The 144,179-nt window shown below is 39.8% G+C and overlaps 6 protein-coding genes and 2 pseudogenes across 8 annotated transcripts; 1 reads left to right on the top strand and 7 right to left on the bottom strand.

Moving 5' to 3' along the window:
- Positions 1-16,701: 16,701 nt before the first annotated feature.
- On the bottom strand, positions 16,702-18,904 carry LOC122659135 (sorbitol dehydrogenase-like). The gene is made up of 6 exons (XM_043854286.1): positions 18,805-18,904; positions 18,504-18,571; positions 18,083-18,319; positions 17,553-17,843; positions 17,066-17,253; positions 16,702-16,897 (listed from the first exon to the last, which is right to left on the bottom strand). The coding sequence occupies exons 1-6, from the start codon at positions 18,899-18,901 to the stop codon at positions 16,705-16,707; spliced, it is 1,074 nt and encodes a 357-aa protein (XP_043710221.1). The 5' UTR covers positions 18,902-18,904; the 3' UTR covers positions 16,702-16,704.
- Positions 18,905-25,665: 6,761 nt separating this feature from the next.
- On the bottom strand, positions 25,666-125,910 carry LOC122655241 (annotated as a pseudogene).
- LOC122658601 (sorbitol dehydrogenase-like) lies at positions 85,032-87,367 on the bottom strand. The gene is made up of 6 exons (XM_043853628.1): positions 87,235-87,367; positions 86,937-87,004; positions 86,516-86,752; positions 85,986-86,276; positions 85,503-85,690; positions 85,032-85,334 (listed from the first exon to the last, which is right to left on the bottom strand). Exons 1-6 carry the CDS (start codon positions 87,344-87,346, stop codon positions 85,142-85,144), a joined length of 1,089 nt encoding a protein of 362 aa, XP_043709563.1. The 5' UTR covers positions 87,347-87,367; the 3' UTR covers positions 85,032-85,141.
- Positions 91,588-96,065, bottom strand: LOC122655232 (zinc finger CCCH domain-containing protein 17-like). The gene is made up of 5 exons (XM_043849446.1): positions 95,903-96,065; positions 95,714-95,772; positions 92,311-92,408; positions 91,986-92,173; positions 91,588-91,616 (listed from the first exon to the last, which is right to left on the bottom strand). The coding sequence occupies exons 1-5, from the start codon at positions 96,063-96,065 to the stop codon at positions 91,588-91,590; spliced, it is 537 nt and encodes a 178-aa protein (XP_043705381.1).
- Positions 108,601-112,634, bottom strand: LOC122658572 (sorbitol dehydrogenase-like). 2 transcript variants are annotated; one of them, XM_043853598.1, is made up of 8 exons: positions 112,604-112,634; positions 112,444-112,564; positions 112,153-112,220; positions 111,758-111,994; positions 111,011-111,301; positions 109,320-109,507; positions 108,859-109,153; positions 108,601-108,790 (listed from the first exon to the last, which is right to left on the bottom strand). In XM_043853598.1, the coding sequence occupies exons 2-7, from the start codon at positions 112,553-112,555 to the stop codon at positions 108,961-108,963; spliced, it is 1,089 nt and encodes a 362-aa protein (XP_043709533.1). In that variant the 5' UTR covers positions 112,556-112,564; positions 112,604-112,634; the 3' UTR covers positions 108,601-108,790; positions 108,859-108,960. The 2 variants fall into 2 exon arrangements, with proteins under 2 accessions (XP_043709533.1, XP_043709525.1); XM_043853590.1 differs by lacking the exon at positions 112,604-112,634 and having other exon boundaries at positions 108,601-108,793; positions 108,862-109,153; positions 112,444-112,597.
- On the bottom strand, positions 118,491-125,416 carry LOC122658563 (annotated as a pseudogene).
- Positions 125,911-133,394: 7,484 nt separating the features above from the next.
- On the bottom strand, positions 133,395-135,018 carry LOC122658585 (uncharacterized protein ycf20-like). 2 transcript variants are annotated; one of them, XM_043853609.1, is made up of 2 exons: positions 134,961-135,018; positions 133,395-134,540 (listed from the first exon to the last, which is right to left on the bottom strand). In XM_043853609.1, the coding sequence occupies exon 2, from the start codon at positions 134,508-134,510 to the stop codon at positions 134,043-134,045; it is 468 nt and encodes a 155-aa protein (XP_043709544.1). In that variant the 5' UTR covers positions 134,511-134,540; positions 134,961-135,018; the 3' UTR covers positions 133,395-134,042. The 2 variants fall into 2 exon arrangements, with proteins under 2 accessions (XP_043709544.1, XP_043709552.1); XM_043853617.1 differs by having other exon boundaries at positions 133,395-134,535; positions 134,961-135,012.
- A 5,285-nt stretch (positions 135,019-140,303) lies between these two features.
- Positions 140,304-140,621, top strand: LOC122655225 (glycine-rich protein 5-like). The gene has a single exon (XM_043849440.1). It carries the CDS (start codon positions 140,304-140,306, stop codon positions 140,619-140,621), a length of 318 nt encoding a protein of 105 aa, XP_043705375.1.
- The last annotated feature ends 3,558 nt before the right edge of the window (positions 140,622-144,179 follow it).

Here is a 144,179-nt window from a genome sequence, read left to right as displayed (position 1 = left end):
GATGGACGCACAAAACGACCATCTAGACACCGATGAGGATTTCCAACCTCAAACCGGTCAACGCGAAACCTTTGGTCACGACACTGTTTTTGCCACAGAAACAGAGGGTATCTATACCCGCAAAGATGACCTTCATAAGTATGGTTTAGCCTCAGGCGGAACCTACCTTGACTTAACCAATATAGCCATTAAAGATTATGATAAAGCAATCAATGAATGGGCACAAACTTTTTGCCATTCTCATTGCCAATTATAAGGCAACTTGGAATGCAGACAAATTCCTGGAATACCTTAGTGGTTCACTCCAAGGCGATGTCCTACAGTTTATTAAAAAGTTCGATCAAACTGAAGAAGGCAAACTGGCTAAAACCAACCTTCTAACTCTCCAGAAAAATTTCGACCTACTCTCACCCCCCACCCCCCACAAAAAAAAAAGAAAAAGAAAAAAAATCTCTATCGTGAGGATATTTACATCCCATAGAATCTCTATATACGCCTTGTGCAATTTCAGTAGGAAGATCTTCATAGGTTATAACTCTCCTAACAAAGTTGAGGAGCATTTTGATATAGTTTGGATTTGGTCAATTTGCCAAACATGTAGTGCTTCCCTATAAAATTTTCCCCTGTTGTCCATTTTTCAATCGTCTTTTGAAAATATTTTCAAAATTTTATTTTGTCACAGCAAATTCCATCTAGATTGAAACTTGACATATGAATAAGCATAATGAAGCCCTAATCCCCTCTCTCCCCAAATTTGATCACCACTTGAATTACCACGTGGTAAATATTACTATTTACTACCACCATGAAATCATAACCCTTATTTAGTCATCCAAGGCTGTTCTTTTTTTTAAGGCTTCATTTCAACAACCATATATACGATCGAGTTCCTGATGAGTCAAGACCATTGATTAATACTGCAAGTCAATAGAAGATATGATTTGGATTCAACTTGGAGGTATTCATCACAACCCAGCCCGGCCTGAAAAGCCCAACTTCAAGCTGGGCTGGGTTGGGCCAGCTTTTCTCATTATGCACATATTTACATTAAATAAAAAGCCATATATATGTCTTCGGCAAAGCTTAATTACCTGGTCGGGAACTCGGGATACCTAATTCTACTATGCGCAAGGATTTAATGGTAAATCTAACCATTGGATACTTAAGAGACGGTTTGGATAAACCACATATCAATTTTGAGTTTATGAAATAAAGGACCCTTCTAAGCCTTTGAAATGATTTTTTTATGACCCTCCACAGACCTCGTAGTGGCGGGAGCCTTGTGCACTGGCTACGCCTTTCAGGGTGGGCCTGGGTGCAATGGTAAATGTTCCTTCATTGTGACGGATTCGAGTCTAGAAAACAACCTCTTTGCGAAAGCAGGGATAAGGCTGCATACATATGACCCTCCCCAGACACCGCAGTGGCGGGAGCCTCGTGCACTGGGTATGCCCTTTTAGGCCTTAATATTTGGGCTATGTAATGTATTTGGAGTAACCAGGGAATCATGGAGAACTGTAACCTTCATATTTAGGCCTCCATTCCCAAGTCCAAAAAGAACTAAGAGAACTCCAACTAAAGTTGTGGAAACTGATTTCTTTTCAGATGTGGGATTTAATTGTCTTGGTGGGAATTTAATCAACTAATCCTTATAAATTCATAGTCCGAGCTGTTTGGCATCTCAAGATCCAAACAGAGCCAAGGATGGAATATTGTGGAACCCTCAATAGGACTACTAGGATGGGTGTATTGCTTTTTGATTGATGGTCAAAGTATTTTAACAGCTGCAGGATTCACTTGTTCGACTGACAAAACGCAGGCTGAGCTTTTTGGAATCTTGCAGGGGTCGAAGCACGCTTTGAGTGATAAAATACACCTCAAAGAAATTTGGATAAACAACTATGATCTTCAGGTTTTGTTGAATCACCGAGGAGATATGTGTATCCCCTGGAACCTCCTCCCCTCCTATCTTGAACTTGCCAAACTAACCTCAAACTTTTCAAATGTAATTATCAAGCATAAAAACAATCTCTGGTTTAGAACCCTACGCTCTTTGGCTCTCTTTACAATCACTAATAGAACCCCCATCCCCCCTTTTTTGTATGATGTACAAACTTTCTGTTCTCTTTAAGAAATATATTTTTCTTCTGTTCCATCAAAAAAAAAAAAAAAGAATGGAATATTGTATTGGAGATTCCACTGGCTGCTCAATCTAAGTCTATTCCCAGTTCATTGTATTGTATATATCAGTGCTCAATTACAAACCAAAACTAGTCCATGGCCTAGTAATTTGGCTGAACATTAGCCACAGGCAATCTTTTTAGTCCAATCTCAGTACCCTTACATCAGGGGCTTTTAAGTCCAATTAAGGCCCAACTTCACTGGCCTTAAGAAATAAGTACACCACTGTGCCACCTTCACTTCGATTCACAAATTGGGATTGGTTTCCGGCCATCGACCCAGTTAAGGGGAGTAGTATCCCATCAAAAAGGGCATGCGCTCTAGTCATTTTTGTCTTTTGGTTGTAAGGTTACAAAAGACCCACGAAGGAGTCAATAGAGGGCATGGGATCAATAGGGCTCATGGGAGCCACTCTTCTGGGATGGAAAGTGAATAAACAACGAAACTTAACCATTAAAGATGTAAATGAATAGTCAAAAATTTGAATTGGGTCACACTCAATCCATTTACGTCTCTAATACGAGTGTGGCCCAAGGCTGGTGACTATATTTAATTCGTCAAATCATATGATCACCCCTTGTAATACGTCCAAAGACCTTAGACCATTGGAAGAGGACTACTAAGATTTTCTGAACCAGTCGTTTGCTTCGTGTGCAAGGTGGTCATCGATGGTCCAGCAACGAAATGCAATTTTCCAAAGTCATGGATGGACTAGTTTTTCTTTTTATGGTAATCATGGGTGGACAAATGCATTCAATTGCTAATATATAAAGGTTGAGATTTCTTAGATGTATTAATACCAAAAAAAAAGAAAAAAAAAAAAGAGGTTAGTATCGATACCTTAAAGATATGACACATTAGTTAGTATCAACGGATACAGAACTATCCTTCAAACCTTGTTTTTTGCCTATATCTTAAATAATTTTAAAAAACATAAACAAGAGTCAATCAAAAGAAAATCACAATTTATCCTTCACTACTTTGATGATAATAAAAAGCCCTTAATTGAATCTTACCAAATTATAGAACCTATCATCCTTGAAAAACCCATCTCCATGAAACAGAATTATCGTGACCATTCATTTTCAATTCTTTTGATTCCTAAGAAAAAAAAGGATCGAGTTTCCCTCCACCCACGGTAAATGGGATCCCATTCACCGAGGGGCGGGAGAGAGCAGGAATGGGTATCGGGAGGGTATTTTAGAATATACAAAAACCTTAGGAGGGGTTTGTGAACCCTAGGACTGGGTGAACCGTCCCCTCTGGATGGAGGAAAACTTTGACAAAAAAATAAGATTTTTTTCTTAGAAACTGGAACTTGAAAACCCACTACACAGTTGATCGATTTGACTGGGCCAATAAAAACCAGCTTCCTAATTAATGAGTTAGGAAGAACCGTCCAGTTTTTTGACAGAGAAATCCAATGTGGGCTACTAAACTTGAAGTTTGGAGACGTCTTGCAGTTTTGAAATGTTTGCACATAAATTTTACCAATTTTTTTCACTTATGGTGAAGAAAGAATCTGTTCTCTTATCCCATGGGTTATAGTGGTTGGATCGGATTCCTAGAATATTATCAAGACATTTCGGATACCATACAATAAAAGATAGAGGGAATATTGACACCTCAGTGGCTAGATTTTCATCACCCACTATGAAAAGAAACTTTGGCCTTTACTTAACTTAACATGAACAACAGTCTGTGCCAAATTGCATTGGGTCTGTGGGTTTAGTTCCACATTGGGCGTGTGAATGTGATGTATGTTGTGTTTATCCTCCATTTCGCAGTCCTTAAAATCGGTTAATCTTTTGGATCTGATGTATTATTTGTGTGTTTATCAAATATTAAAAAAAAAGAGGTCTGTATCAAATCAGAACTCATCCAGTCCTCTTGAAGAGGTATAGAAGGGGGAAAGTATACACAATGTTTATCTATAATTACGCATGGTCAGATGCTTCTAGACTGACCATAGATCATGCCTTAATTAACATGCTAAATGAGTGATAATGATCTAAATAAATGCGATAAAATTATAAAAGGAAAATTTACACATACCATCCTTGAGGTTCGATGAAAGGATATTTTCACCCCTTAGTTTTGAAAAATTCTGCGTACCCCCTGAGGTTTGCAAACGGTAATAAATAAGTCCATTCCGTCAGTTCATGATTAACACTGTTAAAAATTAGACTTGAACTGACGGAATTGCCCTTCTAAGAAGAAATTACAAAAAAAAAAAAAAAAAACAAAACAAAAACAAAACAAAACCTGCAACTCATCTTCCCCAAAATCGATTGGGGGAAGATGAGTTGCAACCATCCAGCGCCCCATTGATGGATTACCTGATGGATTGCTTTCTTTCTAGTTTCAAATTTTGTTTCATTTCTCTTGTATTTGTAGTAGATGCAGGTCAAGAATCAATCAAACCGTTGAACATCCTTGATCCATCTCCCATGATTCTTCAAAGCTTGTCTCACACTGATGTCCCTGTTGCTATCTCCGTGAGTGAACGCCATCTTTATGAGGTTTCTTTAAGCATTTTAATGTCATTATTTAAAATGTTAAATAAACTATTGTGATCCAAATAAAAGATTAACAAATTAATTACTAAAATACAATGGTTGAACTCTATCCTTCCAATTGACATTTTTTCAAACACTTATGAAAGATATGATCTTAGATCAAATTGTATGATCATATTTAAATGCCTACGTTAAATCAAACGTTTAAATGGTTGAATAATATCATTCCATTTAAAATTTTTTAGAAGGTTTTAACGGTCTAATATTAAAATAGGTTATATACTTTCAAGTCCAAGTCCAAGTCCAAGTCAAAAGTTTTTTTTTTTTAATGTAAAATATGATGATTGAATTGTTTTTCACTGGTGGATAGTTTGAATTATTTCGTCAACAACAATGTTCAGTTTAGATTAATTACACCATTTATAGTCTTTTGCACTCAAACATCAAGTTCCACACTAGGAAATCATTGTTTTAGTTATCTCATTTGATATTTCAGGGTGATCAATGGGCGTCATCATTTTTGGTTAATGGGTGAGTCGGCTCTGGTTTCTAACGGGTCAGTTCCGGTCCGATTCCCAACTAAGAACCCTCTAAGAACCCTTAAAGGAACCGTTTCAAAGTTAGAAGGCACATCCAGCCCAACCCCTAATCAATAATTCAAGTTTTGTGTTTTTTGTTTTGTTGAATTCAAGTTTTGTTTTATAAAGAAAAAGTTGAAAGGAGGGGGGAGGGGATTGGGAACAGAAGGCATGCACTTGAGAGTTGAGACCAGGGTTTTATTAATTGGTATCCGTCTCTGCTAATACCGATTTAAATCGGTCATGTTTATCCCAATTTTTTAAAAAATATATTATGTTTTTTACATTGTCACCTTTGTCTGTCCCAATCCACTAATACGGAATCGATCAAGAATTGATATCGGTCTCCCTGCTTGAGAAAACATCTCTCTCTCTCTCTGTGGCTCAGATCCTTCATGGAACTTCAGCGACGTTTGTAAATAAGATTTTTTTAATTTTAGAATTAAAATTAAGGGTGTTTGAAACCGGTTCACCCATTCGTTGACAATCCCAAGTTTGGAACCAATTGGTTTATTGGTCTAATTCTACACCTGATCCTTTGGAATCAGAACCGTCAAGGAACCAGACCAATTTATTTATTTTGATAAATGGGGAATTGAATTTAGTGTACAACCAGTCGGTTCATTTACACAAAAATCATGAAACCACCAAATGGAATACGGCCAATTTGTCATACAGACATGGTTAAGGTGTCAAATAAATTTTTTTTTTTTTTTTTTTCATCTTTTAATATAACATTATAACACACTTCTTCACTTAAAATAAAAAAAAAAAATTTTATGCAGAACACACTTATTCTCTTTACAAGGACAAAATCACAGCATTTGTACATGTGTGGAGACAAAGTAGTAACTAGTATCAAATCATAAACATATCAAACCAAGGATCCGAAACTCTAACACGAACCCATCATGGTCATGAAGACATGAACTCATGATCATCTTCTCTGCTTCATGTAAACTGATAAAGCAAATCGAAACAAAGAAAGGGGAAAACCCCAAAAGAGAAATTAATGTAAAGAGTTTTGTAATCTTTCCATCACATATATATCCATTACTATTCTTCTATATGATACAAGAGTGCTGGTTTTCTCAAAAACCCAAAACACAAAAAACCACTTGTTGACACAGAAACAAAACCTCAGCTTTTCTTGGCTCTCATGAGCTACCTGCATAACTTGTTTATGGTGTTGGTGGTTGGATTAGAAGGAAGGAATGATCTTGATAACAAGTCCAGGGAAAACATCATCAGGGTCATGGATGTGTGGATTCCTCTCCACTATATAAGGATCGCTGCACTTGTCGCTGATGGTGTGTAGAGTCTCACCTTCTCCAACCACATATATTTCATCGCAAGGCTGGCTTAGGAATTGTTTCCCTCTCATGGGTTCCTCTCTCAAAGAGCTGATCTCCATTAGAGTACCCAACAAGATTAGAACTACAAGGAAAATCGAACAGTACCAATAAGAAGCTGAATCAGATTTGGTTATTGATTTCTTTGTAACTTTGGCATCCATGGTGAGTGAGAGCTAGAGACTTAGAAATTACAAGAGATTAATTAACCTTCCATCTCCTCTTCCATTCAATACTTATAGAAGTTTGAAAATTTTGGGATTTTGGTATCTAAAAAACCATCGAAAGCCCACCTCACCTCATACATCAGAGCAGGTAAATTAGGTAACCTTTTCTTGTTGCTAATAATTGACTCGTTCTTCGTTCTTTGTCCACTTTATTGGAATTATCAAACACTTCAAAGACTATTGCTTTCAAACATTGTTTTGAAGAAGACCTTGAGCTTTGAATCCTTCCTTTACTACGCGGCTGTAAGCCTACACCTGCCCTCGATCTCTTAAGGGGTAATGACTAATGGCTAACCACTGATATTAATGGATTGGTTCGATGACTAAAGATGTGGTTAGGGATTTTGGGCTATTCTTGATCTTTCTCAGGTTCAGACATAGGTCCAGTTTGTGTTCAATTGGATAGGTTGGCCAATCAAATCAAGTACCCAAAAATCTTGAGACTCGGTCCAAAATCAATTCACTCAAGTAATGAGTAATGGTAGTTTGAGATTTATTGTCAAATTATGTCACCCATTAGAGGGTTCATCAACTCAAAATTGGAGCCGAATCCAAGTACACTCTCCCCTCAGAGAATATTTCTTTTTTTTTTTTTGTAAGTATAAAGTTTTCCTCCACTCATAGAGGACAGACGGTTCACCAACCATCCTAGAGTTCACAAACCCCAATAAGGTTTTAGTATTTTCCCAAAAGACCTTCGTGATGCTTTCTCCCGCACCCTCTTCTGCCCCACTGGGTGGAGGGAAACTCGATCATTTTTTAAAATTCTTTTGTTTTACTAGAAAAAAATCCTATCATCTCTCTCTCCGCCCTGCCTTTCTTAATTGTGGTGTGTGCTGCACTTGAAGTTAAGTAATGGGCTGGATCCGCAGGTGATAGTTTTTAATTATTTCTTTTCCATCAGGTTCACCTGGTCTTATTTGGCTTTGGTATTTTATAGCAAAATCACTGTACTTTGACAGATTTTGTAGTTCTCCTACTAAAGTATAATAAGGCTCAATTGCTAAACTAATTGCCTTAATTCCGGAGTCCGGTGACCCATTATGCTTTTGACTCTCTGTTCTCGGTTCAATGCCTTGATTCTAGAAGTGAGTCTCCCTCTTTGCCCTTCTTCCATCAGTTTAATGGTGGAAGATTTAAAATACCAACCCAAATGTTTCACCTTCAAAATTAGTAGAATAGAGGGCAAAAAACCTAAAAACAATTAAACTTGACTGCCCTCTATACTTATGTATCCCTAACATGATTATTTCCATTATATTTCAGTTATCAACAAAGAGAGACATCCAATGTGAATTTTTAAGGTGTTTAGAGGAACAATAATGCTTTAAGCAGCATTTATCGTATTTGAAAGATGAATGCCACTAAAATGAGGACAAATGCCTAGCGCAGTTGAGAGAGAATGATACGGTAAAGTCCACCCTATCAGGAGGTCTCGAGTTCAAGTCTCTGGTCCTCATCTCCCAACACCCTCCCCTTTTCCCCAATAGAATAGGTACCAATAAAATAAATAAAAAAACCCGCTAAAAAGACGATTGAAAAGAATGCATGGCGAGCCCCCCCCCTCCGAATTGTTATAAAGGAAAGACAACTGAAATGGTTTTTCATGTGTTAAAAGATGGAGAACACACAGGGAAAAGGAGCAACTTGATAGATGCATCTGATCTTAAAAGTTTAAAAAAGTTGCAAATGAGAAATAGAAAATTAAGTTGAAAAATAGAGATGAGTGGTGAAACTTGATTTATGACTCCAAAGTATAGTTGTGTATAAGGATTTAGTTGAGTTTCACTGTTTCATTTGAATTAGGGCAAGTGATATGTAAGATATTATTAATAGGAATAGAAATAATATGGGGTGGTTTGAACTTTTACCTGTTTTGTAAACAACTAAACCACATGTACATTCTGCCATACCCAACCTGATAAATATAAGTAGATTAAGTTATCCAAACTCAAGTCTTAAGAGTCTAACGTCTCCCAAACCCAACCCACTTAACCTGCTTTTCTGTTTCTTCTCACTATCAGCACTTAGTTTGTTCCAAAGATCTATGATGTACTCCTGGAAAGGAGTGAATTACACTTTAAAGTAGAGCTGGGTGAGTTAATCATGGAAATTTGAATTACAGTACTTCACTGATCCATGTTGGGCTTACGCATTGCAGACCGACTACGGAGTCTCTGCTGTGCCGCCGGATGTGCACCGCCGCCCCACCAGTACTACAAAGGATTTTAATACGACCGACCACCAGCTTTATTTCAGCAAAATTGGGTCCTGCTGGGTCCAGATATCAGACCTGCAGCCAACCCATTCGACAGGGTGGGTTGGGTTGAGTTTCCTAACTGACCAAAATTTTGGGGTTGGGCTTACCTTACACATAAATGGATCCACCTCCAAAATGACCATTTTATGCAAAATACATCATGGATTTAGTCCACCATTATGATATCAATTCGTATTGGCTAATACCGATTCCAAATCAAAATGGCATTTTTCATCAAAGAATGCCACTTGTTGCTCTGTTTGATTCGGCGTAAAATTTTACCTGGAACATTTTACTTGAAAATTTTGACTTATAATATAGTACATGTATAAAAGTTTTCCAATGCTTGTTTTTTGATAAAACAAACATTGAAAAACTTTTCAACATGTAAAATTTTACATTTACAAAATAAATTACCGTGAAAATTTTTTCAGGTAAAATTTGTTTTCAAAGACAAGATTTTAATTGAAAATTATTCTTTTCGATCCACGTTTGTGCATATCAATGCTATAAAATAAAAAAGGGGGAAGGGAATCTATTCGTTGCCCACTTATATTGGCATCTTACACATCAAAGCAATAGTGGGGAGAAAAATGGTATATTTAATGAGGAGACTGAAGCGGAACAATGATAGGAAAAAGAAGAAAGACTGTCAGAGGTAAGTACACACTGAAACATATACTTCCTCCGTATTCCCCCTCTCTCTTCCCCCCCCAAAAAAAAGAAAAGAAAGACATTGTGCCTAAATATTTTTCACTATGCCTAGTGAAGTATAACACTTCACTATTTGTCACTTGGAAGTCCATGTGATTGAGAAACCCCTCGTCAACTCAATGCCTAAATTTTAGTCCAAAGTAAGCAAGGCAAATTGCTCAAACTTTGAATCAAAGTATTAGTAAAATTACCGACATGTCATCCAATGGAGTTGAATATAAAATACAAAATGACATCTTTTGTAATTTTAGTAACTTTCTCTACTCATTTTAAACTGAAATTGTATCAATGAGATGTCTGACTGGTCTTTTACCACATGAACTAATTCATGTACTATCATGCGGCAAATAGTGAAGCGTTATACTTCACCAGGCATAGCAACAAGGAAGAAAACCCTTTTCATATGTGGTTTTCATTGGAAACAAACGAAGCCAAGCTAGAGCATGACATGAAACCATTTAACTAGCGCGCCGGCTGGTTCATTTCCTAAGCTGAGTGTGAGCCTATCTGTTAGAGTCAGTCTCAGCAAATTTAAAAGCGAAAATGCTAACAGAAAAAATCAACACTTGAATCAGAAAAGGGAAAAAAAGTATAGGCATGATGCAAACCATTGTATTACCGTATTTTGTTGGCATTCGAAATTTGCTGAGATCAACCAATTGGAACATCCACAGCACAAACAATGTCGTGCGGGGGGATGCGATTCACCAAGCTGGGCTTTAACTTCAAAAAATCCTTGTTGAGGAGAGACACATTACCCTTTTGACGACCTTCTTGATCCTTGCTCCGGGGCCCAATCTTGTATTTGATGGTTGGCGTGGCCATAGATTTGCTTCTACAACTGACTTAAGACATTAGGGTTGTGGTCAACATCTTACAACATTTATTTAACCAGTTCAATATGTCCTTCTCAATAAACTTATAGCTTATTTGACATGTTTCAGTGCAGAGTCTTATGTTCAGAATTCTCAGCCAGCTTCACTGGAAATGTGAATGAAAGTGATGCTCAAAGAACTGAAATGAAAACAGGAAAGCACTAGGCCGGGGTGAAGGGGACTTGTAATGTTTCCTGTTATGGAGGATAGAGAATGTAACGCAACCATTTGGAGTGACTATTTGGTGGAGATCTTAGATGAGAAACATCATTTAAGTGGAAAACTCACACTGACAAGGTAGTACACTAGTTTCATTTAATAGACACTTTATTCTATAAAAATGATAGAGAAATGGGAATAACTCCATATTCTCCAAGACTCCTCAAGTACCTAGAAAGAGACTTTATCCAATTTCTGAACAAGTGGGTCTACCATCCTCCCACATGTGCATATAGTGCTTCTGCAGTAGGCTGGACATATGAGTTGATGATCCAACAGTTGGTGTATGCAAAAACTCAATACAAAAACAAACTTTTCTGTGTTCTCCTAGCACAGTTGTTGATTATTATAAAAGTTCTCTTACCCACTGCAAACATTATGGCCAATTACACAAACTGTGGTATGATGAATCAATGGTAGTAGTTCTCCAAAAAAAAAATAAAAAAAATCACATCAAAAAACTTGTAGCTACTTGTACAACCTTTTGATCAATCTTCCTCAATGGGCTAAGAATATGAACTATATCCTGAAAATTTAACCAAACAGGAAAAATTGTCAATGGGTAGAACAGCAACTCCAATGGAATAATGTTCTACTATAATCAAATATTGTTTACTGTAATAAGTTCAAAGATCCAGGGATAAAGTGAATTTTTTGCATTACTTGTTTTCACTCTAGCCAGAGCCTCTACAGAGGCAAGAAATGCTGTGATACTAATAATGAGAAGTTGTCCATCCAAATACGATAAAATGGATCATAAACTGTGTGCAGAAGCCAAAGAAGTATAATAAAACTATATTAATTACAAACTGTTTTATTTCTCTATATTTAAAAAAGTAGCTCCACCTGAAAGTGGTTACAAACTAATGGAATAAGATTTCATTATTTTATGTGAATGTACATTATATTTGAAAGGCAATAATAGGTGTATATATAGGTGAAGGAATCCACATGTTGGAAACTCAATCACCTATAATACACATTCCAAGAAAAAAGGATTACAAAGGATTACATTATGATATTATCCTATCCATGGAAGATTGAGGGAGATATAATTGAAGATTGCATGGGATTGCATGAGATTATGAAGTTGATTCTCAAGCAATGACAGGTAAGAAAAGAAAATCGGTGGTTATGGTTTGTTACACCCCCTCAAGATGAAGATATGAGCGGGCGAATCTTAAGCTTGTCTCTAAGGAAAGTGAATCTTGCCATACCAAGACCCTTGGTTAAGATATCCGCAATCTTTAGTGGAAAGAAATCGGACCTGAAGATCACGTTTGGCAACCTTGTCTCGGACGAAGTGAAAATCGATTTCCACGTGCTTGGTCCGGGCGTGGAAAATCGAATTTGTCGAGAGATACATGGCGCTGATATTATCACACCACAAGACAGGGGCTGAAGAGGTAGTCAGCCCAAGTTCGCCAAAGAGGAACTGGAGCCAGGTGAGCTCAGCATAGGCGCCAGCAAGGGCCTTGTACTCTGACTCAGTCGAGGACGGGGCCATGGTTTTCTGCTTTTTGGAGCCCCAAGAGATCAAATTTGTCCCCATGTAAATGGCATAACCATCAGTAGACTTCCGATCATCACCATCACCGGCCTAGTCAGCATCAGAGAAGGCCTGTAGATCTAGTGAAAATGACCTGGATATATGCAACCCGTAATCTTTAGTATGTTTGAGGTAGCGTAGGATACGCTTGACCATGGTCCAATGTTCCTCAGTTGGACTGTGCATGTATTGGTAAGCACGATTCACAGAGAAGGCCACGTACGGGCGTGTAAGTGTGATGTACTATAGTGCCCTCACGATTGACCTGTACTTTGTAGGATCAGAGAATGGAACACCCCCTATAGTAGATGCTTTGAAAGTTATGGCCATCAGGGTACAGACCGGCTTGCAATCGGTCATGCCAGCCCGTTGCATAAGGTCACTAATGTAGTGAGACTGACATAATGTGAGCCCATCAGGCTGATAAGAGGCCTCAATCCCTAAAAAGAAACTCAACCGGCCAAGATCTTTGATGGAGAACTCCGAAGCAAGCTGCTGTAGTAAAGTGTCAATATGGACGGGCTGATTTCCATTGACCAAAATATCATCGACGTACACCAATACATAGGAGGTCGTGGGACCTTGTGTATATATGAATAATGATGGGTCCGTATGAGAGGACCTGAAACCAGATTGGATCAAGAACTGGGACAACCGACTGAACTAGGCCCGAGGGGCCTATTTGAGGCCATACAATGACTTGTGTAGTCAGCATACATGGGCTGGCCGATTGGCATCCTCAAATCCCTGAGGCTGAGTCATGTAAACTTCCTCATTTAGAACACCGTGCAGGAAGGCGTTTTGAACATCAAGTTGTCGAACATCCCATCCATTACAGATAGCCAAGGTGAGCACTGTTCTTTTGGTTGTAGGTTTGACAATAGGGCTGAATGTCTCATCATAGTCCAAGCCTGGCTGTTGGTGAAACCCCTTTGCCACTAGTCTCACCTTATACCGTTCAATTGACCCATCGGCCTTTCTTTTGATCCTGCACACCCACTTACAACCAACCAAATTTGCATTAGTAGGGAGGGGCACTAATGACCATGTTCCATTTTTAAGCAATGTTGCAGACTCATCAACCATGGCCTGGTGCCAATTGGGATCTTTCACAGCCTGAGTGTAACGTGTTGGTTCAACGAGTGGGGAAGGGTCTGACGAAAGTGGTGTAAAGTGGGCATGAGGGGCTGTGGTTGGGTCGGCATATAGGTCACTTAGAAGGCATGTACGACGTGGGGGAGATGATGGTGGGGTAGGGGATAGGGAGGGTAGCGGGCTAGGGTAGGCTATTGGGCTAGGGGACATAGGATCGGTTTCAGGTATGGGGTGGTGGAGTATAGGTGTGGGCTGGTTTAATGGAGTGGGCGGATGAGTTGTTGGAGTAGGTGGGTCGGGTAGGATAGTGAGGAGTAGAGAGGCCCACGTGGGTGTGGGTGATATAGGAGGAGGGTTGAGATGGGATTCCTGAAATGGGAATCTCTGCTCATCAAACCGTACATGTCGTGCTATATAAATGCGATGTGAGGTAAGATGCATGCAACAGTAGCTGTGGTGATGAAAACTATACCCAAGAAAGACACAAGGAGAGGACCGTGGATCCATTTTATGATTATTATAAGGACAAAGAAAAGGGAAACAGAGACACTCGAATACTTTGAGAAAACTGTAATCGGGTGGATGAGATGAGACGAGCTGATAGGGAGAAAGGTTCCCAAGAGTGGGAGTGGGCATTCGATTGATTAAGTAGACTATCGTTTCAAAGGCATAATCCCAAAAAAGTTGAGGAACTGAGGTGTGATGCAAAAGAGCTAGCCCAATCTCAACAATATGGCGATGACGCCTTTCAACGGTGCCTTGTTGTTCATGGGTATGAGGGCAAGAGACCCTGTGGTGAATACCAAGGTTCGCAAAATAAAAGCGAAGAGAACGGAAATCTCCCCCCCCCAAATCAGTTTGCACATTTTTAATTTTACTGGAAAATTGACGTTCAACCAACGCCTGAAATTCTTTAAACACATGAAAAACATCAGATTTTGCCTTAAGGGGATAAAACCAAATATAACGGGAAAAATCGTCCACAAAAATTATGAAATACTTATGTCCAGTAGAGGAAATAGTGAGAGAAGGTCCCCAAATTTTACTAAAAATTAAATTCAAAACAGAACTACTACGACGACTTGATTCACGAAGCGTCAAATGACTTGATTTGCCTATTTGACATGCAGGACACAAATGCGTAGAGGAAGGGATCTTGACATCAGGAATCATAAGATGAAGTGAACAATCATGAGGATGACCCAAACGTTGGTGCCAACGATCATTGGGGGAGAGCTGAGCAACATTAGTGGATGGTGGATGCGAAGAGGGCAGGTGGTAGAGACCGTCTTTGCTAGGCCCCGTAAGCAGTATGCGACTGGAAGTCGGATCCTTCACATGAAAATGAGTGGCATGAAATTCAATGAAAACATTATTGTCAATGGCAAATTTATTAACAGAAAGTAAAGAATTAGAAAGCGACGGTACATGTAGAACATCAGAAAGAGATAATGAACCAGAAGGAGAGGGGATAGAATAGTGGCCAATATGAGAGATGGGAATAGATTTACCATCACCAACCAACAAACCATGCTTACCATTGTAAGGAGCATATGATGAGAGAGACTACAGGTCAGGTGTCGCATGATGTGTGGCCCCGGTGTCAGGAATCCAAGAGGCTATATTGGAATTGGTGGAGGGTGGAGGGTGGAGGGTAATGGCCATGGTGGGGTGGATGGGACGGTTGGGCTGGTGGCTGATATGGGTAAGGCCGTGGGGTGGGGAGCAGTGGGGCATTATTGGTGGTAGCAACGTATGCAGATGGTGTGGGATTTTGCTCAGGCTGTTGTCCAATAGGCTTATTCTTGTAATAACATGTGGCGGCCTGATGGTTTGTATGGCCACAAATGGTATAGGGGCTGTGTGCAAATGCATTTGAATGCCCAAAACCACTTGGGCCATGACCCCTGCCACGTCCACGACCACCAGGAGTGCCACAACCTTGGGGCTGATTAGGTGTATTTGTCTTGTGTTGAGTGACATTTACAGTGGCATTAGCAGCAAGATCTACAATTGCTTGGCGCGATTGGAGTAAGTACTCATGGCTAACAAGAAGGCCATGCAAATCTGTATAATTGATGGGGTCCTTATGATCCATTATGGTGGGAACAAGGGGCTGAAATTCTGCACGTAGAGCACGAAAGATGTGCAAATTGAGGTCCTCCGTGGGGAGGGGCTTGCCTACAGCCCCGAGTTCATCAGACAGGGCCTTGGCCCTACTTAGAAATTGCGTGAATGATTCTTCAGGCTTTTGAACCAGCTGTTGAAGCGCAACATTAATGGCCGAGATTCGTGGGGTGGAGGCATTGCTATAGGCTGCATGAAGAACGTCCCAAAGCTCCTTGCTTGTCTCATGTCCAACTGCCAATGACATGGCTTCCTCAAAGAGAGAGGAAATGAGTATGCTCATAATCAGTGAATCCTTTTCTTCCCATTGTTCAACCTGCGATGCATCCTTGGGGTAGGGATTGGAACCAGTGACATAGCCATAGAATCGTTGGCCCTTTAGATAGGGAACAATTTGGGTCTTCCAATAAACAAAATTTTTGGATGAAAGTTTAATAGAGAGTATTTGAGAGAGGCTAGGGGTAGGTGGAATAGGGGAAGAGAGAAGAAGACGTGGGGTGGTGGGAGGGGAACCCATTTCGGCCAAGGTAGAGAGGACGTTGGAGAGAAGAAAATGGAGAAAAAAAATAGAGAATGGATGCCTTGCTCGGTGGAGCTAGAGGCTCATGATACCATAATGGAATAAGATTTCATTATTTTATGTGAATATACATTATATTTGAAAGGCAATAATAGGTGTATATATAGGTGAAGGAATCCACATGTTGGAAACTCAATCACCTCTAATACACATTCCAAGAATAAATGATTATAAAGGATTACATTATGATATTATACTATCCATGGAAGATTGAGGGAGATATAATTGAAGATTGCATGAGATTATGAACTTGATTCTCAAGCAATGACAGGTAAGGAAAGAAAATCGGTGGTTATATGGTCTATTACAAACAGATCCAACCAACCACTATGTTTTTATTTCTTATTATTGACGAAAGTAACTCCAACAAAAGTGGTTACAAACAGATCCAACCCAATACAGGAGTCATGAAGGTGGTGCTTTTACATCTACAGATTAAACATCACCTTGATGGCATTACCTCCACGAGCACTGGTTTCAAAGGCTTCTTCTACCTCCTTCTGTGAAAACCCAAACCTGTGGGTTATAAGGGGCTTCACATCAATCTTTCCACTCCTCAGAAATTCAAGGCAAAGAGGCCAAGTGTTCTTATAGCGGAAGATGCCAATGATGTCGATCTCTCTAACACCAAAAATACCAAAATTAACTGTGAGCCATTGAAAAGCTGAATAGCAAACAAGTAGACAAATGTGAAAGTAAAATATTCAAGGACTTTGGACCTGCAGAAATTATATTTTTCCTTCTGAGATTCAAGAATGAAAGTTAGCGACAAAGTAAAGAGTTAAATACCTTGCAGTTACTGGTGTAATAGGAATAGTCATCTCATTATGGCCCATTCCCACAAGGCACACCTTACCACCTGCACTGGTAGCACTCAGAGCTGTAGACATAGTTTTGTTAAAACCTACACAGTCAAAAGTCACATCTACTCTAGCTCCCATAGCCTTGTTTATTTGAACCACTTCTTCAGCAGTATCCTGCAGAGAAATTCAGTTAAAAACTGTTGATTGAAGGTACAAGAGCGACTGAAATAAGAATCAGGTTCTATTTATGTGAACTTAGTACACAAAAAAAAAAAGAAGTAATTTTCAAGATATCAGAATCATTGAAGAAGAAAGAAAAATACCCATACCCAGGTCACTAGTAATATTTTCAGAGCAAGATTCCTTGTGAAAAACCATCACTTACTTATACAGTTACCAACACCTTGGATGTTTCAGTGAATCAGATAATTGTTACAACTTACAATGAGGAAAGGTAGGTCAGCAGTAAATACCTGAATGTTAGTTGAAACTTTAACAATTTCATCTGCACAAAGTTTTTTTGCAACAGATAAACGATTATCGTCAACATCCACAATGACGATTTTGGGGGCTCCAAAAGCTCGAGCAACTAACATTGTAACAAGCCCAATGGGACCTGATCCCATGATCAACACATTCGTCTCAGGGCCAATGTTAGCACGGCGACAAGCATGGACAGCAACACTAAGGGGCTCACACATTGCCCCTTCTTCTAAGCTTACATTGTCAGGCAGCTTAAAACATAGATCTGCAGGATGCACAATCTGTTCAAGAGAAGGAAAAAAAAAAAAAATAAAATCTGTAAAATGACCTATATATTAACAGTAAAGAAACAATGAAAACAATGTCATGGAGATTAGATTGTATGGCACGGATTTAACAGAATAATAATTTGGGGACTGAAAATCTGAATGGTAAAGCTAAACAACACTGGCTTATATAAGATAGGATCTGATGATTCAGTTGAAAATTTCATAAATATTTTGAGTGAAATTTCTGAAACCTGATTGGCTAGGGAACCATGAAATGGAGCACTAGCGAAAAACTTCATGTCAGGGCATAGATTGTAGCGGCCCTCTTTGCAGAAATTGCAGTGCCAGCAGCTGACCCCTGGCTCCAGAGCAACCTTGTCACCGACAACAAGATGATTCACTTCTGACCCAACTTCTTCTATGATCCCAGCAGACTCATGCCCAATTACCAATGGCTCTTTAGCAACGTAACCCGCACATCCCATGGTCTGCATCAATCAATCAAACCAACCGTTCAAAAACAACAGGTCATCATCAACCAAGGAATATTAGAAGAGATCGATCATTGTCAAAATAGTAATTTTTGGAATTTAGTAGCTAGAAATCTATTTAGTATGATTTCAATAAAGAACTCCGTAAGGTTTAGTAAGAAGAGAGGCCGGAGGATATGACCCTGAGGTAGTGAACATCACTCCCGCAGATACCCACAGCTTTCACCCGAACTCTAACGTCATGAGGACCTGCAAAAATCAGAGAAAACAAAAATTGATGTTGAGCAACAGAATCAACTAAAACAAGGAAGTCCAAAAGATTTCATTACTATAAGTAATTTAAAATAGATCATGGAGTGCAAGTTCTCTGATTAAAGTAGCAAATTCGATAAAAAAAAAAAAAAAAAACATTTTTCCTTCCTTTTTTTATTTTTTTATTTTTTTAATTTTTAAGAAGGGGAAAAAAGTGTTGAGGAACTAACCTATAGGAGGAAGCTTGAATGGTTGAATTTTGAGATTATTGATACCGAGAAGCCAAGCAGCCATGTTAACTTCCCCATCCTCAACACCGTGAGACATGCCTCCTTTATGTTGCAACTTAGAGCTTAATAAAAGAGACACAAGAACTAACTCAGTTTTTACTTGATTAAAAAACTCAACTACACGACAAAATATATAGAGAAGAAATAGTAGAGGATTCCTAAAAACTCTCAACAACCCATAACAGATTGAATTTGATTTGCTGAAACAGATTCCATAACAGATTGCTAAAGAACAGCTCCTGTTGACCGAGTCTTCATGCTGAACGTTGGGGGTGACAGAGAATGGGTCAAGCAATGTTTTGACCCCTAGTCATCATCACTCCCACAACCACCAATATTGTTTCTCATTCCTTCTTACCCTTGGGTGTTGGGCCCATTCCCTGGAATATCTTTCCAAACTCAATTATATTAGTAAGTTCCAATAAAAAAAAATCCCCTAAGTAGCAAATTAAAATTTGGGGATTCACGAAGATATTGGATTAGCCTGAGATCTTAACCATGGATGAAGACATGTCCACCATATTTTGATCCCCTAGATTAATTGCCACATGGCAGTTAATAAAGGCATGATGAAATCAATGGTTCTGGGTACAGGGGTGTTGAACTCCCCCAAAGAAATTGGTAAAATCAGATTATTTTTGTGAGTCTAATTTTAGTACAATTGAAACCATATGAGAATATTTTATAATAATCGTCATTCATGCAGAAATTTTGAACCATCTGTTCATGAAGATAAGAATTGATAAAATCAGATCTTCTAGGGCGTGTTTGGTTGAAGGTGTCAGACGAGTTAGATTCTTAAACTGGACCAGCTTCTTAAGAATCTAGTTCATGTGGATTTGGATTCGGATAAAAAAACTGTTTGGTTACCCTAGGTTTGTCAAGTGGAATCCAGCTGAAAAACTGTTTGGTTGCCCTGGGTCTGTCAGGTAGAATTCTTCTGAATCCATATGTAAGACTATTTGGTTACCCTGAGTCTGTCAGTTGGATTCTACTTAAATTTTGTCTGAAAATTTTTTTTAACCTTATTTTGTTATACAACATATGAATACATTTAATATGACATTAAAAAAATAAGATAATCAAAAAATTGGGTTAAAATTCTCACAAGAAAGTCTTTCCCAATTTTTCATGTTTCCATAAAAATTACAAAATTAACACTAAGTGGTGTTATGTTACTCCAACAAAGCAAAACTCATAGTACAGGCATTTTCAAACAACAGAGATCTCTACATATGGTAAAAAAAAATCCATATCCATTTAATTTAAGTGCATAAATATAAAATTTTTGTCAAATTTCAAAGATGCCATTAATTTTGGGTTCTTGTGTGGATTACTGTCATAAATGACTATGCTATGAACAGTTGAACAAAAGGGCCTTGGTGGATTTGAACCACCATCCCTGGAACATGCTCATGTTCCAAGTGCTCTACCAATTTGAGCTAAAGACCCATCAAGTGGAGCTTGAAATTTACAAATAACTAAAATAAAGAAAAGACTAACAGAAAACAAATCCTATGCTACCACCATACTCATTCAAAGCCTTTCCAAGTTAATTCTCCAATTTTGAATTGAAGCCCACAGATCACAAAAACCTTTGGTCCAGTAAGTCCAGAAATAATGAGAGAGCAGCCACTTGCATTGCACTTTTTTATTGCTTTTATCGAATTTTGGGTTCTTAGTTAAGCAGCTACCAGGTGAATAAGATTAAATGTTCATAGCTACTAGTGAAATGGCATATTGCACACTAAAAAGAATATCACCCCTTCAGAATTACATTAAAAGAGAAAAAAGAAAAGACGGAAAACTGCTATTATTAGGTACCTAGAATAAACCATGGATCTGTTTAAGTATTGAAAAGGAAATGTAAACATAGAGAGTAAAATCAGCATTCTACCATTGGCCTCAAATCAACCAGAACAAGATGGTTATCACTCCCACTAGAACCGCAGGTGTTGGATGAGACCACCTTCAATTAGTAACATATAACAGAAACTCAGTAGGTTATCTTCAGTTGGAATATAGAACTCCAGCAGTGGTTTAGAGTGTCGGTTGCTCTCAGATTTGCAGAGAAATAAAAACCAGAATAGGGGAGAATGGGGAAGGGTATCTCAGCCAAGGGTATCTCACCCAGAGGTCTCTCACCTGACTGCTTCTCACAGATTCTCATTGCGCAAATAATTTCTTTCTTCATAAAATCGTGGGGAAGACTCGAAGGTCCCCTTGTACATATACCAAGAAATTTTCCTAAAACTGAAAATGGAAAGTACAGAAAGGAAAAGAAACAAGAAGCCTCTTACAAAGAAGATTGAGACTTATTCACTAAGCAATTACATGGTCTTGACTAAGTAATAAATGACTAACAAAAAAAGGAATAACAAGTTGAACTAGAAGAACAAGTTTCAGGTATGTTAATTACTTGGAATCATGTCCCCTGTCTATGCATGATTAATCTCTACTCCCACACATAAGGCAAAAAGGGCAGGTCAAGGGCAGTGTTAATTACTTGCTCATTCAACAGAATTGATTGTTGACACCCACCAATTTTGGATATTATTTGGAGAGAAGACATCCCATGGGTGAAATTTTTTTTTGGGATTGTTGTGCAACTTGACTCTCCCACTAGAAACAACTAAAATCATTTTCAGAACTATTGCTGGTAGCAAAAAACAAAAAAAAAAACTGATTCTTGAATCCATTGGTCATCACCCACATCATTTTCCAATTAAACTTAAAATAATCAGGCCAGCCTTGCAAAACTAATCAAAATTTCATCACAAAGCTATGAAAGAACTTTCTAGAACACTTGAATGCTCCATTATCAGATGATACTTGATAGCTAGTGAGGCCCTTCATGACTTGTGTAAATCTCAAACCTACATCTGTGGATATATCTAAGCTGTTGAGGTGATCATTCAACATTTTTGACTGGTGACACACTATAAGTCGAAGTGGTATGGGCAGGAAGTTTTGCCCACTGTTACTGTTCTTCAACTAGGTTGATCATCCTTAACTTTGTCGGAGGGATGGATCATCCTTGACTTTGTCGGAACTACAGATAACTAGAGTGAATTACAAAAGAATCCTTGATGCAGATCGGAGGGATGGATCCGCTGGTTGTGGGAATAGAAAGCAGGTTGTGGGAAGAGAAAGAAAAATAAGGAGAGAAGAGAGAGATCGCAGGATGAGGGAAAAGGGGGAAAACCCAATTCGTTGGGGGAGGGGGGGGTGTTGTGGGGGAAGAGAGGAGAGAGAAAGGAGAGACACCAACCTACACTTCAAGATGCTTTTAAATCTGGTCTGATTTGGTTTCCTAAAAGCCTCAAAAGAAAAAAGAACTCTCAAAAACCTGTTCCCCTTTTCCTCTCTCTCTGCCCTTTTTTAACAAGAAAATAAGTGGTGGGAAAAAAAAAAAAAACTGTGGGCCAAATTCTGGGCTAGATCCCCACAACAACATCCAGCAATTTAAGAGTAATCAAAGTGAAAGGATGATATAAGGTACTAAAACTGAGCATAATTAAGCACAATCAATCTTTTTTCACAAGCAAAGAGGACAGAAGAGCCTTTGAAGCCAAAATAAACCCAAGTGAAGCCTTGCCCTGTTTCACTATCCTATGATTTTCAATCAAATTTACACCGTTCAAGCCATGATTCAAACATTCAATAAAACAAAAGGCTTTTCACCCAAACAATTCCCCTTAAGCTCTAGCTTTCTAATCCCTCTTTTGTCCCCTTCTTTTTATAAACCCCTCTCTGTCAACTTCAGTCCTTCTCCCTCAGATATCTCTTTGATCTCCTCTCTTTAATTTACCTCTCTCCTTATACACCACTCACTTCGTCCTATAAGTTATAGCCCCTCTTCTGTTCTCCATTTCATGCACACCTACTTTACTACCTCTTCTCTCTTCTCCTCTCTCTCTCTTTTGTTTTCTTCCTATTGTTTTTTCTCAATCTGCAATGGAACTTCAACAACACCCACAACAACAAATGCAGCGACAGCCACAGCCAAACGAAGATAGCAGCAGTAGCAGTAATAGCAAAGGGAACAACTTCCTTTGCAGGCAAAGGGAACCCCTGCTTCTGGTTCAGACAAAGATTTGGCCATTACAGGAAAGGAGAGCTCTTATATATCCTCCTCTTCTTATATAATATACATATGATCGAGGTATATGAGATTAAACACAAGTTAAGTGGGGTTAAAATTAAAATTAGTAGGGTAAATAAAGGAAATGATGGGAGAGATTATAGGGATTGAACTTCACCTACTTAAATTAGTAGGGCAAATAAAGGAAATGATGGTCCTAATGCCTGTTGTGTGGCAGATCAATCCAAAATTTAGGGGCAGATAGGGCTAGAGAAAGATGGTTTTGGTGCAAATTTACCCAGGTCACCTGATCATATTTCAACTTTCAGGCTTAATGGAGGTTGTGTAGCAGATCAGTCCAAAGGAATTTTTTTTTTTGGTAAATAATTGCAGATAGAGCAGCAACAACCCTGCTATGGAATACCACCAAAATCTTCACCTTAGCAGACAATACAGAAACTAAAGCTAAGCCTAAAATAAGTTCAATAAATTTTTATACAAAATGACTTGAAAATAGTAAAAATTAAACCTTATTGGGAGATCAAAAAGGCTTCAAGTTGGTAATTGAACATAAAACATACCATACAACGAAACAAAGACAAGGAATATGGGCTCTAAGCATATTCAAGGAAGCCACACAAGTGCCAAACAAATTACACTATAAAGTAGTAAATCAGTGAGCAAACTGATATAAATTAAGCCAGCAATTCTCAGTTTCACCATCACACTGCAACTTGTTACTATGTATGCTATAAAGTGGTAAACCAGTGACCAAGTCAATATAAAACTGATTTAAACTGATTTGGTCCAGTAAGTCCAGAAATGAAGAGAGAGAAGCCACTTGGAAGAATTCCCATTGAAACACTTCAAGAAATAGATATTCCATAAGGACCCATTGATCCAAGGTGCTTTATAAAAATAAAAATGATCACTAAATAACAACCCTTTCAGCCAAAATCTCTATTATAAAATTTCTTTGACAGTTACAAAGCAAAAAAATGTCAAAAGAAAATTGGAGAATTTTCAACAAAAGATTTATATTATGGAAGGCAGAAGGACCCCTGCTTCTGGTTCCTTTCCCCTACGGATAACCATCCCACCCCATCTCATCTCAAACTATCCATGGGCTGAAGTGTAAGGTTATTTCTAGGATTCTAGGGGGTTAATATTTGTGATTCATGCCAACTGACATGTGTTGCAATAATAGGTCACACTTGTTGATGATCTTAGAACCCCCATTATTGGGTGGATTAACCCCACATCTCACCCAAAACTAAGAAAAATCAAATGTGGTTATTAACAAGTACTATCTTTTGGGTCACCTTGTTCTTAATTAACTTTAGTCTGTGTGTATTTTTCTATGGTGAATAGAAGGTCAATAAGAACTCTTTTGATTAGGTCAAAGCAAACAAACCTTATCCCCTAATCCAAGCCTATGGATCTCCACCCCATAAACTCATGTCTGATGTTGCAGAATAAACAATTTTCCCCCTCCTTTCAAGGTCTAAACCATGACTAGAGGGTTCTGGTCTTCATTGACTGCATTGTGGCTTCTTGCGTTCTAGTTTCATCATAGCTTAAGTATGACATGCAAATCAATTATTTTACTTTGTATTAAAAAAAATTGTGGGGCTGAAAATCAAACAAAACCAAGAAAAAAAAATTGAGAAAAAAAAAAAAAAACTCCATGTGCAGACAAGGAGTATTATTCTATCATCAATACTATACATTTAATATCAAATATAGTATTTCCTTCTTTATTCAAGATTATATAGTTGCTTTTGAATGCTATTTGGTCATGTAGAACTTGGTATAACATAAACTAAATTTTATACAATAATAATCAGACAAGGGGAAGAGACTGATTCTCTATTTAAAACCTAGTTGACGATGCTGCTGGTACAAACCATGAAATTTTTTTAAAAAACCTTAACTATAATGCAGCTGTCTCAGATAAGGGAGAGAGCGAAGAAATATCCCATACCTGCGTTAATCCAAGATGTTGCTTCCACTGGAGATTTTCAAAACTACCCTATTGAACTTCTTAGAACCTGAAATGGAGAGAAAAATTGGTTAGCAATCAATAATTCCAATTTTTTTTAAAAAACCCTAACTACAATCGAACGAGAATGATAAAGGGAGAGACAGAGAGATACATAGACACAGAGAGAGAGAGAGAGACAGAGATAATGAGAGAGAGACAGAGGCAAAGAAAACGAGAACGATAGAGAGAGAGCGAGAGACAGAGAAACAAAGAGAGAGAGAGAGAGAGAGAGAGAGAGAGAGAGAGAGAGAGAGTTGTGAAGAACCTTGGAGAAGAAAACGAGATGGCTGAAGACCAGAGAGAAAGAGAGTTGTGAAGAACCTTTCAGAGCTTTGCTCAAGCGGAATTTACATTTTCGATCAAGTTAATCTCAGAAGCATAAACCTTCTTCCAATTGGGAAGGGGTGATGCAGTACCAAAAACTTACAATTCCATTGAAGTTTCCTTGTTTAATCATACATAAAATATGGCCAAAAGAAACGTGCCAAAAAAAAAGGGAAAACGTTCTTTGTGGTGGAGTGCAAGGGCCATGCACATGCTAGCATCTCAAGGGTGGAATTTCCACCTTTCATGGGGGGTTTCATTTCCCCCCTTCCCCACAAGATTTTCCTAAAAATAAAATAAAGTACATGACAGTTTCACAATGCTACCATTGATTCCAATTAGATGGTTACTATGGTTGGTTTGGTGGCTCGCTGGTCCATTTCCATACTCTGAGTTCACCGGTTCCATCGCCGGTAAAGAAAAGGCCACCAGGATCTATTTGTATTGCCTGAACCTCCTCTCTTGAGAATATCCTCCCTTTCCCACTGAATCTAAAATACATGAAACAAAAGAGTATAAGTAGTTTACAGGCAAAAATGACTATTATAATTTAGCAATGGAAAAAGTGGGGAGGGGAGGAGAACATAAAGCAGATGCATCTTCAAACGAGGATTGTAACACTCACGATGGGAGGTCATAAAAGTGAATGGTATTATCATTACATGAACACATAAGGACGGGTTTCGCTTGTGCATCATGCACTCCACAGAGGGTGAGCACACCCTGTAATGAAAGAAAAACATGTCAATAAACATTCTCATTGAACAGCAAAATGCAAAAAATTGATTACCCATACCCATTATTCAGATATCAAACGGTTATATCAATAGATTCACAGATTGAACCCATATCAAACCATTCACAGCCCCTACGCTTAGGAACCAAACTTCAACGGAGTACAAAACTAGCGATGTTCTAAAACTATGAAAGAAAAGATATTGTGGAACCTAGTTACAATGTAACCCTTTTCAACAAAATTCAGCATGAGGAATATCTTTACATGTTTTTTTATCTAGGTACAAAAAGATGTCAAGAAGAAACCATTTACACCCAACTCCAAAATCTTGGCAATTGACAATGAGGCCAAGAAGTTCCAAAGAACCCCCCCTCCCCCCAACCATAGTTCGAGAACTCGCGAGATCTTGTCGAGATTTCGCCAAATTTCTCGGTATTTTGAAAATCCGAGACGAGATGGGGGTCGAGTCACGAAAGTACAATATCTCGCTGAGATCTTGGATCTCGATAGAGATATAGGTTTGACACAGGAAAATACCCATCTAGGTCCTTTATATGAGTGCCAAATCTCGAGATCTTGCTGGAAATTCTTGGTATACAGACACCTATCTATGCTAGGAACCAAGACAGACAAGACAGACGCTTATTTATGCCTAATATCATTTAGTTACTTAAGATATTATTCATAAATAAGCAAATACCCCCTATTTGAATCCAATAAAAATAGTTAAAAAATGAAATTCCAAAAGAAAAAAAAGTAAACCCCAATTCAAAAACAAAAACTGGATTTTCGGCGGTAGGTGCAATTTTCAACTTTCTAATGATTCTCAAATCTAAAAATTTCATAAATCTAATTATGGTAAAACATTGCTAAAAACCAAAAAACTATTTTCATTCAGAGCGATTTTGACAGCATTCGCGCACACCGATTTAAGTTTGACCGGTACATAACTCTTTCTATATAAATCAGATTTTAGCAATCTTGGACTTGTTGGAAAGCTTTGTTTTGACCAAAACTAGGTCTAAAACCCACCGAGATGAGGCTTCGAGTCGAGAATAAAAAAAATGCACCAACTCGGCGAGATCTCGACTCGACTCGATTTTTCAAGAGTCCGAGTTGGCACCAAGACCCGAGTTTTCAAACCTTGCCCCCAACAAATGTGTGTGATCCTATCAAACTATATGGTGATCCAGTGTCTAGGCTTACAGGATAACTTCTTACAAACACCGAAACATGTTTTTCCTGATGAGACCTACTGTTCAGAAAAATAAAAATAGAACCAAATCCAAGCAGATCTCAACATAAAAAAGTAGAGAAACAAAAGCAAAGATGTAAGACTAAGCTAAAAAAAAGTTCCACAAATGGCATACATGTTCTTCATTGTGTGTATACGTTACTTCCAAGTTGCCACTTTCTGCAGCAGTCCACACCTGCACAAATATAGAAGAGACCATTAATAACTCTGATGCATGCACAACCGTAAATAGCTATTCATTGAAAGGAAAGACCTGTCAATAGCTAATTAAAAAAATTATCCAGAACATAACAAACCTTTATTGTTTTGTCAAGTGAACATGATAACAGAAATTGGTCCCAACAAAGAACAGACATCACAACCGATGTGTGGTCTATCAGAGTCTGAATACAGTGTAAAGTCTCTAGGTCCCACACCTGAAAGTACAACAGTTTACACCAAAGATTAGTTTTTAACATGGCTACCCAGATATATTAAAAACAAGCGAAGCAAGATATGTAAATGGGGGAAAAAAGGCTTCGTGGCTGGTGCAATTTCCATTCAACCATTTATAAAGCCGTTGGATTGGGATATTTTGATATCTACCATTAGATTTAATGTAGGTATTAATTTAAATACTGGTGACCAATTCCCACTTCTTTGCAGTACACCACCCTCTACAACTTCGCCCCACCCCTTGTTCAGTTCAATGTCTCGTATAATCACTTGAACGGTTCAATTCTATCGAGTCTCAGTGGAAAGAGTGCCAATGCATTCCTCGGGAATTCACTCTGCAGTGGTCTACTCCTTGCTTGTCCTGGTGAGGCATCACTGCCCCCGAGTAGAGATTGTGGTGGTGGTAGTGGAAAGAAGAAGTTGTCAGGAGGAGCAATTGCAGGGATTGTGATTAGATCTGTGATTGGGTTTCTGTTGATTCTTCTACTTTTGTTTATTTTGTGCCGGAAGAATAGTAGTGGAAAGATAACATCAATAGATAGTGCTCCAGTGAGGCAAGGGCCTAAAGTAGAGATGCCGGGTGAGAAGAGAAAATGGTAGTTTGAACAGCAGTGTTGTTCCTTCTGCAGCTGCTGAGGCAACAGCTACAACGACGCCAATGGCAACAGCTTCGAAGGGGGACATGAACTGTAGTGGGAATGAGACACTTATTTTTTCTGGAAATGCTACTAGGATTTTCGATCTGGAGGATCTTTTGAGGGCATCAGCGGAAGTATTGGGGAAGGGAACATTTGGTATGACATACAAGGCCGTTTTGGAGATGCGTATGGTTGTGATTGTGAAGAGGCTCTAAGATGTTCTGCATGAAGCTCAGAGATCCCGGCCCGTGTTTTGCGATTACTTATATGGTCTGAATTTACCATACCTTATTTCTAGGGATTTATCCTCCATCCATGCCAGAAGTTTTTACGGTTTTTCCTGGCTAATGGATCTTTTCCTTTTTCTAATTATACTTTCTTTAGGACAAAGTTGTCATGGCGTGTAGGTGACCAAAGGCTTTGGAGGAGGCCTAGACGCAAGGCGACACCAACAAGGCAACCAAGGCGTTTGCTAGGCGATGCCTTGACAACTATGCTTTTGGATGAAATTAACAACGGAAACTGTAGTTGTTTCTGCTATAGCATCATTGTTATTTCCGGTATTACTATGCTCTTGATGTATGCAGTGTAATTCCATGTTATTCTTCATTCATGTGCAACCTTCACTAGATTGAGTTTGAAATAAATGATTCAAGTAAAGACCTTTAGAACTTGTCTCATCTATGTTAAATTGAAGAAACCACAAAAACTGATAGAAGAAAGGCAAGTAAGCTTATGAGAGCAGAATCAGTGTGTGGCTAACTACAATTTTCTCTGTTTTTGTATCTCTTCACTCTCACAACTACAGGAAATGGAGGAGAGTCAATCTACCAAGGTGGGTAAAGTCAGTAGTGCGAGAGGATTGGACATCAGAGGTGTTTGACCTTGAGCTCCTGAGGTACCAGAATGTCAAGGAAGAGATAGTTCAGCTCCCACCCCCAACCGTGTTGCAGGATACCATGCACCTAAGGTGACGGATGCCAATAAGGTATCACAAAAGGCAGATGTCTATAGCTTTGGCGTACTCCAATTGGAGCTGTTGACAGGGAAGCCTCCAACCCATGCCCTTGTGAACGAAGATAGAGTCAATCTAACAAGGTGGGTACAACCGGTAGTGTGAGAAGAGGACATCAGAGGTGTTTGACCTTGAGCTCCTAAGGTACCAGAATGCCGAGGAAGAGATAGTTCTGCACATACAGCTTGCTATATAGATTGTTGAGCTCAGTATCCCGACAGGTGCCCCTCCATGGTTGAGGTGACCCGGTGGATTGAAGATCTTCTATGTTTCCAGCATAGGCCAAGAAGAGGATCTGCAGCCTGATCTGGTTGAATAATTAGATGATGGATCATCCGGCGAACCAACTCAGTTGGATTGGGCAAACCACCTACCTCATTTCTGGACTGAATAAGAGGATCAATTGTTATGCCCATTTTAAGTATGTTTAATCTAGGTTTTTGGTGGTTGGTTTCATTAAATCAGGGTTTTAGAGGTGACTTTGGCGAAGGTGGAGAGAGAGTTTTGGGAGGAAGAACATGGGGTGGACAAGGTTGCAGAGGATGGTGTTTTAAACCCGTATTTAATTATTAAATTAATACCTACATTAGATCCCATGATAGTTATCAAAATATCCCAATCGAATGCTTTTAAAAATGGTTGTGTGGAAACTGCACCAGCCACACAGCCATACAGCCCTCCCAATATTTATATAAGAAAAACAAGAATAACCCACCATCAAAATAAAAATTCTCATTGATTTAGAGTCTTTTTGGCATCATTTTTAATTTTGTTTTATTAATACAATTTTACACGTGTTTGGTATAATTTATGGATCTTATTTTTTATTTACAAAATATCAAAATAATAGAAAAATCATAATAGAGTCGGAACTTTAATATCGATTTTGACCAAAAAATCCTTTTCAATCATTTTTTTGGTACTTTAATGAGTACGTGCCCACAAAATCGATGAAAAAACAAGTCCCGAGTCGCCCTTCCTGAAACTCTAGCCGCCCCTTTCCCTTCTTCTTCTATCAAGACATGTAGTCAATGACGAAGAGGAGTTCGAAACCTGAATCAGTTTTGGTTTCATCTTATCTCCCGTTGAAACCTGATCAACTACATCGATGCTTCTCGCATATGAGCTCCAAGGGAACCAGCCGCGACGAGCGGGCAAAGTAAGTGGTTCAAGCCTAACTCAACTTCGACCTGAAATTCCACCCCTTCGCTTATCCAACGAATCACCAAAGACTCGATTTGCCGAGAAAGAATTGGCTAAGACACGACTGATAGAAGGGGAGACGCCGGGGCTTGAATCTCCATTACTCTTAGGCATTGTACCGAAGAGAAAGGAAATAGAGCTTGAATGTTGATCTGCTGTTGAATCTTTACCTCGGAATATGCGTCTGGTTTGAAAACTAAGAAGAAGAAACCATGAGAGAGTCATTCCAAGAAAAGACTCTGATATTAGGGTTCAGAGCTCATCTTTAGAGCAGAAATTGAAGTTGAATTCAGTTTCTGTAGTTATTCGTTACGGGACCTTTGAGCAGTGAAGATAACTGTAAATGAAAAGATGTGAAGGGAGATTCTCAGACAAATATGGTTTGGATTGTTTAAGACTTTGAGTGGGAGATGCAAACTCAAGATAAAGGAGGGCTTTCGGATCTGGATCTTGGGGGATTATATCGCATATGGATGGGTGATCTAAACCCAAAATCCCAAATGAAATAAGGAAAATCCAAGGACATTGATACCCAAAAAGCTCGGTTCTAAGTTTATGATTTGGAAAGGAAGATGGGTAAAGGTAGCACCTCTCCACCCACCCACATCAAAAAACTATTATGCACATAGGCATGCCGAACATATATTTTATTTTACAATCTAATCTGTCTAGTAGTTACCAAACAGTTTTTATTTTATATTTTTATCAAAATGGTTTGCAGTAATGATTTTTTTTAAATAGGCCAAAAACAAAATAAACAATGATACCAAAAAGACCCTCAGTGTCCAAGATTTCAGGTTGGCCAACATGATAAGCAAGATGTCTAATGCAAATGCTAAAACATGTAATTCAGGCAAAAGAAACTATAATTTGGAATATCACTGTATAGTAGGACATTAAATAAAAACTGTAGTTTCCCTGATACTACCAGGGTGAGTTGCCATTACCTATGAGATCTAGGCATAAATTTGAAAGTTAGAGATCAGACTCCATAGTACATTAATTCCTCACAATAAAAATTCCGTAGAGACTCGGGTAAAATTCACAAAACATTTGCAATATCTGCATCATTTCGGGGTAGAAAGGTGATTGTTTCCACACTTACTCTTATTGTATGGTCCATTGAGCCAGAGTACAGCCTATCAGCTCCAACAACTAATGAAACAACAGCACGACTGTGACCCTGAAGTGATGCAGCTAGTTGAAAGCAGTTGCTAGCATGATCAAATTTCCATGCCAGTATATTACCATCCTGAAGCAAATAAATGAAAGAATTCATTTCTGTCAGAGTCGTAATATATGGATCGAGGGAAATTGTGTAATGATTTTCAGTTTCCATAGTTAGACAGCAAAGAGGGTGGGTGGGGTTGCAGGTCATTAGCACAACTGAAAAGAATTCATCTATTACCAACAACTTGAAGCTCATCAACAGAGAGGATAAAAACATAAGTTTGTTGTGCCCAAAGAATTACCTGGTTTCCAGCAAAAAGCATCTCATTTCCCACAACAAGGGAATGCACTTGTCCAAATGGTCCACTAAGACTAAGTTCAGAGGCAGTTTGGGTGTTATACGCCTGCAATATCGCCATTACAAGCCATAAATAAAGCAAGACGCAAGGTATCTTTCAACTCAAGCTACTTTAAGCTAACAGTAGTAGTTAAAAGAATATTTATCCAAATTTCTCTCCAAACTTAAAATGATAAAAAAAATAAGAGGGGGGGGGGGGAAAAATCCCTCCATGAAAACCAGTTCACCTTAACAAGGTTTGGAATTCCAAGAAAAAGCCACGGCCCTTCACTCATCATACATCCAATTTCACCACCCAAATTGATCACACCATCACACTGAACAAAACAATGACGTGCAATGTCACTTATAAGAAAGAGATAGATAGACACAGATAGATATAGATAGATTAATATAGATAGATTAGGATGGATTAGATTACGATAGGATATGATTGGATAGGATAAAATAGAGAATAGAGGGACTAATCAATAAACAAAATAAATAAATAAATAAATGATTATAATCACCTGCCCACTCTGACAGTCCCAAACTCGCATAGATTGATCTTTGCATCCAGAGTAAAGCTTATCAGAACCGGACGGAAGAGCAACACCGCTAATCCCCTGTTCAACAAGCTTCACTGGATTAGTGCAACAACCGAACAAAAAATACAATAGGAAAGAGATTCTTATACATAAATTCTTCCTTCTCTATAGACTACGATTGACAGGAGTACCTTCTGGTGTCCCTCTAGCTGTGTCAATAATGTAAAACAATCGCTAAGATGCAATTGTCTCCATAGGTATAGTTTCCCGTTAACCAATAGTGGCAGACTTTGTCTTGAGTTTTGTGAACACTAGCCGATCTGGCACCCTGATTCCGTCCCCAGGTATTGGAAGCTAGCCAACTGGAGGTTAGGATCAGGTCTCCGTGACATGGAAGGACGACTGAAGCTCCGGTCATCGGCTGGCCAGTGGGGCCGCTTTGAAGCGATTCCATTGATAGTGGGCGGTGGTGATAATTCTCTGTGAAGGAAGTTCCAGGGATTCCTGTTACTACTCCTAGCCCGCCAGAAGAAACAAACTTTCTGGGGTTTATCAGTTGCAGCCCCCAAGCGATTAAACACACGTTTATTTCCATTCTTTGCAACAGAGTTGAAATCCATAGCTATCACGACTAGAAAACAGATAAACAAAAACCCTAACTTCAAGATCAAAACAGAGAGCAACGAGGTCGAAGAAGACCCTTGTCCAGGCTAGAAAAGCAAAAACCCCTATAAAATAAATCCCTTTTCAATCAAAACTTGATATCTGCACCTTCAGTCCAATAGTAGAAAACAACAGAAGATCTCCTTTGCCTACAGTCCAAAATTAGGTAAACGAAGGGCAAGCCCTAAATCCCCTTAGAAGACGCAGAACAGAGACCGAGACCAACATTGACAAGCGGTTCCGAAACTCTAAAGAAGGACGATAAAAAAAATGCATCCTCCATGAACCATGAAGCAAGGAAGCAGAGTTTATAGATTTGATCATCACGCGAGGCAATGAGAGCTTTCTTCGATTAGATTATCCCTTAGATTGTCGAATGTTACCTCTAGAGAAAGTAAAAAATACAAAGACACGGCTTGAGAAAAAAGGTAGCAAACCTGTGTCAATCGAAAACTTCCAAAGTAATCCCCTCCGCTTAGGAACGATGAATCTCTCGTTATTTACATAACAAATCCCTCTGATAAGTCTCTTCTCTTCTCCAACATGAGCAAACAAAAGGCGATGAGAATCAATGCGTTTCAAACACGCAAAAAACCTAATGAGTTGCAGAGCCCTCTCTCTCTGCTTTCACTTGTTTTGGACTCTTCCAGTCTCCACTCTAAAAAGGTATTGAAAGTGGAAACCAAAGCCAAAAAATGTATATGTGTGTGTATTTCTTTACGATTTTACACATTATTAGTATTTTTTTTTTTGTGAAAACTCGTTATTAGTATTTAGTAGTGCCTAAATACTAATACAATGCCGTTAAACGAAATCCCATACTCAAAATTCAGGCCGTGGGATTCTTCCGATCATAACGGCCTAAGCGGATATCTTCAAAAGAGACGGCCCTGATCCTCTCCCATAGTTGGTGTAGCATACCATATTTTGATTTTATTGCATGACATATATGGTACACCATAAGTTCGGACTGTATAGTTTTATCCGAACTTAACTACTATCGTTTTACACCTGATAAGTCGTTATGGGAGGTGCTGAACTTTTTTTTTGTTTTTTTGGTAAGAATGGTGTTGCGGACTCACATGTGTCAATTTTCAACAATATGCCATGTAATAAATTGTTCAATTGAAAGGATATGCCTCGAGTTCTTATGATTGAAGGATGGATTAAAATCCTTCTTAATGAACGGCAGTGCAGTCCTAAAAGCTCGTCATATAGAAGAAGTTTCATCCAACGGTGTGAACGGGGGATGTAAAGTAGTTTTTTTTTCTTTTCTTTTCCTTTTTTTGGAGCTTGGCACCATTGGATGTCACATCTTCCACGTGTCAAGCTCTTAGGCCCACACTGCAGTGCACCGCCAGATTAGGTAGGGGTGAAAAAGAGCCTGGTTGGATAGGGTGTTTAAAACCCTAGCCCAACCCTGAGTCCTCTTACCTCAACCCAAGCCCAACCTGCCCTTAGACCGGGCTGAGATATCCAGCCCGGCTCTGATTAAACCTGATCGGGCCGGGTTGGTCCTGATTGACCCTGGTTTTTGCTAGGGCATGGTTGGCCTTGATTGACCAGTCTCGTGTGATTGGATATTGGTTTGTTGCATACTCATTAGATTTTTCTTTGGGTTAAAAAACTTAGCCCAATTTTAAATACTTTTGTTCAATAGTTAATTAGCCTTTTTTTAAGGTAAAAAATAGATATTTAGATACTAAACAAAATTGCAAAATGTAATAAATAAATTGTAAAGCATAACCTAACACAGGGCCAGGTCGGGCTGGGCTTAGCCTGAGGCCTAAACCTTGGCCCAGCCTGACCCTGACCCCGGGCCTGAAAATTTATACCCTAATCCGCCATCAGGGTTGAAAAATCCATCCCTAGACCTTGTTCAGGCTTAGGGCGGGCTCGGGCTAACAGGGCCAAACTTACACCCCTAAGATTAGGGTACTGCAGAGGATTTTTTTCCCATGATTTAACTTTCTACCAGGAAAAAAAAAACTCATGATGTGAGCTAATAAGGTTTGGGTTTCATTCCCGCACATCTTGTTATATATTCCTTTGGGAGAGAGTTCACTACATTGTTTCAGGCAGGCAAATGAGGGAACCTCCTTTGGAATCGGACAATAAGGAGAGGGGCATTTATGATATCTCACCCATTTACATGAACAGTGATATGTGAGGGGATGTGCAATTTTATTTCTAAACTAGTTTTGTGTGTAATCTTTTCCCTATTCGTTTTTTTTTTGTTTTTGGTAATATCTTTTCCCTATTCCTAATACATACTTTTATTGTACAATGCATCGACTTTAGGCCCGGTTTGGGGGGGGGGGACCCAAGACCCAACCCCAACATGCTAGAGAAGAGATACCTCTCTCTGAGGAGCCCCACACCCCTATTTACCCACTCACATATATGACCAAGTCATTATACTCATCCCTAAGCAAAGTGGGACTAAACAAAATTCCTTTCCTTATGAATTATTGAATTTTCCTAGATCTTTTAGCTCAAACCTCAACCACGAAAGAAAGGACAACATTTATAAAAGGAAATCAAAATTTTGAAACTTAAAATAATATTTTATATATATATATATATATATATATATATATATATATATATATATATAAGGAAAAAGACTGGGCATACTAGCGGTATACCATAAGCTAGCACCCTATGTGTTTATCTCTCTCTTCCTCCCTTGGGAGGGATAAGAGAGTCATTTCAAACGGGGGAGGAAGAGAGAGATAGACACATAGGGTGATAGCGTACTGGATACCACTAGCATGCCCATCCCTCACCCATATATAAAATACAATAGTGAAGGCCTTTTATAATATGGACCTACCCAAATACATGAAGGTAGGGGAGTAATTTCAAATGGGGGAAGAGAGAGATAGACACAATGGATGTTAGCTTACGGTACACAAGTGGTGTACCCAACACTACCAATGTGTGGTAAACTAGCAAGTGACACCAATAGGGGCACAAGATAGGACATTATGCATGAGGGAAGGGGAGTCATTTCAAGAGTCAAATGGGGAAGAGAAGATAGATACAATGGGTGTTAGCTTACAGTATACGAGCGGTGTGCTCAACCTCCTCCCCATAAATAAACTCCTTCCCCCTCCTCCCCCGCCCTAATTCCTTTTTTTCCCCTTCCTTTAAGATATCTATGTTATAAGATGCCCCTAATACTGCTTTTATAGAAAATAAAATGTAGTATTAGGATATGCATGATGGAGTGCTTTACTGGTTGAACACTCTAGTCATGCAAACATCATTGATAGCATGAACAACTCTTCATGCCATACTTTCCCAAATTCGGATAGACGTTATAAGGATTTCAAGGCTACCCCAGAAGAACAGAAGAAAAGAAAGAAATTAGAAGTGGTAGTAAACCTGGGAAATTTGAAGCAATGGGGATGGACCAGAGCCTACTCCAGGGTCGCACTAATTATTGGCTCTCAAAAATGGATCATTATTTGCTCCATTTCTCTACCCAGTCCATTTCCCCAAGTTCCTCTAATAGGGGGTGGAAATGATCACCCTACCCCCTGTCCAAACACACTGCCCAAGTGAGATCCACTCCCCCTATTAGACGAAGTTGGGGAAATGGACTGGGCAGGAAATGGAGCAGATAATTTTCCCTCAAGTCCTTTACCATTCAAGATTCCTCATTCTACCATTCAAGGTCACTCCCAAAAAGCTACTAATGTTTAAGATCATCAATGCTCAAGTTCTGGTGTACTTTTTTATGAAACCCTTGTTATATAGCTCTTTGTAGTTTATACTTCACAAGTTCTGCACCATTTTTTTTCTCTTGTGTTTTCCTTCAATCCCCCCCCTTCTCCATGAATATGTACTCCCCAACAAGAGTACCGTACCTTACCTCCAATCTAAACACTATTAAGAAAAGAATATCTGATGATATTATTAATAAATTTCAGTGAAATTGCAGTGTTGGCGAATTTAATGTACTATAAATTTTGTGTTCTTCTGTAGAAGATGACCTAAGATTTCATTTTTAATCAGATTTTTTTTTCTCTGATTCAGTTGCAATATACGTTTACTTTTTCTCCCCCTCTACTCTCCCCAAGGGTGGCTGTTTGACTATGTTTAGCGGATCACCGCACATAATGTAGGTTCTTGTTCTATGGTTAAGTTGTTGCAGATACATGCTCTTTGTCCATGGGGGTTGCCCAGGCAGACCAAAGGCCTTCTCTAATCTGTAAGTTTGGGGCCATTAGGTGAATATCTTTCCACATGCTTATTGGGTAAGCAGGCTGACATGATATTTTTTATGGAGAAAAAAAGAAAATATATTGTACCTCTGCTCTTAGCATATCTATTCACTATACATGTAATTGCTTGAAATGTTTATTCTACTCAGTCGTCTCCTTTTCTGCCACAACTAATTGAAGAGTTTTCTGGTTGCATCAACTGCAGACAAATTTTACTGGCATCAGAAATTATGGTAGAGATAGGCATACTCCTATGTTTCCATGTATTAGGCCCATATACTGTTCCTCAGCAGTCTTCACATTTATATATGCTGAAGTTCTTGAACTTAAACACGTACTGTTTACTTTACTGGATGAAATAACACATGGATTCTATAGTTATCAGGCTAATTAAGCTTTTGGTGTTTATAGTGATTTAATGGTGAGGTTAATGGTTATGGTTTTAGTTACTGAGATTACAGCTAGTTTTACCATCCAGTGCAAGGAGCTTAATAAAGGAAAAAGAATGATGAAAACTAAGTCACAAGACTAAATCTAATGCAATTCAGTAAAAACATGGAGATCGAACGGACATTCCTTTGGTGTTAGTTCTCTAAAAGTGGCCGGCAAATAACATAACTGATGCTGCGTCATTGCTAAATTAGCTAGTCACAATACTATTTGATTAGGAAAGACCTTAATTATTAGCTACAATCCTCAAAATCATAACTTGTTATTGTTTGCAAAAAGTGTCCTCAATGACTGCTATAAGTATCTAAGATTTGCAGTCTAGGTTGTTCTATTAGTCTTATTAATTGTATCAGTATGTTTACATGATTTCCTCACTTGAGTATTAATATTTGACCTTCCACTATCATTTTTTGGATCAATGCAGGTGTCAACTTATCGATCCTATCTCGAGTCATATCATCTAGGCTTGCTCGTGCTGGGACCTACAATGGTGGTCCATTTTGAAATGCCTGCAACTACTCGAGCTAAAGTAGAAGCTGGGATGACCTTAGCTCGAGTAGTTGCAGACAACATGATAATGCTCCATTTGAAATGGAGAGAATCGGTCAGATAGCCTATCATCCAGGTTGATCTGGATGGATTGCACCGATCTAAACAGGCTATGGAGAATTACTAGGAATCATGATCGGGTGATGCCAATTCCAATTCAAGTCGGGAGATTCATTAGATCTGATTTTGATTCCTCAATTAATCCATTGTTCCCAATCTTCATATCTTTAATGTGGCCTAGAGTTAATAAGTCAAGTTAGATCTGTTGGACAAGTGTGTGTCCATCAAACCCAGTTCGGTCCTGTTCAACCCGGTTCACTTTTGTATTGGACATTTATACATTTTAGTTTGATATTATCACATGCGATATAAACTTTTTGAGCATTATGTATCCCTAAGTTTTACTTAAAATGGTAGTCAAGACTAGGGTTTGGGCTGGACACCCTTATCATATGGTCATCGCATTGGGTATGCCTAGACATGTGATGTCAGGGTACGAATGCGAGTGCTCACATGTTTGATGTGTGCATATTGGCAAAGAATCTACTTTGTCGATTTCCTCATGTATTACTGCCAGGTGTAGGAAGGGATAGACATGTGTCACCGATACCCTGTGCCTGAGGGAACCCTGTCACTGCAAAGTGTGATCGCATTCCTTGGTTCATCAATAACTGAGACTCAATCGAGTCAAAGCAGGTGTTTTGGGAATGCGTGAACACTTTGTGAGTGAAGGAGTAATCCAACATGATCACCACCGCCCGATTGGAGAACACCAAGATTGAGACTGTCTGTGTATGGTTTGATCAGAATCTGGATCCAGTGCTGTTTTGGAAATGATTTTGCAAAAATCTATTTTACATAAAATAATAGCTTATTTATAATTATTTGAACAAAGTGTTTTATCTAGTTTTGTGGGATCTGATCAGATGCACAAACGCTCGTATATGGACATGTATTATGGATTGGGGTTTGACAGTATATGTGTACATGCCCTAGATTCCATAATGATGGTGTTGATTAGTGGGGGGGGGTTGTATATGATAAATTGTTATCATATAGGGAATTATTTGGAATTTGATATTTTAGTTAGTTCTTATTTAATTAATGGATATGGTGCTAATTGTAATTATCCATAAATATTAAATAAAGTAACTAATTAATACTTTTCCTATTAGATTCTGCTTATTCCCCTTTTAGAAGCACTTTGAGTTTAAACAGAACTGCCAAATTGAGAGAGAGAGAGAGAGACAGACTCTCACTGGGATTAAAGTAATCCATGCAGGGATTAATTAAAACCCTAGCTCTATATAAAGACCAGAAAACACAGGAGGGGGGCAGTGCTCCACGTTTTAGCCTTGCCCCCTCTCTCCTGCGTTTTGGTCACTCTCTCTCCCTCTTGTGATCTCTCTTCTTCTTCTTCTATTTTCTCTCTACTGCAATTGAGAGTTAGGGTTTTAGAAACCCAGATCTGTGCTGAAGAATTTGAGAGCATCTAGGATTGACTTGAAGAACCTTGGTAGCACCATTGGAGGTTCAGATCTGTTTACTTGGAGTGATCACTGGAGTAAGAACCATTATCTATTGGAGGAGAAACACTTGAGGCTCACCAGGTTAGCAATTCTTGTTTAATTCCTTCAGTTATTAATTATTAATATTTATGGGATGCGAAAGAAACTCGAATCGATTTATTTCCGCTGCGCATTCGAGTATGGGATGGATCCCTCTTAGCATGTGATGACTAGAGATGTGTTTTCTTTATCCCTAATGAGTTCTATAATTTGCGTAGGACAATGAGGGAAGGAGATACCCTAACAGGGATGCACCAGGGTTCCCATGGGCAACCATGAAAAACCCTAAAAATTAAATGGGACACCATGGGATAACCCAGGACGTGCAATACCCTAATTGGTTTTCCTAGGGAACCATGGTTTGATCCCTGGACCGTAGTTATGCCTACAGTGTGGTATCAGAGCCACCTTTTCCACCCATGAATATTGAATAATTAATGGTTAATATGATTATCATAAGTGGGATGCAAGTCGACACATGGGAGGTTAAAATTATGGTTGTTGTAACAAGCTTCCCATGTGCACATGGGTAGTTACAAGGTTGTTAGTGTAACAACTTACCCATGTGATGATGGATTTAGTTGTTATTTATTTATTCCAATTATTGAAGCATGTGTCCAAATAGGGTGTGATTATTAATTTTTATTTAAAATTTTAATCATGATTTATATGTGGGGGGGGGGGGGGAGCGCACGCTGCCAAGCCCTCTATGCACGCCCTCCCCCTTTTGCCTGCCTATGTGCGCAGCCCACACATGGGTTGCTGCCTGTGGGCAGCAAGCTTGCGGGCTGCGGCCTGCAGGCTGCTGTCCGTGGGCTGCTGCCTGCGGGCTGCAGCTATGGGCCGCTGCCCGTGGGCCTTGGGCTTGCGGGCTGCGCAGGGAGTGCCTGCAGCCTGCGCATGTGGGCTGCATGCACCCCCCATTGAATCCCCTCTTGTTTTAATTTAAAAAAAAGGAATTTTTTTCAAAACAGAATTTTTTTAATTTTATTTTGTTTTGCTTTTGGAGGATGATGATGGGTGAAGGGATTCCTCCCTTTACCCACTTGTAATTAAAATGCAATTTTAATTTTATGGGCTTGGATACATGTTATCACATGTGATGTGGTAGTTCAATAATTGAAGGAATCCATGTTATTTTATTGGTTTACTTGCTTTAATGCCCATGCATGAAATTATATTATGATGTGATTATGGGAATGACATTCTAATAAATGGATGGATTGTTTATGTATGTGATACATGGGGTTATGGGTGAATGTGATGCTTCTCTCTCTTTCTCTCTCTCCCCCTATCTTTTTTATAAACAAATGTACTCCATCCCATGGGCAGCCCAAATGGTGGGTTGGTTTCTCCATGCGGGGTTTATTTATTATTATGGAAAGAAAAGTGTATAGATTTTTCCTAGGTTTCCATTGTAATTTTAGAGGAGTTAGAACTCCCATGGCATGTTGATGGTGATCTACATGTAGCGCTCAAAGCTTATGGAGATGCAAGTCACCTACTTTGAAGACGTGATCAAGAAGAGGAGATGATCGAGGCGTGGCATCCATGACATGATAAATGCACCCAAAGTTATTAGTTTTATTTTTATTGGGAGGTTTCTTTAATTGCTTCTGATAAAAATGCTGCCATCCCATAATCACTTTTAATTAATGTTGATTAATTATGTTGTTTAAATCTATCCATGATATGTGAGAGTTAATTAATCCCTCTTTGATCATAATACATGTATGATATGGACTAGTCGTAATCGGTAGACATGTCCATGGCCTCCTATTGAAGATAAATGTAGAAAGTGTGTGACATGACCCCGCATAAGCTGACAGGACATTGCTGGGCCCTCTGTCACACATTTATCTATATTTGCCTCTATCTAGATACGTTAGGGTATGGATAGTGAGAGGGCACTATGACAGTGGGCCATCTTTCATGATTCCATGATTCTAACTAATGTAATAGGTGAGTACATAACTTGGGTGTATGTCAGCCGACAGGATCTGAACATGACACCCAGGTGACCAAAAATATTAGAAGCCCATGAGGCGGACAGTTTAGTCCACACTACTATGGTGTGTATAATGACTCCCGACAGGGTAAGTTATGCATGCAAGGGTTGTAGGGATCCAATTCATCTTTTGGGTTATGAGGGAAACCCAAATCATGAAAGACCATTGATGTATGTGTGCTCAAATTTAATTTCAATGGTTGTTAATTAGATTGTGGTTTTTACTTGTACATGTGTAGATAATTATACGATGGTTGCCGTTAATTCCAACCTTTTGACACTCATTAGTGCATACAAATTTAATGGTACAAACTATGTCGATTGGTACTGGAGCATTAAATTGCTCCTGATTGCTGAAGGACTATATACAGTTCTTGATGAACAAGTTCCTCCTCAACCCGACCCAAATGATTTTGAGACAAATGAAGAGATGCAGGAGTTCCTCATGAGGGATTCCAAGGCGTCACTTTATATCCTAGGATCGTTGGAAAAGTTAGTTCTGGACTCGGTCAAGGATATACGCACTGCAGGGGGTAAGATGGATAAGCTTGCTGAATTGTTCAACAGGTAGTTGACACACGCCCATTCTGATGTGGTGAGTCAAATCCACAACACCAAGATGTCCCAGGGGACTCCAGTGATGGATCATGTAATGAAAATGATCAATCTGTTTGAAAAACTGGAATCCATGGGGACTGATTTCAGCCTGCAATACAAGACCGATGTGATCTTAACGTCACCCACCCCTGCCTATGCAACCTTTAAGATGTCCTACAAGATGTCTGTCAAAGAGATGGAGCTCACCGAGCTTGCTAACGTACTGGTAGAGGCTGAAGCATCCTTGAAAAAGGATAAGGCTGAGGTCAATGCAACTGAGGCAAAGCCTTCTTCAAATGGGAAGAAGAAGAAAAAGGGAAGTAAGGGTAAGACCCTGAAACCCAAGGGTGGGAAGTCTGGCAATAAAGTCAAAGGCAAGTGCTTCTATTGCAAGAAGGAGGGTCACTGGAAAAGGAACTGTCGTGCTTACCTGGCTACTGTGAAGACAAGTAACCGGATGAAACAGAGGCTGCTAAAGAAGGTACATGTGATGTTCACGTTCTTTATGAGTCTAATTTGACTTTTGAACCGACCAATTGTTGGTTGGTGGATAGTGGTTCTACTATTCACATTTGTAATGATTTGCAGGGGTTCAAGGAGACAAGGAACCTGGAAAGAAATGAGGTGCGTCTTTGGATGGGCACTGGAGCTGAGACCATGGAGATAACCGTGGGAACTTTTATTTTGAATTTTAATTCTTCTTGTTTAGTTTTAAAGGATTGCTATTATATACCCTCTTTCAAGAGGAAGATTATTTCAGTTTCAAAACTTGTTTTGGACGGGTATAGTTTTTCCTTTAATACTAAGTTAATTATTCATTTTAATAATTCCTCTGTGGCATCCGGATATATGCAAAGTGGTTTGTATTTTCTAAATTGCCCTATTAGAATGAATGTTGTTTCAAATGTTGATTTGAAACGAAAAACAGCTCCAGTGAACTCAACATACCTGTGGCATCTAAGATTAGGTCACATTAATGTGGATCGAATCAGTAGATTGGTGAGGGATGGGCCTTTAGAGAGTCTGAGGGTGGAACCATTTCCCACATGTGAGTCATGCCTTCAGGGTGTAGACACTGATTTTTGTCACTCCCTAATTGGCGATGATGACAACAGGACATGGACGATGGTCGATGCACTCTCCCTCTTTCTAGACCCAAGATACCTGATCCATAAGACCAAGAACCATGCTGAGCACAAAATGACCCATTTTAGGCCCAAAAATAAGAAAAAGTGGCACTGCGCCCCCACGGCGCCGTAGACTCCTTCCCATGGCACCTTAGACTCCTTCCCACGGCGCTGTAGACCCCTTCCCACGGCACCATGGGGATGTGTACCGGATTGCCATGGCGCCATGAGAGGGTGTGACATCAGCGTGCTGACGTCATACACGGTGCTGTGGAAATGTCCCCCACGGCACCGTGGACCCACGGCATCGTGGAGGACTTATCTGGCCAGGAGAGAGAGGGGATCCCTCCCTATAAATAAGAGGGTCCCCCTCCCTCATTTTCTAAGGAATTTTGGGCAGAGAGACCCTTCCTAAGTGATTTCCACCCTCTTTGTCTCATTTTTTTACCCTCTTTTCTCTCCTTTCTCTTATGAGAGTGTGAGTGAGTGAAATTTTCTTGGTCGTGGATAGATCCTTCGATTATCCCTTCGAGCATAGAGCACTCTTGTTCCTAGGCATTGTTATCCCGTCAGTGCACGGATAACCATCAAAACCCCTTTATTTCAGACATTATTTTATCTATTTTCTCCCCTCCAAATCATTCGAAAGAGCCGTTACTCTGCCCAGAATGAATCGACGTCAGTCCATTCGTCTATCTCCCCTGAGCCAGGGGAATACAACCATACAGGTATAATTACTGCATTCTTGTTGATTCAATGTAGTCCTTTCGTATTTCATCGTTTTAGTCCATATTTCTCATATATGTAATGTAGTTTATTATGTTTTAGTTCAATTTATAGCATCTGAATGTAGTCCATAATATCTCCCATCCCCGTAATAAAAGAGAGAGAATATTCGTCTTTATGTAGCATCTAATCCAAAGAGACCGGCTTCGGTCGGGCGAGGTGGGTGCCTAACACCTTCCCACACTCGTAACCTGACCCCTTAATTACCCAAACCTTTGGTCAGGCCATATGGAGTCATGTAGCCCGATTCCGTTCACAACGGATAGGGCTACACTTAATGGGTCCTAGGCCCTAACCCTAGGTGGCGACTTCACATTATATTAGCATATTTTAATGCATGATCCTAATCCCGCATTTATCAATATTATATATTGACAATATTATCTATTATCCATCCATATATATATATATATCAAACCCATGCCGCCCATAAGGCTGAGGAACCCTCGTCCCAAGGACCATGGTACTTACAGTGGCGACTCCACTGGGGATGTGAGTAGACAAACGTCCACTCGAGGTCAAACTTTCTAAATAAGTGCTATCAATAAATGACAGAATGTTCTCTCCAAACTTTTATGTAAAAAAAAATATATATATACAAAATAAAAAAAAAGAAAAAATGTACAAAAAAAAAATACAAAAAAAATATAAAAAACCATAATATGTTTGTCTTGGCTAACCCTTGTGTGTACTAACCGCATCGTGCATAGTGCTCGAAGTGAAATCAAACGGCGAGGGTACTCCCTATCATGCCTTTAGCCCCGGGGAGGTGAGGCACGTCATACTAAGTACTCTGAGATCGGATGATAGCCACTTCCTGTACCATTTTCTTGCACACACACACTACATGGGAACCCCTCTTACCTCCGTAGTTAGTCGTTGGACCCCATGAGTAGTCATGGGTAATTTACGACGAAGCTACAACCCTCGATATTTACTGTACGAGTTTAGAATCACCAGCGAGGGCATTCACTAGTGTGCTGTGGGGTGCTTTAGCCACCCAAAAAAGGCACTAGCTTGATTGCTCTAAGACTGTGTGACCTACTCTCTAGGTATATTAAAAGAACCACGTGCCTGTAATTCGCGACCACAAGCGATAAGTATATCGGTTCTGTCAAGGGTGACCTTGTTCTGTCCTATTAAGCCTACCCATTACATGCATCATGTAGGAAAATAGACCATATATGATTAGGGTTCGACACAAACTAACCCTTGTTAGTTATGAGAAAGACCGAGCTTAGGGTCACTTAACGATTAACCTGGCTTTACTACGAGATGCCACCGAAGGTAAGGAATTCCATAGTCCCGCGATGGTCCCTCGAAGAAAAATGGAACTCCACTCCCATGGAACCTTACATGTCCCTCAAAATGAGAGCATCTCATGTTGAGCCCAGGTACAATCATCAGTAACCCGATAACTAGGGTCTTTCTTTTGTCTGTTTTTATATGGTGTGAAGAAAAAATAAAAAAATAATACGCTTTGGTGATGATGACATTTGAAGTAGGGTCTGAGAGAACTTCTAAAATGTTAGGAACTCCAATGACAACTTCAATTACTTGAGCCAAATACAACAAAAAAAATGATAAAAAAAAAAAAAATTGTTTAAAATAATATTTTTTTTTTATTCAAGTAAATTCCTTGTGACAAAAAATAATTCTCTTTGACTTTCCCATCCAAAAAGAAAACTTTTTTTTTCTCTGACTTATGTAAAGCACAATTCACATCAAAGGACTTCCAGTTACCCGCATGAACCCGTTATGACAATAGGCTAACCCGAATTGGTCCGGTCCAATCCAAAAGTGTTCAGGACTTCCCCTTTTCCACTCAACATCGTGAGGCAGAGTTCGATCAAGCTTTTCCCGGATAGAATCATCATGGATTCATTAGGCAATGATCCACCCTAAGTACAGTTGGGTCGATAAATGGACCAATTACAGGCTGAGATGGTAGAGATGAAGCAAATTATGGTACAAGTCTTACAAACAGTACAAGACATGTCCCAAGGAGGCACAATACCCACTCTTGGGGAGCCGGAGTGTGCTCAACCGAGACTGAAAGGGAGCGTATGATGAGGGAGAAAGTTGAAAAGCTTGAAATTGCTGTCAGAGATATGGTTCGCGAGGAGCCTGAAGATGACTTGGTGTTCTTCCCTGAAGGAAAGATACCCAAAGACTTCAAATGGAAATTGGATAAATTTGATGGTTCAGGTGATCCTAAAGCTCACCTCAAAATCTTTGCTATAGTGGCTAAATCTTGGGGCTTCACGAAAAATCAAATGGGGCAGACTTTTCTGTACTCGCTTGCTGGACCTATTTTACGATGGTTGACACAGTTGGATCAGGCACAAACTCAGACTTGGTCAACGATGGTAAAAGCTTTCACAAAGTAGTACTCATACAACACTGAAGTGGATGTCACACGGAGAGAGTTGGAGACACTAAAGCAAGGCCCTACTGAAGGGTTCAACAATTTCATTATGAGGTTTAGCGAGAAGGCCGTAAAGATATAGAATCGCCCGACAAAAGCAGAACAAGTGGAGATGATCCTGGAGAATCTGTATGGAGAATATCACGACTGCCTTTACTACCAACACCTCAAGACTTTTGAAGAGCTAATGGCCGTAGGGAAGCATATTAAAGACAAGTTGTTCAGAAAGGCACATGGCCAATATAGCCACACAATGCAATATCAGAACCAAAATTTGGAGGCGAATATGGCAAATTCAAGACAGCGTGAGTTCGTCGATTTGGGTGTGGCTAGGTCTCTTGCATATACTGAATTGAAGAAATCGGGACTTTTGGGCATGGTTCCTCCGCGACCGGTCAGGGATCCTCCACCAGCTTGGTGTGACTCAGATCAATACTGTGATTATCACACCCAAGAGGGGCACCCCACTGATGAATGCATGGCGCTTGGGCATGCTATCCAAGACCTACTGGAAGTAGGAAAGTTCAAGCTAGGGGGAAAACAACAGTCTGTTAATCAGACAATCAATGCCCTCAAAGAAGATTTAGAAGGGTTTGATCCCACCTCTTTGATCCAAGCTTTGCCGGTTCCTTCAAAAGAGGTATTGACAGGTCTAAAGTTTCCATCAACGATGTTCGCCTAGGATGTCCATGAATCCTCTCTTCCTTCAACAACCTATAGGACCAAGCTGAATAGATCTGAAGGCCATGAAGAGATCAAGAAAGAAGAGGTTTTGACAGGATTGTAATCTCGGATTGACCTTTTACCTCTCCATCTCCAAGAACAGATCATGCAACAGGTCTTACAATCAAGGAGTGAAGATTACCTGGACTTGTTTCATGAAGTTACTCTCCTCAATCGTGGGAATGACGACCTCCGAGGACTTCCTGTCCATCCAGATTATCCTTTCTTCAATATTTTCGGGATAAGAGATCTCTACCGGTTGTCTACTGAAGTCCTTCGTTTCCTTTTATACCTTTGCGAAAGGTACATGGTAGCATTCAGTTTTCGTGTTCCAGAATTGTTGACTTATATGAGCCAGGACAAATTGCATATAGAATTTGTCCCTCCTCGGTCAAACACAATGAAATTCCTTCTTCGGTTTCAGACACAGACTCAATGGCTCAAGCAATTATTCAGTTGTGCAAAATGGAATGTCCTCTATACCCTCCATAACCCTTATTGGATACAGGAGTCGCGAGAAGAACCAAATGCGAATCTGATCATGCGTCAACCTCACTGCACCTTTCATTTTGGTACAGCATTCAATTTGATAGATTTATTTAATAGAGGATACAGAAAGGATGATTGCGAGAAGATAAGGAATCATTTGTGTGAGGTTAATTGAGTCCCTAAGGAGCAGATTCCTCCAAGTTTATGGGAAAATCCTTTTGATGCTACCACCAGTTTTAAAAGGGAATACTTCTTTTACATTGCCAGCCTGCAAAGTGGTAGAATCGCCGAAGAAAGTTCTCCGTATTCCTCCGATGGAATAGAGGCAAACACTGATTGAGGACATCACTGTCGCCCGAAGGCGTTAAACTACGATCATTAACTTGATGAGTATCAGTTTTGCTGGCCGACTTAAAATGGATCCAACACTTAGCTCTAGTTAGAAGGGCATTTTTCATGGTACAAACTGCATAGTCCCGTGACAAAGCAGTAACAGTACTTCACTCTTGTGTAGATAGGATCGCACTGAAGACATCATCGGGTCTGCATCCCTTAGTTGTTTAGGTCTTTTCATTCAGTCAAATTTCCTTTTGTAAACTCATCCACCGTGTACTTTCCATTAGCCATCAATGAATATGTTCTCTCGTCCATCTACTCGTTCTCTTTCTTTTCTCTTTCATCCAAATAATAGTTTATAATGATCTCATGACTGCTAGTTTAAAAAAAAATAAAAAAAATACTACCCTTCTTTCCAATGTCAAAGTCTTGATGGAGAAAGATCTGGAGCTTTCCATACATTTGATCCCCTTCCAACGAGTCGGAAGCCTGAATGAAGATTTTATCTCATAAAGCCCGTTAAGGGAGGCCCCCTTTGGTCGCTAATCATCTCAAATAAACCTTGAGATAATAAAATCAGCTAGTTCCCCAGTTGTGCCTTAGCCGTTCCCTTTTAAAAAAAAAAAAACTCACTTTGGCCCACCCACACCTCATTATCCATATATCCTCTTGCTCATCAAAATGTCCCATTAGCTTCTAGGGTTTAATCGGAAGAGGTCTCTCGGTGAAGTAAGATGTCACAAGGGCAATACGCCTCCGAAGGATTCAAAAAAAAAAAAAAAAGGTAGCTCTGTCTCCACAACCAAAATTGGGCCAATCTCAAAAAGAACAAAAAATGAGAGTTCAAAATAAAAAAGAGCAAAAAATATAAAAAAAAATATGAGAGTTCAAAAAAAAAAGAGAAAAAGGTTCCAAAAAAAAAATAAATTTGACAGCCAAAAGAAAAAGAGTGAAAAAAAAAATGAGAGTTTGAAAAAAAAAAAAAAAAAAAAAAAAAAGAGAAGAGAAGATGCATTGGCTCAAGGCATTGCAAATAATTGGGAGCACTTAGACCATGGGGCAAAAATAGCCACTTTTCCTTCGGAGACAATATTGTCAAAATTATCAGGGTTAAAATTACCAAAGTCTTCAATTGAGACACGAGAGGGATTGCCAAACTTCTTGATTACATTATTAAAAAAGAAAAAATTTCCCAACAAGTTCAGTTACTAGAATCTTGGTAAAGTTTTGGGAGCAGAAGTGTCGAGTCATGGTTAGACCCTAGGAGCACATTTGAGGCTTTACCATCCTTTGGAACCCAGTCCTAAGCCCCTTTACAACCTAGTAAAGCCCTCCCGGGCCAAATGGTGATGAGACTCTCGTCCACAGCTTTGAGCTCACCCGGCTATGATGGAACTTAATCATCAAGGCTTTGACATTAAGGCATCTTTGTCCTGAACTAAGTTCGACTTGATCCCTATTTGGGGTACGTAGGCAACTTGATGAAGTGATAATCAAGTTCGGTCCTCCCACATGTACAGTTTTCCATTCATCCATGTAACTTTTCACTTTTGCTCACTTGCATCATATCCATCGTATTTTTATTTTTCCCCTTTCCCACTGGTATCCCTATCTCTTTGATGTGATCCGATGGTGTAAAGAAAAAGAAGCACGTCTGCCAAGATCATGAAGATTTATGGTTTATGAAGAGATGATTAGGGGATTAAATACCAGCAGCATTGTACTCACTCTCTCAACCAGTAAGACGACCAGAAGAATTAACTTGTCACTGAGGCAATTTCTATCCAAGATAAGAAGGACAAAGGAGCATAAGAAAAAAGGATTTGTTTCCTTGGGGCAATCCACCAAGCAAGAGCATGTGAAATTAAAGGGGCATGTTGTCCATGAGGATAGACTCCCAATCATGAAGAGTCTCAGCCTAAAAGGCAAACTGATCGTACAAACAGAGAAGGATGATACTGTCTGGGATAAACTGCCTATCCACCGATCTTATTCATACACATTCTCTCAATTTACCCCTTTGACTCGCTTTGTCAAAAATTCACCCCACACCCGTTCGATGTTGGACAAGTGATGTTTGACTAGTCTACGTGTGTAACGGGATGAGAATAATATGTCTATGTGGAATTGTGCATTACTAGGTCAGAATGTGAATAACTATAAGTTTTAAAATAAAAATAAAAAAATTTCTCACAAATAAAATTGATTCTTAAAAAAATAATAAAAAAAAAAAGAGGTTTGAGTGAATCTCAGATTTCTCTGCCAAAGTTTTTTTTTGTTGGTAACGTATAATTGTGCACTAAGCTTTTGTGAAGGACAAGTATTGTGCAACACAAAAATGGAGAATATCTGGTAAGTATCTATGGTTATATGTGATTACTTTTCACTTGCTTGTATTTGTGTTATAAACATTTGCATAGAATTGAATACTTGCATAGGGCTATGTTTTCCTTTTTACATGACATAATTTGCATTAGGACTGTGATTCCCTTTGCATACTAAAAATAAAAAGATATATATAAAAATATGAAAAATTACTTGCATAAGATTTTTTTTTTTTTTTGTTGCATTTTGGATCATAATGAAACTACCTGAGTTTTAATGGTAGACTTCCTTTCCATTGTCATCATGGATACTGCACAAGCATAGGATTGCATTTTCCTGACCAATGCCTTGATCATATACCATCTGAATTCTTATTTCTATTGCACTCACGTGCAACCTACTCAACCAATAATGACAGAATTCTTATACAATCTGGGCTCTGATCATTTAGTTCCATCGGACCCTCGTACTTCCTGCACTCACGTGCAGTTGGACTATCTGATCACTGTTGAATTCATGTACAACTCGATCTCTAATGATTTGGCCCCATGTACAGTTTGACCAAGTCCTTAACCACTTCTGCACTCTTGTGCATTTGGTTTTTTGGATCACTGTTAGTTTGATCTTTCGGTTATACTAGATTCACGTATGGTTCCGCACTCTCGTGCAATTTGATCCTTTTGATCCCTACTATACTCGTGTATAGTTCGATTACCATTTGAATCTTCTGGTCCCAGCTGTACTCGCGTACAGATTGATTGAACCTTTAACCCTATTGAACCCTGCTATGCTTATGTATAGCTTGATCATTCATTGATTTTTTCCAATCCCACTATACTCACGTATAGTTTGATCACTCTGTGACATTTCTGATCCTTGCTATATTCGTGTATAGTTTGATCATCTCATTAACCTTTCGATCTCTTTGTACTCGTGTACGGATTGATCCATCATTTGATCCTTCACGTACTCGCATACAAGTTAATTGTTGAACTTTCTGACCTTCACTCTACTTACATGTATAATTCAATCATACCATGAATCTTCAGTCTCTATTGTACTCGTGTGCAAATTGACCCATCATTTGATCTTCATTGTACTTGTGCACAAGATTGATCCAGTATCTGATCCCCCTTGCATTCGTGTGCAAGTTAATCATTGGCATTTCTAATCCTCGCTATACTCATGTATAGTTCAATCATCCCATAAATCTTCGAACTCATTGTACTCGCATACAAGATTGATCCATTATATGATCCTCCTTGTACTCGTTTACAAATTAATCATTCAACTTTTTGATCCTCACTATACTCGCGTGTAGTTCGATCATCTCATAAATCTTCAGTCTCTATTGTACTTGTGTGCAAATTGACCCATCATTTGATCCTCATTGTAATCATTTACAAGATTGATCCATTATCTAATCCTCTTTGTACTCAAGTATAAATTAATCATTGAACTTTCTGATCCTCCCTATACTCGCGTGTAGTTCAATTATTCTATAAATCTTTCGGTCTCCATTGTACTCGAGCACAGATTGACCCATCATCCTGATCCTCTTTGTACTCGTGTACAAGTTTGATCCATTATTTGATTTTCCTTGTACTCGTGTACAAGTTAATCATTAACATTTTTTATCTTCACTATACTTGTGTGTAGTTTGATCATCTAGTGAATCTTTGGTCTCCATTGTACTCATGTATAGATTGACCCATCATCCTAATCCTCTTTGTACTCGTGTACAAGATTGATCCATTATCTGATTTTCCTTGTACTCGTGTATAAGTTAATCATTAACATTTTTTGATCTTCACTATACTCATGTGTAGATCGATCATCCCGTGAATCTTCAGTCTCCATTGTACTCATGTACAGATTGATCCATCATTTGATCCTCATTGTACTCGTGTACAAGATTGATCCATTATCTGATCCTCCTTGTACTCATGTACAGATCAATCGTTGAACTTTCTGATCCTCTCTATACTCGCGTGTAGTTCGATCATCCCATGAATCTTTCGATCTCCATTGTACTCAAGTACAAATTGATCCTTTTTTGTCTAAACCCATGAACAATTTATCATCTAAATCATTATTTTATCCGGCCACTACCGGACTCATGTATGGTCTGATCATCGTGATCTCTTGACCACTTCTGCACTTGCGAGTAATTTTGTCATCCAACCATTGTCAAAACTCGTGAATAGCCTTTCAGATGAGACCTGTCCCTCACTGAAACCATACCTTTCCCTCAGAATGACTGGAGTGTGTTGTTCCATAGGTCAGCCAGATTGGCTATAAGTACGTCATGCCATTGTCTTAGATTGATCGAAGAGTGGCTTTCGACATGCTATCATCGACAGAATGATGTCTATACCATGCGAGCACCTTCTCTGTGCCATAATACTTCTTCGGCATAAGGAGGGTCTTACCCTATAGAGAAAAAAAAAAAAAACCTAAAAAAAATATTTTCAAAAAAGGCCCTGCAAAGGGGAAAAATCCTCATGCATCATGAATTATACTAACTCTTGTTCAAGATGTTAGCGCCAGGCTCAGTCGAGTCCTCTTGCTCCTAACCAAGCTCAGTCAAGTCCTCTTGCTCATAATCAAGATCAGTCAAGCCCTCTTGCTCCTAACTAAGATCAATCGAGTCCTCTTGCTTCCAACCAAGATCAATCAAGTCCTCTTGCTTTCAAGATCAAATGAATTCTTTCAAGATCAATCAATCAAGTTCTCTTGCTTTCAAGATCAAATGAATTCTTTCAAGATCAATCAATCAAGTTCTTTTGCTTTCAAGATCAAATGAATTCTTCTAAGATCAATCAAGTCCTCTTGCTTTCAAGATCAAATGAATTCTTTCACGATCAATCGAGTCCTCTTGCTCCCAATCAAGATCAATCGAGTCCTCTTGCTCCCAATCAAGATCAATCGAGTCCTTTTGCTCCCAACCAAGATTAATCGAGTCCTCTTGCTCCCAATCAAGATCAATCGAGTACTCTCGCTCCCAACTAAGATCAATCGAGTCCTCTTGCTCCCAATCAAGATCAATCGAGTCCTCTTGCTCCCAACCAAGATCAATCGAGTCCTCTTGCTCCCAATCAAGATCAATCGGTTTATCAAAAGATTTCATCGCGGTTAACCACCTGTTTGGCAACTCTGGTCGAGTGGTGCCTTATCTAGATCTTCGGTCGAGCGGTGCCTTATCACCCTCAAATTTGATCTTTGGATCGAGTGGTGCCTTATCTAGATCTTCGATCGAGCAGTGCCTTATCACCCTCAAATTTGATCTTTGGGCCGAGTGGTGCCTTATCTAGATCTTTGGTCCAGCGGTGCCTTATCACCCTCATATTTTTGGTTGAGCAGTGCCTTATCACCCTCAAACTTGATCTTTTGGCCGAGTAGTGCCTTATCTTGAAATTTGGGCCGAGTGGTGCCTTATCTTGATCTTTGGGCCGAGTGGTGCCTTATTTAGATCTTTGGTCGAGCGGTGCCTTATCACCCTCAAATTTGATCTTTGGGCCGAGTGGTGCCTTATCTAGATCTTCGATCTAGCGGTGCCTTATCACCCTCAAAATTTGATTGAGCAATGCTCACAAGATAAAGATCTAGTTTTTTCGAGTTTTTCTTTTGAGGATTTTCGAAAGATTTCATCGTGATTAACCGTCTATTTTTAGCAACTCTGTCATCTTTGAGCAAAGCGTCAGCAGTACATGCTCTTGGTGAAAAAATTAGTCGGTCTTTTATCTTTACCCTTCGGCTGTTGGTACAGGCCTCGGCCAAAAAGGGGAAAACTGTAGAAACTTATTTTTGTCACCCCCCAATTGGTGATGATGACAACGGGACATGGACGATGGACGATGCACTCTCCCTATTTCTAGACCCAAGATACCTGACCCATAAGACCAAGAATGTTATACCCGTACCCCGGGATATAATTAACTATCATTTCTTCTCGTGACGTGTAGATACCGCTGCCATGTATGCTGGTGACCTGTTCTCCATGATGGTCAAACCTAGCTACAAAATTGTTGACCACAAGACGGGTTTGCTCTGGAGGAAAGACTCCTCAACCGCCGCTGGGGGAAAGTTCGTTGACGGCGACTTCGGCCGACTACCCTCCAAGTACCAGCCCGGAAGCGAGGAGTTCGAGGAGAGAGCATCCCGACCGTCACCTCACCGGATATTTCGTTCGGTGATGAGCTTAGCGTTGCCGTGGCGAAGGTTCGGGTCATGGGTAATAAACCATGACAGGGGAAAAGTAAGTTCTAGCCTCAAGTCTTATTAATTATTCTTCCCTTGGTAACCTCGAAGTGCGGGTCCGGGCTTGAACCGCTCGAGCTATTTCATGAGAGAAGGGAATAATTTAAGTTCGGGTCCCGCGTACCTTTAGGAAGTACATTGGGGACTTAAGCCCATCTCATATGAACCCATCTAAGAATGGGCTTTTCCCTAATTGAGGTGGTGGGCAGGCCCATATAACCTATTGACCCAATGATGGGTTATTCCATCCACTTACCCACATAGGACTAATGGGTTGACCCATTAGGCCTCATGACCCATTTGACTAAGGGTACCCATAGACCCATTTATTATAAATGAGTCCATGAGGGAGAGAGAGAACATCACTTCTTCTTCAACATCCTCTTCTACCCTAAATCGTGGAGGAGAGAAAGAGGAGAGAAAGAGGAAGGAGAGAGAGGCTTGGAGGAAGGTGGAGACCCCATCTCTTGGGCCAGAAATCGTGGAGCTCTCATCTTGGGGGTAGGTAAGCTTCTTCCTTCTTCTATTTTGGATTTCAAAAAGGGGTTGGGTAATGGGAGAGATTGACCTAGATCTCTCTTGGAACCTAGGGAGTAGATGGAGCTTTAAAGCCAAGCTATGGTGGAGTTAGTTCACTCCATTATGAGCTCTAATGTGAGGGTTCTCATTGCCTTTTTGAGAGATTTAAGGTTGGACCCTAATGAGCTTAGGATGGAGTTTTCTTGAAGTCCTTGTGCTTTAAAAACCACTTGAAATGGGGTCCTTGGAGGGGAATCCTTCGGATTTTGGACCTGAAGGTGTGAGGGTTTACATGTGGGTTCAGACCTGCAAGAAACCACCCTGAAATTACCTTCCCGAGATGGATTCTGTGAAGGTCGGATTTACACTCGGATTCAGTTTTTCTGAAACCACATCTGCATCCGACCTTGACTAAAACTGTCCCGAACCCCCGGTTTCCTAGGATTTACATGTGGTTGCAGAATTTGGGCATGAAACCACTCCTGCAACCACTTCGTCTCTGAAACCTTATACTTAAGTGTTTATGGGAGACCTTTTGGGGATCCGTTCCCTTCGCTCGTTTAACCTTATTCCACTCCTTGTATAGGTTAAAATATTCACTTTTGTGGCTTATTGCTTGATCGAGGCGACAACTGATAATCGTGGTGCTTGGCGTATACGAGTGAGTGGGTTTGATTGTTTGGGCTTGTTATTATTATTGCACTATATATTATGTACTCATTATAATTAATAAGCATGTTTGCGCATATTGCATAATTTTATATCTATTTGTTATAATGTTGATTGGTAATGTTGTATCTTGATGGGTCTCGGTGCGGTGGGTACCGTGCGGGAACCCCGAACTCTATAAACATTTATGAAGAAATTATGTTGAATGTCATGTTGAATCAGTATGCGCCGTGCCGTCTGTAACCGGGCACTAAACCGGATGAAAAGTTGATGCGCCCGGATTACCTCTCGGGACGATAGGACTTGCATGTAGTATATTTGTGGCTAGGATTTCACACCCTTATGCTACGACCCTTACCAACAGGGTTTAGGTGTTGGGTAATCGTTACACCGGATTCTGTGGAGGTGGGAGAGGCCACCATGGTAGTATTGGTTATCGGGTCCGCCACCGAGTGGTCTTGGAGGCTTCGATCGGCGTAGGTCCCACGTGACAATTGAGGTTTCATTGTGGCGATAAGTTAAGTGACCCACGTGTCTCCCGAGTTGTCACAAGTAGCATATGCCATTGACTTAGTTGTTTGTTAGGTGGAAAAATGGACTTAACATGTGCATGCATCATTGGACTATGTGAATTGCGTGTTTGTACATTCGCATCCCCTCACTGGCTCAGTGGAGCTAACCCCCTCGTGCGCACATTTTTTAGATTATGGTGCAGGTGACGGATATCTCGCGGGACTTGGAGTTCAGCCCTCGGGATACGATGAGATCGGTGAGGAGGAACCGGAGGCCGTGTTTGAGGAACATGGCGACGGGTGTCCTTGCGATGATTGTGCCTACGGGCCGTGAGGATATTCGGGACTCGATCCCCTTTTGATTACTTTTGAGGCTAAGGCCTATGGTGAAATACTTACTGTAATACCATTTTTGATAGTTATTAGATGATCATTGGAAATGTAACTAATTACTGTATTTATCATCTAGCTTTGAACATCTTGTAACTATTCGATTTATACGCTCACAATACTACTGATCATTGGAATGTAATATTCCTCTTTCTCGCATTCTAATATTATATTGTGTTAATATTGGATATGATCGTGGCGTTGGGACACTGTGTCAGTGATCCGGGCGGTTTAGTAGGATGACACGCGTCGTCCTAGTCACCCTTTATATGATATTATATCCCTTGTTGGGATGGGGGCGTGACAAAGAACCATACTAAGCACAAAATGACCCATTTTAGGCCCAAAAATAAGAAAAAATGGCACTGCGCCCCCACGGCGCCGTGGACTCCTTCCTACGGCGTCGTAGACCCCTTCCCACGGTACCGTGGGGATGTGTACCGGATTGCCACGACGCCATGAGAGGGTGTGACATCAGCTTGCTGACTTCACACACGGCGTCGTGGAAAAGTCCCCCACGGCATCGTGGACATCTCCACGGTGCCGTGGAGGACTTATCTGGCCAGGAGAGAGAGGGGATCCCTCCCTATAAATAGTAGGGTCCCCCTCCCTCTATTTCTAAGGAATTTTGGGTAGAGAGACCCTCCCCAAGTGATTTCCATCCTCTTTGTCTCATTTTTTTACCCTGTTTTCTCTCCTTTCTCTTATAAGAGTGTGAGTGAGTGAAATTTTCTTGGTCGTGGATAGATCCTTCGATTATCCCTTCGAGCATAGAGCACTCCTACTCCTAGGCATTATTATCCCGTCAGTGCGCGGATAACCATCAAAACCTCTTTATTTTAGACATTATTTTGTCTGTTTTATCCCCTCCAAATCATTTGAAAGAGCCGTTACTCTGCCCAGAAAGAATCGACGTCAGTCTATTCGTCTATCTCCCTTAAGCCAAGGGAATACAATCATACAGGTATAATTACTGCATTCTTGTTGATTCATTGTAGTCCTTTCGTATTTCATCATTTTAGTCCGTATTTCTCATATATGTAATGTAGTTTATTATGTTTTAGTTCAATTTATAGCTTCTGAATGTAGTTCATAATATCCCCCATCCCCGTAATAAAAGAGAGAGAACATTCATCTTTATGTAGTATCTAATACAGAGAGACCGGCTTCGATCGGGCGAGGTGGGTGCCTAACACCTTCCCAGACTCGTAACCTGACCCCTTACCCGAACCTTCGGTCAGACCATATGGAGTCATCTAGCCCGATTCCGTTCACAACGGATAGGGCTACACTTAATCGGTCCTAGACCCTAACCCTAGGTGGCGACTTCACATTATATTCACATATTTTAATGTATGATCCTAATCCCCCATTTATCAATATTATACATTGACAATATTATCTATTATCCATCCATATATATATATCAAACAAATGTCGCCCATAAGGCTGAGGAACCCTCGTCCTAAGGACCACGGTACTTACACAGGGCAAAATGACCAAAAAACCCTTTAGCAAAAAAGGTACTAGAACCACAGATCTGTTAGAGCTAATACACATTGACGTGTGTGAACCCATAAGCATACAAGCGAGGTATGGGTATGAGTACTTTATCACATTCACTGATGATTACTCTAGATATGGTTACATATACTTGATGAGTAGGAAATCGAAAGCCTTTGATAAATTCAAAAAATTCCAAGCCGAGGTTGAAAGACAGCTCGATAAACGCATCAAGTCCTTACGATCAGATCGTGGAGGGGAGTATCTATCGGATGAATTTAAAGAATATCTAATATCACAGGGGATAGTTAGTCAACTAACTAATCCAGGCACACCACAACAAAATGGTGTATCCGAATGACGCAATCGGACTCTATTAGACATGGTCCGGACGATGCTCACTTATAGTGAGCTGCCTCTCTCTTTCTGGGGGTACGCTTTAGAGACGGCGATTTATTTATTGAATAGGGTTCCATCTAAGTCTGTAGCCAAGACACCCTTTGAGTTGTGGAAAGGACGAAAGCACGGTATTCAACACCCTAGGGTAGGGGGTTGCATAGCACATGTGCGAAAGCAACAGACAGACAAGTTGGAATCCAAGACTTCAAGATGCTATTTCTTAGGCTACCCCAAAGGCACGATAGGCTATTATTTCTATGACCCGGTTGACCAAAAGGTCATTGTAAGTAAACACATCACATTTCTGGAGGAAGAAATGACCCAGAGGTCTAAACCAGTAGTCATAAAAGAGCTATCAGATGGCTCAGAAACGTCACTTCCAGAAGTGAGACCAATTAACTTACCCACTGAAATTACCAACACCTAAAGAACCTCAACGCAGTGGGAGGACTATTAGACCACCCACCAGGCTTACTCTTTTAACCGAAGAGGAAACAGTGGAAGAGTTCCACATGGTATCGGTTGAATCGGATGATAATCCGATGACATACTCTGAGGCTTGAAAGGATGTTGATGCCACTAGGTGGCTGAAGGCAATGCGCTCTGAAATTGATTCGATGCATTCCAACAAGGTCTGGACTCTAGTCAATCCACCACTTGGCGTTAAGCTGATTGGATGCAAATGGATCTTTAAGAGGAAGAAGGGCGCAGATGGAAAGGTCGAAAGATTCAAAGCAAAACTGATGGCAAAGGGCTATACCTAGAAAGAGGGTATAGACTATGAGGAAACCTTTTCACCAGTGGTGATGATGAAATCCATCAGGATTTTATTGGCTATCGCTGCATACTTTGATTATGAGATCTGGTAGATGGATGTGCAGACTGCATTTCTGAATGGGTTCCTGTAAGAGGAAATCTACATGGAACAGCCAGAGGGGTTCTCTTCCTTGGAGGAAGTAAGAAAGTTGGGCAAATTACAGAGGTCCATTTATGGACTGAAGTAGGCTTCCAGAAGCTGGAACATCAGGTTTGATCAATCAATCAAATCATTTGGTTTTGATCAAAACATGGATGAACCATGCGTTTACAAGAAGATCAGTGGGAGGGTAGTATATTTTCTTATTTTATACGTAGATGACATATTGCTGATTGGTAACGATGTAGGTTTTCTTTCATCAGTAAAATAGTGAATATCCACAACATTTTCGATGAAAGACCTTGGTGAAGCTAGCTATATCCTTGGGATTAAACTCGTAAGAGATCGGCAGAAAAGGATGCTAGGCTTGTCATATGCTACCTATATAGACACAGTTCTGGCCAGATTTAGCATGGAGAACTCCAAGAAGGGAAGTGTTCCCTTCCGATATGGAGTCAATCTTTCCAGATCTCAATGTCCTCAGTCTCAGACGGACATTGAAGAGATGAAGAGGATTCCCTATGCATTAGCAGTAGGGAGTCTTATGTATGCTATGTTGTGTACGAGGTCAGACATTTGCTATGTAGTAGGTATGGTAAGTCATCATCAATCTAACCCTAGACGCGAGCATTGGAGTGCTGTCAAGAATATCCTTGAGTACCTAAGAAGGACTAAGGAATATTTCTTGGTTTTTGGATCTAATCAGTTGTCAGTATTGGGATCCACAGATTTGGATTTCCAAACTAAAAAGGATGACAGAAAATCCATGTTCGGGATGGCATATCTAATGGGTGGAGGTGCCATTGTGTGGCGGAGTGCGAAACAGAAGTCTACAACTGATTCTACTACTGAAGCAGAATACCTTGCAGCTTGCAATACAACAAAAGAAGGTGTTTGGCTGAGGAAATTCCTATCAGATTTGGAGGTAGTCCCTGACCTTGTCAAGGGCCCCATTCCCCTATTATGTGACAACAGAGGAGCCATTGCACAAGCTAAGGAGCCTAGGGCTCATCAGAGGAACAAGCATGTGCAGCGGAAGTATCACCTCATCAGAGAGATTATCCAGTAGGGCGACGTGAGTATCTCCAAAGTAGACACAACTAAAAATGTGTCTGATGCCATAACAAATGATTTTTCACCAGGAGTGTTTGAGAAACACATGGAGGGCATGGGTTTAAAATGTATGGGGAATTGGCTTTAATGTATAAGTGGGAGATTGTTGGACAAGTGTGTATCCATCAAATCGGGTTTGGTCCGGTTCAACGCGGTTCACCTTTATATTGGACATTTATACATTTTAGTTTGATATTATCACATGCGATATAAAACTTTTTAAGCATTAAGTGTCCCTAAGTTTTACTTAAAATGGTAGTCACGACTAGGGTTTGGGCTGAACACCCTTATCATATGGTCATCGCATTGGGTATGCCTAGACATGTGATGTCAGGCTAGGAATATGAGTACTCACATGTTTGATGTGTGCATTGGCGAAGAATCTACTTTGTCGATTCCCTCATGTATTACTGCCAGGTGTAGGAAGGGATAGACATGTGTCACTGACACCCTGTGCCTGAGGGAACTCTGTCACTACAAAGTGTGATCGCATTCTTTGGTTCATCAATGACTGAGACTCAATCAAGTCAAAGTCGGTGTTCTGAGAATGCGTGAACACTTTGTGAGTGAAGGAGTTATCCTGGTCACCACTACCCGATTGGGGAACACCAAGATTGAGACTGTCTGTGTATGGTCGGATCAGAATCTGGATCTAGTGCCATTTTGGAAATTATTTTGCAAAAATCTATTTTACAAAAAATGATAGATTATTTTTGTAGTCACTGATTTTTGTCACCCCCTAATTAGCGATGATGACAACGGGACATGGACGATGGATGATGTACTCTCCCGCTTTCTAGACCCAAAATACCTGACCCATAAGACCAAGAACCATGCTAAGCACAAAATGACCCATTTTAGGCCCAAAAACAAAAAAAAATGGCACTACGCCCCCACGGCACCGTGGACTCCTTCCCACGGCGTCGTAGACCCCTTCCCACGGCACCGTGGGGATGTGTACCAGATTTTCACAGTGCCATGAGGGGGTGTGACATCAGCTTGCTGACGTCACCCATGGCACCGTGGACATCTCCACGGCGTCGTGGAGGACTTATCTGGCTAGGAGAGAGAGGGGATCCCTCCCTATAAATAGGAGGGTCCCCCTCCCTCATTTTCTAAGGAATTTTCGGTAGAGAGACCCTCCCCAAGTGATTTCCACCCTCTTTGTCTCATTTTGTTTACCCTCTTTTCTCTCCTTTCTCTTATGAGAGTGTGAGTGAGTGAAATTTTCTTGGTCGTGGATAGATCCTTCGATTATCCCTTCGAGCATAGAGCACTCCTACTCCTAGGCGTTGTTATCCCGTCAGTGCACGGACAACCATCAAAACCCCTTTATTTCAGACGTTATTTTGTCTATCTTCTCCTCTCCAAATCATTTGAAAGAGCCGTTACTCTGCCCAGAAAGAATCGGCGTCAGTCCATTCGTCTATCTCCTCTGAGCCAGGGGAATACAATCATACATGTATAATTACTGCATTCTTGTTGATTCAATGTAGTCCTTTCGTATTTCATCGTTTTAGTCCGTATTTCTCATATATGTAATATAGTTTATTATGTTTTAGTTCAATTTATAGCATCTGAATATAGTTCATAATATCCCCCATCCCGTAATAAAAGAGAGAGAACATTCGTCTTTATGTAGCATCTAATATAGAGAGACCGGCTTCGACCGGGCGAGGTGGGTGCCTAACACCTTCCTACACTCATAACTTGACCCCTTACCCGAACCTTTGGTCAGACCATATGGAGTCATGTAGCCCAATTCCGTTCACAATGGATAGGGCTACACTTAATGGGTCCTAGGCCCTAACCCTAGGTGTCGACTTCACATTATATTAGCATATTTTAATGCATGATCCTAATCCCCCATTTATCAATATTATACATTGACAATATTATCTATTATCCATCCATATATATATATATATATCAAACCCATGTCACCCAGAAGGCTGAGGAACCCTCGTCCCGAGGACCACGATACTTACAGTGGCGACTCCACTAGGGAGGTATGTAGACAAATGTCCACCCGAGGTCAAATTCTTTAAATAGGTGCTATCAATAAATGACAGAATGTTCTCTCTAAACTTTTATGTAAAAAATAAAAATTAAAAAAAAAATGAAAAAAATAATATATATATATATATATATATATATATATATATATACAAAATAAATAAATAAAAAAGCAAAAATGTACAAAATAAAATACGAAAAGAAATAAATACCATAATATGTTTGTTTGGTTAACCCCTGTGTGTACTAACCGCATCATGCATAGTGCTCGAAGTGAAATCAAACGGCGAGGGTACTCCTTGTCGTGCCTTTACCCTCGGGGAGGTGAGGCACGTCATACTAAGTACTCTGAGATCGGATGATAGCCGCTTCCTGTACCACTTTCTTGCATACATACACTGCATGGGAACCCCTCTTACCCCCGTAGTTAGTCGTTGGACCCCATGAGTAGTCATGGGTAATTCGCGCGAAGCTTCTGCCCTTGATATTTACTATACAAGTTTAGAATCACCAGCGAGGGTATTCACTAGTGTGCTGTGGAGTGCTTTGCCACTCAAAAAAGGCACTAGCTCGATTACTCTGAGTTTGTGTGACCTATTCTCCAAGTATATCAAAAGAACCACGTGCCTACAATTCGCGACCACGAGCGATAGGTATATCGGTTCTGTCAAGGGTGACCTTGTTCTGTCCTATGAAAGCCTACCCATTACATGCATCATGTAGAAAAATAGACCATATATGACTAGGGTACGACACAAACTAACCTTTGTTAGCTGTAAGAGAGAGACCGAGTTTTAGGGTCATTTGACAATTAACCTGGCTTTGACATGAGATGCCACCGAAGGTAAGGAATTCCATAGTCCCGCGATGGTCCCTCGAAGAAGAATGGAAGCTCACTTCCATATGATGGAACCTTACATGACCCTCAAAATAAGGGCATCTCATTTTGACTCCAGACATAATCGTCAATTACCCGGTAACTAGATCTTTCTTTTGTTTGTTTTTTTTTTTTTTTTTTGTTGTGTTCAAACATGCATGGGCGATGATTGCATTTGAAGTATGGTCTGAGAGAACTTCTACAATATCGAAAGTTTCGATGACAACTTCAATTACTTGAGCCAAATAAAATACCAAAAAAAAATGATAAAATACAAAAAAATGATAAAAATAAAATAAAATACAAAAAAAATATTTTACATACTCAAGTAAATTCCTTGTGACCAGAAATAATTCTCTCTGACTTTCCCATCAAAAAAGAAAATTTTTTTTTCTCTGACTTATGTAAAGCACAATTCACATCCAAGGACTTCCAGTTACGCGCGTGAACCCGTTATAACAATAGGCTAACCCGAATTGGTCCGGTCCAATCCAAAGGTGTTCAGGACTTCCCCTTTTCCACTCAACATCGTGAGGCAGAGTTCGATCAAGCTTTTCCCGGATAGAATCATCATGGATTCGTTAGGCAATGATCCACCCTAAGTACAGTTGGGTCGATAAATGGACCAATTACAGGCTGAGATGGCAGAGGTGAAGCAACTTATGGTGCGAGTCTTGCAAACAGTACAAGACATGTCCCAAGGAGGCACACTACCCACTCTTGGGGAGCCGGAGTGTGCTCAACCAATGACCCCTAGGGTAGTCCCGACAGTGTCTAGGTTACCTTCCAGGATTGTGATGGAAGAAGAAGATGCCGTGATCAAAGCAGTACTCATACAACACTGAAGTGGATGTCACACGGAAAGAGTTGGATACACTAAACCAAGGCCCTATTGAAGGGTTCTACAATTTTATTATGAGGTTTAGAGAGAAGGTCGTAAAGATGTGGAATCACCCGATAGAAGCAGAACAGGTGGAAATGATCCTGGAGAATCTGTACAAAGAATATCACGATTGCCTGTACTACCAACACCTCAAGACTTTTGAAGAGCTAATGGTCGTAGGGAAGCGTATTGAAGACAAATTGTTCAGAAAGGCATATGGCCAGTATAGCCACACAATGCAATATCAGAGCCAAAATTCGGAGGCGAATATGGCAAATTCAAGACAACGTGAGTTCACCAATTTGGGTGTGGCTAGGTCTCTTGCATATGCTGAATTGAAGAAACTGGGACTTCTGGGCACGGTTCCTCCACGACCAGTCAGGGATCCTCCACCATTTTGGTATGACCCAGATCAATACTGTGACTATCACACCCAAGAGGGGCACCCCACTGATGAATGCATTGCACTCGGGCATGCTATCCAAGACCTGCTGGGAGTAGGAAAATTCAAGCCAGGGGCAAAACAACAGTCTGTTAATCAGACAGTCAATGCCCTCGAAGAAGATTTAGAAGGGTTTGATCCCACCTCCTTGATCCAAGCTTTGCCGGTTCCTTTAGAAGAGGTAGCGACAGGTCAAAAGTCTCCATCAATGATGTTCGCCCAGGATGTTCATGAATCCTCTCTTCCTTCAACAACTGATATGACCAAGCTGAATGGGTTTGAAGGCCATGAAGAGATCAAGGAAAAAGAGGTTTTGGCAGGATTGCAGTATTGGATTGACCTTTTACCCTTCCATCTCCAAGAACAGATCATGCATCAGATCTTACAATCAAGGAGTGAAGATTGCCTGGATTTGTTTCATGAAATTACTCTCCTCAGTCATGGGAATGACGACCTCCGAGGACTTCCTGTCCATCCAGATTATCCTTTCTTCAATATCTTCGAGATAAGTGACCTCTACCAATTGTCTACTGAAGCCCTTTGTTTCCTTTTGTACCTTTGCGAAAGGTACGTGGTAGCATTCAGCTTTCGTGTTCGAGAATTGTTGACCTATATGAGCCAGGATGAATTGCATCCAGAATTTGTTCCTCCTCGGTCAAACACAATGAAATTTCTTCTTCGGTTTCAGACACAGACTCAATAGCTCGAGCAATTATTCAGTTGTGCAAAATGGAATGTCCTCTATACCCTCCATAACCCTTATTGGATACAGGAGTCGCGAGAAGAACCAAATGCAAATTTGATCATGCGTCAACCTCACTGCACCTTTCATTTTGGTACAGCATTCGATTTAGTGGATTTCTTTAATAGAGGATATAGAAAGGATGATTGGGAGAAGATAAGGAATGATTTGTGTGAGATTAACGGAATCCCTAAGGAGCAGATTCCTCCAGGATTATGGGAAAATCCTTTTGATGCTACCACCAATTTTAAAAGAGAATACTTCTTTTACATTACTAGCTTGTAAAGTGGTAGAATCGTCGAAGAAAGTTTTCCGTATTCCTCCGATGGAACAGGGGCAGACACTGATTGAGGACATCACTATCTCCCGAAGGCGTTAAACTACTATCATTAACTTGATGAGTATCAGTTTTGCTGGCCGACTTAAATTGGATCCAACACTCAGCTCTAGTTAGAAGGGCATTTTTCATGGTACAAACTGCATAGTCCCGTGACAAAGCAGTAATAGTACTTCACTCTTATGTAGACAGGATCACACTGAAGACATCATCAGGTCTACATCCCTTAGTTCTTTAGGTCTTTTCATTCAGTCAAATTTCCTTCTGTAAACTCATCCACCGTGTATTTTCCATTAGCCGTCAATGAATATGTTCTCTCGTCCATCTACTCGTTCTCTTTCTTTTCTCTTTCACCCAAATAATAGTTTATGATGATCTCATGACTGCTAGTTAAAAAAAAAAAAAAATTACTACCCTTCTTTCCAATTTCAAAGTCTTGATGGTCAAGGATCTGGAGCTTTCCATACATCTGATCCCCTTCCAACGAGTCAGAAGCCTGGATGAAGATTTCATCTCATAAAGCCTGTTAAGGGAGGCCCCCTTTGGTCGCTAGTCATCTCAAATAAACCCTGAGACAATAAAATCCGCTAGTCCCCTAATTGTGCCTTAGTCGTTCCTTTTTAAAAAATAAAAATAAAAAAACTCACTTTAGCCCGCCCACACCTCATTATCCATATGTTCTCTTGCTCATCAAAATGTCCCATTGGCTTCTAGGGTCTGACCGGAAGAGGTCTCTCAGTGAAGTAAGATGTCACAAGGGCAATACGTTTTCGAAGGATGCAAAAAAAAAAAGAAAAAAAGAAGAGAGTAGCTCCGTCTCCACAATTAAAATTGGGCCACTCTCAAAAAGAAAAAAATGAGAGTTCAAAATAAAAGAACAAAAAAAAAAAAAAAAGAAAAGAAAAAAAGGAGAGAGCAAAAAAATAAAAATAAAAAAAAGAGAAGAGAGGATGCATTGGCTCAAGGCATTGCAAATAATTGGGAACACTTAGACCATGGCACAAAAATAGCCACTTTTCCTTCGGAGACAATATTGTCAAAATTATTAGGGTTAAAATTACCAAAGTCTTCAATTGAGACACGAGAGGGATTGCTAAACTTCTTGATTACATTATTAAAAAAGAAGAAATTCCCCAACAAGTTCAGTTACCAGAATCTTGGTAAAGTTTTGGGAGCAGGAGTGTCGAGTCATGGTTAGACCCTAGGGGCACATTTGAGCCTTTACCATCCTTTGGAACCCAGTCCTAAGCCCCATTACAACCTAGTAAAGCCCTCCCGGGCCAAATGGTGATGAGACTCTCGTCCACAGCTTCGAGCTCACCCGACTATGATGGAACTTAATCATCAAGGCTTTGACATTAAGGCATCTTTGTCCTGAACTACGTTCGACCTGATCCCTATTTAGGGTACGTAGGCAACTTGATGAAGTAATAATCAAGTTCGGTCCTCCCACATGTACAGTTTTCCATTCGTCCGTGTAGAACTTTTTATTTTTGCTCACTTGCATAATATCTATCATATTTCTACTTTTTCCCCTTTCCCACTAGTATCCCTCTCTCTTTGATGCGATCCGATGATGTGAAGAAAAAGAAGCACGTCTACCAAGATCATGAAGATTTCTGAAGAGATGATTAGGGGATTAAATGCCAGCAGCATTGTACTCACCCTCTCAACCAGTAAGACGACCAAAAGAATTAACTTATCACTGAGGCAATCTCAATCCAAGATAAGAAGGACAAAGGAGCATAAGGAAAAAGGATTTGTTTCCTTGGGGCAATCCACCAAGCAAGAGCATGTGAAATTAAAGGGGCATGTTGTCCATAAGGATCGACTCTCAATCATGAAGAGTCTCAGCCTAAAAGACAAAATGGCTGTACAAGTAGAGAAGGATGATACTGTCAGGAATAAACTGCCATGACTCTCCATGAAGGGAGGGAAGAATGACCTATCCACCCATCTTGTTCATACACATTCTCTCAAATTATCCCTTTGACTCGCTTTGTCAAAAATTCACCCCACACCCATTTGATGTTGGACAAGCGATGTTTGACGAGTCTGCGTGTGTAACGGGATGAGAATAATATGTCTATGTGGAATTGTGCATTACTAGGTCAGAATGTGAATAACCATAAGTTTTCAAAATAAATTTCTCTCACAAATAAGATTGTTTCTTAAAAAAAAAAAAAAAAAAGGGGTTTGAGTGAATCTCAGATTTCTCTGCCAAAGTATATTTTTTGGTAACGTATAAATGTGTACTAAGCTTTTGTGAAGGACAAAAATGGAGAATATCTGGTAAGTGTCTATGGTTATATGTGATTACTTTTCACTTGCTTGTATTTGTGTCATAAACATTTGCATAGAATTGATTACTTTCATAGGGTTATGTTTTCCATTTTGCATGACATAATTTACATTAGGACAGTGATTCCCTTTGCATACTAAAAATAAAAAAATATATATAAAAATATAAAAAATTGCTTGCATAAGATTGTTGTTTTTGTTGCATTTTGGATCATAATGCCACTACCTGAGTTTTAATGGTAGACTTCCTTTCCATTGTCATCATGGATACTGCACATGCATAGGATTGCATTTTCCTGACCAAAGTCTTAGCCAATCATAACAGAATTCGTATACAGTCTGGGCTCTGATCATTTAGTCCCATCGGACCCTCGTACTTCCTGCACTCAGGTACAGTTGGACTATCTAATCACTGTTGAATTCATGTACAACTCGATCTTCAATGATTTGGCCCCATGTACAGTTTGACCAAGTCCTTAACATCTTCTGCACTCATGTGCATTTGGTTTTTTGGATCACTGTTAGTTTGATCTTTCGGTTATACCAGATTCATGTATGGTTCCATACTCTCGTGCAATTTGATCCTTTTGATCCCTACTATACTCGTGTATAGTTCGATTACCATTTGAATCTTCTGATCCTAGCTATACTCGCGTACAAATTGATTGAACCTTTGACCCTATTGAACCCTGCTATGCTTGTGTATAGCTTGATCATTCATTGATTTTTCCGATCCCACTATACTCACGTATAGTTTGATCACTCTATGACCTTTCTGATCCTTGCTATACTCGTGTATAGTTTGATCATCTCATTAACCTTTCGATCTCTGTTGTACTCGTGTACGGATTGATCCATCATTTGATCCTTATCGTACTCGCATACAAGTTAATTGTTGAACTTTCTGACCTTCACTCTACTTGCATGTATAGTTCAATCATACCATGAATCTTCAGTCTCTATTGTACTCATGTGCAAATTGACCCATCATTCGATCTTCATTGTACTCGTGCATAAGATTGATCCAGTATCTGATCCCCCTTGCACTCGTGTGCAAGTTAATCATTGACATTTCTAATCCTCGCTATACTCATGCATAGTTCATTCATCCCATAAATCTTCGATCTCATTGTACTCGCGTATAAGATTGATCCATTATATGATCCTCCTTGTACTTGTGTATAAATTAATCATTCGACTTTCTGACCCTCACTATACTCACGTGTAGTTCGATCATCTCATGAATCTTCAATCTCCATTGTACTCATGTACAGATTGATCCATCAATTGATCCTCATTGTACTCGTGTACAAGATTGATCCATTATCTGATCCTCCTTATACTCATGTATAATTTAATCATTGAACTTTCTGATCCTTTCTATACTGGCGTGTAGTTCGATCATCCCATGAATCTTTCGGGCTCCATTGTACTCATGTACAAATCGATCCTTTTTAGTCTAAACCCATGGACAATTTATCATCCAAATCATTATTTTATCTGGCCACTACCGAACTCATGTATGGTCTGATCGTCATGATCTCTTGACCACTTGTGCACTTGAGGGTAATTTTGTCATCCAACCATTGTCAAAACTCGTGAATAGCCTTTCAGATGAGACCTGCCCCTCACTTAAACCATATCTTTCCCTCGGAATGACTGGAGTGTGTCGTTCCATAGGTCAGCTAGATCGGCTATAAATACGTCATACCATTATCTTAGATTGATCGAAGAATGGCTTTCCACATGCCATCATCGACAGAATGATGTCTATACCATGCGAGCACCTTCTCTGTGCCACAATACTTCTTCGGCATAAGGAGGGTCTTACCCTATAGAGCAAAAAAAAACCAAAAAAAATATTTTCAAGAAAGGCCCTGAAAAAGGGGGAAAACCCTAAATATTGAGGAAAAATCCTCATGCATCATGAATTATACTAACTCTTGTTCAAGATGTTAGCGCCAAGCTCAGTCGAGTCCTCTTGCTCATAATCAAGATCAGTCAAGTCCTCTTACTCCCAATCAAGATCAATTGAGTCCTCTTGCTCCCAACCAAGATCAATTGAGTCCTCTTGCTCCCAATCAAGATCAATTGAGTCCTCTTGCTCCCAACCAAGATCAATCGAGTCCACTTGCTCCCAACCAAGATCAATCGAGTCCTCTTGCTCCCAATCAAGATCAATCGAATCCTTTTGCTGCCAACCAAGATCAATCGAGTCCTCTTGCTCCCAGCCAAGATCAATCGAGTCCTCTTGCTCCCAATCAAGATCAATCGAGTCCTCTTGCTCCCAATCAAGATCAATCGAGTCCTCTTGCTCCCAATCAAGATCAATCGAGTCCTCTTGCTCCCAACCAAGATCAATCGAGTCCTCTTGCTCCCAATCAAGATCAATCGAGTCCTCTTGCTCCCAATCAAGATCAATCAAGTCCTCTTGCTCCCAATCAAGATCAATCGAGCCCTCTTGCTCCCAACCAAGATCAATCGAGTCTTCTTACTCCCAATCAAGATCAATCGAGTCCTCTTGCTCCCAATCAAGATCAATCGAGTCCTCTTGCTCCCAACCAAGATCAATCGAGTCCTCTTGCTCCCAACCAAGATCAATCGAGTCCTCTTGCTCCCAACCAAGATCAATCGAGTCCTCTTGCTCCCAATTAAGATCAATCGAGTCCTCTTGCTCCCAATCAAGATTAGTCGAGTCCTCTTGCTCCCAATCAGGATCAATCGAGTCCTCTTGCTCCCAATCAAGATCAATCGAGTCCTCTTGCTCCCAATTAAGATCAATTGAGTCCTCTTGCTCCCAATCAAGATCAATCGAGTCCTCTTACTCCCAATCAAGATCAATCGAGTCCTCTTGCTCCCAATCAAGATCAATCGAGTCCTCTCAATCAAGATCAGTCGAGTCCTCTTGCTCCCAATCAAGATCAATCAGTTTATCAAAAGATTTCATCACGGTTAACCGCCTATTTGGCAACTCTGGTCGAGTGGTGCCTTATCTAGATCTTAGGTCTAGCGGTGCCTTATCACCCTCAAATTTGATCTTTGGGCCGAGTGGTGCCTTATCTAGATCTTTGGTTGAGTGGTGCCTTATCACCCTCAAAATTATATCCCCAGTGGAGCCCCTCATATTTGATCTTTTGGCCGAGTGGTGCCTTAGCACCCTCAAATTTGATCTTTGGGCCGAGTGGTGCCTTATCTAGATCTTTGGTCGAGCGGCGCCTTATCACCCTCAAACTTGATCTTTTGGTCAAGTGGTGCCTTATCTTGAAATTTTGGCCGATTGGTGCCTTATCTTGATCTTTGGGCCGAGTGGTGCCTTATCTAGATCTTCAGTCGAGCGGTGCCTTATCACCCTCAAAATTTGATTGAGCAATGCTCACAAGATAGAGATTTGGTTTTTCTGAGTTTTTTCTTTTGAGGATTATCGAAAGATTTCATCGTGATTAACTGTCTATTTTTAGCAACTCTGTCGCCTTTGAGCAAAGCTTCAGCAGTACATGCTCTTGGTGACAAAATTAGTCAATCTTTTATCTTTACCCTTAGACTGTTGGCACAGGCCTCGGCCAAAGAGGGGCAAACTATAGACACTGATTTTTGTCACCCCCTAATTGGCGATGATGACAACGGGATATGGACGACGCACTCTCCCGCTTTCTAGACCCAAGATACTTGACCCATAAGACCAAGAACCATGCTAAGCATAAAATGACTCATTTTAATCCCAAAAATAAGAAAAAATGGCACTGCGCCCCCACGGCGCCGTGGACTCCTTCCCACGGTGTCGTAGACCCCTTACCACGGCATCGTGGGGATGTGTACTGGATTTCCACGGTGCCATGAGGGGGTGTGACATCAGCTTGCTAACGTCACCCACGGCACAGTGGAAAAGTCCCCCATGGCGCCGTGGACATCTCCACGGTGCCGTGGAGGACTTATCTGGCCAGGAGAGAGAGGGGATCCCTTCCTATAAATAGGAGGGTCCCCCTCCCTCATTTTTTAAGGAATTTTGGGTAGAGAGACCCTCCCCAAGTGATTTCCACCCTCTTTGTCTCATTTTGTTTACCCTCTTTTCTCTCCTTTCTCTTATGAGAGTGTGAGTGAGTGAAATTTTCTTGGTCGTGGATAGATCCTTCGATTATCCCTTCGAGCATAGAGCACTCCTGCTCCTAGGCGTTGTTATCCTGTCAGTGCACGGACAACCATCAAAACCCCTTTATTTCAGACGTTATTTTGTCTGTCTTCTCCTCTCCAAATCATTTGAAAGAGCCGTTACTCTGCCCAGAAAGAATCGGCGTTAGTCCATTCGTCTATCTCCCCTGAGCCAGGGGAATACAATCATACAGGTATAATTACTGCATTCTTATTGATTCAATATAGTCCTTTCGTATTTCATCATTTTAGTCCATATTTCTCATATATATAATATAGTTTATTATGTTTTAGTTCAATTTATAGCATCTGAATGTAGTTCATAATATCCCCCATCCCCGTAATAAAAGAGAGAGAACATTCGTCTTTATGTAGCATCTAATATAGAGAGACCGGCTTCGGCCGGGCGAGGTGGGTGCCTAACACCTTCCCACACTCGTAACCTGATCCCTTACCCGAACCTTTGGTCAGACCATATGGAGTCATGTAGTCCGATTCTGTTCTCAACGGATAGGGCTACACTTAATGGATCCTAGGCCCTAACCCTAGGTGGCGTTTTCACATTATATTAGCATATTTTAATGCATGATCCTAATCCCCCATTTATCAATATTATACATTGACAATATTATCTATTATCCATCCATATATGTATATCAAATCAATGTCGCCCATAAAGCTGAGGAACTCTCGTCCCAAGGACCACGGTACTTACAATTTATAATTATTTGAACAAAGAGTTTTATCGAGTTTTGCGGGATCCGATCAGATGCACAGACGCTCGTATATGGACATGTACTATGGATTGAGGTTTGGCAGTACGTGTGTACATGCCCTAGATTCCATAATGATGGTGTTGATTTGTGGGGGGGTGGTATATGATAAATTGTTATCATATAGGGAGTTATTTAGAATTTGATATTTTAATTGGTTCTTTATTTAATTAATGGATATGGTGCTAATTATAATTATCCATAAATATTAAATAAAGTAACTAATTAATACTTTCCCTATTAGATTCTGCTTCTTCCCCTTTCAGAAGCACTTTGAGTTTAAACAGAACTGCCAAACTAAGAGAGAAAGAGAGACAGACTCTCACTAGGATTAAAGTAATCCATTCAGGGATTAATTAAAACCCTAGCTCTATATAAAGACCAAAAAACACAGGAGGGGGGTAGTGCTCCACGTTTTAGCCTGGCCCCCTCTCTCCTGCGTTTTGGTCACTCTCTCTCCCTCTTGTGGTCTCTCTTCTTCTTCTTCTATTTTCTCTCTAGTGCAATTGAGAGTTAGGGTTTTAGAAACCCAGATCTGTGCTGAAGAATTTTAGAGCATCTGGGATTGGCTTGAAGAACCTTGGTAGTACCATTGGAGGTTCAGATCTGTTTACTTGGAGCGCTCACTGGAGGAGGAACCATTGTCTATTGAAGGAGCAACACTTGAGGCTCACCAGGTTAGCAATTCTTGTTTAATTCCTTCAGTTATTAATTACTAATATTTATGGGATGCGAAAGAAACTCGAATCGATTTATTTTCGCTATGCATTCGAGTATGGGATGGATCCCTCTTGGCATGTGATGACTCGAGATGTATTTTCTTTGTCCTTAATGTGTTCTATAATTTGCGTGGGACACATGAGGGAAGGAGAAACCCTAATAGAGATGCACCAGGGTTCCCATGGGCAACCATGAAAAATCCTAAAAATTAAATGGGGCACCCATGGGACACCATGGGATAACCCAGGGCGTGCAATACCCTAATTAGTTTATAATTGGTTTTCCTAGGGAACCATGGTTTGATCCCTGGACTGTAGTTATGCCTACAAGATCACCCAATTCATCCTTACTCCATGCATAGTGGCATCTAGGCAAACTCATATTTCTTAGATCCTAGGCCAGAATTAAGTAGTACGTAGCTGATGATTCATAGCAATTCTAGGAGTTGAATCAAGGGAAGTTACACCTTAGCTCTACTTTTATTTTTGTCGACATAAACTACAGATCGAATTAGTTAACAAAATAAATTACTTCAAATTTTTTCCATTTGAAGCACGTACACCTCATGTTTTCAGCAGCATTAAACAAATTAATACAAAAGGAAAAGATTTCATGCTCAGTGGCAACCGAACCACCACGTAAAGCTGATTGTGTATTTATTATGACTTCTATTCTACATCGATCGTTTTAGGTTCCATTTTCTGCAATATTTTGAGATGCAAAGAAGACAAATCATGATCAAGAATATGCTCCAGATCATCTTTCTCAACCATTACAGGCAGCATTATTCTCTTTGTAAAAAGGGCCTACATGCGTGCAATTGCATTCAGCCTTCACAAAATTTCTGCTTTATTGAAATACTCCTCGATCGATCAGATTTAAGTGCATCACCACTACTCAAACTGTAATTCCAATTAAGACTAAAGAAACAAGTGCACAAAGGAATGAAAAATATGAATGTTTATCCTCTCAATTACACTGCCTGTACTTGACTGTCAAGTACATCTAATAGAGGGAGGTGGACCCCACCTCGGGTAGTGTGTTCGGATAGGGGGTAGGATAGTCATTTCTACCTCTTCTATTAGATGTACTTGAGTCAAGTACGGGCAGTGTAATTGAGAGGATAAATATCCAAAAAATATTCATGAACGATAATTAATTAGACACATATCTCCTTTATAGTACTAGTGACAGTTTGATCCATATTGTTAGGGACATAAAGTCCAATTAATAAGGCCCAACTTCACTGGCCTTAAGAAATAAGTACACCAATTAATGTGCCACCTTCACTTGGACTCATGAATTGGGATTGATTTCCATCGACCCTTTTAATTAAGGGGATCGAGTTCCACCATAAAAAACGGCATGCGCCCTAGACATTTTTTGTTTTATTTTTGGGTTGCAAGGTTACAAAAGACGACCCACGAAGGAGTCAATTAATAGAGGACATAGGGTCAATAGGGCTCATGGGGGCCGCACTTCTTGGAAAGTGAATAAACAACGAAATTTAGCATTAAAGATGTAAATGAATAATCAAAAATCCGAATTGGGTCACACTCAATCCATTTACGTCCCTAGGTAATACGAGTGTGGCCCAAGGCTGATGACTATATTTCGTCAAATCATATGATCGATCACCCCTTGTAATACGTCCGAATTAAGACCTTAGACCATTGAAAGAGGACTACTAAGATTTTCTGAACCAGTCATCTGCTCTGTGTGGAAGGTGGTCATCGATGGTGGAAGCAACGAAATGCAATTTTCCAAAGTGATGGGTGGACAAGTTTTTCTTTTTTTTGGTAATCATGGGTGGACAAATGCATTCAATTGATAATATATAAAGGTTGTGATTTCTTAAATGTATTAATACCAAAAAAAAAAATTAGGTTAGTATCAATACCTTAAAGAACTATGCTTCAAACCTTGCTTTTGGCCCTTATCTTAAATAATTTTAAAAAATAAACAAGAGTCAATCAAAGAAATTTATAATTTCTCACTTAACAACTTTGATGACAACAAAAAGCCCGTAATTGAATCTTACCAAATTATAGAACCTATCATCCTTGAAAAATCCATCTCCATGAAACAGAATTACAAGTGTTCGAATATAAATCTAAAGCCGATGAGTGATAGTGATATCGTCACCATCCATTTTCAATTCTTTTGACTCCTAAGAAAAAAAACATTCACCGAGGGGTGGCAGAGGGAAGGAATGGGTATCACGAGAATATTTTGGAATGTACTAAAATCCTAGGAGGAGTTTGTGAACCCTAAGAGTGGGTGAACCGTCCCCTATGGGTGGAAGAAAACTTTATAAAAAAAAAATGATTTTTTTCTTGGAAGCTGGAACTTGAAAACTAGGGGTGTAAATGAATAGCCGAAATCCATTTCCGTATTCGTGTCCGTACCCATTTAGCACTATCCAAATCCGTCTGAAAGCTAAACGGATGCGGATACAGATAGGCTATCCGAAAAGCTATATTTACATGTAGACGGATAAAATATCCGATCCGTATCCGTGTTCGTATCCATTTAGCACTATCTGAATCCGTCCGAAAAGCTAATTAGATGCGGATGCGAATATAGCACTATCCGAGCCAAATCCGATCCGTTTACATCCCTATTGAAAACCCACTACAGTTGACCGATTTGACTGGGCCAACAAAAAATCGGCTTCCTAATTAATGAGTTAGGAAGAACCGTCCAGTTTGGAGAATTCTAGCAGCTTTGAAATGTTTGTAGATAAATTTTACCAATTTTTTTCACTTATGGTGATTAAAGAATCTGTTCTCTTATCCCATAGGTTTTAGTTGTTGGATCAGATTCCTAGAATATTATCAAGACATTTCGGAGACCATACAATAAAAGATAGAGGGAAGATCCCATTGGAGGCAAAAGTGAAATGGTAAGAAAGAGGGAATGCTCTAAGAGGAAATAGATTACACGGGTGAAGTCTTTTTCTGTCCTTTTTGTGTTTTCTTATGGCCACCGGTGACCCGCCGGTGGTCCCTACTGGTGGGGCTAAAGCCCATGCAGCCTCTGTGCTTGCCTCTAGAGAGGAGGGAAGTTCATGGGCAAGTTTACTAGGTGGTGGAAGGTGTTCTGATGACTCTGTGGTCATTCTGTTCGTGGTGCCGCAGATGATCAATGGAAGGAAAGTGGCTCATTGCGACCCTGTGGACTTGGTGGAGGAGAAGGAGCGTTGGGAGGCAGCCCTTGTTGGTTATGTCTTTGGACAGAGACCTTCCTTCACCTTGATGAAGAGATATGTCAGAGAGAACTGGGCGCATGTTGGCGCGGTTGATGTGTATGGACTGGAGAGTGACCTTTTTGTTTTTGATTTCCAGGAGGCTGCTCTAAGTCGCCAGATTTTAGATGAAGGTCCTTGGACCCTGGGTTCTCGACCCTTCATTCTTCGTCCTTGGTCCCCAGAGGTATCACTGATTAAGAAGGAGGAGTCTATTCTTCCAATCTGGGTTAGATTGTATGGGCTAAATCTACATTTCTGGGGGAATAAGTCCTTGGGTTGTATCGCTAGTGTTCTTGGCAAACCCATTTGTGTTGATCGTCGAACAGCTCAGAGGGAACGGCTCTCTTTCGCGAGGTTTATGTGTCCTTATGAATGCAGTCGATGGGCTCCCTGATAGCATTCCTATTTTCTTGGAGGATGGGTCTCAGATTGATCAACCAATGGTATATGATTGGGCACCCCCACACTGTAATTCCTACAAGATATTTGGCCACAGTGACTCTGCCTGCCCTGGTTTGAACCCCGCGCCGATGACAGAGGAGCCTTTAGCCCCTACTGGAGGTGGAACCGGCAGGGATGGTTGGAAGGAAAATGCTCGACGACGTAACCGGGGGAAATCAATGAAAGTTGGACCACCTCCCACTGCCGCACATGGCGACAGTCCCCCGGTCGCGGCTGCTATGGAGTCCCTTCCTTTTTTAGAAGGCGAGGATGTTCATGTTGATTCTATGGGAGGGGATCTAACGGTTGCAACGGATAGTGTGACGTAAATTGTGGAAGTTTCCAATCCTGCTGTGCATGCAGATAAGGATCCTCCTCATATTTTGGAAGCTCACACAGCTGTCCCAAACCACCCCCCCCCCCCTTCTTCTCGGTGATAGAACTGAAGTGGACCGAGCTGCTACAGATGGCTTCGATTCCACTGGGGCATGTATAATGGTAGCTGTGGACGTGGCATCTGGGAGCGCAACACGTGGAGGGAAGTCTGGGGATAAGAAGGGGAGGAAATCTTCGACGTCATCCCAACTGGCTGCAGGGGGAAGCCGTTTTGCCATCCTCACCAACCTGACTTTCGCTGACGTGCATGAGCATGGGGATACTTTGCTTGAGGATAGAATCAGAGATCGAAGTCCGGTCAATAGGAGACAGTCGCAAAAATCCTCTACTAGCTTGTCCAAATGATTTGCATGGATGCATGGAATGCCAGGGGTATAAATGACCCTGGCAAAAGGAGAGCTATTCGTGACTGGGCTTTAACTCATAAGCTGGATATCTTTGGGTTGATGGAAACCCGTGTGAAGCCTACAAATTTTGATCTTGCTTCTCGCATGTTTAATTCCCACTGGCGTATCCTTCATAATTATTGTTGCTCGGGGGGTGGTCGCATTTGGGTTCTTTGGAAGGATGATAATGTGGAAGTTACTGAGTTACACCTCTAGAAACTCTTTCTCAGGTGATACATGTCCATGTTTACATAAAGGCCTCTCCCTCCTGGTCTCCTTCATTTACGGTGGGAACTTTGCTGTTGATCGTGAAGCTTTGTGGTCTTCTATTCGGCGCATGAATCCTAACTCCTCCACCCCTTGGATCCTTCTTGGGGATTTTAACTCAATAAAAGACCCCTCTGAGAAGCGTGGTGGGAGACCAGTTATAGCTAGAACTATTCGGCCTTTTGCGAGTTATATGTTGGATTGCGATCTTATTGATCTCAAAGGGTCTGGTTGTAAGATGACCTAGAGTAATAAAGGCACCAGTGCTGACCTGATCGCCTACAAGATCGATCATGTCCTTGTCAATTTTGCTTGGATTAGCTCCTTCCCTGATGCTACGGCCCACTTTTAACTGCTTGGAGTTTCAGACCATAGTCCAATGGTGGTCTCTTTGGGTCACAGTAAAGGATATAGAGGGAAGCAATTCTACTTTTTCAATCATTGGATCTAGCACGATGACTTCCTTCCCCTGGTGCAACGCGCTTGGGCTGCACCGGTTATGGGTACCCCCATTTTTGCTCTCATGGCGAAGCTCAAGGTGGGTAGACAACACTTAAAGGGGTGGAGTCGTTCGATCTTTCATAACCTTGACCAGCAGATTGATTCCCTTCGCAATGATCTGAATTTGATTCAAGCTTCTATAGATTAGTCCATGGTTGATGACCAGCTTATTAGGGAGGAGCGTAGTATCTCTCATAAACTTCGCCATCTTATGACAGTTCGCGAGGCTGAACTGCGCCAATGGGCTCGTATCACTTGGCTTGATCAAGGTGATGGGAATACAGAATTCTTCCACCGCTCTTTGAAGACTAAAAGGGCTAGAAACAGGATCTCGTCCATTCAAGACTCTTCTGGTAATCTTCTTACTGATGAGAATTTGATTCGTACTGATCGAGGCTGCTCACTACTTTGAGAATTGTTTTATGGGCTCCCCTCCGTTGGTCTACCTTCCTTTTGATTTACCAAAAGATCGTGGTTTGGATCAAGGTGATGGTGATCTCTTGACTAAACCCTTCACTATGGAGGAGATTAGAGATGTGGTTTTCAATGCCGACGATGATTCTGCACCTGGGGTGGATGGTTTTGGTGCCCACTTCTTCAAAGCCACCTGGGGCATAGCTGGTAATGAGGTTTGCGGGGCCATCTGGGACTTCTTTGACAATCTTTGCCTCCCTGAGCAAGTAAAACTGTCTCGGATTACTCTAATCCCAAAAGGCGACATTCAGAACACCTTCAGTGATTACAGGCCTATTGCAGTTAGCACCTTTTTGTACAGGTTTATCGCCAATCTCCTAGCTAACCAAATCAAGATGGTCCTTACCAAGCTTGTGGGTCTCAATCAATCGAGCTTTATGGAGGGTCGTCAGATCACTGATAATGTGTTGTGCCAGGAATTATTGTATGGGTACCACTCGAAGAAAGGGATGCCTTCTTTTTCGGCTAAAGTGGACCTCCGGAAAGCTTATGACTCAGTTCAATGGAGCTTTCTATTCTCCCTGCTGCTTCGCTTGAATTTTCCTCCCATCTTCATCAACTGGATAGCCCAGTGCGTTGTTAAACCAGGGTACAACATTTTCCTCAATGGGGCCCAATCTCCGTGTTTTTCTGCTACTAAGGGTTTCGACAGGGGTGTCCTATGTCACCTTTCCTCTTCAACATTGTGCTGCAGTTTTTCTCGAATTCCTTAGCGGTGGCGACAATGTCTAGTTTATTCGCCTATCATCAGCTTTGTGAGAAGCCCATGATCACCACCGTGTGCTTCGCAGATGATCTTTTCATCTTTGGAAAGGCCTCACGGGACAATGCCTCCCACCTAAAGCTGGAATTGGATGGTTTTCATTCGTTGTCAGGGCTTTCAGTGAATCAAAGTAAATCTAGCATTTTCTTTGCCAATTGCTATGCGGAGATGATGGATTTCTTCTGTACTACCACGGGGTTCTCTTGTGGTCAGCTGCCAATCAAGTATTTGGGTGTACCTCTGGCTTCTAAGTCTTTATCTCAATGTGACTTCGACCCCCTCATCTCTAGGGTTGATTCTCGGTTGAGTTCTTGGAAAGCCAGGTCTCTCTCTTATGCTGGGCGGCTAACTCTCATTTTCTCGGTGCTGGTTAGCATTATTTCCTATTGGTTGAACTTTTTCCCTTTCCCCAGCTCTGTGATTGACCTACTTGAGAAGAAGCTTGCCCGTTTCCTTTGGTGGGGTCATGCAGACAACGGGACCTTCAAGGTTGCTCGGGAAGCGGTTTGCTGTCCCAAACTTGAGGGGGGGCTTCGCATCCGTAGATTGGGCAAGTGGAATAAAGTGGCTTTGATGAGGCAAACTTGGCACATCGCTTCAGATCATGACTCTTCTTGGGTTCACTTTGTGAAGCTTAGATGGCTCAAGAAACATAGTTTCTGGTCGGTTGCGATTCCTACACATTGCTCACGTGCTCTCAAGTATATTTTTCAGCTTAGAACTTTGTGTATGGCCAATACCAGATATCTCCTCAAATCTGGCCGGGATGTCAACCTCTGGTTCGATCCCTGGCTCGTGGGTGGCCCTATCTACCTTCCTGGAATGTTGATTTCGGAAGCTTTGGGGAGGAATACTTTCACCTTGATGGACTCCCTCATTTTTTATGGTGATCAGTGGGTCGATGACACGGAGGATCTCCTGATCTACCTGAGATGGGCTGAAATCTCTTCTACTCGTATCTACAAAAGGCTCCCTCGCGACATCATGGTGTGGTGTGCGAACCCAAGGGGAACTTTCTCGTTGAAGTCAGCCTGGGAATCCATTAGAACTCCTAAAGGTCGTGTGACTTGGAGCAAGTTGGTGTGGTTCTCAAACTGTCATAATCGCTTCTCCTTTATCCTTTGGTTGGCTATTCTAGGCCGGCTCACCACCAAGTGCAGGCTTGCAGCTTGGGGCACCACTACAGATACTACTTGCATTCTATGTGGGAGTGGTAATGAGGATCTGAACCATCTCTTCTTCCTTTGTTCCTACACCAACAAAATCTAGCGAAGAATCCTTTATTTAAATGGATATTTGACACCTCTTATCAATTCCTGGCCTGAGGTGGTGCAGTGGGCCAACGAGCATTTCAGTGGTGAGTCTGTCCTCAGTAAGATCCGCAAGTTCAGCTTCAGTTCAATGGTGTATCGGATTTGGAATGAGAGAAATGCCATAGTTTTTAAGCAGGTGGAGCGTCCCTTTGAGGGTGTCCTGCGACAGGTTATTGAGGATACTAGAGGTCATTTTTCTAGAGCCCCTCCTATCATCCCAGATAATAGGACATCCCGTGCTTTCTTCCACCGATGGAGGATTAAGGCTCGTTTTGTCTTGCAACGCTGCACTTTTCACTATTGGCTTCCTCCCCCCTCTAGTTGTGTTGCCATCAACTGTGATGGTTCTGTGGAGGGTGGGCGTGGGGGGTATGGAGCGCTTGCACGGGATCACAGCGGCACTGTCCTTTTTGCCGTTGCAGGGGGATCTAGTATTGACAGTATTTTACGCATGGAGCTGGAGGGTGTTCGGTCTGGTCTTCGTAGGGCTGCTGCCTTTAGATGCCGAAGGGTTCACGTTCGGTCTGATTCCTTGACGACCATTCAGTTGATAAAGGTGATATTTCAGGTTCCTTGGCACTGTCTGGACATGGTGGAAGACATATTGAGCCTTAGTGAGCAATTCTCTGTTTGCACCTTTACACATGTTGTTAGAGAGGCCAACATCTGCGCTGATTTCCTGGCTGGTTTCATGCGCTCAGACCAAGAGATCCTTCTTAGCCCCTCATGCCTACCTCAAGATCTTATCCACCTGGTGGATGAGGATGCCAAAGGTAGAAAATACCAGAGAATATAATGTACATATTACTTAGTTCTTTATTAATATAACCTCTTTCCCCCCCCCCCCCCCAAAAAAAAAAAAAGAAGATAGAGGGAATATTGACACCTCAATGGGTAGATTTTCATCACCCACTATGAAAAGAAACTTTGGCCTTTACTTAACTTGACATGAACAACAGTTTGTGTCAAATTGCATTGGGTTTGTAGGTTTAGTCCCACATCGGATGTGTGAGTGTGATGTATGTTGTGTATATCCACCATTTTGCAGTTCTTAAAGTCGGTTAATCTTTTAAGTCAAATGTGTTGTTTGTGTGTTTACCAAATATTTAAAAAAAGAGTCTGTATCAAATCAGAACTCATCCAATCCTCTTGAAGAGGTATAGAAGGGGGAAAGTATACATAATGTTTATCTATAATTACACATGGTCAGATGCTTCTAGACTGACCATAGATCATGCCTTAATTAACATGCTAAATGAGTGATAATGATCTAAATAAATGCGATAAAATTATATCTTTTTTTAACCATAATCTCTTAGAAATTAACATGCTAGACTGACCATAGATCATGCCTTAATTAACATGCTAGACTAACCATTGATCATGTTAAATATATCTTTTTTTAATCATAATCTCTTAGAAATTTCTGATGGTATTATATTGAATCAACAATATCATTGTGTTTGTCATGATTTAAAATGTTGAATGTACTGTCGTGATCCAAATAAAAGATTAACAAATGACTAAAATACGATGGTTGAACTCTATCCTTCTAATTGACATTTTTTCAAACACTTATGAAGGATATGATCTTAGATCAAATTGTATGACCATATTTAAATGCCTAAGTTAAATCAAACGTTTAAAACCTCTAAAACCTAATGGTTGAATAATATCATTCCATTTAAAATCTTCTAGAAGGTTTTAACGGTCTAATATTAAAATAGGTTATATACTTTCAAGTCCAAGTCCAAGTCCAAGTCAAAAGTTTTTTTTTTTTTTATGTAAAATATGATGATTGAATTGTATCCTTTCAACTGGTGGATAGTTTGAATTATTTCGTCACCAACAATGTTCAGTTTAGATTAATTACACCATTTATAGTCTTTTGCAGTCAAACATCAAGTTCCACAGTAGGCAATCATTGTTTTAGTTATCTCATTTTATATTTAAGAGGGATCAATGGGCCTCATCATTTTGGGTTAATGGGTAAGTCGATTCTGGTTTTTAACGGGTGAGTTCCAACCCGGTTCTTCTAATGGTTCCAGAATCGATAGCCTAATTAAGAACCCTTAAAGGAACCGTTTCACAGTTAAAACTTAAAAGGCACATCCAGCCCAACCCCTAATCATATATAATTCAAGTTTTGTTTATAGAGGAAGAGTTGAAAGGAAGGGAGGGAGCGAGGGAGCGAGGGAGCGAGGGAGGGGGGTGGGGGATTGGGAAGAGAAGGCATGCACTTGAGACCAGGGTTTTAGTCATTGGTATCGGTCTCTGCCAATACTGACCTGGAATGGTCAAGTTTACCCCTGTTTTCTTAATTTTTTTTTTTTTTTCACCCTTGTCTGTACCAATGCACCAATACGGATTTGATCAAGAATCGATATCGATCTCCATGCTTGAGAAAACATATCTCTCTCTCTCTCTCTGTGTGGCTCAGATCCTTTATGGAACTTCAGTGGCATCTGTAAATAAGATTTCTTGAATTTTAGAATTAAAAGGGTGTTTGAAACCGACCCACCCATTAGTTGACGATCCCAAGTTTGGAGCCAATTGGCTTATTGGTCTAGCTCTACACCTAATCCTTTGAAACCAGAATTGTTAAGGAATCGGACCAAGAATAAAAGATTAAAAAGGATTACATTATGTTATTATACTATCCATGGAAGATTGAGGGAGATATAATTGAAGATTGCATGGGATTGCATGAGATTATGAACTTGATTTTCAAGTAATGAGAGGTAAGGAAAGAAAATCGGTGGTTATATGGTCTATTACAAACAGATCCAACCAACCACTATGTTTTTATTTCTTATTATTGACGAAAGTAACTCCAACAAAAGTGGTTACAAACAGATCCAACCCAATACAGGAGTCATGAAGGTGGTGCTTTTACATCTACAGATTAAACATCACCTTGATGGCATTACCTCCACGAGCACTGGTTTCAAAGGCTTCTTCTACCTCCTCCTGTGAAAACCCAAACCTGTGGGTTATAAGGGGCTTCACATCAATCTTTCCACTCCTCAGAAATTCAAGGCAAAGAGGCCAAGTGTTCTTATAGCGGAAGATGCCAATGATGTCGATCTCTCTAACACCAAAAATACCAAAATTAACTGTGAGCCATTGAAAAGCTGAATAGCAAACAAATAGACAAATGTGATAGTTAAATATTCAAGGACTTTGGACCTGCAGAAATTATATTTTTCCTTCTGAGATTCAAGAATGAAAGTTAGCGACAAAGTAAAGAGTTAAATACCTTGCAGTTACTGGTGTAATAGGAATAGTCATCTCATTATGGCCCATTCCCACAAGGCACACCTTACCACCTGCACTGGTAGCACTCAGAGCTGTAGACATAGTTTTGTTAAAACCTACACAGTCAAAAGTCACATCTACTCTAGCTCCCATAGCCTTGTTTATTTGAACCACTTCTTCAGCAGTATCCTGCAGAGAAATTCAGTTAAAAACTATTGATTGAAGGTACAAGAGAGACTGAAATAAGAATCAGGTTCTATTTATGTGAACTTAGTACACAAATAAAAAAAGAATTTTCAGGATATCAGAATCATTGAAGAAGAAAGAAAAATACCCATACCCAGGTCACTAGTAATATTTCCAGAGCAAGATTCCTTGTGAAAAACCATCACTTACTTATACAGTTACCAACACCTTGGATGTTTCAGTGAATCAGATAATTGTTACAACTTACAATGAGGAAAGGTAGGTCAGCAGTAAATACCTGAATGTTAGTTGAAACTTTAACAATTTCATCTGCACAAAGTTTTTTGGCAACAGATAAACGATTATCGTCAACATCCACAATGACGATTTTGGGGGCTCCAAAAGCTCGAGCAACTAACATTGTAACAAGCCCAATGGGACCTGATCCCATGATCAACACATTCGTCTCAGGGCCAATGTTAGCACGGCGACAAGCATGGACAGCAACACTAAGGGGCTCACACATTGCCCCTTCTTCTAAGCTTACATTGTCAGGCAGCTTAAAACATAGATCTGCAGGATGCACAATCTGTTCAAGAGAAGGAAAAAAAAAAAAAATAAAATCTGTAAAATGACCTATATATTAACAGTAAAGAAACAATGAAAACGATGTCATGGAGATTAGATTGTATGGCACGGATTTAACAGAATAATAATTTGGGGACTGAAAATCTGAATGGTGAAGCTAAACAACACTGGCTTATATAAGATAGGATCTGATGATTCAGTTGGAAATTTCATAAATATTTTGAGTGAAATTTCTGAAACCTGATTGGCTAGGGAACCATGAAATGGAGCACTAGCGAAAAACTTCATGTCAGGGCATAGATTGTAGCGGCCCTCTTTGCAGAAATTGCAGTGCCAGCAGCTGACCCCAGGCTCCAGAGCAACCTTGTCACCGACAACAAGATGATTCACGTCTGACCCAACTTCTTCTATGATCCCAGCAGACTCATGCCCAATTACCAATGGCTCTTTAGCAACGTAACCCGCACATCCCATGGTCTGCATCAATCAATCAAACCAACCGTTCAAAAACAACAGGTCATCATCAACCAAGGAATGTTAGAAGAGATCGATCATTGTCAAAATAGTAATTTTTTTAATTTAGTAGCTAGAAATCTATTTAGTATGATTTCAATAAAGAACTCCATAAGGTTTAGTAAGAAGAGAGGCCGGAGGATATGACCCTGAGGTAGTGAACATCACTCCCGCAGATACCCACAGCTTTCACCCGAACTCTAACGTCATGAGGACCTGCAAAAATCAGAGAAAACAAAAATTGATGTTGAGCAACAGAATCAACTAAAACAAGGAAGTCCGAAAGATTTCATTACTACAAGTAATCTAAAACAGATCATGGAGTGCAAGTTCTCTGATTAAAGTAGCAAATTCGATAAATAAATTATAAAAAAGAAAACTTTTTTCCTTCTTTTTTTTTTTTTTTTTTATTTTTAAGAAGGGGAAAAAAGTGTTGAGGAACAAACCAACAGGAGGAAGCTTGAATGGTTGAATTTTGAGATTATTGACACCGAGAAGCCAAACAGCCATGTTAACTTCCTCATCATCAACACTATGAGACATTCCTCCTTTACCCATCTTCTTCTTCTTCTTCTTCGAGTCTCTGTTTCCCTGTTTCTCTTCTGAGGATTGGGGTGGTGGGTTGGGGTGGAAGGTGAGGGTGGCTTTCTGTTAGAAGTGAAGGAAGGTTAGAGATGAGGAGAGGAAGAAGAAGAAGAACGACACGATACAGGGTTTTAAGTGGTTCGGTTATTTGTAACCTACCGTCCACTGTAATGTTGCTTTCTCACTCATTTAATTCCTTGCTAATCCTCCCTTTATATAGATACTGCTGTGCACTATTGTTGAGTTTTGGAGATATGAATGCTGACTCATCAATGACTCAAGACTGAAGCTGTGCTGCACTGTCGTTGGCTGGCTTTTACCAAAAAAAAATATCAGGACTGAAGCTGTGCTCCACTATCGTTGGGCTGGCTTTTACCGAAAAAAACTATGGTTGGGTTTTGGAGATATGGATACTGACTCATCAATGAATCTGGATTGATGTGGTGAGGTGGAGAGAAGAGTTGTTGCACTTTCAGACATCTAAATCTAGGGGGGAAGAAGACGGATATATAGGATGGTGGTGGTCCTGATGGATCAGACTGAGAAAACGATCATTTGTCATCCCACTTATAATAATAAGCTAACAAGAATCAATACGTCGTGATAACGTGGAATCTAGTCAACTCCACATCTCCAAATCTTTTTCTCTGACAATAAAATCCGGGTATTTTGACTTGTCTGCTTTATTTTTGTTCTGACTTCTGATCCCCCACAAGACAAGACAGAGAGTCTGTGACACGGACACCTCGTCCGCTCTGTCCCTCATAACTGGATAATCCAACCCTGTTCCAAATAAGGACAAAGCGTAACACCTAGACCCCAGTCCCCACCATCCTACAAGGGGTATACATTAGGAGTGTCAGTTTGACCCAGCCAATCCAAACCCATCCTAAGCCCGAAGAGGGCTTGGGCTAAGCTTTTCATCCTGCAGGGGCGGGCCAGGACTTAAGGCCAACTGAGCTTGGCTTGACCTTCTATATAAGAAGAAGAGAAAATTCCTTAGACACCCCCTAGGCTATTGCCCGTTTTCCTATAATACCCAACTTTTCAAACAATTACTTGAAACCTTCTGAAACCTGACGGTGTTAGTCTGCTGTTAGTGTTTAAATGAAAATATCCATTTTACCCTTATAAGTTATTCAAATGAAACTTATGAAGTTAAATGACCAACGTACCCTCCTCCTCCTTCTTCTTCTTCTTCCTGCAACCCACCCCTACCCCCATAACTTGACTTAAAATTTTAGTTTTGCGAGGGATTAAATGGTAGTTAAATAGAATCCCTCGTTTTTTCAGTCTCAGCCGTTAATGAAATTTCCTCATCAGATCTGGTGAGAACACCAGATCTTTCAAGGATCCTTCGTTGGAGGCTCAATCAATCTAAAATTCCAGGCAAAGCTGCTATAACACTCTGGCCTTTCAAGATCATCTAAGCGCAGACCCAGATTTCAAGGAACATGTTGATATAGTTTGGCTGAAACAAGTTGGGTGGAAATCTGAGAACCAGATTTGATTTTCTGATTCTAACCTCATGGTAGAGTGGTTTCTAGGAGCATAATCTTGGGATTTCAATCGCGTAGGAAAGAGGAATTCCTGTCCAAAGTTTCAAGACAGTTGGATTGGTATATGAGGAGTTCTACCGCATGACACTCAACTCAGATGTACGACCAGAACTTATAACACAAAAGCAATCTCTAAAGAACTAAATAGAAAGGAAAAGGATAACAGAAAGTAAGAGAAGAAGAAGAGGGGTGGGGGGGGGGAGGAAGAATTCTATTCTGAAGACTGATTTTAGGGTTCTTGAGGACTGATTAGCGGTGTGAAGCATATCAATGATCTCCTTACACTTAGACTCAACAAGAAGATGTGTGAATCCTCGTGCAGTAGCCTATGACAATGCGGTTTTGATCGCCACTGCCTCCCCTTGGACAGTTGAGCTGAGAAAATAAGGAGCTGAGATAGCATTAATTTGGCTTCCCAAGTGGTCTCTGAAGATGAAACCCAAACCCCTAATTGAGGTCCCTTGAGGAAGTGCAACATCACAATTTACTTTGATGAAACATGAAGCGGGGGGCATCCATGTAACATTTGTCGCATTCATAAGACCAATCGATATTAAGGGTGTCAAACCAAACCGAAAATCGAACCCTAAACCAAATCGAACCGAATTAATTCAGTTTGGTTTCGGTTCTAGTATATGGTATTCGAATTTGGTTTGGTTTTGGTTTCGGTTTCATGCCAAGACCCATCAATTTGAATCGAAATCGAACCGAATAAACCACTGAATCCAAAGCCATATATGTTTTAAATTCTTTGGTGACCATATCTAACCAAATGACTTTAAATATTCCACTTTCCTATGTTTTCATTGTTTTTTTGGTAACTATCCAACGAAATGAAATTTATATGTCACTTTTCATAAGGGAAAATAAAAAACTCTATGAATTTTCTTTGTAATTTTGGTAACCAGCTAACCTAATGACTTTTCATATTCTACTTTCCAGGTTTTCGCTATTTCCCTTTCTCAGTTTCCCTTTTCAACTCTTCAACTTCAACTCTTTAAGTGTGCAATCGAATTGGAACCGTAACCCGAAACCGAATTAGACCCGAATTGGAACCATATTTGGAAACCGAATTAGAACCGTATCGAACCGAACCGAGCAAGTTCGAATTCGGTTGGTGGTCCCAAAATCGACTCGATTTTAGGCTGACCCTGATTGATCTTAATCATAGAGTGGGGGAAGGTAGAGATGCATGGACTAGACCAAGTTAGGTAGAGTCTAGGAGAAAATTATCAATGTTACATAAAATAACACTATAATAAAATATATTATCACTTATTATCTTCATATATAATATATTATATAATAAAATATTTATGACATTTAAAGTTTATAATATATATATAACTTAAAACAGGGTTGGACTGGGCTAGGCTGGGCTCAACCCGAGGCCTGAACCCTAACTCGACCCAACCCTGACTCAGGGCCAGCAATTTTCAACTCTGACCCATCTTCAGGGTCAAGTATCTCAGCCCAAGCCTTATTCAGACTCAGGATGGACTAGGACGGATTCGGGCCGACAGGGCCAAACTTGCACCCCTCATCAATTGCCCATAAATTAGTTGTGAAGGCAAGGGTTGATAATTTTACTAAAAGATAAAAAAGGGTTTATAGACTCTCTGCCTCTCTGTAAACGACAATGTGAAAGATGTTTTATTCTATTAATATTTAATTTATTTTTTCATAAAAAATTAACCCACAAGATACCTGGAGTCTTTTTATAATATAAATCCACACAATAATTTGACTTATAAAAATTTGTAATTGTTTTTAAATTGATCAACCACCATTAACATCAGCTACATCCATGGAGAAATGATTATAAAACCTTTCTATTATTGGTCTCACTCCCACCCAGTCATCATTACTCCCACAACCATCAATAATTTGATTTATAAAAATTTGTAATTTTTTTTAAATTGATCAACCACCATTAACATCAGCTACATCCATGGAGAAATGATTATAAAACCTTTCTCTTGTTAGTCTCACGACCACCCAGTCATCATCACTCCCACAAGCACCAATAATTTGACGTATAAAAATTTGTAATTGTTTTTAAATTGATCAAACACCGTTAACATCAGTTACATCCATGGAGAAATGATTATAAAACCTTTCTCTTATTGGTCTCACGATCACCTAGTCATCATCACTCCCACAACCACCAATATTGCCTCTCATTCTTTCTTACCCTCGGGTGTTGGGCCCATTCCTTGGAATATCTTTCCAAACTCAATTAAATTAATAAATTCCAATAAAAAAAATCCCTTAGGTGGCAAATTAAAATTTGTGGGATTCACGAAGGTATTGGATTACCCTGAGATCTTAGCCATGGATGAAGACATGTCCACCATATTTTGATCCCTTAGATAAATTGCCACATGGCAGTTAATAAAGGCATGATGAAATCAGTGGTTCTGGGTACAGGGGTGTTGAACTCCCCAAAGAAATCGGTAAAATCAGATTATTTTTGTGAGTCTAATTTTAGTACAATTGAAACCATATGAGAATATTTTATAAGACTCGTCATTCATGCAGAAATTTTGAACCATGTGTTCAGAAAGATAAGAATTGATAAAATCAGATCTTCTAAGGATTCCAGGCGCAAAAAATTGAGTTAACAATCTGATTCACTTTATTTACTGAAGTTCCCTAGAACTCCACTGAAACTGTCCACTGACCTAAAAAAAATTACAGTAGACAATGAAACAGGGATACAAAAATTAAGGAAAAAAAGAGTTCAGAGCTTTGCTCAAGCTGAATTTACATTTTCGATCAAGTTAATCTCAAAAGCACAAACCTTCTTCCAGTTGGGAAGGTGTTATGCAGTACCAAAAACTTACAATTTCATTGAAATTTTCTTGTTTAATCATACATAAAATATGGCCAAAAGAAACGTGCCAAAAAATAGGGAAAACATTCTCTATGGTGGAGTGCAAGGGCCACGCACACGCTGGCATCTCAGGGGTGGAATTTCCGCCATTCATGGGCGGGGGGTTTCATTTCCCCCCTTCCCCACAGTACATTTTCCCAAAAATAAAATAAAGTACATGACAGTATCACAATGCTACCATTGATTCCAATTAGATGGTTACTATGGTTGGTTTGGTGGCTCGGTGGTCCATTATTCCATACTTTGAGTTCGCCGGTTCCATCACCGGTAAAGAAAAGGCCACCAGGACCTATTTGTATTGCCCGAACCTCCTCTCTTGAGAACATTCTCCCCCTCCCACTGAATCTAAAACACATGAAACAAAAGAGTAAAGTAGTTTGCAGGCAAAAATGACTACTATAATTTAATTACCAATGGAAATGGTGGGGAGGGGAGGAGAACATAAAGCAGATGCATCTTCAAACGAGGATTGTAACACTCACGATGGGAGGTCATAAAAGTGAATGGTATTATCATTACATGAACACATAAGGACGGGTTTCGCTTGTGCATCATGCACTCCACAGAGGGTGAGCACACCCTGTAATGAAAGAAAAACATGTCAATAAACATTCTCATTGAACAGCAAAATGCAAAAAATTGATTACCCATACCCATTATTCAGATATCAAACGGTTATATCAATAGATTCACAGATTGAAACCCATATCAAACCATTCACAGCCCCTACGCTTAGGAACCAAACTTCAACGGAGTACAAAACTAGCTATGTTCTAAAACTATGAAAGAAAAGATATTGTGGAACCTAGTTACAATGTAACCCTTTTCAACAAAATTCAGCATGAGGAATATCTTTACATGTTATCTAGGTGCAGAAAGATGTCAAGAAGTAACCATTTACACCCAACTCCAAAATCTTGGCAATTGACAACGAGGCCAAGAAGTTCCAAATTAAGAACCCCCCCTCCCCCCAACAAATGTGTGTGATCCCATGCATCAAACTGTATGGTGATCCAATGTCTAGGCTTACAGGATAACTTCATACAAACACCGAAACATGTTTTTTTCCGATGAGACCTACGTACTGTTCAGAAAAATAAAAAGAGAACCAAATCCAAGCAGATCTCAACATAAAAAAGTAAAAAGTAGAGAAACAAAAGCAGAGATGTAACAGTAAGGGTGTGTCTGGTAATGTTCAGAACGTTGTTCAGAACAATTCTTTTGGTCTAAAAAAACAAAAAATAATCAAAATACATTTTGTTGTGTGATTCGTTTATTCGTTCTTTTAGAACGAACCGGAGGTTTTTATCACCAAAAGAATGTTCTTTACAGACCGTCTCAGACACGGTCTGTAATGCACGAGAACGACTAGACGGTGTAAAATCGACGAAAACCAGTGAAGGCCTTGGTTTGGAGAAGGCTACTTGCAATCAAACATTGGGAAGAGAAGGGGAAGAGAAGGAGCAGCAGAGGGGGAGACCTCTACCTGCAACTCCAACTTCAAGATAAGAACTTTAAACCAATCTCTCTCTCTCTCTCTCTCTCTCTCTCTCTCTCTCTCTCTCAGTCGTCTCTGTTTGTGAAGTTTGTTTATGGTTTTGGAAAGCCCAGATCTGACAAATCTATATTGTTACACACGGTTTTGTCTCAAGAATTGGATTACCATCACTATACTTTGAAGGAATCAGCCGAACAGGTATGGATTTTAGGGATTTGTTGAGCAAAATTGATTTTTAGGTATGAATTTTAGGGATTTTACTGTATTCCGGTTCTCTCTCTCAGTCGTCTCTGTTTTAGGTATGGATTTTAGGGATTATGTATGATGTGTGTTAATGTTTGATGATGGATTATGTTCTAAAGGTACACTCGGTGTTGCTGTTAGGACATAGGTGATTGCAACTATTGAATTAGACGATTATGTGAAAATTTGACAAATAAAGCACCCACAATAAGCTGAGAATATGAAGGAAATGGTTTTGAGAAACATCTTTTTCAATCATTCAGACCCTCTCTTTGCACCACCACCTGCAGCTGCAAAAGCTGACCGTGTGAAGCATTTTTTCCTCTATGGTGACCCCAAAGAGTTGAGGACTAATCAAGCAATTGCCACCCATTTTTTGTGGAAAAAAAAATTAGATTCACTTTTGCACCTTTCAATAGTATCCTTGAAGTTGGTTTTGACAAGAATTTCTTTACCATTTAGGCTTATATCAGTTTTTTTTTTTTTTTTTTTTCTCAAACATCCTTGGCAGGTCTGGACATATCAAGGAAGACCTAAAGACAGTATTTTCTTAATACCACATTACCATAATTATGACTTTTGGAATTTAAGGAATAATGGAAGTTAGTGAAATTAATTGATATATATATACACATGGTGTGCTCATCTTATTTGTGAAGAGATGCAGGTATTGGTGTGCCTAAGCATATAGGCTGTTATAGAACTTGCAATGAGGATATGATGCAGGTTTGTTTGTATGTTGGATTTAATGGAGATATAGATTAGATAGACTTTGAGGTTTATGGATTGGAATCTTTCTTTTTAGTGTTTGAGAAGAATGGATGGTCCATATCAGCAACTTTACCCTCCACGTGGCTGAGATAATAGAGATCTTCTAGTGAAGATTTGTAGGGTGACTACCTAGTCCCCAATGATATAAAAGAACCTAAAAACCAGCAGTTGAACTAGAAAGCAACTGATGCTGGAAATTTTTTTGATTGATGTCTTAAAACTGCAGTCTTGCATAATTTATAATTCCGCTGAAAATTAATGCATTATTTTGTATGATGTGTGTTAATGTTTATTAGGGATTTTGTATGATGTGTGTCAATTTTGTGGGTTAGAACTGAATCTCCCAATTCAACCTGCAAGAATAAAAAGAAAAGAAACAAAAAAACAAGAAACAAATCAAAGTAAGAATTTGAAGGGATTAAAATAAAGATTCATATGTAATTTACTCAATGAACTGTGGATATGCAAAGAAACAAGTTCAGCGGTACATGTAAGTGGTGGAGATGGTGGTAGTTGTTTTGAAGGGCTTTGGTTGATGTGTGGCACAACTCCTCCTTTGAGTTCTTATTCTTCTTCTTCATCTAATTGTATTTCTTTTTCAAAGAATGATGATGGAACATCTTTATAAACCTACATAGTTTCTTGAGGTAGTAACTCCATCATCCAAAAATTTTCTGCCAATAGGTTGGGAGGGTAATTTTGATAGTTTGTTAGAAGTTGTTATTCCACGTGCTTCCATGGATGTGGTAGAATAGATTGGTCTCTTCTATTTCACTTTATTATTTTATACACAACAATGGCTGAGGCCACCATTGACAACCAAAATCACCATTGGCAGCTCCCCCTCCCCCTAATCAATGAGTGTTTGATGGGTCTTTAGCTCAAATTGGTAGAGCACTTGGAACATGAGCATGTTTCAAGGGGGTGGTGGTTCAAATCCACCAAGGCCCTGTTTAGTCAACTGTTTATAGCACAGTCAGTTATGGCACTAATCCACACAAGAACCCAATTTTTAATGGCATCTTTGAAATTTGACATATTTTTATAATTACTTTAGTTATGTTAATGAGATAATTTAATTTTATGCTAAGGTTGGTAAGAGAGAAAATGATTTTACAAGTATTTTTTGGTATAATTTAGAAGAAAATGGTATTATTGTAATTAAAATCAAATTTGAAAGAACAGGTTTTACCAAACACCATTTTCGTTCTGAACGCATTCTTGAGACCGTTACCAAACGCTCATTTTTTGTCTCAGAACGCCGTTCCAGACCAGAAACACCAAAGAATATTTCTAGTCAAGAACAGGCGTTCTTTGTTCAGATCGTTACCAAACGCAGCCTAAGCTAAAAAACAATTCCACAAATGGCATACATGTTCTTCATTGTGTGTATACGTTACTTCCAAGTTGCCACTTTCTGTAGCAGCCCACGTACACCTGCACAAATATAGAAGAGAGCATTAATAACTCTGATGCATGCACAACCATATATAAATAGCTATTCATTGAAAGGAAAAACCTGTCAATAGCTAATTAAAAAAAATTATCCAGAACATAACAAACCTTTATTGTTTTGTCAAGTGAACATGATAACAGAAATTGGTCCCAACAAAGAACAGACATCACAACCGATGTATGGTCTGTCAGAGTCTGAATACAGTGTAAAGTCTCTAGGTCCCACACCTGAAAGTACAACAGTTTACTCCAAAGATTAGTTTTTAACATGGCTACCCAGAAATATCAAAAATAAGCGAAGCAAGAAGCAAGATATATATATATATATATATATATATATATATATATGTTAGGGTTTAGGGTTTAAGCACAAAGTTGCTTAAAGCATTACACCCTAAGTATCTAGTTTGGAATACCCAGACTGCTGCCTCCAGCTAATATTTATAGGAAAACAAGGGTTTAGGTCAGATGGACTAATTACTAAATTGCCCCTCACAGCCTGAGTATTAATACAAGTAAGATTATATTAGAACATATGAAGGGATATTACATAAATACCCTTACAATCTTCTCCTATGTTCTACATATATCCACCACACATGAATAGAAAACCATTGTTCAATCAGTAATTGAATCAATATAAATTGAATATCAATAATCCAATAAATCAAATAAGCAATAAGTAAACTTCAAGAAATAAAACTAGGGTTTTAGATCAAAACTAAACTCAACAATAAATCCGAAGTTCCACATGCAAGTGACTAAACCAAAAGAAATAATCAAAAGGAGAAGTCCTTGCAATCCATGTGACTTTACTCATCAAGTAAGTCATCCTCATCGAGATCCAGGTTCAACCGTTCTCCTCCATCTTCGTCATTCTCTATAAGTTGTCAAATATGAATTTCATAAGATAATATGAATTCAATCATTTATACAATAGTATCTAGTTCAACAATAAGAACTTAGTACATTCCATGTATGGCTGAAGATAAATAAAAAACAATAAGCATCATCATCAAGTTTTTTTACAAGAACTCAATCCTATATAGTCTCTATCACAAGGACCATACCATGTTTCCATTTGGAATACTGTGTTCGTCATATTAGTCATAGATTTATGTTGTATCATCAAATTTGGAATGGTACACCATACTATGAAAGACATGTCATCAAATTTGGAATGACATAAAGACTAGCACAATATCATTGAAACATATCAGACATCTTCCATATTCCTTTGTGGAATAACAAAGTAAGGAAACTTCATATGAAAATTTGCTACACCATCAAATTTGGAATGATTTCACAAACCCCCATATTTAGTAACATAACTAAGTTATTTGAAATATGTAAACTGTCTTGAATGCTTACCAAGGCTAGATGAGATTCGAATAATTCAAAATAATACTAGGTTAGGTTAAGACCTGACTAAATGGTATTTAACCCCATCTCCCCCGTAGTTTTGAATGTTCGATCTTTGTTCAATCCCTTTGTAAGGGCATCTGCCATATTATCCTTCGATCTCACATCAATCAAAGTGATAATCCCTTGTTCTGTTCGATAATTTAGCATGGTCTGTTTCAGTCTGATGTGTCTCCTCTTATCATTAAAGAGTGAGTTATTCACTATCGTCTTTGTTGCTTGTTTATCACAGAATATAGATATAGAGTTTAACTTAAAATCCCTCAATGGAATATCCATGATCAGATCCTTTATCCACTCTGCTTCATCTCCTACAGAAGCTAGAGTATAAAGTTTTGATTCCATAGATGACAGAGCAATACCAGTCTGTCTCTTGGACTTCCATGCTACAGTTGCTCCTCCTAGTGTAAATACATAACCACTAGTGGATTTGCTGTCTCTCAAATCTGAGCACCAAAATGCATCAGGATATCCTTCCAAAGTTGAAGGATGTCCAGTATAACATAGAGCATAACCAAGAGTACCCTTAAGGTATCTCATCAGCCTCGTCAGAGCATCCCAATGCTCTTTGCCAGAATTATTAGTGAAACGATTCAGCATGCCTACCGTGAAGGCTATGTCTAGCCTAGTTCAACTCATCGCATACATGAGACTACCAATCAGTTTAGAATATTCTAACTGATTCATGGTGTCGCATGTGTTAGGTTTCAATCATTTGTTATAGTCATAGGGTGTCTCAATCGGTTTACAATCACTGTATCCCCAACTAGAAAGTAGCCTCTCAATGTAATGAGACTGACTAAGGGTGATCCTTTGCTCATCGAAGCTTACTCTCATTCCAAGAATGGTGTCTACCACACCAAGATCTTTCATGTCGAATTCTTTGGACAAGGTTTCTTTAATGTCACTCACTACAGAGAGATCAAAACCTAGAATCAATATGTCATCCACATACAAGCAAATAATTGCGACCTTGTTTAACTTAGACAAAAAATAAAAGCATTTATCCGAGTTGCTGGTCCGAAAACCAAGGCTCGTTACTGTCTTGTCAACTTCTCATGCCACAATTTAGATGCTTGTTTAAGACCATAGAGAGATTTGTTTAATTTACAAACTCTTTTTTCAGAACCTTCCATGACAAACCCTTCAGGTTGGTTCATATAGATTTCTTCTGTTAGGTCTCCATTAAGGAAAGCTGTTTTTAGATCCATTTGATGCACAACATAGTGCTCAATAGATGCTATGGCAAGAAGAATTCTTATCATTGCGAAATGACAGACCGGAGAGTAGATGTCAAAATAGTCTATCCCTCTCACCTGGGTATAGCCCTTAGCTACTAACCTTGCTTTATACCTGGCTATAGACCCATCTGGATTAAGTTCTTCTTCAGTACCCACTTACACCCTCTTGTCTTGGCCCCTTTAGGTAGATCAACAAGGTGTCAGGTCTCATTCTGCATTAAAGAGTTCATTTCCTCATCAATGGCTTCTTTCTATAGCAGTGAGTCCCTAGATCTCATCGCTTCCTTATAAGTGGATGGATCGATCTCTAGATGGTAGGTCACAAAATCCTCACCAAAATTCTTGGGTACTCTATCTCTAGTAGATACTCTTCTAGGCTCTGATTCAGGGAGCATTGTGGGAGTAGTGTCAGAAACAATTGGTTCAGATTCCAAAGGTGATTCCGTAACCATTTCAGTCAAACCAGGCAAAGTCAGGCCTTTATCTCTGAGGAATTTATCTTCAAAGAATATGGCATCCCTAGATTCTATCACCACATTGGTTGATAGATCCAAAAATCAGTCTGCAGCACTGTCTTCTGCATAACCTAGATACACACAAGTGTTTGTTCTAGTTCCCACCTTAGGTCTCCTAGGGTCTTGTATCCTAACATAAGCTATACAGCCCTAAACCTTAAGAGTGTCATATCTACATGGATGGTTATGCCATAGTTCATAAGGTGTAGAAGTCAGTTTTGAATGTGGCAGTCTATTTAGAATGTGATTTGTAGTCAACACTGTTTCTCCCTAATAGCAAGAGGGCATGCCAGTTGTTAATAACATGGAGTTTAACATCTCTGTTAACGTTCTGTTATTTCTTTCAGCTATGCCATTTGATTGAGGTGAGTAAGGAGCAGTAGTTTCAAGGATTATGCCCGCAAAGGCACAAAATTCCTTGAACTCTGTCAATTTGTATTATCCTCCCCTATCAGTTATAAATCTTTTAATTTTCAAGTTCAACTGATTTTCTACCTTAATCTTGAAAATTTTAAAATTTTAAAATGCTTCATCTTTAGATTTTAACAGGTATAAATGACAATATCTAGAAAAATTGTCTATAAATGGTATCAAATACTTTCGACCTCCTCTAGTTGTGTAGCTTTTAAAGTCATAAATATCAGAATGTATAAGTTCCAGAAGTTGAGTGCTCCTAGAAATCGGTCTGAAAGGTTTTCTAGTTATTTTGGTTTGAGCACACACTTCACATCTGTTAAATTATGAGTTTTAACTAGTTTGAGTGTCTAATGGTAAATTATGAGTTTTAGCTAGTTTGAGTATTTTCCTATAGTTCACATGTCCTAACCTACAGTGTAGTATTTTGGGATCAAGTGAAATATGGTTAACCTGGTTTATTGTCTCATTAGCTAAACTCAACCTAAACATACCATTCAAATTATAAGCACATCCAAAATAAAAAGAGTTAACAGACAATGTTGCTCTACCACTACTAAAAGTAATAGACATGCGAGCATCAAGCAAAATTCCAATTGAAATTAAATTCTTTTCAAAATCAGAAAAGATTTTAACATCTTTCAAAGTAAGTATTTTACCTGATGAAAGAACCAGGTTCGCTGTCCCTTGTTGAAGCATTTCCACGACGTCTCCATTTGCAACAGTGACAGTCTCTGCTATTTGAACAACATCAATGAGCAGGTTCTTGCTATTGCAAACATGACAAGTCACTCCGGAGTCTAACCACCAATCTGAAGATGTACTGTCCAACTCCTTATCCTTTTCAACCATGGCAACAAAGTTAATAGGCTCAGTCTTATCCATCAATATGTGAACTTTCTTCTGTGGTGTGTCAGTGTTCCCTTTCTTAGGACCCCTACACTCAGATGCATAGTGATCACACTTTCCACAGTTGCGGCACTTACCCTTCTTTTTAAAGTTAGTCTTTTTGGCTTCCAACTGTTGGGGTTCTTTCTTAGGTGGCTTGGACTGCCTAGGATTTTTCTTGGATTGTGAAACTAAATTGGCAGATGTTTGTTGTTGTTTCACCATCTCCAAGTTGTTCCTGGCTCTGTTCTCATCTTCGATTCTAATGAACCGTTTGAGATCATCCAGCCACACTTATGTTTTTTTCCTACGTATCTCAGTTTTAAAGGAATGTCAGGTAGAGGGTAACTTAAAAATAATTGCACCCACTAAAAATTAAGAATGCATCAACAACAGGGATATTTTCTTGGTTCAGTTTTGTTCTCAAGTTCTCAAAGTCTATTACTTGAGGAAGTATTTCCTTGTCTTCTTGAAACTTGAAATCCATAAACTTATCAACCAAGTGAGTCTTTGATAGGTCCTCCTCCTTTTTGAATTGGGCTTCTAGATTTTCCCAAATTTCTTTTGCAATCTCATATTTACCATAGGTCTTTGCCAGCCTATCTGACAGGCAGTTCAATAGGTAGTCTTTGCAAAAGTCATCATCACTTATCCATTGGGTTTTAGTTAGGTCCATACAATCAGAAAAAGTATTTACTACAGTGTAAAAAATATCGAGGTACTTCAGTCCAAACTGAGTCTTCCTTTTCCAAGAACTGAACTCAGAGCCACTAAAGCTTTCCAATTTGATCATCTCAATTGGAACAGCATGTTTTGCCATTGTTAAGTGATTTGTTTATATGCCCAAGTAAAAATTCAAATAAAGACAAATGCTCCAAGAAATAATCACACCTGAGATGGAGAACCCTGGATTTAGACGATGGAGGAAAGGATGGCAGCAGTGCAGCGACGTCGATAGTCGTGGTGTGCACCATAGTGCTGGCAGGCATGGGTCACAGGCTACTCTTCGGTGACGGCTGGCACTGGTCGCAGCCCGTAGGTAGTGACCGATCTCAAAAACAAATCAAAAGCTATAGCCTTTTGTCTTCTTCTACTTTTCCTTTGTTTTGTTTTTTTTTAAATAATCAAATCAAAGGAAATAGAAAAGAGCTTTGAAAACAACATTCTACATATCTTTGTCTTCTTTTTTGTTTTTTTTCTTTTAATGGAAATCAAATCAGAATAATCAATTGCTTTTTACTTTTTTATATAGAATCAAAGCAATCAATCGTCTTTCCTCTTTGTACAACGAAGTCTGCAGATGGCAAAAGCCGATCGCCAAAGCCGAGACAGAGCCGAACGCTAAAGCCGATCACGAGAAATCAATGCTTTCTCCCTGCAACTTCCGTTTCTGAAGATGATTACGCCAACGAAATATAACAAAATCATGAACGTGAATGAGACATACGATCGCTAGAAGAAAACCAGAATTCTCCAAGTAGGTGAGAAAAATTCTGTAGAACCCACGCACGATTACCAAACTAGACGTGAGATTCCAAATCCAAAGTTGATCGCACGAATGAGGAGAGAAAATAAAAAATCACTAATGCTTTAAGATTGTTAGGGTTTAGGGTTTAAGCACAAGGTTGCTTAAAGCATTACACCTTGAGTATCTAGTTTGGAATACCCAGACTGCTGCCTCCAGCTAGTATTTATAGGAAAACTAGGGTTTAGGTCAGATGGGAAAATTACTAGATTGCCCCTCATAGCCTAAGTATTAATACAAGTAGGATTATATTAGAACATATGAAGGGATATTACATAAATACCCTTACATATATATATATATATATGGGGAAAAAAGGCTTCGTGGCTGGTGCAATTTCCATGCAACCATTTATAAAGCCGTTGGATTGGGGTATTTTGATATCTACCATTAGATTTAATGTAGGTATTAATTTAAATACTGGTGACCAATTCCCACTTCTTCGCAGTACGTACACCATCCTCTGCAACTTAATTCGACCCACCCCTTGTTCAGTTCAATGTCTCGTATAATCACTTGAACGGTTCAATTCTATCGAGTCTCAGTGGAAAGAGTGCCAATGCATTCCTTGGGAATTCACTCTGCAGTGGTCTACTCCTTGCTTATCCTGGTGAGGCATCACCGCCCCTGAGTAGAGATTGTGGTGGTGGTAGTGGAAAGTAGAAGTTTTCAGAAGGCGCAATTGCAGGGATTGTGATTAGATATGTGATTGGGTTTTTGTTGATTCTTCTACTTTTGTTGATTTTATGCCGGAAGAAGAGTAGTGGAAAGATAACATCAGTAGACATTGATCCAGTGAGGCAAGGGCCTAAAGTAGAGATGCTGACCGTGTGAGAAGAGAAAATGGTAGTTTGAGCAACAGTGTTGTTCCTTGTGCAGCTGCTGAGGCAACAGCTACAACGATGCCAATGGCAACAGCTTCAAAGGGGGACATGAATTGTAGTGGGAATAAGAAACTTATTTTTTCTGGAAATGCTACTAGGACTTTTGATCTGGAGGATCTTTTGAGGGCATCGGCGGAAGTATTGGGGAAGGGAACATTTGGTAATGACGTACAAGGCCGTTTTGGAGATGGGTACGGTTGTGATTGTGAAGAGGCTCTAAGATGTTCTGCATTAAGCTCAGAGATCTCAGCCCGTCTTTTATGATTACTTATATGGTCTGAATTTGCTAGGGATTTATCCTCCATCCATGCCAAAAGTTTTTACGATTTTTCCTGGCTAATGGATCTTTTCCTTTTTCTAATTATACTTTTGTTAGGACATATATTTGTCATGGCATGTAGGTGACCAAAGGCTTTGGAGGAGGCCTAGACGCAAGGCGGCACCAACAAGGCGACCAAGGCGTTTGCTAGGCGATGCCTTGACAACTATGCTTTTGGATGAAATTAACAATGGAAGCTATAGTAGCATCATTGTTATTTTCGGTCTTACTATGCTCTTGATGTATGCGTGCAATGTAATTCCATGTTATTCTTCATTCATCTGCAACCTTCACTAGATTGACTTTGAAATAAATGATTCAAGTAAAGACCTTTAGAACTTGTCTCATCTATGTTAAATTGAACAAACCACAAACAGTGATAGAAGAAAAGCAAGTGAGCCTATTGTAGAGTTAACGGAAGAGAAACTTCAAGAATCTTTATTGAAAAAGGAAACACGTACAATACAAACTCTTTATAGCTATGTAACTACTACAACTGGGATGCAAAATACAGAAACATTGGTTCCCTTTTATAGCAATTTTCATCTTCATTTTTCCACGAAGGAGTTAAGGCAATCTTGACAATCTTGCCATGGTTAAGAGAAAGTCTTGGACGATGGCCATTCTTTGGTGGTCTTGGACGGTGATGGACGGTAGCCGTCAATGTTTACTTTCAATTCTCCCCCTCAACATTGACTCTCGTAATGATACCGTAAAATCTGTTGATCCCAGGTTGACACTGAGAGGGGGGTGAATTAGCGTTCATAAAAAATAATCCCTAAATTCCAGCCCTGTGTTGATGTCAATGCAGAAGATTTCAAGCAAACCTGATTGGGCGAGGCAATCCCGTAATTACTAATTCCACAACACACATGCACGTCCACCTTGCAACCACTGTGTGGCCAGGTCTATCAGACAATGCACCCCACTCTGCAGATCAAACACACTCCAATATATGCAATGAAAAGTAAAGTAGACAAGACACCAAATTTACGTGGTTCGGCCAAACTACCTACGTCCACGGAGCAATACCCTACCCAAGGTTTCATATATTTCTCAATACGCTACTCAAATTTTTTACTGCAACAACAGCCCAAGAACTACAATCCCTGCTTCAGTTTGTGCAACAATACAAACGAGGGCAACAACCCCTTCTCCAATCAAGCCTCAACTTGAATGGTATTACAATCCATCAATTGAAAGTACAAGAATGTAAAACCCCCCAATACAAGACCCAACATTAGGGTTTTCACCCATTCTAGGGTTCCAACAGAGCAAACAACCTAGAACATAAAAAAATAGGGTTTTACATAATTAGATTACCTCTTACAAAGTAATCCCAACAACCATGAAGCCTCTGATGCATAGAAATCGTATCTGTGTACGCTCCACTACTCAAACCATCTTCAATACGGAGTCATCGAGCATAAAATAGTGATATCGTCAACTTTCTATGCTCAAACGATGCTGCAACTCCTTCCAATGGCTTCCTCTCAAAAAAATACCCAATTTCAAAAAACAATACGTCCCATTTGAACATCGGATGGCCAAGATACGGCCTTCCAAAGTTGAATGGTCCAAAAATTGGTAACCAGTGGCAAAATCATAAATAAAGAGATTCTTCGTGACAAACCATGCACAAAAGGAAAAACGCGTCAGAGATTTTCACACTCTCTTCCTTCATAAGAAATGGGGGTGATGTCATGCCAACATCACACTTCACTACACCTTAATTATTTCCTTTATTTCCTCCTTTTTTTTCTTTTTCTTTCTTTTTCTTTCTTTTTCTTTGAATGAACCAAATCTGATGCAAGATACCGATCCGACGCTCGAAGAGATTCTGGAGTTTTAACAAAATAATGGAGAACGTCTGTCTACAGTATAGCACTTAAAAATAAGCCAAAATTTTTGGCTAAGTATATAAACTTTTGCCTATTCCAGATTTGCTCCATTTTTGTGCATTGACACAAAAATATCTGTAACTTTCTCGTCCAACACTCAAATGATGCGAGACTAGTTGCCTTGGAACCGTGACTCAACGAACTTCATTTCTCATGAAGACCACTTCACCCAGAATTTCCATTAAGCCTTCCAAAAATGACCTTAAAGTCACTGCCATTGCATGAACTTGTGAAATCACAACTTTAACAGTATGAAACCTTCACCTGCTGCTTCGCCCCTTTGCCAAACACTATATAAGTACTTAATATGCTGTTAAATGGTGTTCTTCAAGTGCAGGTACCCTTGTAACCCTACCAAATGACCAAAATACCTTTATAGCTGTGTAGGTGACTGTTTGACCATTTCAGCTCTTCCAAACCATCAATAGCTACTGCCACAACACCACTATGACCAAATACGTTGCCAACAATAACAACAACATTCCACAGACTCCAATGGACTAACAAAATCCATCCTATCAGGAGGTCTCGAGTTCAAGTCTCTAGTCCTCATCTCCCACCCCCCTCCTTTTCCCCAATAGAATAGGTACCAATAAAAAAAAACCCCGCTAAAAAGCCGATTGAAAAGGATGGATGGCACAGTTGCGAGAGAATGATACGGTAAAGTTCATCCTATCATCAGGAGTTCAAGTCTCTGGTCCTCATCTCCCCCCCCCCCCCCTCCCCCCTCCCCCCTCCCCTCTCCCCTCTCCCCTCTCCCCTCCAAATTGTTATAAAGGAAAGACAATTGAATGGTTTTTCATGTGTTAAAAGATGGAGAATACACAAGGAAAAGGAGCAACTTGATAGATGCACTTGATCTTAAAAGTTTAGACAGAAAAAGTTGCAAATGAGAAATAGAAAATTAAGTTGAAAATAGAGATGAGTGCTGAAACTTGATTTATGACTCCAAAGTATAGTTGTGTATAAGGATTTAGTTGAGTTTCAATGTTTCATTTGTATTAGGGCAAGTGATATGTAAGATATTATTAATAGGAATAGAGATAGTAAGGGGTGGTTGACCCACATGTACATTCTGCCATACCCAACCTGATAAATATAAGTAGATTAAGTTATCCAAACTCAAGTCTTAAGAGTCTAACCTCTCCCAAACCCAACCCACTAAACCTGCTATTACCGTACTTCACTGATCCATGTTGGGCTTAGGCATTGCAGACCGACCACAGACCGGGATCCTCTGCAGTACCAGCGGGGCGGCGGTGCTGGTCTCTGCTGTGCCGTCGGATGTGCACCACCGCCCCGCCGGTACTGCAGAGGATTTTAATACGACCGACCACCAGCTTTATTTCAGCAAAATTGGGTCCTGTTGGGTCCAGATATCAGACCTGCAGCCAACCCATTCGTGATTCAACAGGGTGGGTTGGGTTGAGTTTCCTAACTGATAAAAATTTTGGGGTTGGGCTTACCTTACACATAAATGGATCCACCTCCAAAATGACCATTTTATGCAGATTCCATCATGGATTTAGTTCACCATTATGATATCAATACGTACTGGCTGTATCAATACCGATTCCAAATCAAAATGGCATTTTTCATCAAAGAATGCCACTTGTTGCTCTATTTGATTTGGCGTAAAATTTTACCTGGAACATTTAACTTGAAATTTTTTACTTCAAAATTTTTTACTTATAATATTTTACATGTATAAAATTTTTCCAATGCTTGTTTTTTGATAAAACAAACATTGAAAAACTTTTCAACATGTAAAAATTTACATTTACGAAGTAAAATTTACCGCAAAAAATTTTCCAGGTAAAATTTGTTTTCGAAGACAAGATTTTAACTGAAAATTATTCTTTTCGATCCACGTTTGGCATCTTACACGTCAAAGCAATAGTGGGGAGAAAAATGGTATATTTACACACTGAAACATATACTTCTTCCACATTCCCCCTCTCCCCCCACCCCCCACCAAAAAAAAAAGGGAAAAGATATTGTGCCTGAATATTTTTCATATGGGTCCCTATACATCACTATGCCTAGTGAAGTATAACACTTCACTATTTGTCACTTTGAAGTCCATGTGATAGAGGACCCCCTCATCAACTCAATGGCTAAATTTTAGTCCAAAGTAAGCAAGGCAAATTGCTCAAATTCTGAATCAAAGTATTAGTAAAATTACCAAAATGTCATCCAATGGAATTGAATATAAAATACAAAATGACATCTTTTGTAATTTTAGTAACTTCTACTCATTTTGAAACTGAAATTGTATCAATGAGATGTTTGACTGGTCTTCTACCACATGAACCAACTCATGTACTATCATGAGGCAAATAGTGAAGCGTTATACTTCACCAGGCATAGTAACAAAGAAGAAAACCCTTTTCATATGTGGTTTTCACCGGAAACAAACGAAGCCAAGCTAGAGCATGACATGAACCCATTTAACTAGCTCGCCGGCTGGTTCATTTCCTAAGCTGAGTGTGTGCCTATCTGTTATAGTCAGTCTCAGCAAATTTAAGAGCGAAAATGCGAACAGAAAAAATCAACACTTCAATGAGAAAAGGAAAAAAAGTATAGGCATGATGCAAACCATTGTATTACCATATTTTGTTGGCGTCCGAAATTTGCTGCAATCGACCAATTGGAACATCCAGGAGGTAGGGGGCGCACAGCAAAAACAATGTCTTCTGGGGGATGCGATTCACCAAGCTGGGCTTAAACTTCAAAAAATCCTTGTTGAGAAGAGACACATTACCCTTTTGACGACCTTCTTCATCCTTCTGCTCCGGAGCCCAATCTTGTATTTGATGGTTGGTGTGGCCATAGATTTGCTTCTACACCTGGCTTAACACATTACAGTTATGGTTAACATCTTACAGCATTTATTTAACCAGTTCAATATGTCCTTCTCAATAAACTTATAGCCTAAATGACATGTTTTATTGCAGTCAAGTATTCAGCATTCTCAGCCAGCTTCACTGGAAATGTGAATGGAAGTAATGCTATGAACTGAAATGAAAACAGGAAAGCACTAGGGGTGAAGGGGACTTGTAATGTTTCCTGTCATGGAGGGTAGAGAATGTAAGGCAACCATTTGGAGTGACTCTTTGGTGGAGATCTTAGATGGGAAACATCATTTGGCAAACTCACACTGACAAGGTAGTACACTAGTTTCATTTAATAGACACTTTATTCTATAAAAATGACAGAGAAATGGGAATAACTCCATATTCTCCAAGACTCCTCAAGTACATAGAAAGACTTTATCCAATTTCTGAACAAGTGGGTCTACCATCCTCCCATATGTGCATATAGTGCTTCTGCAGTAGGCTGGACATATGAGTTGATGATCCAACAGTTAGTGTATGCAAAAACTCAATACAAAAACAAACTTTTCTGTGTTCTCCTAGCACAGTTGTTGATTATTATAAAAGTTCTCTTACCCACTACACACATTATGGGCAATTACACAAACTGTGGTATGATTAATCAATGGTAGTAGTTCTCAAAAAAAAAAAAAAATCACAGCAAAAAACTTGTAGCTACTTGTCCAACCTTCTGATCAATCTTCCTCAATGGGCTAAGAATACGAACTATATCCTGAAAATTTAACCAAACAGAATAAATTGCCAATGGGTAGAACAGCAACACCAATGGAATAATGTTCTACTATAATCAAATATTGGTTACTGTAATAAGTTCAAAGATCCAGGGATAAAGTGAATTTTTGCATTACTTGTTTTCACTCTAGCCAGAGCCTCTACAGAGGCAAGAAATGCTATGATACTAATAATGAGAAGTTGCCCATCCAAATACGATAAAATGGATCATAAACTGTGTGCAGAAGCCAAAGAAGTATATAAAACTATATTAATTACACACTGTTTTATATCTCTATATTTACAAAAGTAGCTCCACCCGAAAGTGGTTACAAACAGATCCAACCACTATGTTTTTATTTCTTAATATTCACGAAAGTAGCTCCAACAAAAGTAGTTACAAACAGATCCAACCCAATACAGGAGTCATGAAGGTGGCGCTTTTCATCTACAGATTAAACATCACCTTGATGGCATTACCTCCACGAGCACTGGTTTCAAAGGCTTCTTCTACCTCTTCCTGTGAAAACCCAAACCTGTGGGTTATAAGGGGCTTCACATCAATCTTTCCACTCCTCAGAAATTCAAGACAAAGAGGCCAAGTGTTCTTATAGCGGAAGATGCCAATGATGTCGACCTCTCTGACAACAAAATTACCAAAATTAGCTATGAGCCATTGAAAAGCTGAATAGCAAACAAATAGACAAATGTCAAAGTTAAATATTCAAGGACTTTGGACTCGCAGAAAATATTTTTCCTTCTGAGATTCAACAATGAAATTTAGCGACAAAGTAAAGAGTTAAATACCTTGCAGCTGCTGGTGTAAGAGGAACAGTCATCTCACTATGGCCCATTCCCACAAGGCACACCTTACCACCTGCATGGGTAACACTCAGAGCTGTAGACATAGTTTTGTTAAAACCTGCACAGTCAAAAGTCACATCTACTCCAGCTCCCATAGCCTTGTTTATTTGAACCACTTCTTCAGCAGTATCCTACAGAGAAATTCAGTTAAAAACTGTTGACTGAAGCCTTTGAAGGTACAAGAGCGACTGAAATAAGAATCAGGTTCTATTTATGTGAACTAAGTACAAAAGAAGGAACACACAAAAAAAAAAAAAAGTTATTTTCAGGATATCAGAATCATTGCAGAAGAAAGAAAAATACCCATACCCAGGTCACTAGTAATATTTCCAGAGCAAGATTCCTTGTGCAAAACCATCACTTAAAATTAGAATATTTGTCTAAAAAACAATGCCTGGAAAGTAGCGTTCTCAAAAGAAATTGAGCAAATGACACTTGAAATATGGCAAGACCATCACCAACTTCACATGTGGGTAAATACAACTGATCTGAGTTCAAAATCCTCACTCCCAACCAGTTAGCAAGTTCTGGGTATTTGAAGAATTTTACAACCTTTTGACCCTGATTCAGAAAGATTTTTTTTTTTTTTGAGTATCTGGTACAAAACTTGCACAGAAGATGGAAGTATCCAACAAGACATACAATATTATAACCCAGTTTTAAGTATCTGCATAAGGGTGTAACATTGTGGAACGATGGAATTACCCTGTAGTTCTGTTTGAAGTGAATAATTATCAATGAAAGCCCCCTTATGCAGACTATTCAAACGAGCATGAACTCAATGTTGTCACCGGTATCAAGGTCAGTTCCTGGTTATGACCTCTCTGACAGTATTATAGGCTTTCCCAGCTCTACCTTAGCTCTGTCTCTTTATTTTAAAAATTTTTTTTGATTTCCCTTGTGATGTTAGAAGCCAGGGCCTCTTGTTTTCTAATTTCTTGAACTTTAATATCTAAGCTCCTCCTACCTTCCAAGAACGAAATGTGGCCTTCTCACTAACTGCATAGGAGCTGCCTCCTCGACACTTCATTACCATCCTCTTCTGGTTTTAGAACTCAGAACATTCCCTTAACCATACCAGTTGTCTTGAATGCTAATGCAAAACTTAACCCAATCCTAAAAAATTACGAAGAGTCTCTTCCAACCTAAGAATCTAGGATACAATTTTTATTTGAGCACAAAGCTTGTAAAAGGTCCCTAACTTAATAGAAAATAATATATACTTTAGTAGGCCAATTGAAAGTAGCTATGTGTTTTTAAAGTATAGATTCAGAGATTAAGGTACTACAAAGTAAATGCCACAGACATTTCCGAGCTTCTAATTAGCCCAAAAGGGAAGGACCACTAACTTCCAATGGATTAGGGACGCTACAATTACTTAAATACAATTTCTTCTATAGTTTAGTCATTCTTTGGTGATAAAATCTGCCATTATCTATCAAAAAATATAAAAAAACTTTAATTACAATCCCTCTAAAAATTAACATAATGGCTTACTAGTTCTTTGCATAAAATCCAAAACAGAATCAGTCAACTTGATATACAATTATACAGTGACCAACACCTTGGATATTTCAGTCAATCAGATAATTGTTACAACTTACAATGAGGAAAGGTAGGTCAACAGTAAATACCTGAATGTTAGTTGAAACTTTAACAATTTCATCTGCACAAAGCTTTTTTGCAACAGATAAACGGTTATCGTCAACATCCACAATGACAATCCTAGGGGCTCCAAAAGCTCGAGCAGCTAACATTGTAACAAGCCCAATGGGACCTGCTCCCATGATCAACACATTCGTCTCAGGGCCAATGTTAGCACGGCGACAAGCATGGACACCAACGCTGAGGGGTTCACACATTGCCCCTTCTTCTAAGCTTACATTGTCAGGCAGCTTAAAACATAGGTCTGCAGGATGCACAATCTGTTCAAGAGAAGAAAAAAAAATCTGTAAAATGACCTATATATTATCAGTAAAGAAACAATGAAAACGATGTCATGGAGTAAACAATTTAGTTTGAAGCACGAGCCTTAGTCTGTACAGCATCCAGATAGAATGAAATTTCTAATGTCAGTGGAGTATTTACAATACAGTCTTCGAAGATAGAAGCGTGTTTTGGTAAACCAAGAGATGAATGCACACATTTCATCAATGTCCTAAAGTGGGAAGTGGTGACATTTATAAGCACATCTATGTGTCAGTGATTGCATAAAGAATGGTGCTGATAAATACTACATTAAGCAGAGATTAGAAAGGTTAGATTGTATGGCACGGATGTAATATTCACTGAAAATCTGAATGTGAAGCTAAACACTGGCTTAAGATAGGATCTGATTCAGTTCGAAATTTCATAAATATTTTGAGTGAAATTTCTGAAACCTGATTGGCTAGGGAACCATGAACTGGAGGAGTAGCGAAAAACTTCATGCCAGGGCATAGATTGTAGCGGCCCTCTTTGCAGAGATTGCAGTGCCAGCAGCTGATCCCAGGCTCCAGAGCAACCTGGTCACCGACAACAAGATGATTCACATCTGATCCAACTTCTTCTATGATCCCAGCAGACTCATGCCCAATTACCATGGGCTCTTTAACAATGAAATCCGCACATCTCATGGTCTGCATCAATCAAACCAACCATTCAGAAACAACAGGGCATCAACCAAGGAATAGAAGAGATGATATCAAAATAGTAATTTTTTGAATTTAGTAGAAATCTGTTTAGTATGATTTCAATAAAGAACTCGATAAGAGTTAGTAAGAAGCGAGGATATGACCTTCAGGTAGTGAACATCACTCCCGCAGATACCCACTGCTTTCATCCGAACTCTAACGTCATGAGGACCTGCAAAAATCAGAGATAACAAAAATTGATGTTGAGCAACAGAATCAACTAAAACAAGGAAGTCCAAAAGATTTCATTACTATAAGTAATTTAAAATAGATCATGGAGTGAAAGTTCCCTGATTAAAGTAGCAAATTCGATAAATAAATTAAAAAAAAAAAAAAAAAAATTCCTCCTTGTTTTTTTATTTTTAAGAAGGGGAAAAAAGTGTTGAGGAACTAACCAACAGGAGGAAGCTTGAATGGTTGAATTTTGAGATTATTGACACCGAGAAGCCAAGCAGCCATGTTCACTTCCCCATCATCAACACCATGAGACATTCCTCCTTTACCCATCTTCTTCTTCTTCTTCGAGTCTCTATTTCTCTGTGTCTCTGTTTCTCTGTTTCTCTGTTTGTCTGAGGATTGGGGTGGTGGGTTGGAGTGGAGGGTGAGGGTGGCTTTCAGACATCTAAATCTAGGTGGGAAGAAGACGGATATATAGGATGGTGGTGGTCCTGATGGATCAGACTGAAAAAACGATCATTTATCATTCCACTAATAATAATAATAAGCTAACAAGAATCAATACGCCGTGATAACATGGAATCTAGTCAATTTAAGGTTTCCAATCCAACTCCACACCTCCAAATCTTTTTCTTTGACAATCAGTTGTGGGTATTTTTGCTTTTTGCATTATTTTTGTTCTGATCCCCACAGGACAATAGAGTCTGTGACACCTCGTCCGTCCGTCCCTCATAACTGGATAATCCATCCCTGTTCCAAATAAGGACAAAGCGTAACACCTAGACCCCAGTCCCCACCATGGTTCAAGGGGTATACAATCAGGAGTGCAAGCTTGGCCCAGCCAACCCAAGCCCATCCTAAGCCCGAAGAGGGCATCCTGCAGGGCGGGCCTGGGCTTAAGCCCAACCAAGCTTGGCTTGACCTTCTATATATAAGAAGAAGAGAAAATTACTTAGACACCCCCCTAGACTATTGCCCGTTTTCCTACAATACCCAACTTTTCAAACAATTACTTGAAACCCTCTGAAACCTGACGGTGTTAGTCTGTTGTTAATGTTTAAATGAAAATATCCATTTTACCCTTATGAGTTATTCAACTGAAACTTATGAAGTTAAATGACCAACTTACCCTCCTTCTTCTTCTTCTTCTTCTTCTTCTTCCTACAACCCACCCCTACCCCCATAACTTGACTTAAAATTTTAGTTTTGCAAGGGATTAAATGGTAGTTAAATAGAATCCCTCGTTTTTTCAGTCTCAGCCGTTAATGAAATTTCCTCATCAGATCTGGTGAGAACACCAGATCTTTCAAGGATCCTTAGTTGGAGGCTCAATCAATCTGAAATTCCAGGCAAAACTACTCTAACACTCTGGCCTTTCAAGATCATCCAAGAGCAGACCCAGATTTCAAGGAACATGTTGATAAAGTTTGGCTGAAACAAGTTGGGCGGAAATCTGAGAACCAGATTTGATTTTCTGATTCTAACTCACGGTAGAGTGGTTTCTAGGAGCATAATCTTGGGATTTCAATCGCGTAGGAAAGAGGAATTCCTGTCCAAAGTTTTAGAACAGTTGGATTGGTATATGAGGAGTTCTACCACATGACACTCAACTCAGATGTACGACCAGAACTTGTTGGGTAATTGTATTACAATTCCCTACAAATAATTGAAACAACACGAATTGCAATACAATAGATTAAGCAGTAGAAACTAGGCTTGACCTTTGGCTGAAATGAGAAGACCAAAGCTTGAATTTGATGTAGAACCACACCCGCAACAACTTGAACAAGCTTGAGGTTGAGTCACACTTGTGGTGCTGCCTTTAAGGTAATTGATGCCTCCTACTGCCAAGGAGTGTTCTGCACCACTACCCCAAGATAAAACAACCTCCAACTAGAAGATGAAGCAGTCCTTCTAGTCCCTTGAAGGAGCCAAGAGCTTCAACACAAGAACTCCTCTAACACACTTAGAAGAAAAGAGAGAGAGAGAATAATACTCCTAGTGATTGCTAAGTATGGGCATGAACATGTATCCAAAGATGTCTCTTACAAAGCAATTGGTTGGGTTTATATAGGCCCAAGACCAATCCTTGCATTCCCTTTGTATTCTCAAGAATAACCATCCACTTATGACCAAATTGAAGAATTAGATTTATGGGCATGAATATGGACATGAATTGGAGGTTAATTCCAAATTCATGGTCATTCCCCACTAAGGGTCATGAATGACCTTAAAATACATTCATACTCCACTAAGACCATAAAGGCCTTAAAACCCTATAAAATGGGCATTCTCCACTAAGGACCATAAAGGCCTTAATACCCATAAAGGGAGAGACATCACCTATGGCCATGAATTGAGAAATCAATCTCATTCAATATCCTTGACCCACCTTCCCACTCATGATAGTGACCATGAATAGACTTTAGGGTACCCATAGAATGTTACAACCTTTGGAATTACTTCTTTGATCACATGGGTCCCACACCATAACAAAGCAATCAAAAAATTTTGAAACTTAAAATAAAATAAAATATATTTTAAATCTAACAGAACTTATAACACAAAAGCAATTTCTAAAGAACTAAATAGAAAGGAAAAGGATAACAGAAAGTAAGAGAAGAAGAAGAAGAAGGGGGAGGGGGGGGAAGAATTCTATTCTGAAGACTGATTTTAGGGTTCTTGAGGATTGATTAGCGGTGTGAAGCATATCACTGATCTCCTTACAATCAGACTCAACTAGAAGATGTGTGAATTCTCGTGCAGTAGCCTGTGACAATGCGGTTCTGATCGCCACCGCCTCTCCTTGGACAGTTGAGCTGAGAAAATAAGGAGCTGAGATAGCATTAATTTGGCTTCCCAAATGGTCTCTGAAGATGAAACCCAAACCCCTAATTGAGGTCCCTTGAGGAAGTGCAACATCACAATTTACTTTGATGAAACCTGAAGCGGGGGGGCATATTTGTCGCATTCATAGGACCAATCGATGTTGCATCCCGCTGATGACCCTTAGTAGATGTTGTCAAGAACTCAATATAGTGTTTCTCCGCTACCAAAATCACTTCTTGCATCCATTTAAGGGTGATGATGGTTGGAGATCGAGGAATGCCACATTGGACGTATTAATTGTTAGAGGCTAGCTCTAAGGGCTAAAAAGATCTTCAAATGCTCAGATTCAAGTTGAGGAGCTAAAATTGCATTACCATAAAAAACACCATATTAGACAATGAAACCATAGAGCATGGAGTCGCTTTATTTCTTGAGATCTTTTAAATATGGAATGGTCACACATACGTGGAGAGAATCAAGAAACAGGCTGGATTCTTGAATCAGCTCAATTGATGCCTAGATGTCCTTCCCAATTTGTACCAGAAGATGATACTAATGGACAAATGTATGGGATAAAAATTCTAGTGCTGTTTCGAATTTCAATCGAAACCCTAGATTTTTTTAAATCACGCTTCAATTTGTCTCGAAAACTTGCGAAACCGAGTTTATTCAATAGTTTTGACAGGTTTCGATTGACTTCTTCTTCCATGGTTAGAATTAGGGCTTGGAATATATCCTAGAGTGAAACTTCTGATTTCAGTAGAGATTCTATATACAATACAGTCTTCGAAGATAGAATGGTTCTTTATTTTCTTGTTGTGTGTTAGAATTAGGGCTTGGAATATATCCTAAGAGTGAAAACTTCTAATGTCAGTAGAGATTCTATTTACAATACAGTCTTCGAAGATAGAATTGTGTTTTTGGTTAAAACAAGTGATGAATGCACACATTTCATCAATATCCTAACTTGGGAAGTGGTGACACTTAAAGCACATTATGGGGCGATGTAATTTAAGAAATTGTTTGATTTGATTTTTGCACTTTATTTCGATGAAATAAAAATTAGGGTTATTTCCAAATGCCCCCTTGAAAATGGACAGACTTACAATTGCCCCCCTAAACTTTCACTAATTTCATGTGCACCCCTACTTTCCAAACTAAGTACCAATATAATCCCTCCTGTTAATCAGAGACGTTATTATGTTATAACGGATCCTAGTTTTTGAAAATTTATGGACCATTCTGCCCCTTACTAAGGTAAAATGACCAAAATGGCCTTACCTGGAAAAAAAAAAAACAACCTACTATTCATCTTCCCCAAATCGTTTAGGGTTTGGGGAAGATGAGTTCTTGAATCAGAAATCAAGAATGAAGTGGCAACTACCGATTTCTTCGCTCACCCAATTTCCCTCCAAATCCCAACTCCCAACTTCCCCAAAGCCGGCAACGGCATTATCATCGGTCCGACGACCACTCCCGGTATACAAATTGCTCCGACGACTACTGCCGGTGAAAATCCTACCTGAATATCGAAACGACTGAGTCCGAGATGAAAACGACATCGAAGCCGATGAAGCCAATCTGTCTACATAATCCTTCAACCACGACCTCCCACCACCGACATCACCACCTAATAATAGATTTGGTTTGTAAAGATTGGATTTTTGGGGGGGGTAAAACTAGGTTACAGTCCATTGGCACTTGACGAAGGATCTCAGTGAAATGAAAAATCTGAAAACCATTACAAGATGGCTATCAAAGAGTAGCAGAACGACGGAAGGAAAGAGAGGGAGAGAGAGAGACTTACTAGCTCTCCACTTTCAAGAATTGCTTTGGCGATTATCTTGAAGAAATGGGGTTTGGGACTTGAAGTACGAGAGCCTTCTCGGATTCTCCGGCGTCGTCGCATCTTTCAGTGTACGGGCTTTGCTAATCTCTTAAACTATGAAGGGATGAGAACCGTGATGAGTGATGATGAACTAACTATGAAGAGAAAGAGAAAATGGAAGAAAACGAGAACAAAAGCAGAGGAGGGCAGTCAGGTGTTTCCCCCATTTCTATTCTGGATCTTCGTATCTCATTCTCCAATGGAGAATACGGATTACGACAAGACAACCCACACTAGGAATTCTATATGTCCTAAAAGAAAGAAGCGGCGGCTGAAGTAAGAGATCCAGCTTTCTTCTCATTTTGTGTGTTTGAGAGAGCGAAAGAGAGAGAATAGTCGATAAGGTTTTAGTTTGAGTTGCTCAGAAATCAACTCTCCTGCCACTTCCATTCTTGATTTCCGATTCAAGAACTCATCTTCCCCAAACCCTAAACAATTTGGGGAAGATGAATTGCAAGTTGTGTTTTTTTCAAAAACTAGGATCCGTTATAACATAACGTTTCTGACTAACGGGAGGGACTATATTGGTACTTAGTTTGGAAAATAGGGGTGCACATGGAATTAGTGAGAGTTCAGGGAGGGCAACTGTAAATTTAACCATTTTCAGGGGCATTGGGAAATAACCCTAAAATTTAATGAAATAGAATTCTAAAATAAAGTGAGGAGTTAGTTTTAATTTTGAAATTGAAAATTGATTTTACTCTTTTTCTTTAATTAATAAGCATGTGATTAATTTGTTAAGCAAAGTAGTAATTTCATGGTAAAAATTAAAACACCACCCTTCTTCTCCTGTTGGTCTCACCACCACCCAATCATCATCACTCCCACTCCCACTGTTGCCACCACCACCAATATTGCCTCTCCTTCCAGCTTACCCCCGGGTGTTGGGCTCAGGGATGGATTCACGAAGATATTGGATTAGCCTGAGATCTTACCCATGGATGAAGACATGTCCACCATATTTTGATCCCCTAGATTAAGTGCCACATGGCAGTTAATAAAGGCATGATGAGGGTAAAATCAAAGTTATTTTTGTGACCATCTGTTCAGGAACATACGAATTGATAAAATCACACCTTCTAAGGATTCCAGGCACAAAAAATTGAGTTAACAATCTGATTCACTTTATTTAATGAAGTTCCCCAGAACTTCACTGAAACTGTCCACTGACCTCAAAAAACATACAGGAGACAATTAAACAGGGAAACAAATTAAGGAAAAGAGTCCAGAGCTTTGCTCAAGCTGAATTTACATTTTAGATCAAGTTAATCTCAGAAGCACAAACCTTCTTCCAATTGGGAAGGTGTTATGCAGTACCAAAAACTTACAATTTCATTGAATTTATCTTGTTTAATCATACATAAAATATGGTCAAAAGAAACGTGCCATAAAAAAGGGAGAGCATTCTCTGTGGTGGAGCGTAGGAGCCACGCGCATGCTGGCATCTCAGGGGTGGAATTTCAGCCTTTCATGTGGGGGGGGGTTCATTTCCCCTCTTCCCCACACAATATTTTCCCAAAAATAAAATAAAGTACATGACAGTTTCACAATGCTACCATTGATTCCAATTAGATGGTTACTATGGTTGGTTTGGTGGCTCGGTGGTCCATTTCCACACTCTGAGTTCGCCGGTTCCATCGCCGGTAAAGAAAAGGCCACCAGGACCTATTTGTATTGCCCGAACCTCCTCTCTTGAGAATATTCTCCCCCTCCCACTGAATCTAAAACACATGAAACAAAAAAGTATAAGTAGTTTGCAGGCAAAAATGACTACTATAATTTACCAATGGAAAAAGTGGGGAGGGGAGGAGACCATAAAGCAGATGCATCTTCAAACGAGGATTGTAACACTCACGATGGGAGGTCATAAAAGTGAATGGTACTATCATTACATGAACACATAAGGACGGGTTTCGCTTGTGCATCATGCACTCCACAGAGGGTGAGCACACCCTGTAATGAAAGAAAAACATGTCAATAAACATTCTCATTGAACAGCAAAATGAAAAAATTTGAATCAGATATCTGATTACCCATACCCATTATTTAGATATCAAACGGTTATATCAATAGATTCACAGATTGAAACCCATATCAAACCATTCACAGCCCCTACGCTGAGGAACCAAACTTCAACGGTGTACAAAACTAGCAATATTCTAAAACTATGAAAGAAAAGATATTGTGGAACCTAGTTACAGTGTAACCCTTTTCAACAAAATTCAGTACGAGGAATGTCTTTACATGCTATCTAGGTACAGAAAGATGTCAAGAAGTAACCATTTACACCCAACTCCAAAATCTTGGCAACTGACAACGAGGCCAAGAAGTTCCAAAGAACCCCCCCTCCCCCAAACAAATGTGTGTGATCCCATCAAACTATATGGTGATCCAATGTCTAGGCTTACAGGATAACGTCATACCGAAACATGATTTTTCCTGATGAGACCTACTGTTCAGAAAAATAAAAAGAGAACCAAATCCAAGCAGATCTCAACATAAAAAAGTAGAGAAACAAAAGCAAAGATGTAAGAGTAAGCTAAAAATAAAAGTTCCACAAATGGCATACATGTTCTTCATTGTGTGTATCCGTTACTTCCAAGTTGCCACTTTCTGTAGCAGCCCACACCTGCACAAACATAGAAGAGACAGTTAATAACTCTGATGCATGCACAACTGTAAATAGCTATTCAGTGAAAGGAAAGACCTGTCAATAGGTAATTAAAAACAATATCCAGAATATAACAAACCTTTATTGTTTTGTCAAGTGAACATGATAACAGAAATTGGTCCCAACAAAGAACAGACATCACAACCGATGTATGGTCTGTCAGAGTCTGAATACAGTGTAAAGTCTCTAGGTCCCACACCTGAAAGTACAACAGTTTACACCAAAGATTAGTTTTTAACATGGCTACCCAGAAATATCAAAAATAAGCGAAGCAAGATATATATATATATATGGGGGAAAAAAGGCTTCGTGGCTGGTGCAATTTCCATGCAACCATTAATAAAGCCGTTGGATTGGGATATTTTGATATCTACCATTAGATTTAATGTAGGTATTAATTTAAATACTGGTGACCAATTCCCACTTCTTCACAGTACACCACCCTCTGCAACCTCGACCCACCCCTTGTTCAGTTCAATGTCTCGTATAATCACTTGAACGGTTCAATTCTATCGAGTCTCAGTGGAAAGAGTGCCAATGCATTACTCTGGAATTCACCCTGCAGTGGTCTACTCCTTGCTTGTCCTGGCGAGGCATCACCGCCCCCGAGTAGAGATTTTGGTGGTGGTAATGGAAAGTAGTTGTCAGGAGGCGCAATTGCAGGGATTGTGATTAGATCTGTGATTGGGTTTTTGTTGATTCTTCTACTTTTGTTTATTTTGTGCCGGAAGAAGAGTAGTGGAAAGATAACATCAGTAGAAGTGAGGAAGGGGCCTCAAGTAGAGACGCCGGGTGAGAAGAGAAAATGGTAGTTTGAGCAGCAGTGTTGTTCCTTCTGCAGCTGCTGAGGCAACAGCTACAACGATGCCAATGGCAACAGCTACGAAGGGGGGCATGAACTGTAGTGGAAATAAGAAACTTATTTTTCTGGAAATGCTACTAGGATTTTCGATCTGGAGGATCTTTTGAGGGCATCGGCGGAAGTATTGGGGAAGGGAACATTTGGTATGACGTACAAGGCCGTTGTGGAGATGAGTACGGTTATGGTTGTGAAGAGGCTCTAAGATGTTCTGCATGAAGCTCAGAGATCCTGGCCCGTGTTTTGCGATTACTTATATGGTCTGAATTTACCATACCTTATTGCTAGGGATTTATCCTCCATCCATGCCAGAAGTTTTTGCGGTTTTTCCTGGCTAATGGATCTTTTCCTTTTTCTAATTATACTTTCTTTAGGACATAGTTGCCATGGCGTGTAGGCGACCAAAGGCTTTGGAGGAGGCGTAGACGTAAGGCGACACCAACAAGGCGACCAAGGCGTTTGCTAGGCGATGCCTTGACAACTATGCTTTTGGATGAAATTAACAATGGAAACTGTAGTTGTTTCAGCTATAGCAGCATTGTTATTTCCAGTATTACTATGCTCTTGACGTATGCAGTGTAATTCCATGTTATTCTTCATTCATCTGCAACCTTCACTAGATTGAGTTTGAAATAAATGAATCAAGTAAAGACCTTTAGAACTTGTCTCATCCATGTTATATTGAAGAAACCACAAACACTGATAGAAGAAAAGCAAGTGAGCTTATGAGAGCAGAATCAGTGTGTGGCTAACTACAATTTTCTCTGTTTTTGTATCTCTTCACTCTCACAACTACAGGAAACGGAGGAGAGTCAATCTACCAAGGTGGGTAAAGTCAGTAGTGTGAGAGGATTGGACATCAGAGGTGTTTGACCTTGAGCTCCTGAGGTACCAGAATGTCAAGGAAGAGATAGTTCAGCTCCCACCCCCAACCGTGTTGCAGGATACCATGCACCTAAGGTGACGGATGCCAATAAGGTATCATAAAAGGCAGATGTCTACAGCTTCGGCGTACTCCAATTGGAGCTGTTGACACGGAAGCCTCCAACCCATGCCCTTGTGAATGAAGATAGAGTCAATCTAACAAGGTGGGTACAATCGGTAGTGTGAGAAGAGGACATCAGAGGTGTTTGACCTTGAGCTCCTAAGGTACCAGAATGCCGAGTAAGAGATAGTTCAGCACATACAGCTTGCTATAGATTGTTGAGCTTAGTATCCCGACAAGTGCCCCTCCATGGTTGAGGTGACCCGGTGGATTGAAGATCTTCTATGTTTCCAGCATAGGCCAAGAAGAGGATCTGCAGCCTGATCTGGTTGAATAATTGGATGATGGATCATCCGGCGAACCAACTCAGTTGGATTGGGCCAACCACCTCCCTCATTTCTGGACTGAATAAGAGGATCAATTGTTATGCCCATTTTAAGTATGTTTCATAATCTGGGTTTTTGGTGGTTTAATTTAATCAGGGTTTCAGAGGTGACTTTGGCGAAGGTGGAGAGAGAGAGTTTTGGGAGGAAGAACATGGGGTGGGCAAGGTTGCAGAGGGTGGTGTTTTAAACCCGTATCTAATTATTAAATTAATACCTACATTAGATCCCATGATAGTTATCAAAATATCCCAATCGAACGGCTTTAAAGGTTGCGTGGAAACTGCACCAGCCACACAGCCAGGCAGCCCTCCCAATATTTATATAAGAAAAAGGAGAATAACCCCATCAAAATAAAAAATCTCACTGATTCAGAGTCTTTTTGGCATCATTTTTTATTTTGTTTTTCTGACAGACATTTTTACAAGTGTTTGGTACAATTTATGGACCCTATTTCTATTTACAAAACATCAAAATAATAGAAAACCCATAATAGAGTTGAAACCTTATTATGGATTTTGGCCAAAAATCCTTTTTAGTCATTTTTTCGGTACTTTAATGAGCACGTACCCACAAAATCGAGGATAGAATAGTAATTTCCTCCTCTAATTGAAAAAACAAGTCCCGAGTCCCCCTTCTTCCTGAAACACTAACCGCCCCTTCCCCTTCTTCTTCTAGCAAGACATGTAGTCAATGATGAAGAAGAGTTCGAAACCTGAATCAGCTTAGGTTTCATCTTATCTCCCGTTGAAACCCGATCAACTACCTTGATGCTTCTCGCATATGAGCTCCAAGGGAACCAGCCGCAATGAGCGGGCAAAGTAAGTGGTTCAAGCCTAACTCAACTTCGACCTGAAATTCCACCCCTTCATTTATCCAACGAATCACCAAAGACTCAATTTGCCGAGAAAGAATTGGCTAAGACGCAACTGATAGAAGGGGAGACGTCGGGGCTTGAATCTCCATTACTCTTAGGCATTGTGCCGAAGAGAAAGGAAATAGAGCTTGAACGTTGATCTGCTGTTGAATCACTACCTTGGAAGATGCGTCTGGTTTGAAAACTAAGAAGAAGAAACCATGAGAGAGTCATTCCAAGAAAAGACTCTGATATTAGGGTTCAGAGCTCATCTTTAGAGCAGAAGTTGAAGTTGAATTCAGTTTCTGTAGTTATTCGTTACGGGACCTTTGAGCAGTGAAGTTAACTGTAAATGAAAAGATGTAAAGGGAAATTCTCAGACAAATATGGTTTGGATTGTTTAAGACTTTGAGTGGGAGATGCAAACTCAAGATAAAAGTGGGCTTTCGGATCTGGATCTTGGGGGATTATATCGCATATGGATGGGTGATCTAAACCCAAAATCCCAAAATGAAATAAGGAAAATCCAAAGAGATTGATACCCAACAGCTCGGTTCTGAGTTTATGATTTGGGAAGAAAGATGGGTAAAGGTAGCACCTCTCCACCCACCCACATCAAAAAACTATTATGCACATAGGCATGCCAAACATATTTTTTATTCTACAATCTAATCTGTCTAGTAGTTACCAAACAGTTTTTATTTTTTTGATCAAAATGGTTTGCAGTAATGATTTTTTTAAATAGGCCAAAAAACAAAAATGAAAAATGATACCAAAAAGACCCTCAATGTCCAAGATTTCAGGTTGGCCAACATGATAAGCAAGATGTCTAATGCAAATGCTAAAACATGTAATTCAAGGCAAAAGATTGTAATTCAAGGCAAAAGAAACTATAATTTGGAATATCACTGTATAGTAGGACATTAAATAAAAACTGTAGTCTCCCTGATACTACCAGGGTGAGTTGCCATTACCTATGAGATCTAGGCATAAATTTGAAAGTTAGAGATCAGACTCCATAGTACATTAATTCCTCACAATAAAAATTCCGTAGAACATGAGAACAGACTCAGGTAAAATTCACAAAACATTTGCAATATTTGCATCATTTCGGGGTAGAAAAGTGATTGTTTCCACACTTACTCTTATTGTATGGTCCATTGAGCCAGAGTACAGCCTATCAGCTCCAACAACTAATGAAACAACAGCACGACTGTGACCCTGAAGTGATGCAGCTAGTTGAAAGCAGTTGCTAGCATGATCAAATTTCCATGCCAGTATATTACCATCCTGAAGCAAATAAATGGAAGAATTCATTTCTGTCAGAGTCAAAATATATAGAGGGAAATTGCTTAATGATTTTCAGTTTCCATAGTTAGACAGCAAAGGGGGTGGGTGGGGTTGCAGGTCATTAGCACAACTGAAAAGAATTCATCGATTACCAACAACTTGAAGCTCATCAACAGAGAGGATAAAAACATAAGTTTGTTGTGCCCAAAGAATTACCTGGTTTCCAGCAAAAAGCATCTCATTTCCCACAACAAGGGAATGCACTTGTCCAACTGGTCCACTAAGACTTAAGTTCAGAGGCAGTTTGGGTGTTGTACGCCTGCAATATCACCATTACAAGCCATAAATAAAGCAAGACGCAAGGTATCTTTCAACTCAAGCTACTTTAAGCTAACAGTAGTAGTAAAAAGAATATTTATCCAAATTTCTCTCCAAACTTAAAATGATAAAAAAAAAATAAGAGGGGGGAAAAATCCCTCCATGAAAACCAGTTCACCTTAACAAGGTTTGGAATTCCAAGAAAAAGCCAAGGCCCTTCACTCATCATACATCCAATTTCCCCACCCAAATTGATAACAGCAGCACACTGAACAAAACAATGACGTGCGATGTCACTTATAAGAAAGAGATAGATAGATACAGGTAGATAAATATAGATAGATTAGGTTGGATTAGATTACGATAGGATATGATTGGATAGGATAAAATAGAGAATAGAGGGACTAATCAATAAACAAATTAAATTAAATGATTACAATCACCTGCCCACTCTGACAGTCCCAAACCCACACAGATTGATCTTTGCTTCCAGAGTAAAGCTTATCAGAACCGGACGGAAGAGCAATACCGCTAATCCCCTGTTCAACAAGCTTCACTGGATTAGCAACAACCGAACAAAAAATACAATAGGAAAGAGATTCTTATACATAAATTCTTCCTTCTCTACAAACTACGATCGAGAGGAGTACCTTCTGGTGTCCCTCAAGCTGCGTCAATAATGTAAAACAATCGCTAAGAAACCAAGAGTGCAGATATTTGCAATTGTCTCCATAGGTACAGTTTCCCGCGAACCAATAGTGGCAGCCTTTGTCTTGAGTTTTGTGAACACTAGCCGATCCGGCACCATGATTCCAGCCCCAGGTATTGGCAGCCAACCGGAGGTTAGGATCAGGTCTCCGTGACATGGAAGAAGGACGACTGAAGCTCCGGTCATCGGCTGGCCAGTGGGGCCACTTTGAAGCGATTCCATTGATAGTGGGCGGTGGTGACAATTCTCTATGAAGGAAGTTGCAAGGATTCCTGTTACAACTCCCAGCCCGCCAGAAATAACAGACTTTCTGGGGTTTATCAATTGCAGCCCCCAAGCGATTAAACACACGTTTATTTCCATTCCTTGCGGCAGAGTTGAAATCCATAGCTATCACGACTAGAAACAGATAAACAAAAACCCTAACTTCAAGATCAAAAACAAAGAGCAATGAGGTCGAAGAAGACCTTGTCCAGGCTAGAAAAGCAAAAACCCCCATAAAATAAATCCCCTCTCAATCAAAACTTGATATCTGCTCCTTCAGTCCAATAGTAGAAAACAACAGAAGATCTCCTTCGCCTACAGTCCAAAAATAGGTAGACGAAGGGCAAGCCCTAAAAATCCTTAGAAGACGCAGAATAAAGACCGAGACCAACACTGACAAGCGGTTCCGGAACTCTAAAGGAGAACAATAACAAAAACGCATCCTCCATGAACCATAAAGCAATGAAGCAGAGTTTATAGATTCGATCATCACGCGAGGCAATGAGAGCTTTCTTCGATTAGATTATCCCTTAGATTGTCGAATGTTACCTCTAGAGAAAGTCGAAAATACAAAGACGCGGCTTGAGAAAAAAAGGTAGCAAACCTGTGTCAATCGAAAACTTCCAAAGTAATCCCCTCCGCTTAGGAACAATGAATCTCTCGTTATTTAGATAACAAATCCCTCTGATAAGTCTCTACTCTTCTCCAACATGAGCAAACAAAAGGCGATGAGAATCGGAGCGTTTCAAACATGCAGAAAACCTAATGAGTTGCAGAGCCCTCTCTGCTTTCACTTGTTTTGGACTCTTCCAGTCTCCACTCTAAAAAGATATTGAAAGTGGAAACCAAAGCAAAAATATGTCCACGTGTGTGTATTACTTTACGGTTTTACTCGTTATTAGTATTTAGTAGTGCCTATGCTACACCAACTATGGGAGAGGATCAAGGCCGTCTATTTTGAAGAAGGCCGTTATGATCGGAAGAATCCCACGGCCTGAATTTTGAGTATGGGATTTCGCTTAACGGCATTGTATTAGTATTTAGGCACTACTAAATACTAATAACGAGTAAAACCGTAAAGTAATACACACACGTGGACATATTTTTTATTTTATTACATGGTATATATGGAACCCCGTAAGTTCGAACTGTTTAGTTTTATCCGAACTTAACTACTATCGTTTTACAACTGATATGTCGTTATGGGAGGTGCTAACTCACATGTGTCAATTTTCAACAATGTGCCATGTAATAAATGGTTCAATTGAAAGGATATGCCTCAAGTTCTTATGATTGATTTTCATAAAAAAAAAAAAGGGTTTTTGTCAAATGCCCCCCTGAAAATGCCCATTTGTCTAAATGCCCCCTTAAAACTTTTCTAATTGTAAACTCCCCCTTACTTTCAAAACATTGTAGCATTTTGGTCCAAGCCGTTAGTTTAGGACGTTAGAGGTTAGTTTTAGGGTCTGTAATGACCAAAATGCCCTTATGACAAAAACCAACAAAAATTAAAATGGAAAGTGACCAAATTGCCCTCATCTTCCCCAAATGGTTTAGGGTTTGATTTTCATAATCAAACCCTAAACCATCCATTTGGGAAGATGAACCCTAAAATAATGCTTTAAATCATTCTTTTCTTCCATAAGGCATTAAGGCATCTAATTTCTCAACTCTCTTCATCGAACAAGAATCAACCATGGCAGAGATGCAATGGAACCCTAGCCAGGCCAATAATGAATACTCTGATCTGGTGGAAGAATTAGAAATTTCTTTAACAAATTTCCCTTGTCAAATCGTATGAACTCTGTATCTGAATTAAAGAGATTCAGAATCCAGAGGGGTTGTTTTGCTCATTCCTTATGTGTGGATTGCTTCGCAGATTATATCGAAGTGATGATTGAGAAGAAAAAGATGGCTTAGATAAGATGCCCTGATCTCGACTGTGATAATCTTTTGGATCCTCTTTCTTGCTCTCTTATACTTTCAAAGACTGTTTGAGAAGTGGCAAAAATTAGAGATTTTGCAGTCAGTACCGTTGGCCTCTTGCCCTTCTAAGGATTGTTCTTTAGAGAAGAACATTGATTACTGGGTACAAGAGGAGAACAGAGAAGTCTATTATTCGGTAGTTGATTCAAATGTTTCAGAAAACTTCAACTCTGTTAGTTTACATTGACATTGTTCTGAGACTTGGTTTTCCTGAAACTATTGGGTATAGGGGGAGGGGGATTCGTCAATTTTTGTCTAACTGGGATTTGGGTTTTTTCAGTTTTGTTCCTTTTCATATCTTTAATTTGTTGTTCCTCTGTTTTCTATTACCTAGTACAAAGGAGAGCTCGGTATCGAACATGGTGCTGAGAATGATCCACATACTGTTCATTGCATTCATCATGGTGGTTGGGTTCTGGAGAGGTGATTGGAAGAATTATACACAACCATCGGATCCAAAGAATGCAGGTGGGTTCTTCCCGGTTGGAATCGCAGGGGTTTTCAATGGAGCAGCGATGGTGTATCTAAGCTATATTGGATACAATGCCGTGTCAACTATGGCGGAAGAGGTCAGGAATCCTACCAAAGACATCCCAATTGGTGTTTCCGGTTCAGTCGTGCTTGTGACGATTTTCTACTGTTTAATGGCCGCCTCGCTTCCATGGCAAAGCTAGTTCCTTCATTTTGAAACCCCATTTCAATTTTGGAGGTTTGATTTTAAGGATCATCTTCTCCATATGGTTTAGGGTTTGATTTTTAGTTTCAAACCCTAAACCATTTGGGGAAGATGAGGGCAATTTGGTCACTTTAAATTTTAATTTCTGTTGGTTTTTATCACAAGGGTATTTTGGTCGTTACATACCCTAAAACTAACCCCTAACATCCTAAACTAACGGCTTGGACCAAAATGCTACAATGTTTTGAAAGTAGGGGGGAGTTTACAATTAGAAAAGTTTTAAGGGGGCATTTGGACAAATGGACATTTTCAGGGGGGCATTTGACAAAAACCCAAAAAAAAAGGGTTCTTATGATTGAAGGATGGATTAAAATCCTCTATAATGCACGGCAGTGCAGCCCTGAAAGCTCGACACGTGGAAGAAGCTTCATTCAACGGTGCGAGCTCAATGCAAGGTAGTTTTTTTTTATTTTTTTCTTTTTTTTCTTCTCGAGCTTGGCACCATTGGATGTCACATCTTCCACGTGTTGAGCTCTCAGACCCGCACTGCTGTGCACCGCCTAATTAGCCAGGGGTGAAAAAGGGCTGGGTTGGGCCGGGCTTTTAAAACCCTAGCCCAACCCTGAGTCCTCTTAACTCAACCCAAGCCCAACCTACCCCTAGATCGGGCTGAGATATCCAGCCCGACCCTGATTGACCCTAATCGGGCCAGGTTGGTCCTGATCGACCCTGGTTTTTGCTAGGGCCTGGTTGTCCTTGATTGACCAGTCTCGTGTGATTGGATATTGGTTTGTTTCATACTCATTAGATTTTTGTTTAGGTTAAAAAACTTAGCCCATTCTTAAAATTTTAAATACTTTTGTTCAATAAATAATTAGCCTTTTTTTTAGATAAACCAATAGATATTTAGATACTAAACAAAATTGCAAAATGTAATCAATAAATTGTAAAGCATAACCTAACACAGGGCCGGGTCGGGCTCGGCTTAGTCCGAGGCCTCAACCTTGGCCCAGCCCGACCCTGACCGGCCCTAAAAATTTCATCCCTAACCCGCCCTCAAGGTAGGGATGTAAACGGATCGGACTCGGCTCGGATAATGCTATAACTGTATTCGTATCCGTTTAGCTTTCGGACGGATTCGGATAGTGCTAAACGGATACGGATCGGATATTTTATCCGTTTACATGTAAATATAGCTTTTCGAATAACTATAGCCTATCCGTATCCGTTTAGCTTTCGGACGGATTCGGATAGTGCTAAATGGATACGAACACGGATACGAAAATGGATTTCGGCTATTCATTTACATCCCTACCTCAAGGTTGAAAAATCCATCCCAGACCTTGTTCAGGCTCAGGGTAGGCTTAGGTCGACAGGGCCAAACTTACACCCCTAAGATTAGGGCACTGCAGAGGATTTCTTTCCATGATTGAACTTTCTACCAGGGAAAAAAAAAATTCATGATTTGAACTAATAAGGTTTGGGTTTCATTCTCGCACATCTTGTTATATATTCCTTTGAGAGAGAGTTCCCTACACTGTTTCAGGCAGGCGAATGAGGGAACCCCCTTTGGAATCTGACAATAAGGAGAAGGACATTTATGATATATCACCCATTTACATGAACAGTGATATGTGAGGGGGTGTCCAATTTCATTTCTGAACTAGCTTTGTGTGTAATCGTTTCCCCTAATACATACTTTTATTGTACAATGCATCGACTTTAGGCCCGGATTTCCGGGGGGGGGAAGGGACCCAATACTCGACCCCAACATGGTAGAGAAGAGATACCTCTCTCTAAGGAGCCCCACACCCCTATGTACCCACTCACATGTATGACCAAGTCATTATACTCATCCCTAAGCAAAGTGGGACTAAACAAAAATTCCTTTCCTTATGAATTATTGAATTTTCCTTAAATTTTTTAGCTCAAACCTCAACAACGAAATAAAAGACAACATTTATGAAAGGAAATCTAAATTTTGAAACTCAAAATAATATTTAATATATATAAGGGAAAAGACTGGGTATACTAGTGGTATACCGTAAGCTAGCACCCTATGTGTCTATCTCTCTCTTCCTCGCTTTGAGGGGTAAGAGAGTCATTTCAAAGAGAGGAGGAAGAGAGAGATAAACACATAGGTTGATAGCTTATTGGATACTGTTAGCATACCCATCCCTCTCCCATATATAAAATACAACAGTGAAGGCCTTTTATAACATGGACCTACCCAAATACATGAGGGTAGGGGAGTCATTTCAAATGGGGGAAGAGAGAGATAGATACAATGGATGTTAGCTTACGGTACACAAGTGGTGTGCCCAACACCACCAATGTGCGATAAACTAGCAACTGACACCAATAGGGGGACAAGACAGGACATTATGCATAAGGGAAGGGGAGTCATTTCAAGAGTCAAATGGGTAAGAAAAGATAGATAAAATGGGTGTTAGCTTACATTATACGAGCGATGTGCTCAACCTCCTTCCCTTAAATAACCCCCCCTCCCCCATTCCTTTTTTCCCCTTCCTTTAAGATATCTATGTTATAAGATGCCCCCAACACTGCTCTTATAGAAAATAAAATGTAGTATTAGGATATGCATGGTGGAGTGTTTTACTAGTTGAACACTCAAGTCATTCGAACATCATTCCTAGCATGAACTCTTCATTCCATACTTCCCCAAATTCGGATGCTTAATGGATAGACGCTATAAGGGTTTCAAGGCTACCCTAGAAGAACAGAAGAAATGAAAGAAATAAAAAGTGGTAGTAAACCTGGGAAATTTGAAGCAATGGGGATGGACCAGAGCCTACTCCAGAGTCTCACTAATTATTGGCTCTCAAAACTGGATCATTATTTGCTCCATTTCCCTGCCCAGTCCATTTCCCCAAGTTCCTCTAATAAAGAGTGAAAATGACCACCCTACCCCTGTCCAAACACACGGTGAGATCCACTCCCCCTATTAGACGAACTTGGGGAAATGGACTGGGCAGGAAATGGAGCAAATAATTTTCCCTTAAGTCCTTTACCATTCAAGATTCCTCATTCTACCATTCAAGGTCGCTCTCATAAAGCTACTAATGTTTAAGATCATCAACGCTCAAGTTCAGGTATACTTGTTTATGAAACCCTTGTTATAAAGCTCTTTGTAGTTTATACTTCACAGGTTCTACACCATTTTTTTTCTTGTGTTTTCCTTCAATTTCCCCACCCCTCTCCATGAATTTACACTCCCCAATAAGAGTACTACCTTACCTCCAATCTAAATACTGTTAAAGAAAAGAATATCTCATGATATTTTCAATAATTTCAGTGAAATTGCAGAGTTGGACGAATTTAACTTGCTACAAATTTCGTATTTTATAGCAGATGACCTAAGATTTTGTTTTTAATCAGATTTTTTTTTTCTCTGATTCAGTTGCGATATACATTTGCTTTCCCCTCCCCCCCACCCCTCTACTCTCCCCCAGGGTGGGTGTTTGACCATGTTTAGTGGATTACCACACATAATGTAGGTTCTTGTTCTGTGGTTAAGTTGATGCAGATACATGCTCTTTGTGCATGGGGGTTGCCCAGGCAGACCAAAGGCCTTCTCTAATCTGCAAGTTTGGGGCCATTGGGTGAATATCTTTCCACATGTTTATTGGGTAAGCAGGCTGACATGATATTTTCAATGGAGAAACAAAGAAAATATACTGTACCTCTGCTCTTAGCATATCTATTAACTATACATGTAATTGCTTGAAATGTTTATTCTACTCAATCTCCTTTTCTACCACGACTAATTGAAGAGTTTTCTGATTGTATCAACTGCAGGCAAATTTTACTGGCATCAGAAATTATGGTAGAGATAGGCATACTCCTAAGTTTCCATGTATTAGGCCCATATACTGTACCTCAGCAATCATCACATTTGTATATGCTGAAGTTCTTGAAATTAAACACTGTTTACTTTACTGGATGAAATAACAAATGGATTCTATAGTTATCAGGCTAAGCTTGTGGTGTTTATAGTGATTTGATGGTGACGTTAATGGTTATGGTTTTAGTTACTGAGATTACAGCTAGTTTTACCATCCAGTGCAAGGAGCTTAAAATAAGAAAAAAAATGACGAAAACTAGTCACAGGACTAAATCTAATGGTGTTAATGTTGCTTTATTGCTAAATTAGTCACAGTACCATTTGATTAAGGAAAGACCTTATTAGCTACAATCCTCAAAATTACAATTTGTTATTGCTTGCAAAAAGTGTCCTCAATGACTGCTATAAGTTTATGAGATTTGCAGTCTAGGTTGTTCTATTAGTCTTAATTGTATTAGTATGTTTCCATGATTTCCTCACTTGAGTATTAGACCTTCCACTATCATTTGTTGGATCAATGCAGGTGTCAACCTATCGATCCTATCTTGGGTCATGTCATCCGGCTTACTCGTGGGACCTACAATGGTGGTCCATTTGAAGTGTCTGCAACTATTCGAGCTAAGGTCCCAGCTTCCATTTAAAGTAGAAGCTGGGACCTTAGCTCGAGTAGTTGCAAATAGCATGATAATGCTCCACTTGAAATGGAGAGAATCGGTCAGACAGCCTATCCAGGTTGATCTGGAGGGATCGCACCGATCCGAAAAAAGCTGTGGAGAATTACTAGGAGTCATGATCGGGTGATGCCAATTCCAATTCAAATCGGGAGATTCATCAGATCTGATTTTGATTCATCAATCTATTGTTCCCAAACTTCATATTTTTAATGTGGCCTAGACTTAAGTCAGGTTAGATCACCCAATTCATCCTTACTCCATGGTGGCATTTAGGCAAACTCATATTTCTTGATCCTAGGCCAGAAGTAGTAGCAGATGATTCATAGCAATTCTAGGAGTTGAATCAAGGGAAGTTACACCTCTACTTTTTATTTTTGTCGACATAAACTACAAAATTAGTAAGTTTTCATTTCTCCTTAACAAAATAAATTACTTCAAATTTTGTCCATTTGAAGCACACCGCATGATTTCAGCATTAAAGAAATACAGAAGGAAAAGATTTCATGCTCAGTGGCAACCAAACCACATAAATCTGATTGTGTATTTGTGATTTCTATTCTACATCGTTTTAGGTTCCATTTTCTGCAATATTTCAAGATGCAAAGAAGACAAATCATGATCAAGAATATGTTCCAGATCATCTTTCTCAACCATTACAGGCAGCACTCTCTTTGTAAAAGAGCCTACAATTGCATTCAGCCTTCACAAATTTCAGCTTTATTGAAAAACTCCTCGGATTTAAGTGCATCACCACTACCCAAACTGTAACTAAAGAAACAAGTGCACAAAGGAAAAATATTCATGAACGATAATTAGACACATATCTCCTTTACAGTTCTAGTGACAGTTTGATCCATATTGTTGGGACATAAAGTCTACATAGATGAATCAAAAGAGATTGCAGGGAATATCATCATTTTTGGACTGCAAGACATCTAGTCCAGGTTCACTATAAGTCCATAACAAGAAAGGGTTCCAGGTAACAATGGGCTGTTCTTCGATATTTTAATTACCAGAGACCAATATAGTTTTACTTCAATAAAAGCTCACATTGTTGTTGGACTGAACACGGAACAGATTCAGGACTAATGATTGGTTTCTCATTGTATAAAACTTATCAGTGTAGCCATCATCATGTACAAAACGAAAGTCAGAAACAGGAAAATGCCACTACCACTAGAATGTTTTGCTCTTACAGTCCAAGAGCGAGAGAGACATGTTAGTGTTCCATCACACCAATGTCTCAAATAAGAGAACAAAGAAATCTGTGTGCCACATATTGAAATCATTTTTGTAAGTAATTTATGAACCATGAAAGAGAGATATGGAAGGTACAGAAATAGAATGTATTGGATCGAAATGTAAGATTAAATGCAGAAAGGAATCAAATAGAAAGTTCTCTATTCGATAGGATAGAACCATAAGGGCCAGGCCAGGATATTTGGGCGTTCAAGAGATCAAATCCACTTGATTAGTGAAGTTATTAATCAGGATAAATTCTCTCTCTCTGCGTTTTCAAATAAGGGAGATAGATAACTGATAATGTTTGTTGATGACTTTTGACTCAACTAGCAAGCTTAAAGGCATCTATGAAGAGGCCATAGGTAAAACCCATCTTAAAATTGTTCAGGAGGGCAAGGGGAAAAGTTACCTTCGGCCGGCCGTAATAGAACCTAGTTGCATACTCTGTGAGTAGAACACATAGCACAGCAGCAATCACATCGTTCACTCCTAAAGCCCCAAATGAAAGAGAGATGGTCTGTGCTACATAAAACCCACCAAGTAAGGAGATCCCACCAAACAATGCCCGCCGAGATGAACTTCTAAAATAGTTCCTTGAGAGCTCAGGCACAAACCGGATTATATCAACCAGCCTCCTTGGCCCCTGGTTTTCTTGTACCGCTCGGATACTAAGATACCCAATTGAGGATCTCGAATTAATTGCTCTGCACCTCCCAGGTGAGACTATAATTCTTGGAGTAAGACTGAGGTTCATGAGGCTTGAAGAGGTCAAACTCATGGTGAATGCCATCAAAGCTTCTTTGAAAGACAGGAAACTGCTCTGGAGATATTCACATAGATAAATGTAAACTTCAATCAGCTCCGACAGATCAAAAGTAAGCAATAAATTACATGTTTTGATAAGTTTGATTTTGATTGATATACTACAGGGGATGTTTGGGATATCAGTTTCAAGTCATATGTAATGCAATTGAAGATAAACCCTAAACGTCCATTGCTAACAGATGCAATTTTAATAATAGGGTTTCTGGTAGATGTGAAAACGGCGCTATCATTGCTCTGTATCAATGGGACAGGCTAAATTACTTCCTCAGTTATGCCAAGAACTTGTTGTTATCTATAATCTACCCTAATCAGTGTCTGAGGACTGAATTCTTCATCGTCACGGTGAAGAAATGGTTCGGACTTACATTCTGGGGATTCCTTATCAAGGACTAGAGAGAGAGAGAGAGGTGCTTACCGTAGGTCCTTTCGGGCTTTGGGGAACTCAGTGTTCTTCCAGGAAAAGGGGGAAAAAAGCACGCCCAGCTACAGAGTCCACAGACTGCGAAATAGAAGCGTTAAGTATTAGAATATCTTCTAAGACAATCATCAAAGCCATTTGGCGTCGACAAATTCAATAGAAAACCCTACAGCCAAGGGATTCTTTAGTTGCAGATAACTTTGCAGGTTTGGAAAAATTGGAAATTTGCAACAGGCAACAGCCCGTGCAACCTTTCAATTCCCACGTTAATGGAGTAAAGATCTTCACACGCTAAAAAAACTGGATCCAGCTCCTCTCTAGGGAGCCCAGCGCCCAGGGAGTGTCCAAGGGGCATCCAAGGGTTGGGTTGTACCACACTTATCCTGACGTGCATTGAGACAGTCATCCAGATGTGTGTGACACGGCCCAATGGCTGGATGCCCTCTACCATTGCAAAAAGCTCTACCTTTGTGTCGTAGATGAGTGATATTATTGTAGAGCATGCTTTAGCAGCACAACCATTGTTGGGCCTAGTGGCAATAGTTCCTTCACCCTCCATACGATTTCGTTGCAAGGGAAATTAAAGAGAGGGGAAGTTAAAATTTGTAAACTTAAAAAGGAAATTTTTGTAAATTTTTAGCTTACTTTTTAAACCAAAGGGAAAATGGATGCCAAAGTAAAATGAAATTTAATAACAAAATATGGAATGATTTAGGTTTAGTGATATAATCACATGGGATAATGATTACAAAAGTTTTACTTTTAAGTTTAAAAATTTAACTTCCCTTCCCTTTAATTGCCCTTGCAACCAAAAAAAAATTGCCCTTGCAACCAAACGAAGCCAATGGATTATTCGCCTCCCACTTGGGCTGCAATAGGGTTGGGTTGGGTCGGGCTTTATAGAACCCTAACCCAATCTTGAGTCCCCTTAGTTGGGCCCAGGCCCGACCTGACCCTATCTCAAGGATTGAGAAATCCAACCGTGACCCGCCCTCAAGGTCGGGTCGGGCGGGGCTGACCCTGATTGGTCCTGATCATGGGGAAGGGGAAGAAAATGCATGGGCCGGAATGGGCCGAGGAGAAAACTATCAATTTTACGTAAAATAACGCTATAATAAAATGTATTATATCACTTATTATCTTCATATATAATATATTATATAATAAAATGTGGGTGACGTTTAGGCTCTCTTTGGTATAGTTTAAATTTAAGTTTATCTGATACATAAACATAAATAGATGTGTTTGGTATGATTTATGATCCTTATTTCTCATTAAAATAAATCAATATAAGCATAAATTCATAAACAGCTCGAGAGTTGTATATGATTTATCATCATAAACTGTTAATATTTGTTTATACGGGTATCATTAATGAACATGTGTAGAATTGCTCTTTAAGTGAGGGTAAATTGGTAAAATTAAAGAAAATTTGAACAAAGCCTCTCTTTTGTCCCCCTCTCTCTCTCCAACCCCATTTGGGCCCCACCATAATACATAATATATTCTTTACTTAAGCATACCAAACCTATTTTTCATTATATAATCTATTATGTCTAGTAGTAACCAAATGATTATTGTTTTTTGCCCGTAACCTTTTATCACAATTGATTATTCATAAACAGATCATAAATTTAAATATAAACTATGCCAAAGAGAGCCTAAGACCATGAATCCATGATCCCATCTTTTCTCAATTGTCTATTTTGGATCGGCTGATTTGTCCGATGTAATACATGCATGATGGACACGTGTTAACATCTCATGCTTTAAAAAAAAAAAAACAATTCTTATCGAAGAATAACAAGGGATTGAGGGAGAGAGGGGCATGGGAGGTAGAGGTGCAAGTTTGGCCCTGTCGGCCCAAACCCGCCCTAGCCCGCCCTGAGCCCGAATAGTGTTTGGGCTAAGATATTTGGCTCTAAGGGCTGGTCAGGGCTGAAAATTTCTAGCCTTGAGTCAGGGTCGGGTCGGGCCAGGGTTGAGGCCTTGGGCTAAGCATAGTCCGATTCGACCCGACCCTGTTTTAAGTTATACTATAAAATATATATATATATATATACAAACTTTAAGGCTCTCTTTGGCATAATTCATATTTATATTTATGACTTATTTATGAATAATCAATTATGATAATATATAGGTTATGAGTTATAAACAATAATTGTTTGGTTACTAGACATAATAGATTATATAATGAAAAATAGGTTTGGTATACTTAAGTGAAAAATATATTATTTATCATATTATTCATAATATATATATAAAACAAAAGCATTTCTTTTATATTATATTATATAATATTATAATATACATAATAGTATATACTATATTATAAGATACTATATATTATAGTACATAATATATATCATATTCCTAAGTTTCCATGTATTAGGCCCATGTACTGTACCTCACCAGTCATCACATTTTGAGAATTCATTTACAGCTTATATAAAATATGTCTCTTTTTACATGGGTTGAGAGTATGGCAATGAAGCATATCATTATCATAGCAATGACATAATACATGTCTAGTGTTGTGGCTATCTTCTTGACTTCCAATCTACAGGTTTTGTAGGGGGGGGGGGGGGTTGTTACTAGGCTCCACCACTACGGGTTCAGGGAGGGTCATAATGTAGGCAGCCTTACCCCTACTTTGCTGAGAAGCTGTTTCTTGACTTTAAACCAAGACCACTAAGTCGCAATGGAACAACATTATTGTTGTACCGATGCTCGCCTTCTCTGTATTCCCTCAATTTATGCCAAAAATACAAGCAAGGCAGGTTTTATCAACTTGGTTGCAAATATCAGCAACAATCATGTATGAAGGTCAAACAAAGAAGAAAACTAATCAAACGTAACAATTAGCATCAAGAGAACTAATTCTCCAACATAATTGTGTGCCAATCCACAAAAACTGAAGTTATCAAACAAATTAATCCTTTTCTTTAACTGTTTCTCAGTTTTCTTCCATTGTTATCAGGATCCACCAGGTAAGGTTCTTGGATTTTGTTTTTTTTTTCTCTTCTTCTTTTCCCAATATGTATGTATCTCTGCCATTAGAGGGTAATGGCCGGGGACATATTTATTATACATACGCATAGGCAAGAATGAAATTAAAAAGATGTGCACTCTGCCTCCATTCTGTCCCAAATACATGGATGACGTTACTGCCATTGTAGTCTCTAATCACGCCGCTTTAATCATATTCTCTCAAACTCTCTCCCCCTTCTTTTGAATTGTGTCACTCTCAATAGAGGGCCACATGTGCACGTTTACTAGTATATATCTATAAAGGAAGAGGGTTGGACACACGCCGCTTGCTCTAGGTAAGCGGACAGCCTTGCCCAATGGGAGGGGTGGGATTGGAGGGACAAGGCGGTCATTTCCCATGGGGAGGGGAGAGAGAGACACAATAGTGCCCACCTAATCCGCCATTTCTTAAAGTCCCCAATCCCCCAAAAGTCGATTCCATGACCTCAAACTGTTCAAGGTAGCCAGCGGACGGCCTTGCTCAATGGGAGGGGTGGGGTGGGGTGGGGTGGGATGGGAGGGACATGGCGGTCAATTCCCATGGGGAGGGGAGAGAGATATAGACACAACGGTCCCCATCCTTTCCCCATATTTAATTGGTACATTTCTTAAAGACCCCAACGCCCCCACCGTGGTTCGTAATCTTGGATTGGATCAGTATCGGTCATGATCGATCCTAAGATATGACCTATCTGGTAAGGTAATCTTGGACAGTTTGCCCTAGATAGGTCAACTCGGTTGGATGGGCCGATCCGATCCAATATTTATCATTTTTTTTTTTTGGGTTTTTTTTAATGATATTGACCGTTTTTTACCGATTTGTACTGATTTTTAGTATTTTATTAATATTTTTGACCAATCCAGTAAAATCTTGATTTTGATTTCTTTACTGATTCAAGCGAATTTTGACTGATCGAGATCAGTATCAGCCTTATCGATCCCAAGTCCGATACCTTGATACAAACCTTGCCCCTCACATAAAGTTGATTCCATGACTTCAAAATTGTTCAAGTTAAAGGGGTCAAATTCAAGACTAAATTAGTCAGAAGGAATCAAATCGAATGCTTATCGATTTAAATGGATCTCAATGTAGAGGTGTCAAAATTGGGACCGAACAAGGTAAAACAGCCCGAACCGAACTGAAATGACCTGGATCGAACAGAAATCGTGGCCTTATTGGGATATTATGACCCTTAAACTGAACCCAACCACCCCAAAAATCAAAAGGGCCAACACCAAAATCAGCTCGAAACCCGGACCAAAACTAAAACCAAATCGATCTACCCCGATAAGAAACAGATAACAACCCTAAACTCATTAAGAAAATCAGATTTTTCCATAATTTTGCATAAATATGTATATTAAACCGAACCAAAATGGGACTGAAACTGAAATCGATCTAATAACAAACCAATATAAGAAACAAATCGAACCAAAACCAAAACCGATGGCCCAAGGTCCCCGCCTTCTTTGGTTGAAGCTTAGGTATTCTTCCTTCGCCCACTTACTAAAGCATTTAGTCTCACCATTAGTAGCCATGCTACCTTCTATAAGAAACAAATCAAACCAAAACCAAAATCGAACTTTCCTTATTGATTTGGTTTTGAATTCACCATTTTCACATCGAAACCAACTTAACCCAAATTGACCAGACCAAACCGACCGATTGACACCCATATGTAAATGTAAGTTCAGGGTCACTACTGCACTGGCAGCTAGCCACCACTACGCCAAGAGGCGCTTTCCCATACCGAACTAATGATAAACCCAATAAACAAAACCCATAAGAACGAAAGCTGAACCAGACTGAAATGAACTTGAAGGGGAATTTCCGGAATGTAAATATGCGCTCTACTAGTTCCCCCTCTCTATCTCTCTCTTCTCTGACATTCTCACTGAACATGAAAGAAAAGAGCTAAAGAAAACTCTGCAAGGCTCTGTCTGTCATTGCGGCAAGAAGACTTTTGCTGATGGGCTCCTTACTCACATGCGTTCTGAACATCGAGTATCAATTTTGTGTCCTATATGCCGCAAAGGCTTTCCTGATGATAATTCGTTTACAATCCATGTGGAAGAACACGAAGAGAATAAATTTAGGTGTCCGACTACGAATTACACGCAGAGCTTCTCAGATATACAAAAGTTTATTCAGTTATTCCCAGGCAATAAGTTTCATTTTCATAGAACAGCGTCGGTACTTAACCATTAATGGCTATCTGAAAGAAACACTTAACAAGCTGTCTACAAATGAGATTACTTCATACCCTAGCTAGAAAGAAAGTTAGAAGAAGAAGCTCCAAGGAAGGAATGACAAAGACTAGCCAACCTGAACATTACATTTTCTACATTTCAGTGGTGCTGGAGGTGGGGTTGGTGGTGGAGGCGACGGTGCCGGTGGAGGTGCTGGTTCTGGTGGAGGCTCAGGTAAAGGTGGGGGATGGGGGTGTAGGTGCGGGTGGTGGAGTTGGTGGAGGTATTGGACAGGGCTACAGGAGTGGCCACGGGATCGGTGGAGGGATTGGAATAGGAATTGGGGTTGGGATTGGAGTTGGAGTCGGAGCCGGTGGTGGCACCGGCACTGGCACCGGTACTGGTACCGGTGTTGGTGGTGGTGGAGGTCATTAACAGTTTGAAGATTTGTGTTCTTGAATCATCATCCCATTTGATCAGTTTAGTTCTTAAGAAAATTTTCAAGGCAATAAGTATGCCTCTAGCTATATATTTTTTAGCAAACAACCGCTAGCTTGATTGGTTTGAGACATTGCCGGTTGAGTGCATTCTCCCAGTAGGTCATGGGATCGACTCTCCTGCATATTATACTGATTAGAGGTGCAATCCCTGCTTCATTGTCTGTGGCACGAATGTGTTAGGTGCTGTCCTTGCTCGCCTTGCTGTGAGTAGCATTGTATAAGAAGTGGAGGATGAAGGGTGTGTGTTGCTTCTTGTTGATAAATGATACAGAACAGTAGTAAGAAGGAAGAAGAAAACAATACAGAGGGACTTCATTATAAAATAGCTCAAATGGAAGCCTTCTTCCTGTGAGGAGGAGGGAGAGAGAAAGAGTAAATTAATAGCTCTCCTTCTTCTTCTTCTAATTTCCTGTTCCATACGATAGAATTTACAATTCCAACTAAATTATTCTCTTCATTTCAATTATTTCCCTCCTTTCTTTAATTTTGTAAATTGTCTTCTAATTAAGTATTAACTCTTGAGAGAGAGAGAGAGAGAGAGAGAGAACTAAGGAGATGGGCCCTGAATCACCTACAAAATCGAAATAAGAACATGTTCTTCTAGATTAAAAAAAAAAAAAAATTCAATAAGAGCTGTAAAGACAATCAAACAAGAAAGTAAACTTTTTCCATAAAGTTAGGAACTTATGATTTGGAAATAAAATCTTTGATCTCTCAAATTCCATGGTTTCACCTATTAAAAAAAAAAAAAAATTTTGGTAAACATAAAAAAAAAATAGTATACTCTTCTTTGAGTTGTCATTCCGACTTTGTCCCCATCTTAGCTCATGAATGTTTAGAAAGTTCGCTCATAAAACTATTGGGGCTTCATGATCTTAAGTGGAGTGGCCATCAACAGACTTGGACGAACAACTCTAGTGGTACCAACTGCATCTCATGCAAATTGGACAGAGCCTTGGTTAATTCCCTCTAGATTGACACCTTTCCATCTTCCCAGGCCCTATTCTTGAATCCCTTTATATCTGATCATTGCCCTACAGTGGTATCCATCGAGCCTAACCAGTGCATTCAAGACCGGCAATTTGCGTTTGTGGATCATTAGGCCAATTACCCTGAATTTCACTCCTTGGTGCGTAAGGCCTGGGCTATTCCTCGACGGGGTACCCCAATGTTCATCCTTACCTCCAAGTTGCATGAGGTTAAGAACAGACTCAAGCATTGGAGCAATTCTAAATTCAGAGATCTTGACCGACAAGTGAGTGACACCATGGCTTCTCTGGACTCCATCCAATCTCGCATCCATATGACTGCTGACGACGATGACCTGATTCAAGAGGAAAAGGAAATCATCACTAGGCTCCGCCAATGTTCTATCACTCGTGAGACTGAGATTCGCAGGAAGTCTCATAGTAACTGGTTAACAGAGGACGATAACAATTCAACTTTTTTCCATCGTGCTCTCTGTGTGTGGCGCAGTAGGAACAAGATCAATGTCGTTCAGAACTCAACTGGATCTTGGCTAACTTCAGAGGAAGAGATTCGTGATGAGGCCGTGAATTACTTCCACCAGTCTTTTGAGGGCCACCCCTAAATTACTTGTTCTCCTCTGCACCTACCGATTGATCGATCCCTGTCGGTCTTGGATGTCGAAGCTCTTGCCAGAAGCTTCACTGACGATGAGATTAAAGATGTTGTCTCCTCTTATGATGCTGATTCTGCCCCCGGCACTGATGGTTTCTCCTCCAGGTTTTTCACGGCCGCTTGGGAGATTACTGGCCCTGATGTGAACACTGACTTCAATGACTTTTTCTTGAATAAGCGCCTCCTCTCTTTGATCAAGCTCTCTAAGCTGGTCCTTATCCCTAAGGGAGACAACCCAACTACCTTCTCTGACTACCGCCCCATTGCCATTGGTTCTATCTTATACAGATTCATAGCCAAGCTCATTGCTAACAGATTACAGGGGTTATCCATTAATTGGTCGATAAAACTCAGACAACTTTCATGACTGGGTGTCATATTGCAGACAACATGCTTCTGTGCCAGGACCTCTTACATGACTACCATGTTCCCATCGGGATGGAGCTATTTGCTACTAAATTGGACCTTAAGAAAGCTTACGACTCTGTTCAATGGAACTTTATGTTCTTTCTTTTGAATAGATTGAACTTCCCTCCTGACTTCATCTCTTGGATTGTCGAGTCCATCATCAACCCATCGTTTGTGATCTGCATCAATGGCGGGTAGTCTCGCATCTTCTCTGGGAACCGTGGATTACGATAAGGGTGCCCCTTGTCACCAGCCCTTTTCTCTATTGCTCTTCAGTACTTCATTGATTCCTTAGGAGCCTTGGCTTCATCTTGCCAATTCCTATATCATCAGCACTGTGTTCGGCCTAGCATTACGTCGCTCTACTATGCCGATGACTTGTTCATTTTTAGAAAAGCCTCTATGATTAATGCTCTTGTTCTTTAACAATGCTTTGCTGACTTTTTGGCCATGTCTGGCTTATACCCCTTAATAGTGATAAGTCCAGCCTCTTCTTCGCAAATTGCTCCCATTCGTTGCAGGCTCAGATATCTGGCTCTCTTGGCATTTCTTGTGGACAGCTCCCGATTACTTACTTTGGGGTCCCAATCTCCTCTAAGAAGATGACTCCAACTGATTTTGAAGCTCTCACTACCAAGGTCGACTGTCGGCTGGCCTATTGGAAAGGAAAGGCTCTATCCTTCTTGGGTAGACTTCAACTTCTTCGGTCCGTCATCTGTGGTACCATCTCCTACTGGATCAATGTCTTTAAATTGCCTTCCCGTGTAGTTTATTACCTTGAGAATTTCATGGCTTGTTTCCTTTGGTTTAGGAATTCAGCACATGGGTCCCATAAGGTGGCTTGGTACAAGCTTTGCCATCCCAAAGACGAAGGTGGCCTTGGGCTGCGACGGTTGTCTAATTGGACCAAAGCCAACCTCATGAGGCAGATTTGGCACATTGCTCTTGCTAAAGATTCCTGTCGGGTTGACTACATCTCAGCTAGATATCTCCGACGTCATTCCATTTGGTTGCTTCTAAGTCAGTCTGGATGCTCCTCCACCTAGAAGGCCATCTTGGAGACTTGCTCCTCCCGCTATCCTCCGCACTCACAACCTTCTTCATAATGGTGCCAAGACTCTCTTATGGTTTGACCCATGGCTCCCCGGTGGGGTCCTTAGCTCTCCTGACATCCTCATCGTCCTTGCTCTTGGTTGTGACCCTTTCGCCAAGGTTAGCATTATCATCTCTATGCCCACTTTACCTGACCATCCTCCTGCCGACCCTGCAATTCACTCAAGATGGACTGACATTTGTTCCACCCAGGGTTACCATCATCTTGCGGAAGACAATATGGTTTGGAACCCCAACCCCTCCGGTCTTTTTATAGTCAAGTCCGCCTGGAACTCCATCCGGCAGCCCGCGGCTAAAGTTCATTGGCACCACCTATTTTGGTCCTCTGCTG

This window comes from Telopea speciosissima, chromosome 1, assembly GCF_018873765.1.
Source record: "Telopea speciosissima isolate NSW1024214 ecotype Mountain lineage chromosome 1, Tspe_v1, whole genome shotgun sequence".
In the NCBI taxonomy this organism is placed as follows: Eukaryota; Viridiplantae; Streptophyta; class Magnoliopsida; order Proteales; family Proteaceae; genus Telopea; species Telopea speciosissima.
This window is presented reverse-complemented; position numbering and strand designations above follow the sequence as displayed.

Excerpts from the sequence above, each read along its gene's own strand:
- LOC122655225 (XM_043849440.1), top strand. The coding sequence starts at position 140,304 with ATGACAAAGACTAGCCAACCTGAACATTACATTTTCTACATTTCAGTG.
- LOC122658572 (XM_043853598.1), bottom strand. The coding sequence starts at position 112,555 with ATGGGTAAAGGAGGAATGTCTCATGGTGTTGATGATGGGGAAGTGAAC. Across the intron at positions 112,221-112,443 it reads ATTCAAGCTTCCTCCTGTTG|GTCCTCATGACGTTAGAGTT; the intron begins GTTAGTTCCTCA and ends TGATTTTTGCAG. Across the intron at positions 109,154-109,319 it reads CTTACACCAGCAGCTGCAAG|AGAGGTCGACATCATTGGCA; the intron begins GTATTTAACTCT and ends TTTTGTTGTCAG.
- LOC122659135 (XM_043854286.1), bottom strand. The coding sequence starts at position 18,901 with ATGTCTCACGGTGTTGAGGATGGGGAAGTTAACATGGCTGCTTGGCTT. Across the intron at positions 18,572-18,804 it reads ATTCAAGCTTCCTCCTATAG|GTCCTCATGACGTTAGAGTT; the intron begins GTTAGTTCCTCA and ends TGATTTTTGCAG. Across the intron at positions 18,320-18,503 it reads GTGATGTTCACTACCTCAGG|ACCATGGGATGTGCGGGTTA; the intron begins GTCATATCCTCC and ends TGATTGATGCAG.
- LOC122658585 (XM_043853609.1), bottom strand. The coding sequence starts at position 134,510 with ATGGCATTCACCATGAGTTTGACCTCTTCAAGCCTCATGAACCTCAGT.
- LOC122658601 (XM_043853628.1), bottom strand. The coding sequence starts at position 87,346 with ATGGGTAAAGGAGGAATGTCTCATAGTGTTGATGATGAGGAAGTTAAC. Across the intron at positions 87,005-87,234 it reads ATTCAAGCTTCCTCCTGTTG|GTCCTCATGACGTTAGAGTT; the intron begins GTTTGTTCCTCA and ends TGATTTTTGCAG. Across the intron at positions 86,753-86,936 it reads GTGATGTTCACTACCTCAGG|ACCATGGGATGTGCGGGTTA; the intron begins GTCATATCCTCC and ends TGATTGATGCAG.
- LOC122655232 (XM_043849446.1), bottom strand. The coding sequence starts at position 96,065 with ATGTTAAAAACTAATCTTTGGAGTAAACTGTTGTACTTTCAGGTGTGG. Across the intron at positions 92,409-95,713 it reads ATACACACAATGAAGAACAT|GGTGTGCTCACCCTCTGTGG; the intron begins GTATGCCATTTG and ends CTTTCATTACAG. Across the intron at positions 91,617-91,985 it reads TAGCATTGTGATACTGTCAT|GTCAGTGGACAGTTTCAGTG; the intron begins GTACTTTATTTT and ends AATTTTTTTTAG.